Raw genomic sequence first — 144,179 nt, forward strand, 5'->3', positions numbered from 1 at the left:
CAGGTGAAGATGGAAAGACCTTGGGGACTCAGCTCTGGCTTCATTGTGGCCATCAGCATATGCCTGTTCCCTTTCTTAAGTAAATAGGGTCTACATGCAGCTATCCATTCAGCTAGAAATTACGCAGGAGTAATACAAAGATAGAAGTTTACGACATGAACACTGCCTTACATGAGCTTTAAGTTCATTGCTGGTTGTAAAACCTAGAACACAGCAGTGAATCATGTTTTAGGATCAATTTAGTGAAGGTGAAGGTCAGATAAAGGAGAGATTAAGTAAAGGTTTATAGCTCTGGTTTATACTATTTACGTGCATATGAAATGTAGGTGCTACATGTTCGATCAAACAATTTATTTAGTTAGCAGATATTTATTGGGTGCCTCTCACGTACCAAGGACTTACTAGGTAAACAATACAACCACTATCCTGCTCCTCGCACCACACACCTAAGAGCCCAGAGTCTAGCAGGGAAGTTAGGCTGCTAATTAATTGCAAGCAAGTGCGTTGAGGGCCAGGCTGCTGACGCTCAGTGCTTGGCAGCATGTAATAGGGTGCCTACCTGGTCAAGAGTCAAGGGAAGGCCCTGGAGAAATTAAATATAAGTGTAAGGAAGTAATTTTTTTTTAAAGTTAGGAAGTATTTATTTTTGTTTATTTTTTTTTAGTAAGATCTACACCCAACATGGGGCTCAAACTCATGACCCTGAGATCAGGAGTCGCATGCTCTACTGACTAAGTCAGCCAGCTGTACATTACCCAGCAAGTAACGTTTGATAGCTACAGGATTCATTATCTTTCTTGAAAGATCTGTTTTTGGAAGTCCCTATGAAGATGTGATTCAGTTAGATGTAGCCGGATAGCTTATGTAAAGAATAGATAACTTCCGATCATAAGCCTCATGTCATATTCCTTCTTCCACACTGGGAAGTATCAGGAAAAGGTGATCCAGAACAGCTAGTAGATATGGACACTACCCCCAACAACCACAAGATGGCAGTGTAACCATTAACATAGTTCTTTACCCCACCAATAGTTGTTGTTGTTGTTATTATTATTATTATTGTTGTTGTTATTATTATTATTATTATTAAGTAAGCCCTATACCCAGCTTGGGGCTTGAACTCACAACCCAGAGATCAAAAGTCGCATGCTCTACGGACTCAGCCTGCCAGGGGCCCCACCCCCAATGTACTTACTGAAAAAAGTTTTTTTTTTTTAAAGATTTTATTTACTTGACAGAGAGAGACACAGCGAGAGAGGGAACACAAGCAGGGGGAGTGGGAGAGGAAGAAGCAGGCTCCTCGAGGAACAGGGAGCCCGATGAGGGGCTCCATCTCAGGACCCTGGGATCATGACCTGAGCCGAAGACAGATGCCCAACGACTGAGCCACCCAGGCGCCCCCGAAAAAAGTTTTAAATTATCTGTTCATAATTGAATTGTAGTGCATTTGCTTTAAAAAAACAACAAGAACAACAACCTTAAACATATGAACTGAATTCAAATGGATTTTTACTGATGTGATTATCGGATGATGTAAAAAACATCTTTATCATTAGGGTGCATAACGGTAATAATACCATGGGGCTCCTGGGTGGCTCAGTCAGTTGAGCATCTGACTCTTGGTTTCAGCTCAGATCCTGATCTCGGGATCATGGGATCCGGCTTGTGCTCAGCTCCGAGTCCGCTTGAGATTCTTTCCCCTTCTCCTTCTGCCTGTGCTCCTTCCCCTGCTCACTCTCTCTCTCAAATAAATAAATAAAATCTTTAAAAAATTAAAAAATAGTAATAATACCTCTATGCATTTTTTCCCCCACTGTAGCTCTAGTTTCCTATACTATGTTGTCAGTGACAGAGGCCCAGATTTCAGAAGGGTAGAGTCTGTGACCTACCTGAAAAATAAGAATGCTGCAGGGACGCCTGGGTAGCTCAGTCAGTTAAGCATCTATCTTTGGCTCAGGTCATGATCCTAGGGTCCGGGGATTAAGCCCCGAGTCAGGCTCCCTACTGAGTGGGGAGCCTGCTTCTCCTTCTCCCTCTGCCCTTCTCCCTGCTCATGCTCTCTCTCTCAAATAAATAAATAAAATCTTAAAAAAAAAAGTTCTTTATATGATTCTTGCAACTTTTTTTTTGTAGGTTTATCACTATTTAAAAAGCAAACCAAACAATCAACAGCAAGATATCTTTTTGATGGAGTGGTGAGTTTGGCCTCTGGGATCAGATAAAACAGGGACTCAAATTCCCTATTTTCTATTAACTAAGTGTGTGATACTGGGCAAGTCACTTAACTCCCCTGAGACTCAGTTTTCTCATCTATAAGATGGGCATAGTACTGCTAATGGTACCTATTTATTGTGGGGTTGTTATGAGGCTTAACTGAGATGGTGTGTGTAAAATACTCAGCATAGTGCCTGGTTCATAAGTGATAAATAAAGTCTTTATTTATGAGTTATGTTTATTGATGTTTACCATATTAAAAATTAAAACTGAGAAATTTAAAAAATATTTAATTCCCTTAAAAACCTCAGGGATCCAGGGACCAAGGCTGGGCTTAGAACATCCTAGAAACACACACAATCCAAAATGGTGGTGTGGCCCAGTGGAGTCAGGGATGCTAAACTCATTTAAAAATAAAAGTCTCTTGAATCACTATATTGTATACCTGAAACTAATATAACACTGTATGTAAACTAATTGGAATTAAAATAAATAATAAAAATAACACAAATCATAAGACTATTATATGTTGACATAATTTTTATGCAAAATAACTATTTTCATTTAAAACTCTGGTAAGGAGATGGCTTTGTTTTACATTTTTGCAAATCTCTTTCATGTATGACTAATAGAAGACAGTGGGTTCTCATATCTGCTTCTGTTTTCCAACTATTACTATAAGTTCTTTCGGTAAAAATATATGAAGAAAATCCAGCTTCACATAGATATGTAGTTGAAAAAGAGTGTTTTGGGGTTCTTTGCTGGCTTAGTTGGTAAAGCATGTGAGTTCAAGACCCATGTTGGGTGCAGAGCTTACTTAAAAAAAAAAAAGAAAAAGGAGTATTTTAAGTCTTTTCAGATAATTGTGAATTTTCTTCTTTGATACTACACCAAAACTCAAGAAAGTGGTTTTTTAAAAGGTTAGTTGCAATTTGGAATCTGCAATCATGTCGATTAACTTTTCAAACTCTGCTCATTGAATATCGATGAGTCTGAATATTTTCTTCAGTGTTCTAACTTGGATTCAGATATCTTTTTTGTAGGTTGCATTCTCCTGACCTCAGCCCAGTTTTCTACTGGACTGTTTGGTTTGGTCTGGTCTTTTCTTATTAAAGAGGCACATAGTGCATGGGGTAAGATTTTAATCTCTGCAGTCATGCTGCTTAAATTTATGCTTAGCCTCTGGCACTTAATAGCTGTGTGACTTTAGGAAAGTTTTAAAAATTTCTCTGTGCCTGTTTTAATACCTGAAAATGAAGATCATGGTGAAACCCACCTCACAGGGCTTGAATGAGATAATATACATGTTATGGACTGAATATTTGTACTCCTCCCACTTATATGTTGAAATGTTGAAACTCTACCACCTAACCTGATGAGGCTTAACTGAGATGGTATTAATAGGCAGAACCACTGGAAAATAATTAGGATTAGATGAGTTCATAATGGTGGAGACCTCCTGGATGGGATTAATGCCTTTAGGAAAGAACTTGCTCCCTTCCGCTTTGTCAGTTGAGGATACAATAAGTTGGCCGTCTGCACCCCAGAAGAGAGCTGTTACTAGAACTTAACCATGTTAGCGCCCTGATCTTGCACGGAGCCTCCAGAACTGTGAGAAATACACTTCTGTTGTTTAAAAGCCATTCCGTTTATGGTATCTTGTTTAGCAGCCTGAATGGACTAAGACAATGCATAAAGTGCTTAAATCAGTGCCCACAGCGAGTTCACCAATGAGCATTTGCTACTATTATTAGATTTTTTTTTTTTTCTGTATACGAATCATCTGTCTAAAACTCACCGCCCTCTGGACATTTCCATTCTGACACCTGAGACATGGTGCATATTCAAACATTTCCAACATGAATTTCAAACCCATCCCTTAGCTCTTCACTATACTGATAAAGGACAGAGACACAGGTCAGCTACCCTGATCACTGGACTCAGGAACATGGGATCCATCCTTTCTCCGCTCATCTTTTTATGCCTAATTGGTGAGTAAAACATGCCAAATCTTCCATGAAAATAACTGTTTAATCTCCCCATTTGTATTTTATTAATTTAGTCCTCATGGTTTTATTAGTCCAATACATGAATGATTCCTTTAGAGCCTGGGATAGAATTGCACTAATTGGGGGTAGTGACCCAGGGATGGTTTTTACAGTGAGAAGAGAACAAGGAACCTAGGGACCACTAAATGGAAGAGAGGCAGCACAGAGCCCAGAAAGAGGGTTGGGCAGGAAGAGAAGAATAAGGCAAGGATTGCCACTTAAGTATTTGATTTACTTTCACTTATGGAGGAGTTACTTCCATTTATTTTTCTTAAAACTTATGAATGCCTTCCTTCTTCATTCTGGAAAAAGACCATAAGCAATTGATCTTATCCTTGCTATCCCATGTTCGAAGCAGCCTGGATCCAGCTGAAAGTTCACCAAAGCTGTGGCTCAGCCTCAACTTTGTTGGGAAATTTTGGGCAAATGATAATTCTGGAACCTCAGTTTCTTCATTGGTTAAAAGGTGTATAATAGTTTGTTTATAGGAGAAAATTAGATTCATGTGTATGAAAATAATTTGCAAAAAAAAAAGCACTATATGAGATCAGGTAACATGGATGTTCTAAATGTCAGGCCTTGTTTAAAAATGGGGGGGCGCCTGGGTGGCTCAGTTGGTTAAGCAACTGCGTTCGGCTCAGGTCATGATCCTGGAGTCCTGGGATCGAGTCCTGCATCGGGCTCCCTGCTCAGCGGGGGATCTGCTTCTCCCTCTGACCCTCCCCCCCTCATACTCCATCTCATTCTCTCTCTCTGTCAAATAAATAAATAAAATCTTTAAAAAAAAAAAAAAAAAGCCTAACTGGGGGCACCAGGGTGGCTCAGTTGGTTAAGCTTTTGCCTTGGGCTCAAGTCATGATCCCAGGGCCCTGGGGTGGAGACCCCTGTGGGGCTCCCTGCTCAGCGGGAAGCCTGCTTCTCACTCTGCCCTTCCCTGCTCGTGTTCTCTCTCATAAATAAAATCTTTAAAAGCTTAACTGCTTTATCTCATTTACCTTATTATCTCAAGCTCTGCCTTGAATTCTTTTATCAACCCTAAGATTAGGCACAAATATGGAAACTAAAGTTCAGAGAGGTTAAACAGCTTAACCTAGCCGAGTTTGCACTCTTTACATAGAGCGTATGCACGACCTATGAATACACTTTTTCCGATTTTAATTGTTAATTTAAAAACATAACATTACAGAATGGAGGTAAATGTGAAAATGGGATTAACAGTATCTCTAGCTGGGATATCAAGAGGATTAACTGGGCGCTAAATATTGAGAGCTAGTCCTGAGAAGTAACAGAACAGCTAGATCTCACTGTGGGCCATCATTCTGTCATCCTTCGAGGAAGGATGCTCAGGGACGCTAGTGCCCAAGCCAGTAGGACGCCTCGGCCGGCCGAGAGGACCTAAGTGGGAGGAAATCTAGGAAATGGAAATGAAGAAATTAAAAGCACCAAAGACAAGCTTTGCCTGGATCACAGTTTACACGTGTAGTCTTCACTGTCTTTTATGAGGACATTGACGTCCGCCGTAATCTTGGATGAGGCTGTTCTATTTTCTTGCTGAGAATCTCCCAGGAAAGGGTGAAAGCCCACTTGCGACCCAGCTTCCTTGCCAGTCGTCTCCCATGGCAACCGGGGAGGAGGCGTGATCTAAGGGTTGTCCCCGCCCCCTTTCTCTACAACTCGAACAACGACTGGTCCGGAGGCGCGGCGGGGGCGCAAGGAGGCGGATTTAGGTTCCCGAGCTCTTGCTGGGCCGCGCCGCCATTTTGAGTTGTGTGGGTTTCCAGGGCGTTCTGAGTGTGGCCTCGTCCGGGGAGGTTCCGTAGATCACAGGCCAGAGGCACGCGTCCGAGTGTCAGGTTGGAGCCGGGAAGCGTCCCTGGGGGGAGCGGCGGCGGGGGCAGGATGAGCGCGGAGGCGGCGGACCGGGAGGCGGCCACCTCCAGCCGGCCCTGCACCCCGCCGCAGACCAGCTGGTTCGAGTTCCTGCTGGAGGAGTCGCTGTTGGAGAAACATCTGCGCAAGCCCTGCCCGGGTAAGCGCGGCGCCTGCAGCCGGAGGGGACTGGGACCCGGCCGCCGGCGCCGTCCGCCTGGCTCTCGCCCGCACCTCCTCCGCCACGAAGCTGCGGGTCCGGGAGGCGCGAACCCGAGTCGAGCTCTGGCCCGGTCCCCTCGCTAAGCATTAAGCATCCCAGAGCCGGGGCACCGCCGTGCAGGGCTTAAAAACCAAACAAAGGCCCTCCCGTTCCCCCTCCCGTCCCCCTCCGCCTTGGTCCTTTTACTGTTTGAGGTTTTAGCATCTGCGAGGTGGTCTTGTGAGATTGCGTGGGTTGGGGAGGCTGGCTCGGACACACCCCTATAGAACTCCGGCCCGTGATCAGTTTGGAGACGGAGAGAAATTGCGGTTCTGGTGCTGATCCTGACGCTAGTTATTTTGTTTCTCAGCGAGGGGATTTTACCGACTATACATATATACATATATATATGCACACATGTATCTGTATACTCCAAAGTTGGTCTGTAAATTAAAATGAGAAAATCTCTAAGAGTAGGAAATGCTATACAGTTGTAACATGGGTGTTTAATGATCATGATTAATACCCCAGTTAATGAGTGCTGTTAGGGAAGGAGGAGAACTCCAGGCATTTCTGGGAAGAGGTACTGGCATGAAAACGTAAGTTTCTTGAATAGTATTTTGCTCATAAAGTTCATAAAGATGTAGCTTGTTCAGTTTACATCAGCCTTAACTATGGAGACAACTCTGCCAGAAGTTAGTGGTTTTCACTAAAACCGCCTGTATCATATTATGTTTTTCATTCATTGCTTTTCATACACATTTATTAAGTGCTTTCTAGGTGCCAGCCTTAATGCTTTTCATCTGTTATCTCATTTAATTTAGCCTTCATAATCTCAGATAAGTGGTGGTATCTTCTATTTTGCATTGATGGAAACAGGTGCAGAGGTAACTTGAGGCAGGTCGCATTAATTAAGTGTTAAAACAGTTCTAAAGATGACATGTCTTTTCTCTAATTGACATTGGGTATTTGCTGATCTGGAAACCTAAAACCATTATGTTCTTACTTGGAAGGTGTTTTCTTCTGCACGAGTCTGATACCCTTTCTCCTTACCACCCTTCCTGATCTTCCCTGTAATCCCTAAGCATACTTCTTAGAAATCATAATCCTTAGTCATAACTACAGAGCTGTCGGGGTTCCCTTTTGTGGCCAAAAACCAGTACAGTGAAACCTTGTGCATCTTGATAATTAAAACTTAAATTTAAGAATTTATTTTCTTTTACATCCTAGATCCTGCACCAGTTCAACTTATTGTTCAGTTTTTGGAACAGGCTTCCAAACCTTCAGTTAATGAGCAAAACCAGGTGCAACCTCCGCCTGATAACAAGAGAAATCGTATTTTAAAACTACTTGCTCTTAAAGTTGCTGCACATTTGAAGTGGGATTTAGACATATTAGAGAAAAGGTACACAAGATATAAAAGAAATCTATTTTTGAAGTACTATTTAGATATTTTGGGATTATTTCTATATATGCTTATATGATAATCAGCCCTTAAAGTGCAAATTATTTTTCTCTATATTCTTGGTAAAATATGCAACTGTTTTTCAGAAGGTATAAAATATTTGAATGTTAGATGAATTTAAATCACCTTTTAAAGTATAGATCTATCCATAATGAGGTAGTTTATCATTATTACTTGATGTGGTAACTAGGGAAAATCCACACCTAAACAGTTTTAAATGTTTCAGTTTATTTTTACATATCTGAAGCAAATGAAAATTAATGATAGTTATTACATAATACAGATGATTTGCTGTTAAATCAGTTATTTTTTACTGGTCATAAATCAATCACTATCTCCCAAACTATTAAAATATCTTAGTCAGTGCTTATTTGTTAACAAATAAGTACTATCAAGGCTACGCTTAGAAAATGATTTTTCATCCCCCTTTTCTCACAATTTAAAGAGAAAATACCTTGTAAAATTCAGAAACTAGGAAATAAAAGGGGAGGGGAGACAAGTACTTCTAACATTTTTGTGTAACTTTTGTTGTTTTTCTCCCTATTTTAAGTAATCTCTGCACCCAGTATAGAGCTCAAACTCACGACCCCGAGATCAAGAGTTGGATGCTCTACTGACTGAGCAAGCCAGGCACCCCCTCCATGTGTGTGTGTATATATATATATACACATACATATGTGTATATACAGGTATATATAGGTATGTGTATATATACACACACGTATCTATTTATATTTTAAAGATTTATTTATTTTAGAGAATTAGTGGGTGGAGAGGGAGAGAATCTCAAGCAGACTGCCCGCTGAGCACTGAGCCACATCCCACAACCCTGAGATCATGACCTGAGCCGAAAACCAAGTCAGAGGCCCAACTGACTCTGCCACCCAGGCACCCCTTCTTTTTCTTTTTTCCCCCACATAACAATATCATGAACATTTCCCCATTTTGTATTTTTGGAGATAATTCCATCATGTGGAGAATTTATTAACTGTTTTCCCATTTATATTTAGTTTATTTCTACTTTTTCACTCTAATAAATCACAGAACCTTAAATATCTTTGTCCTTAAATTTTATCTGAATTTTTGGTTATGTCCTTAGTACAGATTATTAAATTGCTGACTCAGGTGGTATAAACATTTTTAAATCCCATGATGCATATTGCCAGATTGCATTCCAAGAGAGCTGTAGTAGTTTATGCTCTCATTGGTAGTGTTTAAACACTTTCTCACCAGCCTTCTGCAGCGGTAAGCATTAGAATTAAAGAATTCTTTAATCTGAGGGAAAGCCTATCCATTAATAGACTGGAGGCATATCAAGAGATAGTAATGTGTACAAAGAAAGTATGATATATATGATACAGTTGGAAATTGAGCACTGATGGGATATTTGATAAGCAACTGAAAACTTTTTAGATCTGAAATTAATACTGTGAATATGTTAATTTTGTAAAAAAATTTTTTTAAGATTTTATTTATTTATTTGACAGAGAGATAGGGAAGGGAGAGCAGGAACACAAGCAGGGGGAGTGGGAGAGGGGAGAAGCAGGCTTCCCGCCCAGCAGGGAGCCTGGTGCGGGGCTCAATCCCAGGACCCTGGGATCATGACCTGAACCGAAGGCAGACGCTTAACTGAGCCACCCAGGCGCCCCAGTTTTTTAAAGTTTTATTTAAGTAATCTCTACACGCAGGGTGGGGCTCAAACTCATGAACCCAAGATGAAGAGTCACATGCTCTTCCAACTAAGCCAGCCAAGCACCCCTGTTGAGTTAATTTTTTGGAGATCTGTTCTGAAACACATAAGGAAGAAATGATTTAATGTTAAAAATTTGCTTCACAATAGTATGGAAAGAAGGGAAGTAAGAATAGAGATGAGCATCAGTTGCTGGTTGTTGAAACTAGATGATGGGCACATACGGGTTCATTATATTCTGACTACTTTTGTGTATGTTTAAATTGTTTTCATAATGAGATTTTAAAAATATTTTGAAATTTAATATTTTCATATAAGTTGTTGAGACAGGTGAATAAAATGGCCCTGTGGATTTAGTCCTTTAGCAGTGTAATTATTTTCAGTGAAAATACTGAATTGTGTATTTTACACTTCTTATGCAGACATGAACGTTTTGCTTCTTTCTTTTAAGTTTGTCTGTTCCAGTATTGAATATGCTACTAAATGAATTGCTGTGTATCAGTAAGGTTCCTCCTGGGACGAAGCATGTGGACATGGATCTGGCCACTTTACCTCCAACCACTGCCATGGCTATCCTTCTCTACAACAGATGGTAAATTTTTTCATAGACCTAACGTGTTGGGCAGCCTCTGTTTAATTGCACTCTGGCTTTCAGGGGTAATTGAGAGCACAAGGTGCGCGGGGGGGGAGAGGCAGAGGGAGAAGCAGACTCGCCGCTGAGCCAGAAGTCCAACTTGGGGCTCAACCCCAAGACCCTGGCCCCGATCATGACCCGAGGCGAAGGCAGAGGCTCAACTGACTGAGCCACCTAGGCGCCCCTCAGGGGTATGCTTTTAAGGGTCCCCTATGCCCTAGAGATCTTTCACAGGATCTTATAAACTGAGTCTGATGGTGGAGAAAATTTATGACTGCATAGATACGAGCATTCTGATAAAAATGTGGATGATTTATGAAGTTTTTATCTGAATTAAAACTTCAGATAATTTATAATATACGTTCTAAGGAGTACTTGAAAAAATAAGTGATATTTATAATGTATTAAATTTTCTTTTTCTTCTCTTTTCAGGGCAATTAGGACAATTGTTCAGAGTAGTTTTCCTGTCAAACAGGCAAAACCTGGACCTCCTCAGTTAAGTGTGTAAGTTGGCAGATATGACCCTTGGTTGGCACTTTCTTCATCAGAGTTTAAAAAAAAAATGTTCTTACAAGTTTTTAAAAACCCCTGGTACAGAAGGTGTAGGGTAGAACCCAGAGGGAAGAAGGCCTGCATGCAGGTAGGTTTGGAGGAGTTGGAAGGGTGAGAGAATCAGGTAGGGCTCTGGACATCTAGAATAGAGAGAGCTCTGGAAAGCTAAGGGGGTGGTGCTTTGTGAATTGTGCCTTTCATCTTTAGTAAGTGTTAGCTCACCTCCAAAGTAGTAAGATTTTTTTCATGTAATTAAATTTATGTGAAGGTGTATTTGTTTTGTATATAGGGAAATTGTTTTAATATGTAAAATTGATTTAGAGTCCAAAAGTTAATTACTGAATTTATCTGTATGTGGAGTTTTAAACCAAATTCTTAAATTCTAGGTAGTGGCTTACCCGATTTGGAGCTAGAGAGCATAGTTTCTAACTTGATATAAATGAGCTTTTGCTGCCAGTAAGTTTTAGTCTTAAATTGAGGGTTATTTTTTTAAACACAAATCAAATGGGAAAATAATGGTTAAATAAGCATCATAATTGAGTTTTTTTGTTTTGTTTTTTAAAGATTTATTTGTTTTAGAGCGCGCAAGTGGGGGGGGAGGGGCAGAGGTAGAGAATTTTCAAACAGACTCCCTGCTGAGCATTGAGCTTGACTCGGGGCCTGATCCTAGGATCCTGAGATCATGACCTGAGCAGAAATTAAGAGTTGGTTGCTTAACCAGCTGAACTACCCAGGCACCCCGAGTTTTTATTTATTTTTAAGCTTGAAAAGAAATAGCATTAAAAACATTTTTATTTAAATTCCACCTCAGTTTGAAGAATAATGCTCTGAAAAGCATCAAATGTTACTCAAAAGATGGAAAAGTCTAAGCTTCAATTATTTCTCTTTTAGTATGAATCAGATGCAACAGGAGAAAGAGCTAACAGAAAATATTTTGAAAGTAGTGAGTATCGGCATCAGTTATACTTTCATATTTCTGGGGCGCATGGGGAGTATATTCACATGGTTCTTCTAACCTTAGGTATATGAGAGTTGGCAAGGTCTAGAAGCAATGACATTTAGGTTTTTACTGTTAGAACGTAGTTTGGTAATAACTGTAAATTGTACAACTTTTCAGTGTTAATGGTGGTGCTTCACCATTAATTCTTTTGTTGAATTTTTGTGATACTTGAGCAGGGAAGAGAAATCACTCTTACAGGTGATGTTTTTATATTCTTTAATATTCTCCCAAAATTCTACAATAAGCACATATTAATATTTTAAAATTACTTCTGTAGTCAGAAAAATATAGCAGTTATTTTTTAAATTTATTAATATAAAAGTAGAAATGTGGGATTTACCATAATTTAAAAATGATCTCTGTAATTCTTTAACCCTACAGTGTGCCAGAGATACTATGTAAAGTCCAGGAGCTGGGAGAGGAGAGGGAAGATAAGAAACGTTCTGTGTCTGTATAAAATTAACATGCTGTAGTATTTTGAATGTGGAAGAAAAATCCTGCATCATTTTATTCTTGTTACTAGTGACTACTAAATGGCCGACACAATGGTGCATACAAACATTTCTTGAATAAATCAGTGGATGCAAATCTTTAAAGTATTTTTCTTCCAATTTTCTGTTTAAAAAAAATATCTTTTCCACTTTGTATTTTCTAATTTCACAATAGGAACTTTTACTGTATTTTTTAGAATTTAAGATAACGATCTCAACAGATCTAATTGCACTCTTGCTGTGGTAAAAAATGTTTTTAATAGCTTAGTACCACAAGCTACTGAGCATCCTGTGAATATATTTTGGTTAATTTTCTGTGGTTTCTGTATTTTAATAATTTTTTTATTGAATTTTTGTAGCTAAAAGAGCAAGCTTCTGATTCTATTTTGGTACTAGAGGCAGCCCTTAAATTAAACAAGGATCTTTATGTCCACACGATGCGAACACTAGATTTATTGGCAGTGGAGCCAGGCATGGTAAATGGAGAAACTGAGAGTTCTACCGCTGGACTGAAAATCAGAACCGAGGAGATGCAGTGCCAGGTATTTATATCTATTTAATCAGTGTGTGGCAAATTTTTGGAAAATCTTAAATGAGATCATTCTGGTATTTTTAATTTCTGCCTTTGTTTCTCTGATTTTGATTTAAGATGGTATTAAAACTTTGCATCATATTTATTTTTTAAAAGTTTATTTATTTGAGAGAGAGTGTGAGCACGTGCGCAAGTGGGGGAGGGTTAGGGGGAGGGGAGAGGCAGAGGGAAAAGCAAACTCCCCGCTGAGCAGGGAGCCCAATGCTGGGCTCCATCCCAGGACCTTGGGATCATGACCTGAGCCGAAGGCAGACACTTAGCCGACTGAGCCACTGAAGCACCCTTTTGCATCATATTTAATTTGTAGGTTTTTTAAGATTTCACTTAAATTTTTCTAAAAGAAATGGAAGGGAAATTTTGTTTGATTTATTGTCTCTGAAATCGTTTCCCAGTCGTGTTTAGGAAACAGTTTAAATATTGAGAATGCAGTGAGCATGCAACTGATTTTTACAATTCATTTGTATTATTAGATATTTAATTAGACCAAAAAAAAACCCCTGCAAAACAAATACTATACTTTGAAAAATATAGGCTCCTAGAGAAAGTAACTAGTGTTTTAAGGCTCTTAAAGTTGTTTGCTTTCTAATCCCTTTGACGGCTTTTAGTTGATATTGTGAGAAATTATGTATTCATGTTGTCTTTCTCTGTTGGATTGTAAACTCTCTGAGGTGTCTTTTTTTTAATGTGTATTTCCCGTCTTCCTCACTTTTTAGCACAGAATCTTGAGTATAATAGAAATTTTAACACATTCAGAAACTACCTAAAGAGAGCCACGAGGATAGTGCATTTTCTATTCCGTGTTCTTTTCTTTGTGTGAGTTGGCATGTCATCTTTTTTTTTTTTTAAACAGTTTGGCAGTTTCTTTTTTAAAAATTAAAGTAAACTTTACCCCCAAAGTGGGGGTCGACCTCACAACCCTGAGATCAAGTCTCATGCCCTACCCACTGTGCCAGCCAGGCACCCCTTGCATGATTTCTTTAATCATTGTTTTCCATTATGAAATGGGCAGGAATAACCATGACAGAGTGTTGGGAGGTACCTTTTCCGATTAGCTGGTTGCAGAATTGAAGGTAGTCAGTTTTTCAGTGCCTGATGAGATTGAGGTCACAGTTGGAATAGAAGTAGTGAGGATTGGCAACTGGTAACTTCTTTAAATTGTTAATGAAACTTGCATATACGAGAGCTTCTGGTACTGTAGTATCTTATAATCACTGAGAGTCTGTTTGAAAAATATTGGTAATACTTCTGATTTTCACCATAGAGTGGGTGATATAACATGAAAAACAAAACAACTCTTAACAAAACATCTCAGTGTGCTAGGTAAGCTCTCATATATTCTCTTGATTACATAGCTGAGTCCTAATTCTGTGTCTTGAATGGCAAATTAGTAGCAATACTCACTTCCTGGCATGTTAATATTTATTTTTTTTAAAGATTTTACTTATTTGACAGAGAGAGACACAGCAAGAGAGGGAACACAAGCAGGGGGAGTGGGAGAGGGAGAAGCAGGCTTCCCGCTGAGCAGGGAGCCCGATGCGGGGCTTGATCCCAGGACTCCGGGACCATGACCTTAGCCGAAGGCAGCCGCTTAACCGACTGAGCCTCCCAGGCGCCCCTGGCATGTTAATATTTAAAGTGCATTCTTTGTATTACTAAAATTTACCTGACTCAAAAGGAAAATCTTTACATTCATTCCCCAGTAAATCTGAAAGTATTTACTGTCCTTCAGGGCAGCTTTATTAATCAGGCTTTTTGTTTTTAACCTATTGACTACCTCTTAATTACAGAATTTAAACTTGTTTTATTTTTTTAATTGAAGGCTCAGACTCATGTCCCCGGGATCAGGAGTTGCATGCTGTACTGAGCCAGCCAGGTGCCTCTAGAATTTAAGCTTTTTTTTTTTAAGATTTTATTTATTTGAGAGAGAGCACAAGCAAGGGGAGTGGCAGGCAGAGGGGGAGGGAGAAGCAGGCTCCCCGCTGAGCAGGGACCCTGACACAGGGCTTGATCCCAGGACCCTGGAATCATGACCAGAGCCGAAGGCAAGATGCTCAACCAACTAAGCCACCCAGGTGCCCCTAAACTTGTTTTAATGGGGGTGCCTGGCTGGCTCAGTTGGTGGAGCATGCGACTCCTGTGACTAAGTTGGAGCCCCACGTTGTGTGTAGAGATTACTTAAAAATCTTAAAAAAAAAAACAAAAAACCCCAAACTTGTTTTGATGGCTAGTTAATATAGTAATACTTGAAAATACTGTTTTGGTATCTTGTACTCTGTCTTTGCCTGGAAAGGGGAATTACATGAAATTATAATACGTGTGCATGTGTGTATAAATATCTGTATATCCATTTCCTTTTTTTTTTTTAAACTTCTTTAGCACCCCTTTGCTCCAGGTGGGAGGAAGCACTCTAGGATGAAAATCAGCCAGACATTTAATGTGGACTAAATAATGGAAGGCAGTATCCTAGAGGCGGAGAATTCATCCTGATTAGCTCAAGAAGACAGAATATATATATATATGTATTGTATATATATTGCATATCAGTAAAGAGTAGTTCTAATGAATATCACACTATTACAGCTTAGGAGTTTGGAGGAGAAATAAGTACCCATTGGCTAAGGTTGGTTTTGTGTAGATGGAAATAAAGGGTGTGGAATGAAGTTTATTTCTAGGATCTGATAGGAATGGGGAATTGAATAGGCTGGTGTGGTTGAAATTGAAGAGAATGGGAGATTTGGAGAGAGAAGTTAGTCCCAATTCTGAGACCCTTAAAAATCAGGCCAAGGGGGGCGCCTAGGTGGCTCAGTCGTTAAGCGTCTGCCTTCTGCTCGGGTCATGATCCCGGGGTCCTGGGATCGAGCCCCGCATCGGGCTCCCTGCTCAGGGGGAGGCCTGCTTCTCCCTCTCCCACTCCCACTGCTTGTGTTCCCTCTCTGGCTGTGTCTCTCTCTGTCAAATAGATAAATAAAATCTTTAAAAAAAAAAAAAAAAATCAGGCCAAGGAATTTGAACTTTCTCCTACTTGGGGGAATAACTTGAAGACTTTTTAAAGAAAGATCTGTTGGGGCACCAGTGTGGTTCAGTTGGTTGAGTGTCTGACTCATGGTTTCTGCTCGGGTCATGACCTCCAGGTTGTGGGGTTGATCCCCACGTCACGCTCAGCGCAGAGTTTGCTTGAGATTCCCTCTCCCTCTTTCTCTCAAATCTTTAAAAAAAAAAAAAAAAAAAAAATCTGTCAGCCATGTGTAGAATAAACTTGAGACAGGATATAAGGAGCTGTAGGGATCTGGCTTTGAGCCTGGGCTCTGCCGGTACTTGGTTATATGCTTTTAAGCAGACATTGTCACTTTCTGGGCCTTGTTCCTGTTCATAAAATGTTCAAGTTGAATTAAATAATATGAGTCTTTGAGTTCTGCATTTGGTGAATCTAGGCATCAGTTTAAGAAGGTTCTTGAAATACACAAATTCCCTTAGTACTTTTTTAGTTGTCTTTTTCTATTCTTTTATAGTTCACATTTCTCTATTTCACTCTGGCCAGTCATTTGCTCTTCCCCACTTTTTTTTTTTTTTTTTTAAGATTTTATTTATTTATTCATGAGAGACAGAGAGAGACAGAGGCAGAGGGAGAAGCAGGCTCCCCGCGGAGCATTGAGCCCGATGCGGGACTCAATCCCAGGACCCTGGGATCATGACCTGAGCTGAAGGCAGACGCTTAACTGACTGAGCCACCCAGGTGTGCCCGCTCTCCCCCACTTTAAAAAGAAGTGGAGATTGGGGCGCCTGGGTGGCACAGTTGGTTAAGCGTCAGACTGTGGTTTTGACTCAGGTCATTCTCTCCCTCTGCCCCTTCCCGCACTTGTGCACATGCTTGGCTCTCTCTCTCTCTCTCTGTCTCTAAAATAAAATAAAAAAAAAAAAAATGAGATGGTAGAGAATCCATTACGATGGTGAGTGGCAGCAACGGTGACGGTAAGCTCTGGCTTCCAGGGGCAGCCTTAGCAAGAGTATAGCTCGCTGCTGTTCTCTGTGTAGAGCTGGTGGCCGCGGGTGATAAGAGCTTTGGAGTCTAGTGTTGAGATGGCTGCAGTGCTCCCTAGGTCAGTTTGGGCTCTCATCTTGGCTTCTTGCCTCCCTTGCCCCTTTGGTTTTCCAAGCCTGATTCTTTGGCCCAGAAATTCTAAAGGCCACCTGAAATCTTACCAGTTAAATCTGTTTTCTGCTTAAATCAATCTGCTGGATTCTGTTGCTTGTGGCTAAGAACGTTGTTTCATTGCTCACTGAAAGGTGTTTTTTTTTTTTTTTTTTTAGATGTACCTGTTTTGCTGAGCTAAACATAATTTTGAGTTTTGTCAGCTCTTAAAAATGAAAAGTTACAGGGCGCCTGGGTGGCTCAGTCGTTAAGCAGCTGCCTTCGGCTCGGGTCATGGTCCCAGGGTTCTGGGATCAAGCCCTGCATCGGGCTCCCTGCTCCGCGGGAAGCCTGCTTCTCCCTCTCCCACGCCCCCTGCTTGTGTTCCTGCTCTCACTATCTCTCACTCTCTCTCTCTGTCAAACAAATAAATAAAATCTTAAAAAAAAAAAGTTACTAAGCAGATTGGTATTCATCACCATTTTAGGTGTGTTATGATTTGGGTGCAGCATACTTCCAGCAAGGCTCTACAAATTCAGCTGTCTATGAAAATGCCAGAGAAAAGTTTTTTAGAACCAAAGAACTAATTGCAGAGGTAAGTACTGTGATAACAGGCACATAATATTCAGTCCTTAAAAAGTTACATATTTTTTGGCTTTACTTTTTCTGATGATGATAGAACAAGTGTTCGTTGTAGTACATTTGGTAAGTTTTAAAAAATACTGAAAACATTCTGAAAATCTGTAATACTACTGCTTAGAAATTACTCCTTTTGTAATTTTAACTTATTTTCTCCCTGTTTTCATTCTTTGTTTTTATACAGATAAGCTTAGACTAACTATATTTACTATATTGTTACTATGCTTAAATCTTTGAATAGACGTTTAAATGTATTCTGCTGTATAGATGTACTGTGCTTTACTTCATTTCTCTAATATTTGGGCATTTATGTTTGCTGTTTTTATTTATTGTAAAGCTATGATATTTCTATCTCCAAGCATAAGTTTTTTTTTTTTTTAAAGATTTTATTTACTTATTTGACAGAGAGAGAGAGAGAGTACAAGTAGGCAGAGAGGCAGGGAGAGGGAGAAACAGACTCTCCACTGAGCATGGAGCCCGATGTGGGGCTCGATCCCAGGATCCTGGGATCATGACCTGAGCCGAAGGCAGCTGCTTAACCAACTGAGCCACCCAGGTGCCCCTCCAAGCATAAGTTTTTGTTTGGTTTTTAGATACTTTCAAGTTAAATTCCTACAAGTGAAATCATCATGTCAATGGTTATTAATTTTGTAAAGGCTGTGAAACATAAAACCAAGTTGCTTTCCAGGTACATTTCTCTCAGGGTATGCTGATCTGCGGTGCAGTGTGTTTTTCTTTTTCCCCTCCAATTGCTAATTTAGTTGGGTGAAATAACTAACTTTAAAACATTTGCATTTCCTTAATTCTTAGAATTTTTTCATATGTTTATTACTTGCATTTTTATTTTTATGATTCCGGCAACTGGATTTTAAAGTATATAGGTTTTTATGTGCTTCGTGCCTAGAACAATTCCCATTTCAGTCTCTTCTCATCAGAGAAAGATGATAAATGTTCAAGAGATTTACTTTAAATCTATTCTAGACCTATTGGGAATTCCCATTTTACTTTGTCCAGGTGTCTCATCAGATTTGTTCTCCTCTTACGTATTTTTAAATACTTTTATTTAACAGTATTCGCTCTTTGTTAATGTCTTAATTGTCATTCCTACTTAGAGTAATGATGATGTCTACCTTTTGTATGTTGGCCTGAAAACTCTAAACCAGGAGTCAGCAAACTTTTGTAAAAGGCCAAAGAGTAGATATTTTAGGCGTTGTGGGCTATATTCAGTTTAATATACTCATTTATTGTGTTGTTTTGTTTTGTTTTGTTTTTTTCCTTTACAACCTTAAATGTGGTTCTTAGCTCAAGAGGTCTACAGAAATTGGCCACAGGCCAGATTTGGCCTGTGAACAATAGTTGGCTAACCCGTGCTCTAAACTTTTAACCTTTTCGGGGTTTTTTTTGGTTCCTCCAGCCCTGAATTTTCCATTATGTTTTCTTGTACTGTTAAAATGCATTGCGTGGATACTAGACTGTTGTTTATGTCACATTGATGGATAATGATGTATACTTCTTACTTTACAGATAGGTTCATTATCTCTTCATTGTACCATAGATGAGAAGCGGTTAGCGGGCTATTGTCAAGCATGTGATGTTCTTGTCCCTTCTGATAGTACATCTCAACAATTGACTTCATATAGTCAAGTCCATATTTGTTTGAGATCTGACAACTATCAGGTAAGATGTGTGATGGGGATGTAATAGTGTAGTTGAAAAGCTTTGGAAACCAAACAGAAGGGAGTTCAAATTCTGGCATCACCATTTACCAGTTGTATGATTTGGGGCAAGTAAAACAGATTGGCCTCTAAAATGGTGGTAATAATTAACTGATTTCATAGGCTCCCTATGAGAACCAAGTGAGAAGTTATAGTTTATAAACTAAGTGCACTATACAGATATTGACTCATTTTGATAATATCCTTTTTTGAAAGTATAGAATTTGCCCGTGTTAAGTAAATTCTTTAAGAAACTCTGTAAGCAGAACTTTTAATTTTTACAATTAAAGGTAGAGAATTGTTAGCTTTGTGGAGCCTTAAGTCTTGTGTCTGACTTAAAAGCATGGCCCTGTAGCCCAGCCTTGTTAGTCACTACAGATATGAAGACTGAAGAAGGAAGTGAGCAGAGTGGTGGTGGTAGGTTTGGGTGGTCTGTTACAGAGCTTGCTTTACCAGCGAGTCTGGTCGTTACCTCAGTTTTACCCATGCAGAGGGCTTAAATTAGTCTCGAGATTTTTAGTGCCTACTTTGGGTATATATTTTTAGTTTTATAATGAAAACCACTGGGAATTAGCATTTGTACTTTTAAAATCTTTATCGGAAAGCCTTCATTCTAGAAAATGAATAGAGCCTTCATGTTAACTCAAAGTAAGAGTCATGAAATAACAAAGCTAGAGCATATCTTTAGTTTTGTCTCTACAAATGGACTTTTAGCCGAGCTTTTTATTTATTTTTATTTTTAATTTTTTTTAAAAGATTTTATTTATTTGAGAGAGAGAATGAGAGAGCACGAATAGGGGAGAGAGGGAGAAGCAGGCTCCCCGCTGAGCAGGGAGCCCCATACGGGACGAGATCCCAGGACTCTGGGATCATGACCTGAGCTGAAGGCAGACACTTAACCCACTGAGCCACCCAGGCGCCCTTTAGCCAAGCTTTTAATTAATTTTAAATAGAATTTTTTTTTAAGATTTTATTTATTTGAGAGCGAGAGAAGGAGAGACAGAGAGTACAAGCGGGGAGGGGAGGGAGAAGCAGATTCCCCACAGAGCAAGGAGCCCGATGCGGGGCTTAATCCCAGGACCCTGCGATCATGACCTGAGCCGAAGGCAGACGCTTAACCGACGGAGCCGCCCAGGTGCCCCAAATAGAATCCCCCCCCACCCACACAGAAAATAGGAGAAGAGAAGGGATAGTACTTCCTCCCCCACTTCTGCCCCCTTTTCAAATTCTGCTTTGCCTTAGGGAAGAAAACAAAACTTTCTTAAAGACAGATTAGATACAGATAAATTTATTTAATATCTTTTAGTTCTGTATCCCTAATACAGACTTATGGAGGGTGGAGATAACTTATGGTAAGATAAAGAATCTTTTAAGAAGCTCTTTGGAGTGGTAAACCTATGTAAACAAGACCTTAGAAATATTACTCATGGATGGGCATATGTTAACTGAATATAAGGAAGAGCCAACATTTGTAAATCAGAAGGTATTGTAATGAGTAGCTAGGAAGAGGAAAATCACAATTTTATTACAACACTGAGATTTATCACTTCAGTTATATATACAGGAGTATGTAGAAATCCTATTCAGCCTGTTTTTACAAATACGGTTCTCTTTATATAAAGTGTACAGTTTTTGTGCTGATCAGGTAGTTATTTGATGGCGCCTGGGTGGCTCAGTCAGGTAAGCATCCAATGCTTGATTTTTGGCTCAGGTCATGATCTTGGGCTTGTGAGATCTGAGCTGCGTTCCAACTCCGCACTGGGCGTGAGCGTACTTGAGATTCTCTCTCCCTCTGCCCCCAATGAATGAATGGATGAATGAACAGCTGTAACAAATGTGTCTTCTCGCATGGGGGAAGAGGCTGTCTTTCTAGGTGTAGGCCCACACTGTTCATGTTTTGCTATGGAGGTGAAACAGTGTTGCTCCGTGGTTGTGAAACCACTTTTGTCAGTACTTTTGTGGTGGCAGCAGATTAGTTTCAGATGTTTCGGCATTCCTCTTCCCTTTCTCCTTACGTTATCACTCCTTTTTCCTCCTCTTACATTGCTTGATAAAGAGCCAAGACAAAGTGTGTATGGAATGGTACAGGTTTTTTTTTTTTTTGTAATTCACTAGCTTCTATATTTTATTTTATTTTATTTTATTTTTTAAAGATTTTTTTATTTATTTATTTGAGAGAGAGAGAATGAGAGAGAGCGAGTACATGAGAGGGGGGAGGGCCGGAGGGAGAAGCAGACTCCCCGCTGAGCAGGGAGCCCGATGCGGGACTCGATCCCGGGACTCCAGGATCATGACCTGAGCCGAAGGCAGTCGCTTAACCAACTGAGCCACCCAGGCGCCCTAGCTTCTATATTTTAAACCATTTAAATTTATTATAATTGTTCCTTTGCATGCTTTTTCCAGTTGAGTTATTTTAACTGTTGTAGTATTTTTATTTTTATTTATTTATTTATTTTTAAAGATTTTTATTTATTTATTTGACAGAGAGAGACATAGTGAGAGAGGGAACACAAGCAGGGGGAGAGGGAGAAGGAGAAGCAGACTCCCCGCAGAGCAGGAAGCCCGATGTGGGGCTCGATCCCAGGACCCTGGGATCATGACCTGAGCCGAAGGCAGCTGCTTAACGACTGAGCCACCCAGGCGCCCCTGTTTTAGTATTTTTAAAAGCTTGTTGTATGAAGCTGTTTAAAGTGGATGAGAAGCATTTTTACAACTTTTATTTTACGATTTTTAAAAATTTATTTGAGAAAGTGAGTGAGCACGGAGGGGGAAGCAGAATCCCCACCGAGCAGGGCTCAATCGCGGGACCCCGAGATCATGACCTGAACCACCCAGGCACCCCACGGTTTTACAACTTCTAATAATATATCTGAATTGCTTCTTATTGATTGATTTCTTCCTTCACCTCTCATTTTGGTCCATGATCTTCAGTTTGAAAAGGCAGGGTTGGAGGGTGGGTGGCTATTTTTATCCTCAATCTAATTTTAAAGTTTTAGAAAAGATTTTCCTAGTAAGATATTTTCATGATTTTCTTCAATATATATTTTACATTATAGAAAGACTTTTTTTTTTCTTTTTGGAAAGACTTTTAAAGTAAAGAAACTTTGCCATGATTTTTGAACTGGATGCAATTTTATGTCTGTGTTCTAGGATGTAGTAAAGATTTTCATTGAAGATAACTTAACCTTCAGTTTACCTGTCCAGTTCCGGCAGTCAGTACTAAGGGAACTCTTCCAGAAAGCTCAACAGGGGTAAGTAAGTAAATTGAAGAACTACTTTCTTATTTTTGGATAAAAGAGCAAGTGCAATTTAGGTTTATCAAAAATATACCTCCAAATTACTTCTAAGTCTGTGACAGTTTCACCTCTATTAGTAAATGGGAAATTAACACAGCCAGAGAAGCTACTTTAATGTTCATCTAATCCATTTTAAAAGCACTTGGGAAAAATTAGCAGAATTTGGTTCTGTTACCTAAGCTGTAACTAAATCATCTGTGACAGATGTGAAACTTTTCTGTTCTGCTCTATCCCCACCCTTGACATGTGCTTGAATAACTTAAAATCTTACCTCTCAAGGATAAATAACTCATTCTTGTGAATTTGGTTTTGTAATATATACCTTTTTTTTTATTAAAAAGAATGTATTAGTGGGTCTACTTTTGTATTCTACAGAAATGAAGCTCTAGATGAAATCTGTTTTAAAGTCTGTGCCTGTAACACAGTCCGTGATATATTGGAAGGTAGAGCGATTAGTGTTCAATTTAACCAGCTATTTCTTAGACCTAATAAAGAGAAAATAGACTTTCTTCTTGAGGTAAGACATTTTTTCCCTTTTTGATTTATAATTTTGCTGTAAACTTACCAATGACCTCTTAGTTGCCAAATCCAGTGCCCTCTTTTCTCTCTTCATCTGACTTGCCAGTGTTGGATACGCCTGACCTCTCTCCGACCTTTTCTTCTCTTAGAGCTTTTTACTGTTTCTCCATTACTGGGTTTTCTTGGTCTTTCAATCGACATCTCTTTTTTCTCTCCTTTTAGTGTTTCTGTTTACAGTAGTTTTGTTTTTGGCTCACTAATCTTCCCATATCATTTTTTAATTCTTATTTAAAGCTTCAGTCACCTGTTGACTAAACATTGCCAAGTCCTAACTCTAACCTCTCTTCTGTGAGCTCCAGAATCTGTGTTTGTGTTGGATCTTTCTACCTCTTTAACTGTCTTAATGTAACAGACATTGAGAAAAATACATAAAGCACAGTTAATACCACTTAGTTCCAAAAATACAACATTGCCAACACTCTAGAAGTCCTTTTTATGACCTTTACCAAACCCTCTCCATCTCCCCTTGAGGAAACACTGTCCTGCCTTTTGTGATAATCTTTAAAGAATATTCTTTAATTTGCCTGTTTTGAACTTTATAGAAATGAAATCATACAAAATGTATTTTTTATTTTCCTTCACTAAACATGTTTATTGGATTTTTTCCAAGTTGTATGCATTTATAGTTGATTTTTCATTGCTGTAAGATGTTAACCCCTTAATGGATATATGAGTTGCAGCTTTTCTACCTTTTCATTTTGTTGATGGCTTTCTTTGCTATGCAGAAGCAGATGTAGTCACATTTGTCTGTTTTTTGTTTTGCTTTTGTTGCCCTTGCCTTTGGAGTCAGCTCCAAAAAAAAAAAACATCATTAAGACTGAGGTCAAGGAGCTTATTACCTATGTTTTCCTCTAGTTTTATGGTTTCAGGTCTTATATTCAAGTTTTTGGCCATTTTTAGTTAATTTTTGTAAATGGTATACAGTAGTGGTCCAATTTCATTCTTTTGCATGTTGCTGTCCAGTTTTCCCAACACCATTTGTTGAAGAGATTGTCTTTTTCCCCATTGGATATTCTTTTCTGCCTTGTCAAAGATTAATTGACCATATAATTGTGGGTTAATGTCTAGGCTTTCTGTTCTGTTCTATTAATATGTGTCTGTGTTTGTGCCAGTACCATACTGTTTTGATTACTATAGCTTGTAATAGAAGTTGAAATCTGGAATTGTGATGCCTCCAGCTTTTCTTTTTTGAGACTGCTTTGGCTATTCAGGGTTTTTTGTGGTTCCATACAGATTTTAGGATTGATTGTTCTAGTTGTGTGAAAAATGCTGTTGGTATTTTGATAGGAATTACATTAAATGTGTGGATTGCTTTGGGTAGTGTAGACATTTTATTTATTTTATTTTTTTAAAGATTTTATTTATTTGACAGTGAGAGAGCACGAGCAGGGGGAGCAGCAGAGGGAGATGGAGAAGGAGGCTCCCTGCTGAGCAGAGTGCCTGAGACACGGAGCTCCATCCCTGGACCCTGGGATCATGACCTGAGCCAAAGGCAGACCCTTAAACAGCTGAGCCACCCAGGCGCCCCGTATTTTTAAATTTTTAAAAAACTTTAATTCCAGTTAACATACAGTGTTATATTCGTTTCAGGTATACTATTGTATAGTGATTCAACAAGTCCATGTATTATTCAATGCTCATCAAGATAAATGTAGTCTTGGGACGCCTGGGTGGCTCAGTTGGTTAAGCAACTAACTGCCTTCGGCTCCGGTCATGATCCTGGAGTCCCGGGATCGAGTGCCGCATCAGGCTCCCTGCTCCTCCCTCTGATCCTCATGCTCTCTATCTCATTCTCTCTCTCAAATAAATAAATAAAATCTTAAAAAAAAAAAAAAAAAAGATAAATGTACTCTTAATCCCCTTCACCGTTTTCATCCATCCCCCACCCCCCTCCCCTCTGGTAGTCCTCTAGATATTCTTTGTAGGTAAGAGTCTGTTTTGGTTTTTCTCTCTTTTTTTCTTTTGTTCATTTGTTTTAAGTTCCACATATGAGTGAAATCATATGGTATTTATCTTTCTCTGACTTATTTCATTTAGCAGTATACTCTCATTCCATCCATGTTGTTGCAAATGGCAAGATTTCATTCTTTTTTATGGCTGAGCAGTATTCTATCGTATATATACCACATCTTATTTATCCATTTATCTGTCAGTGGACATTTGGGCTGCTTCCATAGTTTGGCTATTGTAAACAATGCTGAAGTAAACATGGGGGTGCATATATCCTTTCGAATTAGTGTTTTTGTATTCTTTGGGTAAATACCCAGTAGTGCAGTTACTGGATTACATGGTGGTTCTGTTTTTAAGTTTTTGAGGAATCTCCATCCTGTCTTCTGTGGTGGCTGCAAAAATCTTAATTTTTAAGTGTTAAACTACCTTGGCTTGTTTGTAGTAAACTCAGCTAGGTCATGGCTTTTTTTTTTTAATTGAGATGTAATTGACATATAACATTATATTAGTTTTAGGTATATGTTATCTTTTTAAAATACATATTGCAGGATTTAGTTTGTAATATTTTAAGGTCTTTTACATTCGTGTATGAAATTGATACATCTATTTTTTTTTTTTCATGTCCTACCTTTGATTTTGGTACCAAGGTCATTCTTACCTCATAAATAAATTGGGGTATCTTTTTTCCTTGCCTGGAAAAGTTCCCATAAAAATGAACTCATTGCTTCTTTAAGTGTTTGGTAGAATTTACCAATGAAATATTTGGGCTTGGAGGTTTTTTTGTGTAAGGGAAGATTCTGGCATTGCTTCAGTTTCATCAGTGGGTATAGAGGTAGTCTATTTTTCCTGATTATTTTTAAGAGGTTTTTTTTTTTTTTTTAAGATTTTATTTATTTATTGGACAGAGAGAGGGACAGTGAGAGAGGGAACACATGCAGGGGGTGGGAGAGGGAGAAGCAGGCTTTCCGCAGAGTGGGGAGCCTGATGCGGGGCTCGATCTCAGGATCCTGGGATCATGACCTGAGCCAAAGACAGACGCTTAATGACTGAGCCACCCAGGTGCCCCTTAAGAGGTTGTTTTCTAAGAATTTATCCACTTCATCTAAATTTTTTTTTAAGTAGGCTCCATGCCCTGTGTTGAGCCCGATGCAGGGCTTGAACTCACAACCCTGAGATCAAGGGTCAGATGCTTAACCAACTGAGCCACCCAGATGACCCCCCTTCACCTACATTTTTAAGTTTATTAAGTTTTTAAAATGTTTGTAACATTGGGGCGCCTGAGTGGCTCAGTTGGTTAAACGTCTGGGGAGTCTGCTTCTCCCACTACCCCTGTCCTCAACATGCACCCCACCCCTCCACTTGGGCTCTCTGTCAAATAAATAAATAAAATCTTTAAAAAAGAAAATGTTTACAGCATTTATAGAGATGCCCCCTATTTCATGTTTTAATTGTTTTAAGAATTGAGCTTAGTTAACACATTTGTTATATTGCTTATCAGAAGTTAACACCTATTCCCTAAGTTTCATGACACATGTACAGAGCATCACTGTGTATGAATAAGCTATCATGAAAGCATATTCAGGTATTACTTATTATAAGATCATTAGTATTTATAGCGTGGAGCAAAATTATTATGATGCAAGCATTTTGCACATCAAGATGTTCAGGTGTGCTATATGCTGATAATCTTCATCTGAGCATAGAACTTTTACAATGCTGTTTCTGAGCATGGTACTTGAAAAAATTACCTTTTTTTTTTTTTTTTTTTTTAGAGAGGGAGGGAGAGAGGTGGCAGAGAATCATAAGCAGGCTCCACACCCAGCGTGGAGCCTGATGTGGGGCTCAGTCTACAATCCTGAGATCATGACCTGAACCTAAATCAAGTGTTGGATGCTTAACTGACTGTGCCACCCAGGTGCTCCTTTTTTCCCTCCCTTTTAATAACAGCTTTATTGAGGTATATCACATATCGTACTATTCACCCATTTAAAGCGTACAATCCAGTGTGTTTTTTTTTTTAAAGTATGTTCATAGATTTGTACAACTGCTACCTCAGTCAGTGTTAGAATTTTTCATCCTCCCTCTTCTACCCCACAGCAAAACTTCTTATCCATTAGTAGTCATCCCTCATTTTACCTCAGTCCTTTTAACCACAGGTAACTACTAATCTAATTTTGTCTCTGGATTTGCCTATTCTGGGCATTATATAAAGGAAAATAATATTTGGTCCCCCCCCCCCTTTTTTAAGTTTTTATTATTCATCTTAGAATACAAGTGTGAGCGGGGGAGGGGCAGAGGGAGACACAAAATCCCAAGCAGACTCCACGCCAAGTGTGAAGCCCAACACAAGGCCCTATCCCAGGACCCCGAGATCATGACCTGAGTCAAAACCAAGAGTCATACACCCAACCAACCAACTGAGCCAACTAGGCACCCCTTTGTGGTCCTTTTTTTTTTTTTTCCTTTTAAATTGACTTTAGTAAATGTTTTCAGAGTTCATCCATATTGTAGCATGTATCAGTGCTCCATTATTTTTTGTGGCTGAATAATACTTCATTGAATGGATATATTATTCATTGTTCATTTTGTATGTCTATCAGTTGATGGACTTTAGGGTTATTTCAATTCATGGCTATTATGAGTAATGCTGCTATGAACATTGTATATTTTTTGTTAACATATTAGGGAATATTTGACAATTTCCAGAGGTTAGGGACTTTTATACTGATGGCTTTATTTTGGTTTCTTGTAAGTAATATATGGGAGAAGTCTTAATCTGATGAATAAACTCAGAATATTATGAGACTGTTATTTGTAGATAACTAACATTTCCACAGCTAGTTTTTGTTCTTTAATTTTGGTTTATTTTTAAAACCTTGGTTACGTTCTTAATCGTTGGTTCTATATACTTTAGCTGTTACTGATCAATTCAGCTATCTCAGATGAATCTTCTTTCACTTTTCTGACTGGAGCTACTGTAGAGTTTATCACCTCATAGAATTGGTTAATGTACTTTATACATTCTGGGAAAACTCTATACCATGCTAGGTAGGTTATTCTTTATTTCATGTAAATACCTGCAGTTGTTGAAATGATCACATTCCAGTCCCTCTCCCCATAATGATTCTTATTCATAGCCTCCTCTTTTAAATTACTTAGACAAATCTGTGATTGATATGTGCCTGGAGGAGAATTTGGTTGTTTTTAAATGTAAACTTTTCAAACTGTAGGGTATGTTTTTTAAAGTGCCAATATTCAAATAAAAATTACTCAAATTCCTAGGTATGTTCAAGATCAATAAATTTAGAAAAAGCTTCAGATTCTTTGAAGGGAAGCATGGCTGCTTTTCTAAAGTAAGTGCCTTTTTTTCCCCCTTAACTTTCAAGTTAGTCCTGTGAGAAAAATAACTTTCATTACTTTTTGTATTTATCCTGCATGTCTTATAACCAGGCAGTCGTTTGAGAGCCGGTTACGTTCAGATTTGTGTAGTGACAAAAAATTCAGGATTGATATTACTCTTTTTGTATATTTTGACATTGACTTCACAATTTTAAATAAGGACCAAAAAATTTTTTAAATCTATTTCAAATATTATTATATAGTTTATGAAGTGGTAGTTTGTTAAATGGTTTATTAATAAAGATTGGTTAACATGATTGTTTTTCCCAAACTAAATTATAAACTTTTTTTGTTTTACAATATTTTTACTGATCTAGGAATGTGTGTCTGGGGTTGGAAGATCTGCAGTATGTTTTCATGATTTCTTCACATGAGCTTTTCATTACATTGTTGAAAGATGAAGAACGAAAGCTACTTGTTGATCAGATGAGGAAGAGATCCCCTAGAGTAAATCTGTGCATTAAACCTGTAACTTCATTTTATGATATCCCAGGTTAGCTCTCTAGTCTGCTAGCGAAAATGTTGGCACATTTTGCCCTTCTATTATATTGCCCCTCAGTGTATTTGAGGATGTCCTCTCACTTGTTTTAATTTATACTTATGTCAGTAATTAATTAGAAATTTACCAGTCTTTTGTAGTCGTATTTCTGTCTAAGCATTAAGTTCCGAACTCCGCTGAGTCTGTGTTTAATGGAGATTGAGGCCTAGTTACATACAAGATTCTAGCTGGGGAAATAGACCAAGGTGATGCTGTCTTGGAGGTAAAAATGAGAGCTGGGAGGGGAGTGGTAAAGTGTCCTGAGACTCACAAAAAGTACAGGCTCTAGTGCATTTCAGCCTACACTGTGTGACACTGTCTGCTGGCTAAGCATTCCTCTTTGGCGACATGGCTATTTTTGCCTTATTTATTTGATGATTTTTTTCTGTTTTTGCTTTTATTTTGTGAATATAAGTAGAAGATGTAGTGGTTTTCATTAATAAGAAACATAAGCTTTAGAGCTTAATATAGGTGAGACAGAATCATTTGGTTTAAAACAAAATTGTAGCTGCTTTGAACCTCACTAGGAAAAATGCCATTAAGACCTAAATTGTTGGGAATGGATTAATGAAGACTATCTGAAAGTCTAGTTGTAATTAGAGATTTTAATGATCTTGGTTTTCTGGGAAGGCAGTGCCTCCACCTTCTCTTCCTCTGCCTTTAAAAAAAAAAACCCACATTTTTAGTATTTATTAAAACAAAAATATATTTACACATGCCTTTATTAACACATTGTTTGAAAGTAGGAGACTGTCTACATAAATTAATTTTTTCCATATATTCCACCTAGTTCTTTCTGTGAACCAGTTACTGATTTTTATCTTTGTTTGTATTTTCATTGTATTTATTTATTAAATGCAGACTTAATACAAACTGTTAGGTTTTCTGTAGGCAGATAAAATTAATATGTAATTTATGTTGAATGAGTTCTGAAGATGAGAGCTATTTCTCACAGATACAATACTTAACATACATATACAATTTCTCTCAACAAATTATCATTCTCATATTTGTAGGATTAAGGATTTCTTTGAATTAAGTCATTATTGAAATGGAAATCTCTTCTTTCTTAGCTTCAGCAAGTGTCAACATTGGTCAGTTGGAGCATCAGCTGATATTGTCAGTGGATCCCTGGAGGATTCGACAGATTTTAATTGAATTACATGGTATGACTTCAGAGCGCCAGTTCTGGACCGTGTCTAACAAGGTTAGAAACCCTTTGTCAAGGACAGATAAGAAAATTACACTTATTTTCTGATGTAATTTATTTATTTTAAAAAAGATTTTGTTTGAGGGAGCACACACACACAAGTGGGGGAGAGGCTCCGTAACCTCTAAGAATAAGTTTATGTCCTATTTATTGTCATAGCATCTCCATATACTTTAAATAAAGCTGTGAGTATGTGTATAAGGAATATTCTTTATGCAGTCTGTAGCTGCTCTTTGCTATGTGCTTACAGAGTATTTTTGTTTTTATTAATACCCTCTTGAAGTCTAAAGCCTGAAGGTTGGAACTGATTCGTTAAAACTTTTTAGGACATTTTTGGCTTTATATGTTCATTTAAAAATACCCAGCTAATGGATTTACCTGTTTCTAAGGTTATCTATTCAAAAGCTTTCCTGCATGCAAAGTGCACATGAAAATAACTTTTAGAACATTTCAGTGGAATGTAGCTGAAGATACAAGAGAGATAGCACATAGATACGGGAGAAATTACACTTGTATGGCAGTACGCCTAATTCACTGCATACTTCTCTGCTGAAAATGTAGTAAAAAGGCAGCCAGAACTTTATGTATAGTTTATGGGATTTGAATATGTAAGTGCAGTGGAATGAAAAATTTCTCTGAACATTAGTGTTGGGCTTCATTAATGTTGATGTTATTATTAGTGCTCATTTTTATAGATGAAGAAGTATAGCATAGTAAAGAGAGGGAGTTCTGACTGCCTGAGTTTGAATCCCAGCCTCTGTACTTACTAGTTATGTAATCAGTCTTGGGCAAGTTATTTGACATTTGTGTGTTCGCTTTTCTTACCTGTAAAATGAGGATGATGGTACCTACTTCATCGTATTTTGTTGAGGATCACATAAATTAATACATATACTCCTCGGGCTTTTTTCCCTTTTTTTCTATAGATTATTCTTTAGAAAGTTCCAATCCATTTAATTTATTACTGGCTTATAGTGAATATGTTCATTTTTATTAGCATTTCATTATGGCTGTCATTTTCCTTTCTCTACAAAAGCGACCTTTCCAGGACTTCTTTAAATGTGATTGACGATTATTGAAAGATTCTTCCCTAGATTTGGCTTTCTGTGTATGTGTGTGTGTGTTTATATATTTTTTATTTCTTCTAGTGGGAAGTACCTTCTGTGTATAGTGGGGTTATCCTGGGAATTAAAGACAGTTTAACAAGAGATTTGGTTTACATTCTTATGGCCAAAGGTTTACACTGCAGTACTGTTAAGGTGAGTAAAAGTGTACATCAACTACTGGTTAAGAACATGCTTTATATTCAGGGTCTGACCTAAAAAAACAAAGAAACAAAAATGCTTTATTAATTTTATCATAAAACCCAGGAATCAGAATTTCCCATATTTTCTTTTTTTTGATAATTCATATTATTATTATTATTTTTAATTTATTTATTTGAGAGAGAGAATGAGATAGAGAGCATGAGAGGGGGGAGGGTCAGAGAGAGGCAGACTCCCTGCTGAGCAGGGAGCCCGACGTGGGACTCGATCCTGGGACTCTAGGATCATGACCTGAGCCGAAGGCAGTCGCTTAACCAACTGAGCCACCCAGGCGCCCCCCATATTTTCTTGATCTTAAAATATAGTTCTAGGCCTAAAAAGGTTTTTTTTTCCCCCCTAAAAGTATATTTTAAAAGGTGTTCTAGTTCTTTTTCCTTCACCCTCATAACTGTACCAAAGTGGTCTTGGATATATGGATACAGCTCCATTCCTTTAAAAAAAAAAAAATAGAGACCATGAAAAATTGTGTCTTTTAGGATTCAGTTAGTAAAATTGTGTTCCAAATCCCTTAAAAATACTTTTTTTTTTTTTAAAGATTTTATTTATTTATTTGACAGAGAGATAGAAAACAAGTAGGCAGAGAGGCAGGCGGAGGGAGAGGGAGAAGCAGGCTTCCTGCGGTGCAGGGAGCCCGATGCGGGGCAGGGAGCCCGATGCGGGGCTCGATCCCAGGACCCCAGGATCATGACCTGAGCTGAAGGCAGCCACTTAACCAACTGAGCCACCCAGGCGCCCCCCCCCCTTAAAAATACTTTTGTAGTTTTACATAAGGAGTTTGTAATCTGTTTGGGAAGTCAAGACATAAATGCAATGTTAAATGATTAGTAAATGGTATAATTGCACAAGTATTCGTACAGAAAATTCTAGAGGCAGTTAACCAATTTGGCATTTCCAAATTTAGTTCAGGCAGAAATCCTGAGCTAAACCTCGAGATTTGAGTAAGTTGGCGAGGTATAAAGGATGGCATCATGTGGAAAAGCTCAGAGATAAGAAATAGGATGGTGTACATGGGGCCTGGAAGCAGTAAGCTGATGTTAGAGTGCCACTTGGTATGTGAGCGGAGGCCGTGATGAGGCAGGAGGGGGAAGTTGGATGCAGCCTGTACAGAGGCTCTCTGAGCTTTGTTAAGGTGGTCGGGTTTTCTAGACCAGCAGTCTTCTACCTAGAAGTCCAACATGTAGACCTTATAATTTTAAGGGAAGCAGTTCCTAGCTTTTCTTCTTTTACCTAAAATCGATCTGCCTGAAAATACTGTTAGAGTTCACGTGTCTTGTTTCTCTGTTCACATTCCTTTCTCTTTTCACAATTGTGCTTTTCCAGCTTACTTTAAAAAGGTGGGGGAGGAGCCCCACTTGAGCTTTATGGTAACTTTTGAAACCAAGTGCTGTCAAGTCCTCCAGTTTTATTGTACTTAAAATGATTTTGGCTATCCTAGGTCCTTTGCTTTTTTTATTTTATTTATTATTTTTTAAAAAGATTAAGTAAACTGTACGCCCAGTGTGGGGCTTGAATTTTCTACTCTAAGATCAAGAGTTGCATCCTGTATTGACTGGGCCAGCCAGGTGCTACCTCCCTCTCCTTTGCTTTTTATTTATTTACTTATTTTTAAGATTATTAAGTAATCTCTATACCCAGTGTGGGGCTCACACGACCCTGAGATCAAGAGTCACATGCTCTACCGACTGAGCTAGCCAGGCCCTCCTCCCCTTTGCTTTGCTATTTATTTAGTATTTTTAAAAGATTTTATTTATTTGACAGAGAGGTAGTTGAGAGCAGGATCACAAGCAGGGGGGACTGGGAGAGGGAGAGGCAGGCTTCCCGCTGAGCAGGGAGCCCGATGTGGGGCTTGAGCCCAGGACCCTGGATCATGACCTGAGCTGAAGGCCGAGCCAGCCAGGCACCCCTCCCCTTTGCTTTTTAATATAAATTTTAGAATCAGCTTTTCAGTGTTTACTTAAAAAAAAGGGGGGGGGGGGAGAAAGAAAAAATCTTGCTGGGATTTTGATTCAGATTGCAATGAATCTATAAATCAGTTTGGGGACAGTTGAAATTGATGGTAATATTATGTCTTTTAATCCATGAACTTAGTGTATGTCTTCATTTACTTAGGTCTCCATTTATGTATGTCTTTATCTCAACAAGTTCTGTAGTTCTCAGCATACACATCTTGCATGTATTTTGTTAGATTTATCTCTAAATGCATGTATGTTTTAAAACAAAAAACAGGGTAATTCATTATTCAAAAAGTTCATATTTACACTATGCTTTAGCATCTCCTTAAACTCTTCCAAAAAAAAAAAAAATTTCTAAGCTTAAATACTTTCTGATATAAATTTTTATGTAAAACTGTTTTTAGTGAGCAAAGAACCTTTTGTAGATAGTGCTGTAAACCAGAGGTCCTCAAAGTGTGATTGCGACTCCAGCAGCATTGGCCACATTTGGGAACTTGTTAGAAATGCAAAATGTTGGGTCCCAGCCTAGACCTACGGAGTCAGAAACTGGGGAATCAGAAACAGACAGCCCCAGCAGTCTGTTTTAATAAGCTCGCTAGGTAATTGTGATGCATGCTCAACACTTCCAATGGAAATAACATGCAAACCACATATGTAATTTATGATTTTCTAGTAGCACATTTTTAGAAACACCAAAAGTACATAAGTGATTTTAATACATTTTAACCCAATATATCTAAACTATCGTTTCAACAAATAAGCAATATAAAAATTACTGATTTTTTTTTTTTTTTTTTTTTAATGCGTGTGCTAGGTTTTCACTCAAAATCTAGTATTTTACACTTAAAACACCTCCCAATTTGGACTGGTCACAATTCACATGCTCAGTAGCCACATATAGCTGGTGGCTACCATATTGGACCATACAGCTATATATAAAAAAGTTTATAATGGCATGTCATTGGCAGCTTTTCTTTTTCCACCCCTAAATTAACTAACATTTATTGGGAATGGAGACTTTTCTGCAGGTTTCATATATATTTATTCTTTCACTTATTCTTTTCACACACACAGTGCAGTCTAGTTTATAGGTGAGAAATCAGAGCCAAATGTATTAAATCGTCTAAGGTCATGCAGCTAGTAAGTGGCACACGTATTAGAAAGGATAGAAAACAGATGGGAAACATTTAGGAGGTAAAATCTAGAATTGATTGCTTACTAATGTTCTGTGGAAGGCAGGGAGAGAAGAATGGAGAGCAATGCTCAGCCCTCCGCTTTGGATGCCAGCAAGTGAATATGCAGACAAACATTTTTGAAGGATCGATTATTCATTTTTACAATGGTTAATTTGGGCCTGCAGTTGGAAACAGCCTGAAGCTTGGGGAATGGTCTGGGCTAGAGATACAGAGATACAGATTTGGGAGGCCTCAGGGATCACCCAGGGTGAATATACAGAATCTAGGGGATGCAACATTGGGTCCAAGAAACAGTGGCATGATGGGTACGGGGACCAAACAGAGGTGGAGTCATAATAGCCAAGGGAAGAGAGAGACTGTCAAGAACAAGGGAGTGGGCAGCACCAAGATGCGGCCCTTAAGTCCTGTAAGATAACTAAAAAGTGTTCAGTAGGTTGCACAATTAGAAGATCTTTGTTTAGTAAGAACTATTTCTTCTTTGTGATGGGGGTAGGAGCCAGATTGTAGGAGTCAAGGAGGCACATGGGAGGAGAGAAAGAAAGAATGAATGAAGACTACTCTTTGAAAAAATTAGAAGCAGATGTAAGAAAAGGGTTGGATTATAGTGAATTTATTTGATTTATTAGCCAATTATGTGAACTAGTAAGGTTGTGTGCCAAGATTTTAGAATATGAAACCTTGTTGAAGAGTGTAAGAGCCAATTCTGAATAGCCTAGGTATAATAGGGTACTTGTCATAGAATCCGTATGCATTCTCTATATACATATATGTATGTGACATGTATAATTTGTGTGTATGTTATATTAGCTTATATATATAAAATATATGTGTATGTGTATAAGCTATGTAAAAGCTTTTTTTGGTTTTATAGTTTGTGTAAAACTTGTTTAGTAATATAGCATGTTTTTATACTGTTTATTGGATTTTTTTAAATTACGAAAGGATTGAGTATCAATAAATCAGTGACACAGATGATAAAGAAAAAGGTAATCTAGCCTCACTCTCCAAGACAACCATTGTTAACCATTTAAATTCTTCTCTTTGCTCTGTACTCCTAAGGATGCACGTTTTTTGATTCCAGAGGAAAAGTGACCCAGTGATCTGTTATTTCTTTCTGTAGGACTTTTCCCATGCCAAACAGCTCTTTGCTGCTTGTTTGGAGTTGGTAACAGAGTTCTCACCGAAACTTCGTCAGGTCATGCTGAATGAGATGCTGCTTTTGGATATTCATACCCATGAAGCTGGAACGGGGCAATCAGGAGAAAGGCCTCCTTCTGATCTTATTAGTAGGGTGCGGGGATATCTGGAAATGAGGCTTCCTGGTAAGATGTTCACAAAGCCAAATTTCAGAAGTGCAGTACTCAAGTAATCATAGGGAAGAATCTTAAAAAAACATTTTCTTATTTTTTTGCCATCTTAAAAAAGTTACTGCTCTCCTGAAACAATTCAGATGTGGAGTTCTCTTGAGAACATTGAAGATAATGTAGGAAACTATTCATTTCCTAGGATTACCATAACAAAGTACCACAAGCTAGATGATTTAAAACAGCAGAAATTTATTCTCTCACATTTTTGGAGACTAGATATCTGAAATCAAGGTGTCTGTGGGGCCGTGCCCCCCCCTGAAGGCTCTGGGGAAGAATCTTTCCTTGGCTTTTTCTAGCTTCAGATGGCTGCCAACAATCTTTGGCATTCTTTAGCCTGTAGCTTCACACTCCTGTCTCTCCCTCCTTTGTTACGTGTGTGTGTGTGTGTGTCCTCTTATAAAGGCACCAGTCATTGGTTGTAGCATGTGTCCTAATTGTATGATGTCATCTTAACTGAGTATATCTGTGAAGACCCTGTTTCCATGTGAGGCAACTCAGGTCTCGAGTGGAAATGAATTTTGAGGGAACACTGTTCAACATACTACAAAACTGTATTGCAATTTTAAGATACTCTGTTAACGAAGAATTAAAATGTCCTTGTAAGTATAGGTTGAATGTTTAGTTCCTTATTACCATCATAGAACTCATCAAAATGATTGCCAGTGGGTCAGGAACTCACTTGTCACTTTAGGAACAGACATTCTGTGTCTATTTGTAAGTATAAATGTGTTATGAAGGGGCGCCTGGGTGGCTCAGTCATTAAAGCGTCTGCCTTCGGCTCAGGTTATGATCCCAGAGTCCTGGGATCAAGCCCCGCATCGGGCTCCCTGCTTGCCAGGAAGCCTGCTTCTCCCTCTCCTACTCCCCTTGCTTGTGTTCCCTCTCTCGCTATCTCTCTGTCAAATAAATAAATAAAATCTTTAAAAAATAAATATGTTATGAAAATTACATAAATTATATAATTATGTATAAAAATTATTATATAAATGATCTCTGTTGTATGTAAATGTTGCTTAAAGAAGTTTCTTAATTTTACATGTTCTAGTAATTTTAGAACAGTAAGTCCTACTCTACATACTTAAAGCTGTAAAATTGAAGTATAAAGGAAGGTGCTAGTAATGTACCAAAACAGAAATGGCTTCTGGCCCTCTGGAGTCTTTTGGATTAATTTAATTGTCATTACATTCTGATTTCTAGCAGATAGTACAACTTTTTAGCACTCTGCTGATAGAATACCTTTGAGCTTTAATGCGTCAGTGCCCTTTAATGTCGTAAAAATTGATCCAGTAATATACTGGCACTGTCCACGGACACATGCTACTGTGTCTGTTTTCTTTTTAAAGGTGGAAGTTTGATTTTTCGTACATGATTTCTCTAAAATGAAAAGAGGAATTTTTATTTTTAAAAGATGTTATTTATTCATTTGAGACACAGAGATAGAGCATGAGCAGGGAGAGAGGCAGAGGGAGAGGGAGAAGCAGACTCCCCGCCGAGCAGGGAGCCCGATGCGGGGCTCGATCCCAGGACCCTGGAATCATGACCTGAGCTGAAGGCAGACGCTTAACCATCTGAGGCCACCCAGGCGCCCCTGAAAAGAGGAATTTTTAAAATTCCAACATTTGTTGAGTGTTAGCTGCATGTCAGATGTTGTTGGAAGAGCTTTAGGTACAGAGTTCACTTGGTCCTCATGGCAGCTCTGTGAAGTAGCTGCTATTTTAATTATCCCTGTTCGTAAATCAGGAAACAGGTACAGAGAGGTTAAGGAATTTGGCCAAAGTCACCTAGTAAGAGACAGAACAGGGATTTGAATCCATCAATCCTGGTTAAGCCTCTGCTCTTACTCTTTGAAATAGATGGAAATGCCTTTAAATAAGCACAGGTCTGTTTGTACTACCTTTTTGACCTTAAAGTAGTCTGGAATTTACATCACTTTTTTTTTTCCCCCCTGTTTTTGGTCCAAGACTCCTAGCACTGCACCTAATTTATGTAAATTCTTACCTTGTTGGATGTTCAGCGGCTTGTCCCATAGTTTGTGTTACAAGTAGTGTTTAAAATGGAAAGGCAAGGATGTCATTTATTGTTAGGAGGAATAAGCACAGTGCAGTGCCTTGTCTTTGCGCCTCAGTTACAGACTAAGGTCCCTGAGTTCAGCAGACACCTGGCTCTGATTCTCTGGCAGGAGAGTCAGGGTGGGTACAAGTGGTCTCTCCATGGGTCATGATGGGGGGAGGTGTGTGAAAAGGGGTCATCTGCCACATACTCCTCCCTCTTTTTTTTTTTTTTTAAGGTTCATTTGAGAAAGCATGGGAGAGTGGGTAGGGCGAGGAGAGGGAGAAAGAGAAAAGCAGGCTCCACGCCTAATGCAGAGCCCAACACAGGCTCAATCCCACCAGCTGAGCCGAAATCAGGAGTCAAATACCTGACTGACTGCCACCCAGGTGCCCCTCCTCCCTCTTTTTTTTAAAGAAAAAAAAATTGTTACCTGATGGTATTGGGTCAATTTTGATCAAATTAGTTGCAAGCCCTCTGTAGAAGAGGGTGTTAGGTGGATTGGCCTGGCTCTACTATCAGGAATAGGAAGTGATCTTAATTGACAAAGATCCAACCTTCCATTTATAAATAAAGGCTACAGATTATTCTTTTTTTTTTTTTTTAAAGATTTTATTTATTTCTTTGACAGAGAGAGAGATAGCGAGAGCAGGAACACAAGCAGGGGGAGTGGGAGAGGGAGAAGCAGGCTTCCCGCCGAGCTGGGAGCCCGATGTGGGACTCGATCCCAGGACCCTGGGATCATGACCTGAGCCGAAGGTAGATGCTTAACAACTGAGCCACCCAGGCGCCCCAGATTAATTATTCTAACACCAGTGATGTCTTTTGGGAGAAATACCCCAACTTTTATTAATTTTTTTTCAAAGATTTAGAATGTGTGCATGCATGCACATGCACAAGTGGGGGGGGTGCAGAGGGAGAGGGAGAGAATCTCAGGTGGATTCCCCACTGAGCACAGAGCCCAATGTGGGGCTTGATCCCATGACCCTGAGACCGTGACTAGAGCTGAAATCAAAAGATGGATGCTCAACCCACCAAGCCACTCAGATGCCCCGAAATTTCCCAACTTTTAATACCTTTGTATCAACAGCTTACTTTCTCTTGAGATGTGTCTTTGTTATGTTCCTAGGATTTCAACAAAATTGAATTCTAGGCCTACTCTGGGTGCCTGTTACAGCATAGGACTTCTACATTTAGAAATAAGCTTAATTGCATTGCAGATGCTTAAAGGGAAGTTTAATCTCCAAATCACTGCTTTTCAGGCTGTATCAGAATTCTCCCTAGATTCTAATTTATGTTTAAGAACCATTGCTCTGTTACTGTTTGGGGAGTGCTGGGTGAATAAAGGAAGCATTGGAGCCAAATGCTGTGTGATCTGCCTTTGGCAAAATGTAAAGAACTCAATGACATGCATGCATTGAGGATACTAATTTCCCTTCTGTCTTTGTTCGTTCTTGACGATGATGCAAAGAATGTATATTTTGCTGTGTTCCTATAACTCTCTGTCCTGTCAAATCCTTTTTTGGGTAAGGTGAGATATAAACTAATAGCCATAGGCAGTCTTTTAGAAAGACTAAAATATAAGTACTCAAAAAGTTTAATAGCTCTCCCTATTTTAAGTTAACATTGTTATTCAGCATTCTTTGGGATTTTTCTTTTTGCTGAAGTACATTAAAACCTGAATATTATATACGTTGAGCTATGAAAATTTGCAACACATTTAATATTAAAGTATATTTAATATTTCAAAGGAAGTTATGTGCAAAACAGTGCCTTTTTTTTTTTGTCCAAAACAATATTGGGTGATTTTTTTTTCTCATCAATTTTTATTTAAAATTGTTTTTGGCATAGTAAATATTTTTTGAAAGTTAAGGACTTGTTTCTGAGGAGTATTATGTCTTAATCAGCAGAAATATTTAAAATGGTACATTTACTCAGATTTGTTACAATTTTATTATGTTTTGCTATTTCTGTGCTCTAAATGTGCTAGAAGTTTATATGGTACCATTGTACTTGTGTGTTTATTCTTTGCTTGTTTGAATTACAGATTTCTAGAGGACAGGTACTGTGGACTTCCTCAGTAGGATGTTGGCCATGTAAAGTATTCATAGTAGATGATTTTGTTGATTAGTACTGGGGACCATGCAGTCTGTTGGGAAACCTTAACTTTCTAGAGAAAAATGTAAAATGTTGGAATTTTTCTGTTTTTTCATCTGTAATTGTTTTTAATTTGTTCAACTGAACTCTTAGTACATGTTTGCTTTGTTCTCATTTTAATGTTATGATGGTAATTCCAACTGGTTTCTTCTTTGGCTTTTTAGATATTCCTCTTCGTCAAGTGATTGCTGAGGAGTGTGTTGCTTTTATGCTAAACTGGAGGGAAAATGAATACCTTACACTGCAAGTTCCCGCGTTTCTGCTTCAGAATAATCCATATGTAAAGGTAACTTGTGTTTAAATAAAGGGATTATTAGGTTGGGATCATTGTACCTGTTTCTTTAGATCTTTTTTTTTTTTTTAAGGTTTATTGGAGAGAGAGCACGAACAGTGGGGGAGAGGCAGAGGGAGAGAGAAAGGGAGAAGCAGATTCTCTGCTGAGCAAGGAGCCAGATGCAGGGCTTGATCCCAGACCCCTGGGATCATGACCTGAGCTGAAGGCAGGCGCTTAACCGATTGAGCCACCCAGGCGTCCCTGTTTCTTTAGATCTGTACTACTTAGGGAGCTTGTCTAATTTCTAAAATACAGTGGAAGATTGGACAAATGTTTGTTGGTTTGTGATTAAAAGTATAGTTTTGGGGCACCTGGGTGCTCAGTTGGTTAAGCGACTGCCTTCGGCTCAGGTCGTGATCCCGGAGTCCTGGGATCGAGTCCCGCATCGGGCTCCCGGCTCAGCGGGGAGCCTGCCTCTCCCTCTGACCCTATCCCCTCTCATGCTGTTTCTCTCTCTCTCTCTCAAATAAATAAATAAGTAATTAAAAAAAAAAAAAAAAAGTATAGTTTTGCGTTCATGAGAATGCAAGCAGAAATTAGTTAACAGACAACATGTTGGTATAACCCTAAGCTAATGAGAGGTTTAGTTAGCTTTTCTTGTTGTATGAACTGGTGGAGCTGGGAGGGGTACACTTCTAGCTGATTTCCATCTGAGCACCTTACCTTCTTGAGAGCCTATTTCCTCCTCTAGATTTGGGCCTGATTCTTGTTTGTGTATGTGGAATTAGACCCCAATGAAAGAATTCCTTCAGTGAATTGGTGCTGAGATGTTTATTCTCGTTTCTTAATTATATCTGTCCTGTGCAACTGGAAATGTTTCTGGGTGGAGAAGACAGAAATAGAGACTGGAGTTTTCCCTAAGACTGTGTCTGTTTTGTGCAAATGTTATGTATACCCTAAATAAGCAGTGGACTTTTCTCCCTTTCTGGTCTTATCGTTAAAATAACATTTAGTGATTTAACTTTTTTCTGGTACATTTGGTTTTTCAGATTTCCTCCTTATTGTTTGTATGCTTTTTGTTCTTTATCTGCTCTCATCTTTAGTACATAGTATCTTAAATCCGTGGTTATCTGGGAACTCTTGTAAGACTCTTCTCACTTTTTTTTTTTTTTTAAGATTTTATTTATTTATTTGAGAGAGAGAATGAGATAGAGAGCATGAGAGGGGGGAGGGTCAGAGAGAGAGGCAGACTCCCTGCTGATCAGGGAGCCCGACGTGGGACTCGATCCCGGGACTCCAGGATCATGACCTGAGCCGAAGGCAGTCGCTCAACCAACTGAGCCACCCAGGCGCCCCTCTTCTCACTTTTTTACATTTGTCTTTGGTTATTTGTTTTTTCCTCCTAATTTCATGTATGTCCTTTTAAAAACTGAGCTCATTTCATGGTCCCAGGGTCCTAAGTAGGAGAAGCAGGCTTCCTGCCTAGCAGGGAGCCCGATGCAGGGCTCGATCCTTTACTGTTTTCTTTTGTAAAGTTTTTCCTCCTTTTTGTCTTCTCTACAATTGTTCCTAAAATTTATTGTCATAGTTTGAATCCTCTTTCTCTTTGGAATATTAGACATTGGATTATATGTTTTGTTTTTTGGGGGGGGGGGTGTGTGTGAACTTTGTGATGTGAGTTCCTCATATCTAGAGTACTACTCTGATTATGCCCCACAGTCTTGGTCTTTACTCAACTCTCAGATGAAAGAACCATTTTGTTCCAACAGATTTCCACTTAGGATCCTAGCTTGTTGCTTAGGACAGTACAGTAGCTTCTCTTTGCTTCTCTCCACAGTGAATTCTGTGGGGTTGTGCAGTGGCAGGACGGGGTGCGTGCTTGAGGGCCTGCAGTGTGGAAGGGCACAGGGTATTGTGCTGCAGGTTCCCTGACCTTGGGCTGGGTGATGTCATTGCTTTGTGCAGTCCCCCTGATTGGGCCCAAAAGGAGGAAGGATAGGTGGTGACCTTGCTGAAGAGTCACTGCAGCATCTCATCATCTCATCTGGTTGGGGTTTGTGTGTCCCCTTCCCTAGTTGGCCCCTGGCTCCCTCGTTTATGTTAAGGTAAAAGGGATCCGAGAAGGAAGTCTAGAGTAAAGGACTTTGTTTTGAAGATACTATAATTTGGAGCAGTTTCCAAACTTGGAATTTGGCGTGGAATATGTATACATACGTGTAGGGAAGTCTGGAAGGATTTTTTTTTTTAGATTTTATTTATTTGACAGAGACACAGGGAGAGAGGGAACACAGCCAGAGGAGTGGGAGAGGGAGAAGCAGACTTTCTGCTGAGCGGGGAGCCCGATGTGGGACTCGATCCCAGGACCCTAGGATCATGACCTGAGCCAAAGGCAGATGCTTAACGACTGAGCCACCCAGGTGCCCCAAGTCTGGAAGGATATTAAGTCATTATCTCTGAATAGTGGAATATTAGGTGATTTTAATCAGTTTTTATTTTTCATATCTTCTTATTTGAATATTCTGTAATCACAAAAGGGAAAGGGAAAATCTTAAGCATGTAACTAAAATGTGACCTTTTTTTTTTTTTTTAAAGATTATTTATTTTGAGAGAGCGAGAATGAGAGAGAGAGAGAGAGTACATGAGTGGGGGAGGGTCAGAGGGAGAAGCAGGCTCCTTGCCGAGCAGGGAGCCCGATGCGGGACTCGATCCCGGGACTCCAGGATCATGACCTGAGCCGAAGGCAGTCGCTTAACCAACTGAGCCACCCAGGCGCCCAAAATGTGACCTTTTGAAATAGTACAGTCTCCCCATTGGATCAGGAAAGGAAGCAGCATAGTATATTGGAAAGTGCACAGGATTTATGGACACTTCGGTTATAAAAGACTATAGCTGGGGCGCCTGGGTGGCTCAGTCATTAAGCGTCTGCCTTCGGCTCAGGTCATGATTCCAGGGTCCTGGGATCGAGCCCTGCATCAGGCTCCCTGCTCCACAGGAAGCCTGCTTCTCCCTCTCCCACTTCTCCTGCTTGTGTTCCCTCTCTCGCTGTCTCTCTCTCTCGCTCGCTCTGTTAAATAAATAAATAAATAAACAAATAAAAATAAATAAAAATAAATATATTAAAAAAAAAATCTTTACCAAAAAAGTAACACACTAAAAAAAAAAAAGACTGTAGCTAATAGGAGGAGGAGGGCTTGGTGGTAATAGTAATAGCATAGGATAAAGACCAAGGTTTTTCCTGTGGCCTACAAGGCCTTTTAAGCCGCAGGTGCTTCTTCCCCAGTTTGCCCTCTCCTGCTCCTCTGTCATGCCCGCTCTGTGCTGCTGGTATCAGAGCACTCGGAGTACACGGGATGCTTTCTCTGCCTCTGAACTTTAGCACGTGCCATTTGGTCTTTTAGCCGGGATGCCCTTCCCACTTCTGCCTGTTGGTGTGGTTTCTTTTTTCTTTTTAAAGATTTTATTTATTTATTTGACAGCATAAACAGGGGGAGTGGCAGGCAGAGGGAGAGGGAGAAGCAGACTCCCCACTGAGCAGGGAGCCCGATGTACTACTCGATCCCAGGACCCTGGGATCATGACCTGAGCCGAAGGCAGACGCTTAACTGACTGAGCCACCCAGGCGCCCCTGGTGTGGTTTCTTTAAAGCTTTGCCTTATTCCTTTCTCTGCAAATGAGTAAATCACTTTTTTCTTTTGTTACCTTTGAAAGGTGCTACTGGTCCTGTTACTTCTGAGCCATGGACATACATTTTTGTTGTACTTACCCTGTGTAATCTTTTATTTATTTATTTATTTATTTATTTATTTATTTATTTATTTGAGACAGAGAGAATGAGAGAGACAGCACATGAGAGGGGAGAGGGTCAGAGGGAGAAGCAGGCTCCCTGCCGAGCAGGGACCCCGATGCGGGACTCGATCCTGGGACTCCAGGATCATGACCTGAGCCGAAGGCAGTCGCCTAACCAACTGAGCCACCCAGGCGCCCTACACTGTGTAATCTTGATAGTTACTTTTTATATTCTCAGTGCTTTACTTGGTGCCCACACATAGAAGATGTTTAAGAATGTGGAATTCAGTTGACTTGGGGCCTAAGACATTTATTTATTTATTTTATTTATTTATTTAAGTAATCTTGGTATGCTGTGTGGGGTTTGAACTCACCACCCCAAGATCAAGAGTCACATGTTCTTCTCACTGAGCCAGCCAGGTGCCCCTGGGGCCTAAGACTTCTGAAAATTTTTACTTTCAAGTAAATTAATGTAGTAAGCTTCAACTAAGCATGTGATTCTTGACAACAGAAAATGAATTGAGACAGGGAGCTGCAGGAGGCCCTGTATTGCACTGCAGTCGATAGCTGCATGTATGGTGGGCCTAGTTGTCGGAGCTGACTTGTGTTCAGTAGGCATGCAAGGTGAAATGTACTCCTAGGCTGTGGACTCTAGATTTCCATTCATACAGCACAGCTAGGGTTGGTTTTTTGTTAGTGCGAGCAGTGGTGGAGGTGGAGGGAGAGAGATAATCCTAAATGGGGTCCATGCCTAGCACCGAGCCCGATGCAGGGCTCCATCATGCAGGGCTCCACCGCATGACCCTGAGATCATTACCTGAGCAGAAATCGAGTTGGATGCTTAACCAACAGAGTTACCCTAGGCCACCCCTAGCCACAGCTAGGGTTTTTACATCATTTTTACTACCTTAGGAAGCACCAGTGTTCTAAATTGTCTTAGGTGTGATCACGGGGTAGTGGTTATGAATTATGGTTACGTAGTAGGAAAATGTTCTTGTCCTTAGAAGATACATATTGAAGTATTTAGGGCTGAGGTGTGGTGTCTGCAGCTCACTAGTTGACAAGCAGTATATGTAGATATGTAAAGTAAATGTGGCAGAATATTCACAATAAGTCAAATAGGTATTGAACTATTCAAATTTTCTATTTTTGAAATTTATTATTAAAAAATTGGGGAGGGGCGCCTGGGTGGCTCAGTCATTAGGTGTCTGCCTTCGGCTCGGGTCATGATCCCAGGGTCCTGGGATCGAGCACCGCATCGGGCTCCCTGCTCAGCGGGAAGCCTGCTTCTCCCTCTCCCACTCCCCCTGCTTGTGTTCCCTCTCTGGCTGTATCTGTCTCTGTCAAATAAATAAATAACATCCTTAAAAAAAAAAAATTAAAAAATAAAATAAAAAATTGGGGAAAGTATCAGTTTTCATCTTTGTCAAAATTTGGCTGCCTTTTTTTTTTAAGATTTTATTTGAGAGAGAATGAGAGAGCATGGTGGGGGGAGGGTCAGAGGGAGAAGCAGACTCCCCGCTGAGCAGGGAGCCCAATGCGGGACTTGATCCTAGGACTCCAGGATCATGACCTGAGCCGAAGGCAGTCGCTCAACCAACTGAGCCACCGAGGCGCCCCCCAATATGGCCACTTTCTTAAACTACTGTAAGCAGTGGGGACCCCATTATGAATATTTTCTAGGTCCAGTAAGGGTTCTGGGGTTTCCTGATGGACTTGAAATTATCCTTGCCATTTCACTCTCTCAAAGAGCAATGATGTATAAGATTTAATAAGAACAAAGGATAGAGGGGCCCTCTCTTGTTTTGAAATTACAGAGGGAAAGAAATGCTGAATTTGACTTAAGCCTGTTTTTTCCTCTACATTTTGGTCCTGTCTTTTCTCTGCCTTTTGCTTTTAACCCTTCCACTCTTTATGGGTTCTTCTTGCATTTTTGGTCCTTAAGACTTCCTTTATTCAGATCATTCACTTTCAGTAATCTGTCCTTCCTTCTGCCTCCTCACATCTGCAATAGCCCCAGTCAGTGGCTGCCATTTTTCTTAGACAAAGGTTGTTCTAAATCTTACTCCCTTATTCTGCCAACTTCAATTTCCAGATTTCTCCCCTCATTTTTTCATTTAAAAAAAATTTTTGGGGGGGTGCCTGGGTGGCTCAGTTGGTTAAGCGACTGCCTTCGGCTCAGGTCATGATCCCGGAGTCCCTGGATCAAGTCCCGCATCGGGCTCCCTGCTCGGCAGGGAGTCTGCTTCTCCCTCTGACCCTCCCCCCTCATGCTCTCTCTATCTCATTCTCTCTCTATCTCATTCTCTCCCAAATGAATAAATAAAATTTAAAAAAAAATCTTAAAAAAAAAATTTTTTTTTTAAATGATTAAAGTGTGTGTGAAGTTAAAGCACTATTTTAATTGCATCTCTGGGCTTTACTACAGTTAACATTATATATACGTTCCATTACACACATACACACGCACGCACGCACCCTGCCCCCCACCCCTTTTAAGTTGGATCATACTATTTACCAGCTTGGTGTTCCCCCTTCCCACTCTTAATAAATCACATACCTCTTTGGTTTGTCTCAGTTTTGTTCTTATTAGACTATACTTATTTTTGTCGTCGTTAGACCTAAATTGTGTAGAAGAAATGAGCTTTATAATGTGGAAGGACCAGAGCATCCTCTTGCCCATTCAGATTTCCAGTCTGTCAGTAGACAGTGAGCTCTAAATTCCTCAGTGGTTGGATGGAAGGCACAGCATAAAATAACTTTGGTGTATTTGGGTAGTTATCCTTCTTTCTTCAAGTGTGCCTTAATAATAGAACTTACATCTGTAGTTCTGCTGTTATAAATTATTTTTTGTGTATTTTCTGTTTTTCATGTTATAGCTTGGACAGCTTTTAGCAGCTACATGCAAAGAACTTCCTGGCCCTAAAGAAAGTAGACGGACTGCTAAAGACCTTTGGGAAGTTGTTGTTCAGATCTGTAGTGTGTCCAGTCAGCACAAACGAGGAAATGATGGCAGAGTCAGTTTAATAAAACAGAGGGAATCTACATTAGGCATAATGTATCGGTATGTTTCTATCAGTTTATTTCTTGAGTTATTATCTGTACTGTTTGTACTGTTTCAAGAACATTGACCTTTATCTTTGTATATCATAAAGATGAACAGTGTTAGAGTTCTCTGGTGCTGATCTGTGGACTGACAATGGCCACCTTTGGAAATATCTTCTGTTTATATGTTATTTTAAGAGATTGTTAATCGTTTAATATCTTCTGGAATTCAGAATCAGCGGTGCCTATGATTGCATTGTACTGAAGAAGTCACGTGATTAAAACAGGAGGTTTTTTTGGTTTTGTTTTAAGATTTATTTGACCGAGGGAGAGAGACAGCTAGAGAAGGGGACACAGGCAGGGGGAGTGGGAGAGGGAGAAGCAGGCTCCTGGCTACGCAAGGAGCCCAATGCAGGGCTCAATCCCAGGACCCTGGAATCATGACCTGAGCCAAAGGCAGATGCTTAACGACTGAGCCACCCAGGCACCCCCAGAGAAGTTGTTTTATTAGGTTAGTATGATATTAGAACATTATATTCTTTCATACGTGCAGAACTAGAGAGTTAGGATTAAACCATGTATAATTTACTTTTTAATTCTGATAGTAAATATATATACAAAATTTGTGTTTTTTGTAGGAGCGAACTACTTTCTTTTATCAAAAAATTACGGGTAAGTTTTATTAAAAGTTGATCTAATTATTACTGCTGATTTTCTGAAAAATAGTGTGTTTAAATGCTGATTATTTAAGTGCTCTGTATAATGTGCATCAGTGATCATTCCTGAAGATGGGTTGGTCTGAATGGACAGGTTCATTTTGCATTTACCTTAACATGTTTTAGTGAATAGAACAGGTATTTTTTAAATTTTAAAGACATCTTCCTAATAGGGCTGGATGTGTGAAGCCTAGCTTTAATTTTTGTTAGGGTTAATATTACATCTATTTACTGGACATAACCTAGATTCCATCCTTTAAATATTATTGTAAGGAATAAAAAGTTAATTTTTTTAGAGATAGCTGGAAGTACTAATTGGAAAGGGATTTATTTGCTCAGTTCCAAGTCGTCTGAGGACTTGAGTGCTGTAAGCCAGTTACCTAAATATGGTAATTTTTCTTTTAAGTTTTATTTACTTGAGAGCGCGCGCCTGAGCAAGCACACGCATGCGCACATGCGCGGGGGGGGGGAGGGGCAGAGGGAGAGGGAGAAAATCTCAAGCAGACTCCATGCTGAGCGTGGAGCCCGACTCAGGGCTCGATCCCACGACCGTGAGATCGTGACCCGAGCCGGAACCAAGAGTTGGATGCTCAACCGACTGAGCCACCCAAACGCCCCTAAATATTTTGTGTAAATTGTATACTTGATTTCTTTCATGAGATTAAAAATAAACTAGACCTGTAGTATATGCTCTAAACTAAAGAAGATGGTACATTTCAAAAGTCAAAGAATTTTTTGAGAGAAAAATACTTGGTATCCCTGAGGTTGACAGGAATATTAAACATGTATAATATTTAAGGATTCTGTATTTTCTTTCTTATAGGAACCATTGGTTTTGACCATTATTTTGTCACTCTTTGTGAAACTTCACAATGTTCGGGTCAGTATTTCATAATTTCATTTAAAAAAAATCTTTGAAAGAAATTTCCTTTTAAAATCACACTTAAAAAAAAATTTTTTTTTTCCTTTTAAGGAGGACATTGTGAATGATATTACAGCTGAGCACATTTCTATTTGGCCATCCTCCATCCCCAAGTAAGATGTATTATAGCTTATATTTATTATTTATGTATTTAGAAACCATCCTGATACAGATAACCTTGAATAGTTTGACTAAAAGGCTATAATCTGTTAGGATTCTACAGCCAGGTTTGTTTCTCTTTGTAGTCATTATTTTCCTAAAAAGGTATACCAGCCTTCAGTCCAACAGAAAGATCCCTGAGTGATCTTGATGACTTATCAAGGGGTAGAATTAGAAAATCGAGGGCCCCCCCCCAAAAAAATTGATTTCCTGTTAGGTTTCCAGCATTTTACGTCTTTTACAAGTATCTATTTGAAAAATGACTTTTCTGTTTTTTAAGATTTTATTTATTTGATAGAGACAGCAAGAGAGGGAACACAAGCAGGGGGAGTGGGAGAGGGAGAAGCAGGCTTCCCGCAGAGCAGGGAGCCCGATGTAGGGCTCGATCCCAGGACCCTGGTATCATGACCTGAGCCGAAGGCAGATGCTTAATGACTAAGCCACCCAGGCGCCCCGAAAATGACTTTTTTGTAATTCTTTGTAGGTCTGTTCTAACACTGTGATAGTCAGAGGCTCCCAAACCCCTTTTAGTTACTAAGAAGTTCTTGGGTACTTTAAGAAATGTTCTTTCTTTCATCTCCTGAGAATCACAATAAGATGATGGGGGAATTTTGGAGAAGGAGAAGAAAATGTTCTTTTTCTGGAAGAAGAAACCATATACACATTTCTTTTCCTATACATAGCAACTTCTCATTCAGGAGTCCCATTTCTTTCCTCACAAAAGTTACTTTTTCTTCTTTCCTCACCCCCCTATATATATATATATATATATATATATTTTTTTTTTTTTTTTTTTTTGCTTTGTGCTTGGGCAGGACTAGGCCTTATTTTGTTGCTCTTAGTGGCATCTTTGAAGAAGAAAAGATTTTAGTAGGTAGATAAGCAGTCTATAGAATGAGAGTAATTTGCTTTTTTTTTTTTTTTTTAAAGATTTTATTTATTTATTTGAGAGAGAGAATGAGAGAGAGAGAGCACATGAGAGGGGGGAGGGTCAGAGGGAGAAGCAGACTCCCCGCTGGGCAGGGAGCCCGATGCGGGACTCGATCCAGGGACTCCAGGATCATGACCTGAGCCGAAGGCAGTCGCTTAACCAATTGAGCCACCCAGGTGCCCGAGAGTAATTTGCTTTCATCTCAGTCTTAGAGATTAGAAGTAGTTGCGCATCTCATGTAGAGGTTTGGAGGGTCAAAAGTGGGCAGGTGACCCTTTACTCCGCTTACTGAGGCTTGTTTTCCAAAGGATCATGATGCTTCATGAAGCAAATGTGCGTATTACACAACATTGTAACTGCAGATTTTTTTTTCAAGATTTTTAAGTAATTTCTACACCCATCATGGGGCTTGAATTTACAACCCCAGGAGCAAAAGTCACATGCTTTACTGACTGAGCCAGCCAGGCATCCCGTAACTACAAATTTTTATATGAAATTTTTTTTTCTTCATACACATACACGAACCAGGTTGGGGGGGCGCAGAGGGAGAGGGAGGGAGAGAATCTTAAGCAGGCGCCTGATGTGGGACTCGACCTCACAGCCCTTGAGATCATGACCTGAGCTGAAATCAAGAGTCTGATGCTTAACCGATTGAGCCACCTAGGGGTGCCTTATATAAAATTTAGTATGTTAGATAGCAGTCCAAAAATCAGGTAGAAATGCTTCTGCCTTTTTAATTGATGGTTGGTAGCATCTCTCTGATGTTGTGTTTTTATCCTAAGTTAAGACTGTAACTTTTTTTTTTTAAAGATTTTTATTTATTTATTTGTCAGAGAGAGCACAAGCAGGGGGAGCAGCAGAGGGAGAGGGAGAAGCAGGCTCCTCACGGAGCAAGGAGCCCGATGTGGGACTCGATCCCAGGACCCTGGGATCATGACCTGAGCCGAAGGCAGACGCTTCTCAACTGAGCCACCCAGGCATCCCAAGATTGTAACTTAATGACTGATTTTCAGTGTGTTTATAAATGAGGCAAAAGAATAGTTTACCATACAGGCTTTGAGCTAGATTGGTAGGGTTGGAGTCCCAGGCTCTTTTTCACTTACCTGGTACATAACCTTGGATAAGTTGCTTTCTTTGCCAATTTCCTCATTTATTAAATGGGTATAAGAATAGTACCTATCTCAGATTTGTGAGGATTAAATAAGTTAGTACATTTTCTAAATCAGTTGTTTAGAATAAGGACTGGCACATATAGGCTTAATAACCATTATCTTCATCATGATAAAGCTACTTTAATATAAATTGACCTAGAGAAAATACAATGTGACTAAATGACCAGAAAAAGCGTTCCTCTTGAACAAGAGTCTTTATTGACTCCAAAAATAGTGTGAGAATGGCATGGATTAAGCATTACTATTTCAAGATCAGTTGTTTGATACGTAGATAGAATTCTTGTTAACATTTTATAAATTTATTTTTTAATTTATTTGACAGACAGCGAGAGAGGGAACACAAGCAGGGGGTGCGGGAGAGGGAGAAGCAGGCTTCCCTCTGAGCAGGGAGCCCAATGAGGGGCTCACAGTCCCAGGACCCTGGGACCATGACCTGAGCCGAAGGCAGACACTTAATGACTGAGCCACCTAGGCGCCCCCATTTTGTAAATTTCTTAGATCGTAAATCAGATTAACTCATTTAGCTGTAAATGTATAATCGAGTATTTGCCGATAATAACCGTAGTTCCTTTCTCACTATATGGGGAACCCTAGTGAATTATGGTTAGATCTGGAACCTCATGTGTGTCTGAATCCAGAGCCTGTGTTCTCTCCCACCTTGCCTTACTGCTTCTGGGAGGTGGGCACTATCAGCTCTGTTTCTTGGGGGCTGGGCTGGCTTTTATCCCCACAGTTCCAGCTTCTGTTTCTGTATCAGAGTCCTTCCAGGTTTAACCAGGCTCAGAGCAGCTGGCCCCATTCCCTCCCCCTTCCTACTTTCTTAGGGTTAGTTGTTGTGATAGTTTTAGTATATTTACTCTTAGTAATACTTAGCATTATATTTATGGTCGCCTAAATTTTGGCTAAGTCTTTGTTTTTAATAAATGTGTCTGGAATTTGAAGTTGAAAAATAGAGATTAATGTTCATTGTCTTTTTTTTTTTTTTAAGCCTCCAGTCCGTGGACTTTGAAGCTGTGGCAATCACGGTGAAAGAGCTAGTTCGGTATGCCCTCAGTATAAACCCCAGCACCCATTCCTGGCTAATTATTCAGGCAGACATTTATTTTGGTAAGTGAGATGTATGGTTGCTTTGTGTTTTTGTTCTTTTGTAGCACTTTTAGAAATGAAAATAAATGTATGACACATTTTTTCCCAATACTTTAAATCTTGTTTTTGACCTCTAACTCTTCTTCCTAGATATATTTATTTATTTTTCCGTGTTAATAAGCATTTGCTCTGAACCAATACTTTTAATTTTTTATATTGACTACCTTTTTTGTTTTTTGGTTTTGTTTTTTTAAAAAGGTTTTTTTTTTTTAAGTTGAATGTTCATCTACTAAGTTGGTTAAAATATTAGGGAAAGAAGTTAAAGTTTAGTTTGTAAAATTGCTTTTTTTTTTTTTCTTTTTTAAGACTTATTTATTTTTAGAGAGACACCGAGATCGAGAGCCAGTGCGGGGAGGGACAAAGGAAGGAGAGAATCCACAAACAGACTCCCCGCTGAACTGGGAGCCTGATGCGGGGACTGATCCCAGGACCCTGAGATCATGACCTGAGCCAGAACCAAGAGTCAGAGGCTCAACTGACTGAGCCACCTAGGTGCCCCTGTAAAATTGCTATTTTAAAATATTCTATTCTAGGGGCACCTGAGTGGCTCAGTCGGTTAAGCATCTGCCTTCGGCTCAGGTCCTGATCTCAGGGTCCTGGGATTGGGCCCTGTGTCAGGCTCCCTGCTCAGTGGGAAGTCTGCTTCTTCTCCCCCTGTCCCCCCTCCTGCTTGTGCTCTCTCAAATAAATAAAAATCTTTAATAAAAAAAAACTTTTTAAAAAATCTGTTCTAAATATGCTATTCTAAAATCTATATTGGCACTCTTGATAATTATTTGTATTCTTGGAAATAGATTCCTGACTCCTCCCCCACCCCCATTATATGTGATAGATTTTCCCACTTGATAAAGTTCCAATATTTCTATTACTGTATGGGTCAAATCAAATTTCTGACTGGTGTCGTTTCAGGATCAATTTTCTTTAGGAGTTGAATTTTATTTTATTTTTTTTTAGGAGCTGAATTTTTAAAAGAGAAAGTTCAAAATAAAAAAGAGAATAGTATAATGAACCCCCATGTATCTGTCACCCAGCTTTTTTTTTTTTTTTTGCGAGAGAGAGAATGAGAGCACGAGAGGGAGGAGGGTCAGAGGGAGAAGCAGACTCCCTGCTGAGCATGGAGCCCGATGTGGGACTCGATCCCGGGACTCCAGGATCATGACCTGAGCCGAAGGCAGTCGCTTAATGAACTGAGCCACCCAGGCGCCCACCCACCTTTAACAGTAATTAACTCATGCCCATCTTCATTCCATCTGTATCCTCACCTACATCGTCCCCCTCTCTCCTGGATTCTTTTTGAGGCAAATAATTACCAGTTTTAATGTTCATTTTCACCCTAACCCCCTAAAGAACTTATTCTCAAGATTTTAATATCTATGTTCAAAATAGATTTACTGATTATAAACTACCTCAGAAAATTCAGGTATGTTTCTAGTATGGGTGTTTGGGAAAAAAATACCTCCAGTACTAAATTCTATGATAGTAAGGTTGACAAATCTGAGCTAAATTTTTGGCTAATCGGTTTTAGAAAGCAAGGAGCATATTATATTGTTTTACAGTAGTTTGAAAAAAAATGCGTGTGTGTGTGTGTGTTCGTTCGTTCGTGTGTTCTTTCCTGGATAAGTGTTCTCCCTAGCACTGTGGTTTGAATCTGCTTTTGTCAACTCAGGAAGTAATAATACCCAACTCTTCACAAAAGAGGCCTTGTCTGTTTTTTCACCTGTTATGTCTAATGATAGGTAATTCTTTACTTCTGTTTTCTCCTTTAGCAACAAATCAGTATTCGGCAGCTCTCCACTATTACCTGCAGGCAGGAGCTGTGTGTTCTGATTTCTTCAATAAGGCTGTGCCCCCTGATGTATATACAGACCAGGTAAGCTGTTTCTGTGGGCTCTCTTTCTTGGCTACCTTTACACTTTGTTTTTTCCGGGCCGCTTTTTGGTGAGTTTATTTCTTTCAATGTATGTGGTGGTAACTAGGTAACTCCCAAGTTGAATCCTCTAGACGATGCAATTCCTCTCTATATTTCCAGGGCCCATAGATCATTGCTGCTTTGATTTCCCAAAACACTTAAAAAACTCAACCTGTCCAAAACTGATTTCAGCATCTTACCTTACAGTCTCCCTCCTCATGACCTTTTTCCACAAAAAGAATAATAACAAAACACCAAAATACCAAACACCTTTTGTTCATTTGAGTTGACCAGGCCCAAATCCTGAGTGTCCTCTTTACCGACGCTCCCACCGAAATCCAGTCAGCCTTCAAGACCTATTGATTCTGTCTCTTAAATCTCAAATTTATTTCATTTTCTTTCTATATGTATTGCTCTTTCCTCTGGTGTAGGCCACCAATATCACAACGTACTAAATGGTATTTTTCAGTACTTTAATAATAAATGGCTTTTGAAATGAGATCTTAAATTTTTTAGTAACTAGCTATTTTTAATTAAAATTTCCATTTAGAGCAGTTATAGATTCACAGCAAAATTGAGCAAAAAATAGAGTTCTCATATACCCACCATTTCCACATACACACAGTTTTTGCCACTGTTGACATTCTACATCAGGTAAATGGGTTACAACTGATGTTAACTAGTTTTTGAAAGTAATCAATTTATTTTTGTAGGTAATAAAACGAATGATAAAATGCTGTTCTTTGCTGAATTGCCACACACAGGTTAGTTTATGATACTATGTTGTTGGTTTATTTTCATGTGTATTAGAGTTTACCATAAATATAAAGCATTGGACTGGGAAGTAGCCTTTATTTTCTGTATCATATAGTTGATGGTGTTTAAGAATTTGGTATATTCTTTCAATTTTTTTTTTTTTTTAGTAAATTTTAACTAAAATAAAAGTATGAATTAAAAAACATTGGTCTTTGCACTTTCAAGTTTTTTGTTTTTTGTTTTTTTTTTGTATATAAGAGTGGATATGTACATTAGTCAGCTAGGGAAATACAAATCAATACGGCAATGAGATACCCCTTCATATTCTCTAGGATGGCTAATATTGAAAGACAGTAACTAGTGTTGGTGAAAGTGTGGAGAAATTGTAACCTTCATACATTTCTGGTAGGAATATAAAATGGGGAACTCCTCTGGAAAACAACTTGGCAGTTCCTCAGAAAATTTAAGCATAAAATTACCAATGTGACCTAGCAATTCAGTTCCTAGGTTTGTAACCAAGAAAGTTGAAAACCTGTCCACAGAAAAATTTATACATGAATGTGCACAGTAGCATTATTCGTAATAGCTAAAAAGTAGAAACAACCCAGATGTCCATCAGTTGGTGAATGGATAAATAAAATTTGGGAGAGCCTACAGTAGAATATTATTTAGCCATAAAAGCAATTGAAGGGCTGAGACGTGCTGCAACAAGGATGAATCTTTTACTATTTTGAGTGGAAAAAAAAAACACATACACATGGCTTTGTATTATGATTTCATTCATATGAAATGTCCAGGATAGGCGAATATGTAGTCAGAATGAGGATTAGTGGTTGCCAGAGACTCGGGGTGGAGGAATGGACTAGCTGTGACAGGTCTAATTGCATGTTCTGTGTGTCCTTGGAAGTCATTACGTAATACTTTTGTTTGGCAGTTTTCAACTCCTTTCAGTTTTCTGAACTGGCTTTTGCCAGTTTCTCAAAGCTGTAAAAATTTATGATTTTTAGGTCATTCATTAAATGGACAGACAGATTTTTTTTAAAGATTTTGTGTGAGAGCACGAGAGAGAGAGAGCTTGCTCAAGAGCGCGCATGCGCACATACAAGCAGGGGGAGCAGCAGACAGAGGGAGACGAGAAGCAGGCTCCCCACTGAGTAGGGAGCCCAATGTGGGGCTTGATCCCTGAGATCATGACCTGACCCGAAGGCAGACCCTTAACCCCCCGAGCCACCCGGGAACCCTGGGCAGACAAATTCTTGTGTAAAGGTTTTTGCAATTAAAATTAGATGGAATCCATAAATATGAGCTGATCCACTCGCTTTGATCTGCAAGCCCTCTTTAATATATTCTTTATTTTTTAAATTTATTTTTAATTTTTTAAAATATATTCTTGATGTAAGAATCATTAAAAATTACTTCTCCTGGGGGCACCTGGCTGGCTCAGTTGGAGGGGCATGCAACTCTTGATCTTGGGGTCGTGAGTTCAAACCCCACATTGGGTGTAGAGATTATTTAAAAAAAAAAATTAAAATTTACCCCTCCCGGGCGCCTGGGTGGCTCAGTTGGTTAAGCGACTGCCTTCGGCTCAGGTCATGATCCTGGAGTCCCGGGATCGAGTCCCACATCGGGCTCCCTGCTCAGCAGGGGGTCTGCTTCTCCCTCTGCCCTCTTCCCTCTCGTGCTCTCTGTCTCTCATTCTCTCTCTCTCAAATAAATAAATAAAATCTTTAAAAAAAAAAAAAAAAAATTTACCCCTCCCAAAGAGTCATTGTTGACACTGATTATATGAAACCATTTTCAAATCTTTGTTTATGTAGGTGGCAATTTTATGTCAGTTCCTCAGAGAAATTGACTACAAGACAGCCTTTAAATCATTGCAGGAACAAAACAGGTATGAATGATTTTTAAAATGAAGCTGAAATTTTTCTGCTTAAGAATGAGAAAGTAATTAAATTCTGTTTTTCAGTCATGATGCTATGGACTCCTACTATGACTACATATGGGATGTTACCATTTTGGAATACTTGACTTGTATCCTTTCATCAATATATGTGATATTAGAACGGTTCATTTCTGTAAATTAAAAAAATACTGTGTATTTCCTAAATCAAAGTTGAGGAACAATTGAGATTCTGTCATGGTATTTAATAATATCCGATTTATTATTCTTAACTGATTTGTTTAGATCTTCATCATAAAAGAGGAGAAACAGATAAAAGACAAATTGCAGTAAGTTACTTTATGCCTTTCTTCAGTGATATACTTAATTTCCCTGGTATTAAACCATTGTTAAGATTTGGACCAACAAAAAAAGATTTTGTGTGCCTAGTTATTGCCAGAATTTGGTTATCCGTGTTTACTTTTAACAGGTCCTATTTTGACTTCAGAGCTTTTACCTCCAGTTTATTTATTTTTTTAAAGATTTTATTTATTTATTTGACAGACACAGCGAGAGAGGGAACACAAGCAGGGGGAGTGGGAGAGGGAGAAGCAGGCTCCCCCCACTGAGCAGGGAGCCCGATGCGGGGCTCGATCCCAGGACCCTGGGACCACAACCTGAGCCGAAGGCAGACGCTTAACGACTGAGCCACCCAGCCGCCCCCCTCCAGTCTATTTTATATTAAAATGTTAGATCATACCCTCTCTCTGCTCCAAACCTGTAAATGGTTTCCCATCTCATGCGGTGTCAGAGTCCTTGTAATGGCCTACAAGGCTGCAGATGACTTGACCTCTAACTATTCATTCGATTTTCTCCCTTGCTAACTTCTGCTACACCATTAGCTGTTCTTTGAACATGCTGAAAATATTCACCACTGAAGAGCCTTTGAAGTTTTATTTTCTAGAAACATTTCTTAACTTCCCTTAGGTCTCCTCAACTGTCTTCTTAGTGATCATTTCCTGGGCATCTTATAAAATAGCAGTGTCTTTCTCCATCCTTTTCCCTCCAACACTCTCCTTTTCATTTCCCTTTTGAAATTTTCTTCCATTATACTTACCTACATCTGACATAGTATATATTTACTATATATTGTGCCTCTATCTCCCTCTTCCCCTTCCTACTTCCCCACAGGAGGGACTTGGTTTTGTCATAGCTGATACCTAGAATGGTGCCTGGCTCACAATAGATGCTCAGTAATTGAATAGATTATTTAAAAATTTGACATCTAAGCTAGATATAAATTTACGGCCATTTTTACTTGCTTAGCATTTTTGCATCATTATCACCATAGATACTTTCTTTCTGCTCTTTCATCCATATTAACAAAATTATGTGCTGTTGTGTGTCTTTTAAAGCTCTCTACCTGGACTAAATTGTATGACCATTATTTAGAGGAAAATGATTATAGTATCTTTTTTTAAAAAATGAAAGAGAACATGAAGCTAGCTGTACTTGATTGGAGGCAACTCTTTCTCCATTTCCGGTTTATCCAGGGCTGGAAGGCAGTACTGAAATTGTTACTTCCCCAGTGCTATTTCCAAATCATATTTACTTGTAATCATTTTATACCCTTTCTCTTTAAAAGCTTACATCTATCTCCTGACGAGCTCATCTAACCAAACTAGTGGTTATTCCTCTGCATGCATCAAAATATGTGATCAGTTTACCCAATTCCCCTAGCTTTACAAGTTCATTGTTACCTTTACTCTGCATCAGCCACCCACACCCATAGCCACGCCTTATTGTCAGTTGTTCCACATAAGATCTCTCTGCCAGTAATCTATCCCTCTCTTACTTCCTGGCTCCCATGTTCCTCATTGACAGTGAGATGTTCAGGTTCAAGACCAGTTCTTCCTGTCAGCCCCTTCCCAGCTTCCCTTCCTTCTCTACTCACTTTACAGCCAATACCAGTCTGTGCACTATCAGAGATGCTGATTCAGTTGGCCTGAGATGAGGTCCTGGAATCCATATTTTAAGTTTCCCAGATAGTTCTGATGACAAACCAGATTTGGGAACCCCTGTTTGTCTATGGCTGACTGTCAGAACTGCCCTTTGATCAATATTTATAGCATCTTTGCTTTTTTTGTCCTTCACTTCACCTGGAAAAATCCCTTTTCAAAAATTTATGCTTTTTTTTCCTGAGCCAGAGTCTGGTTGGAAAAAACCCTACAACCATATAAACTGGTGAGCCACTACCAAACCATGGTCTCCAAGCGTAGCTGGCCCCTCATCTCTTGTGTTATGGCCAGCAGTCAGGGGTCTACTTTTTCAGGGACTGTTTTGGACTTGCCTTCTGTTTAGTCCCCTGTCCTTTCTCTCCCCATTCTGTACTTCCTTGCCTGTGTTTAGACTAGACCAGAAAAAAGACTGACCTCCACATGGGAATTGTAGTTTTGAGAATTGTGGCCAAATCCCTCCTTCCCACCTTTAAAATCTGTAACTGTGCTCACCACTAAGTACACTCTTAGTAAGAGGTTATGTTACTTCTTGATGAAGGCAAGTTTCTAGGCTTTGATTCTATCTCTTCAGTGACCTTTAGTGAGCTGTCTCTGCTCCTGTATTGTCAGCCTCTCCCAGAGCTTATAAACTGTTTCATCCTTGACTGTGCCTCTACCTCCCTCTTCCCCTTCTCTGCCTAGTTTTTTGAAGCTCTTTGACCCAGTGTAATTTGACTTCTGCCATCACTGCTCCTGTTACCTCAAGGGTCACCAAATGTCAAAGCCAGTGGATACTCTTCAGTCCTTATCCTTTTGTTTACATCTCATTTCTTAAAATCTTTATTCCTTTGTTGTTCCTGACATCATTTTTACTCAGTTCTTTTCACTGTTACTTTTCTTCTGTGTGGGTATCTCCCTCTGTCTACCCCTTAACCTTGGTTTCCCCAGAAAGTTAGTCCCTCCATTATTTTGATTGCCCTACATCCTCCCTAGGTAATTTCACCCACTTATGGTTTTGACTACTACTCACAGAGTACATTACTTCTCTCAAATCTCTGGTCTATCCCAATTTCTGTCTTCTACTTTGGACTTTTATAGCCAGTCATCTTTGCGATACTTTGTTTGTTGGAAATCTCTAGTTATACCCTAAGACCATGTTTTTCCACATGCATTCCTTCACATGGAAATGGATATCCTCCAGCAATTCTTCCTACTCTCTGATGATCATTTCTGAATAGTCTACTATCACCCTTCAAGCTACATATTAGAATAGTCTTTGTTGTTTAAAGTTTTGTTTTTTTTTAAGGTTTTATTCATTTGACAGAGACATAGCTAGAGAGGGAACACAAGCATGGGGGGTGGGAGAGGGACAAGCAGGCTTCCCGAGGAGCAGGGAGCCTGATGTGGGGCTCGATCCCAGGACCCTGGGATCATGACCTGAGCCGAAGGCAGACGCTTAACAACTGAGCCACCGATGCGCCCCTAAAAGATGTTCTAATTGGGTTTCTTTTTTTAATCTAAAGGTGTAGGTAAAGGTAATTCGAAGATCGTAAAGTATGTTCTCACAAAATGCTCCTTGGCAGAGTACTGTGGATTTTTAGTAGGCTGAGGTATTTCTAATCATGAAAGAAATGAATTACTGTATGCTATTATAGTGCTGAACAACTGTTTTTGCACCTTAAAAAAGTGAAGCCTTTCCTGAAACACGAATTTTGATTTTTCAGACTATTTTGTTGGAGCCCTAATTTAACTGTAAAAATGTGTCAAATGACATGCAGAGTTTATTTACTGGTATTTTTAGTCAAACTTATATGAATTAATGTTACTGTAGGTAGAGTAGTCGTCTCCCCTCTTTTCCACAGGGGTAAGTTCCAAGACCCCTGGTGGATGCCTGAAATCATGGCTAGTACTAAACGCTATATATACATACCTATAGTAGAGCAATTATAACAATACACTGTAATAAGTTTTGTGAATATAGTTTTTCTCTCAAAGTATTTTAACTGTATTGTACTCACTCTTGTGAGGTGAATGATGTAGGCATTGTGGTATAACATTAGGTTACTGTTGACTTTTTTAAGATTTTACTTGAGGGAGGAGAGAGAGAGGGCGCGCGCATGAGCAAGGGCAGGGGGAGGGAGAAGGAGGCTCCCCGCAGAGCAGGGAGCCCGATGGCGGGGCTTGATCTAGGACCCTGGGATCATGACCTGAGCCCAAGGCCGATGCCTAACCGACTGAGCCACCCAGGGCCCTCCCTCTACTGTTGACTTTCTAAGTTATGTCAGGAGGAGGATCATCAGCTTCTGGACCATGGTTGCTTTCATATAAGGGGGACCTACTGTAATTCCATAAACAAGGCTCAGCATCTGATTTAATTTTTTTAAGAGTGGCTCTAGTCCGTCTTTGTTAGTTTCTTCCATACCTCTTATCATTTATAATTAGAAGTTCAGCTAGTCATTAAATTGTTAGCATGTAGGTAGTTTTATATTATGTACACTAGCCAGACTTTATCTTTGACCACACCTGTAATAACCTCACTTTCTTGTTTTGGAAGATCAAAGCCATCGGCCAGACAGAATTGAACGCAAGCAACCCAGAAGAAGTGTTACAGCTGGCAGCGCAGAGAAGGAAAAAAAAGTTCCTCCAAGCAATGGCAAAACTTTACTTTTAAGCAGTTAGTTAAAATTTTTTAACTTTTATTTTTTAAACAATGGGCTAAAAATAAACAGTATTAGATTATATAATACATATGTACACATTAAGTGGTGTTTTCTTTTCAGACAATACTGAAACAGTTGAATAACAACTATACAGAAGACTTCATACCATAACCATAGCTTAAATTTATAATTTCTTCAAAGGAAGAGATTCACATGTCCAGTAACAGAATAAACTAGCAACTTAGTATAATTTATTTTCTATTAGACTCACTCTTGAGGCTGAAAATTTCGTTTTTTAAAAAAAAAATATGTAGAAGTAGCTAGTCTATACACAGCAAGTTCTTATGTCAGGTTTTTTGTTTGTTTTTAATAAATAATCTAGGAGTCAGTATACATTTACTACTTTTCTGCCTTATGAAAATAGAAGTTTAGGTCAAGTGTTAAGCTTTATCACTTTGACACTGTCCTTAACTCATAATGTAGGAATTAAAAAAGGACCTTAATAGTTTTGCGAACATAAATAGTCTTAGTCACACTAAATTAAGAAAAAGTCCTTAGGGATATCTTGGGAGTTAATAAAGTGACTTTCTCATATAAATAGGTTGAAAGGGTACTTCTTCACTTAAATTGTGATGTATGAAAAGTTATTATAAAGCAACCTTTGTGTCAAAGCCCAAAGTAGGAGCTACAACATTTATCTTGTTTAAAATTTCTTTGGTATTCCCCCTTTTTAGAGCACAGTTTAAACACCCATGTTCATCTAAGCCTTACTGGTTAAAAAATGCCATGGCAAGGCAAATGTATCAGTTAAAAAACAGATTAAAGTTCACCATTTGTAAAAATTCAAGTTTTATAATAGCTTGCTACAGCAGCTATAGATAAATTAGTCACCTTATTATAAAACTAAACATTTTGTAAACAAGTTTAAATTTTATTTTCAAAAACCAAATTGCACTAGTCAAGAATATGAATTTTGAGAATCTAAAAACTAGATTCAAAGTATTGTATTACTCAATGTCCCCTTTAAGGTAGTACTTAATCTAGTCTAAAACGCCAATGATAAAATTCTTAGTTTATCAAGATAAACATAGTAACACTGGATCAAAAAAAATTGTCACGGCATAAATTGTGGCTGGCTTCTATCCAGTCACGTTGGGAATGAAGTCATCTTTGTAAACAATCCTGCTGTTTAAACAGCTAACCTAGGAATTTCTTCCTTAATGCCAATTTTAAGTAGTTTTTTTAAATTCAAAGAATGGCAGTGAAACTTCTGAATTGGCCAGGACAATCATAGCACTACTTTTCTGAAAAGTTTAGTAGTTCAGTTCTATGAAATTCTACCCAATACTCAGTCAATTCCAGCTTGTTTGCTTAGTTAACTTCTTCAGTGTTTTCCTGGTGGTTTCTCAGTGCTCTTCGGTGGTGTCATAATGCCTCCACTACACACTGGTGACAGCTGTCCCTCCTTTCTGAAGGTGTTTACGTAATTTACTTCATCCTATAGGTGTGAAGAAATCATGCGGAGATTAACAGGTAAGATAAAGCACTGACCGAGTTAACGTCGAACCAGATTTTTTGGGTATTAATTTGAGACTACTTAGGCCTCATGTAGTGGTCTCTGTCTTTGCAAGCATGACTAGTCACATTTTAGAGATTCAGCAGTTTGAACTGCCTAAAACTCTTACCTGGACTACTGGCATTGATCTTGAGACACTCCACAAATCTTGCTGTGACGTTAGTGTGCCCATTAGAACTTTCTACCCCCAGTAGCTTAAATCACTGCCCTGAAGTATTTCTAGTATCCTTACTATCAGTTTCAGTGACTTACTAGATAAAAAACCAAAAAGCCCCACAATAAACATACCAGCATAGCCAGATAATTTGTATGTGTCTGGATATTGTGTCTATCTTCCATAGAAATCTTCTTAAAAATTTTCAGCTTCACAGGACTAGTACTTTTTACTACACTGACAAAAGGCACCATCCAGTCTACACATTCAGAAATGTTGTCCCATTCCAAACCTAGACAGAGGAAAATTAGGAAAATGTGAAGGTTCTGTCAGAAACTGTCTTTCAACATAGTTTGAGAATGCTAATCTGCTTTAACTTATTGGAACTTGATTTTGGCCTTTTTTGTTGTTGTTGTTTTTGGTCTTTATTTTATTTTATTTATTAGAGCGCACATGATAGCCCGGGGAAGAGCAGAGGGAGAGGAATAAGCAGACTCCATGCTGAGTGCAGAGCCCAACATGGGGCTTGATCCCCACCACCCAAGATCCTGACCTGAGCTGAAATCAAGAGTCAGACGCTTAACAGATTGAGCCACCCAGATGCCCTGATTTTAGCCTTTTAATAACGTGACCGTTTTGAGGGAGAAAATTAGAGTGCCCCCCCCGCCTTTTTTTAAAGGATTTATTCATTTGAGAGAGAGCACATGAGCAAAGGGGAGGGGTAGAGGAGCAGACTCCCTGCTGAGTGCAGAGCCGGAAACAGGACTTCATCCCAAGGACGTGAGATATTACCTGAGCCAAAACCGAGAGTCGGACGTTTAACCAACTGAGCCACCCAGGTGCCCCAAGACTTTAGAGCTTCTTAACCAATACCTTCTACATATGAAACAAATTATCAAAACCCAAAGAACTCTTAAAGCAGAGCTATATCCATGTTGACTAACTTCAAATGGATATAAATTCCATTTGACATTTATTTGTTTATACTGAAGATTAGAAAATACTTCTAACCAAAAGGGAAGGTAGTGGCTAAACTAATTTTCTTCCATTTTAATAGGAAGCTAAAGTTGATAAAAGTACCTTTAAAAGTGAACATGTAAGAAGATAACAAAATACAGTGCTTTACCTGAGGCTTTCTTAACCACTTCAATAGAGGTAAAATGGCACAAGGCAGCGGCAGCCAATATTCTGTACTGGAACTCTAATGAATCGATGGCTAGAATACACAGATCTAAAAGCTAGCAAAGGAAAAAGCAAAAGTACACATATTTAAGAGAAAGGATGAGTGATACATGTTGCTACTAAAGATCAGTCAGCTACCATTTTAGAGTACTTATGTGGACCCATATGTTAAGAATTGCTAAAACTACAGGGATCCAAAGATAATTTCCTTGAGAGTGGTGGCTTGGGTTAGGAAGTGAATAGACAATGACTGTTAGGACGCGGTGTGATGTATAGTAGTAGGAAGGGCACCTCATCCAGAGTGGGGAAGACTTGTGCTGCTTAAATCTTAAAAGATAAGGTAGCTAGGAAAATAGGGAGGTGTAGAGTATTCTACGTATAGGGAACAGCATTTGCAAAGATAAATGAGAAGGTATTCCTTTCCCTTGGAACTCCTAGTTCAGAACAAAGGAATTCCTTCATTCCTTATTTATGGGGGGGGGGACGGACAGACGGACAGTAGCTGGAGAGGGACAGATAAGATCATAGATTAGCCTAGGTTAGATCATAAAGTGTCATTAAGAATTTTAGTTCTGATTACTGAAATTACTGGAGGATTTTAAATCAGGAAAGATACATTTTAAGAATGATCCTTTAGAAACATGTTCCCTTCTGTGTATCTGCTTCACTGTAGTCTAAACAGATTAAAAGGCAGATCTATAATCCAGGTATGAAGAGCTGCACGAAGAGCAGAATGGTGTAAAAGGGCTAGATTTCAGAGACCTAAGGTGATACCTGTCCAGTGAAATAAAATTGTTTGCTCACATTGGTCCAGAAGATAGAAACATGAGAAGACTTAGAAATAAACAATGTAGATAGTAATTACCAGCTTATCAAATGTTTGTTCTACTACAAAAAGGGTATAGCTACCTAAGATAATTTGGAATGCTGGGAATTGACAGAAAAAAAAAGTCTTCATTAGAAAGTTTTATAAAATGAACCATCAATTCTAAGATTTTACTGGTAATTCAGTTTTAGTGTTCATAATGTGTTGACTAGATTTAAAATACAACTGAATTTCAACCTAGGTTATTTAAAACCCATCCCAATATACCGTAGTTCCTTCAATTCCATATGTAAGCTTTTCATATCCTACACAGAATTAGAACATAGATTTTCCTCACTTATATATGGCAGTTACAGTAGTCTTTAAGATACTTACGAGAAGCAGGCAGGAAAGAACATTTGTTACGCTGGCTTAGGAAAGCGTAATTTGAACCTAATTTTTAAAAAATAACTAAGGTAATCTTAATTCTAATGTACAAAATAGGTACCCTGTGTATTCAAATAGAATAAGATAATCATAATTTTTTTTTTTTTTAAAGATTTTATTTATTTGAGAGAGAGACAGAATGAGAGACAGAGAGCATGAGAGGGAGGAGGGTCAGAGGGAGAAGCAGACTCCCTGCTGAGCAGGGAGCCCGATGCGGGACTCGATCCCGGGACTCCAGGATCATGACCTGAGCCGAAGGCAGTCGCTTAACCAACTGAGCCACCCAGGCGCCTGATAATCATATAATTTCATACCGTACTAAAGACAACTGGCTAAATACCTTTTTCCATTTTATATATCAAAAAGGTATTTAACTCTATTTTAGACTCAGAGAATGAAAAGTATTCATGATACATTTGAACTCAAAATTTAAAGTCTTCTAAAATTATTAAGCAACATAAATATTGGGAACAGAATTTTATGCATCAGCAGTTTTCTCGTCAACTAAGCAGTGAATTTAATTATGCTTTTTGTTGTATAGCTTAAGACTATAAATGCACTAAACAGCTATAATAAACATTAGCATATAGTCAATGAAAATACCTGAGCTATTTGAATGAACTTTTCCTGAGAATACTGAGGTAGAAGAACTTTAGGAGCATCTTTAAGAGCATCAACTTGAAGGAAGAGATTTAGCCAGGAGATGACTGTTATAGGACAGAGTTCCCATTTTAAAGCCTGTTAATGGAATTAAAATACCTGTTAATAAATGTAGATATATATACACTGTTATACATAGCTACTTTACTAAATAGTCATTTAAAAGCTTTCTGCTTTAGGTTTATTTCTTCTAGGAATTTTTTTTTTTTTTAAGATTATTTATTTGACAGAGACAGCGAGAGAGGGAACACAGCAGGGGGAGTGGGAGAGGGAGAAGCAGGCTTCCCGCCGAGCAGGGAGCCCCATATGGGGCTCGATCCCAGGACCCTGGGATCATGACCTGAGCCGAAGGCAGACGCTTAACAACTGAGCCACCCAGGCACTCCTCTTCCTAGGAATTTTATTCTGACCCTTATGTTTATTAAAAATATTTAGAGATACTTCACGATGTAAAGGTGCTTGTATTTCACAGTCTATTAATATAGGCCCCTTTATTATTCTCTAGTCTTTATTTAGAAAGCTCATTAAGCCTAGTATGCATTCCTTTTCTCATTTCTTGCAGCCCCTGGTCTTCCACATCTATTTGCTGAAACTGCCTTTGTAAAATTGTATTCAATGACCAAAGCTAATTCCATTCAGATCTTTCAAGAACTCATTCTATACTTCTCATCAAATTTAAAAGTTCAGAACAAAAAAGACAAATCCTGATTTATGATACCCTCTCCTCCATGAAGCCCTGGGACTTTACCATTTACAAGCAGTCTAAAATAGGTGAGAACAGTGTTACAGAAAATTCCATCTCCTCTTTACATACCCCTTATGCTGTGCTTCAAGCCTGAATTTGAATGATTATTAGAATGAGATCTTTCTGGGCACTTGATATTTAACAGAGTTATGAATATGAACGTTTATAGATTGTAATCTGTAATACATGTAGTTTAGATAAATCTATAAAAAGTCCTTGTTTTCTTGTGTGTCCTGTATAAAAACTCATGGTGTTCAAATAACATACTTTCTAGTAGCTAACATTCAGCCTTTACTCTAATTCAGAGCCTGATTAAACACCTTTATGCTTCTCTTATCCATGCTTCTGTTAATAGCCTTTTTTGCATATAGAAAGAAAAAAAAGGCAATGAAATAATTCTCATCTGTTGGAAGAAGGGGAATATCAGAACTAAGATTTGAGAGTCATTGTTGGAATTCATTTATATATACACATGCTATGCTAATTATACTTTTCAAAGCGTCCTTAATCACTTTTTTTTTTTTTTAAAGGTTTTATTTATTTATTTGATAGAGAGAGTGAGAGCAGGAACACAAGCAGGGGGAGTGGGGGAGGGAGAAGCAGGCTTCCTGCCAAGCAGGGAACCCAGTGTGGGACTCGATCCCAGGACCCTGGGATCACGACCTGAGCCGAAGGCAGACACTTAATGAGTGAGCCACCCAGGCGCCCTCCTTAATCACTTTAAAATTAAGAAAGTAATATATTCTCAATATAGAAAACTTCAAAGACAGAAAAAGAAGAGTCTGCAGGTTAAATTCCCCTCCATCCATACCATTGGCAGTATTTTGATGCATTAATCTCTTTGAACTGGATCCTAATGCTTAATGAAACCTGTTTTGACTATTTACATTGTGGTCATTCAGATTCAGTAGTAATCACTAAGTTACTAAATTGGAACTAGACATAATAAATTTATTACCTTTAATATAATAAGTTCCATTCTTAAAATATCCTCTTCACTGCAGGCACCATCAGTGACATAAGCAAATTCTTGGAGCTTAGGAGCATATATTTCCTTTAAAATGGATTTAAAAAAAAAATTAAGCACAGTTGAGATTAAAACAAGAAGTTATACAGAAACCACATACAGTCTTCATTTTTAAGGACAGCTTCATGAAGTGATTATGTGTCTTAGTAACAGGATATTTTTCAAGGATGCAGGAGTCCACAAATTAGCCAACTGCCCTGAGACTTATTTTCATAGACTTGATCTTGAATTCCAGTTAGTAAACAACTGGAATGGGGCGCCTGGGTGGCTCAGTCGGTTAAGCGGCTGCCTTCAGCTCAGGTCATGATCCTGGGGTCCTGGGATCAAGCCCCACGTCCGACTCCCTGCTCAGCGGAGAGCCTGCTTCTCTCTCTCCCTCTGCCTATTTGTGCTATCTCTCTGTCAAATAAATAAATAAAATCGTAATAAAAAAATAAACTAGAATATCTTAAAATACTTGTTAAAAAATAAAAAGCCAAACTTGTTTTAAAATTGCTTAGTATATATTGGCCAGACCAAAACAAGACACTATTTTAAAATAAGGTCTAGAAACTACTGAAAACAGTTCCTTTACTATAAAAAGTATGGTAAATCAAATACGTTCGGCAGTTTGGCTGACAGGTCTGTCTTAACAGCCCAGAGAAGAGACAGAATGATCAGAGTATAAGAGAGGCCTGCTACAGATGAGAACAGGCTAAAAATCAAGATTTCAGTCTAGAAGGATACCTGAAACACACAGTATGACTCCAGGTAAGGATAGACTGAATACAAAAGTATTCACCAGGGTGCCTGGGTGGCTCAGACGGTTAAGCGTCTGCCTTCGGCTCAGGTCATGATCCTGGGGTCCTAGGATCGAACCCCACATCGGGCTCCCTGCTCAGCGGGCAGCCTGCTTCTCCTTCTCCCTCTGCTGCTCCCCCTGCTTGTACTCTCTCTCTAACAATAAAAAAAAAAAATTTTTTTTTTAATATTCACCAAATTTGGCAGAATTGGGAGATAGCTCTTAATGCTCAAAAATGTATATTTAAATATACACTTAAATGAAGGCATGATTCACAGTCCCTCTCCTACCCTCAAAATGATTTCAGAAGAAAGTATGATATCCAAAATACACTGTTTAAGAAAAATAGATTGAAATTGTGTGAAAGAAAACCTCAGGCAAGAAAAGAGTTGCCTTCTATCCTGGCACCACCACCCAGGTACAGAATATAGACCATTCAGTATATAGATATAGACCATTATTTTAACCCGGAATAGTATTTATTTCATTTGATTGGTTAGTTTTCAAAGACCATTCTGTTGAATCCAAGTGCCATACTTACGTATAGGGACCACACTGGTATATTTTGTCTGGCAGAATGAACCATATGATATTTCACCTAGATGTTTCCAGAATCTAAACCAGATCCTTATAATAGGCTCAGATACTAACAAAGGGAACTATATTTATCCATCCAAATCAATATTCAGAAAATGTTCCAGGGGAAAAAAAACCACCCACTCATCTTTCCTGTAGAGTTAATGTTAAAAGCTGTATTTGCTGGGATTATTAATGTGTTGATTTAAAAAAGTGAAGTAAATTGATCTATGGATAAACCTTGAGAACTTACCTCAAGTTTGGAAGCGATGAATAATGAGGTAATTCCAATGAGTTGAAGCATATTTTTATTTATATCCTTTTGTGTCAACATAAATCTATCAAAAAAGTCTTGCGCAAGGTAAAATGTTTCTCTGTGAAGTGTGTATACTTCACATACCTAGAGAAGAATCCAAACATTTAAATATTCTATGCATTTCTCCAGATTAGAAAGTTCTCTCCTAAAATACCAGTCTTTAGAATACTTTTAAGACCAACTTTGCTTTTTAGGATACCAAAGCTAAGATTGGGTGGTGGTGGGGAGGGGGGGGGGCAGATATTAACATGTCCTAGGATATAGGATAGAAGAGTCTATTACCATCCTCATTTATGCTTTCTAGTTTTTATTTATTTTTAAAGCTTTTATTTATTTATATGTCAGAGAGCACGCACAGGCAGAGGGAGCAGCAAGCTCCCTGCTGAGCAGAGAGCCCGACGTGGGACTCATCCCAGGACCCTGGGATCATGACCTGAGCTGAAGGCAGATGCTTAACCGACTGAGCCACCCAGTCGTCCCTACTCTTTTTTTTCACATGGACTTAATTTATTCCCAGATACATTTATACTACGAGTGAGAACTTTTTTCCATTAATTTCCTAATTGTTTATTGCTGGTAAATGGTTAAGTTTTCATGCTTAGTTTATATTTTTAATTCTCATAGCTCCAAATGATTCTCTTCACTGTTCTAGGTGGACATTTAACTACAAAATGGTAATGTTCCTTTCAATGTTTAACTTCATTTTTTTTTTTTCATGTTTTACTGCATTGGCTGAGAATTTTTATAGAAGAAAACTGAATGAACAACATTGGTGATAAGATAGTCTTGATCTCATCCCTTGTTTCTGACTGTAATGGGAATGGCCTTAAGTTTTACTATTAATAATAAACAGTATCTGTCATTCCATACTTATTACAGGGAAAGCTTTAAATTCTGAACTCTAGGAGGTAGCAACTTAATCCCCACTTTGAGGATGAGGAAAACAGAGATGGAAATACATGAGTTTCTAATAAACAATGTGTTAAAGAAATCTTAGTTTCCTACATATTTTGAAATGAATGGAAATTGAATTTCAAAAAATGTCTTTCACATCTATTGAGACTTTATGATATTTCTCCTTTAAACTGTTAAGGTAATGTTGAACCATCTTTGCATTCCTAGACTAAAAGAATATACTAAGAAAAACTAGAGTTTAACACTGCTGGATTTATTATATTCTATACAGTTTTGCATATAATCGTATTTAAGGGAAAATAGCAATAAATTTGATGGACAACTACTGGAGAAAAAGTCAGTGTAACATAAAAAGGAAAAAAATTCTACATAATTGTGTTTATTAGGTTGCTTCCATGATCACTAGGCACTCCAGAAGTTACCTTCTTGTACCCACATGATTGAAATATCTTCCCTTCTAGTCAGAATAAGAAATGATAACCTTACTCAAAAGGACAGTGTTTTATAGTCTTAAAAACTTTTCTGATAGCTTCTGAGATCTACTCTGCCATGTATTATTCCACCAAAAAGCCTATAGTGTTTCTCCCTTAGAGAACATCATCCCTATCAAACACAGGGAAACTACAGAGCAAATATCCAAGGGCTGGAGGAAAATCAGTCTCATTTACACAAGTAATCATTATCCCAATAATTTTAGAGACTCTTGGAATTATTATCCGGAAAAAAGGAATGGGCCTAAACAAGAGAACATTCTGGCATAGATCTTTAGAGACTTGGAGATCACGGTTACTCCCTTAGATTAACGGTACAGTGTATTTCGAAAAGGAATAAAGGTATGTAATAAAGGGAAACTACATGAAGCCTAGGGGGCTTAGCACCTCTGGATATTCAAAGCCTCCTTATCATTTAGGACCTAGAATTTTTTTCTCAGGATTCTAAATCATAATTTGATTTTGATGATGCAGAAAAGGACTTCTGAGGGCCCTGAAGCCTAGTCCTGGTTCTTCACCTGGCATAGCAGAATTCAAAACCTTGTCAATTATATATACTGTTCATCTTGATCATCCTTAGTACCCAGTGCCTGGTACACAGCAATACCCACAGATACCGGAATTCTGAATTAGGTTTGGATTGTATGGGATGCAGTGGCTGTGTTATTTTATTCTCACAAAGCAGACATTTTCCATTTTGGTACCATTAACTGCAGTATGTACCCCCAAAAAGATGGCTGCTGGAAATGAATAATATACCAAGGGCACATGGAAAGCACATGTACATCTAAATACTCTTCCATTATACAGGGACAAAGGAAATTTGTATTGATGAAACATACCTCTAAAAGCCAGTCTAAAAGTATTGACCTCATCTGTGGTTCCAAGTCAGAATGCAGAACTTCAAAATGTTTGTCATGAACATATCTGGTCTCTTTTTTTTAGCATGTTTAGCCAAACATCCTTTGAACATCCCCAACTATAGAAAGGAGGAGAAAAGAATATGTGACCTACATAATATTCAAGCTGTTTTACAAAGAATAAACTTCAGGCATTGAAATACAATTAGAACTTGGAAGGAGAAGCTCTTTAAGTTAGGAAAAAATTGCTACTTTAACTTTTAGAAACCATTACTTTAGCATAAAAAAGCAGAAGCCTGAAATTGTACAGCAAGAACTTAGATTATGGCTTTCAGGAGTGCTTTCCCCATTTATAAAAGCCTCCCTTTTAAGAGAACAATATTTTCTCAGGAGCAACACTGAGAATTTAAATATTTAAGGATATAATCCCAGTACAGACAAGTTCCAGTCATCTCCAGATAGATCAATAACAGACTCACCTAAAGTGGTGGTAGCTGGGACAGAGTATAGTGAAGGGGAGGGATGGTGAGTTTAAGTGTCTGCCCATTAATGTGTGTATTAGAGCCAAATATACTACACTACATGTTTTGTATAAGCTGTACCTCTTAGTCATATTAACTAGAAAAAAGAATTGAGTATAGATCTTCCTAAGCTTGTAAGAAATAGGGTTGATCTATCAAATGAAAATGTACATGTTACAGTGCTTCCGTCTTAACAATTTAGAAAAATTATTTAAACCTCATTTAAAAAGTCTCTAATGAGGCTTACAGTATTCAGCAAGTAAATGAAAATTACTTCATAAAAAATCTATTTTAAATACCCATATATCCTTTGCAAACATCACCATTCTCAATACATGCATAAATATTAGTAAAGAAAGCAATTTATGGATGTTTTTCTACATTATAATGAAGGTAAAATAGGGCTCAAAATAGTGTAATAAGTTAGTACAATTTTAATCTTTGATACCAAATTACAAAAAATTTTCTTACCTTAAATCAGGCAAAGGTGAAGGATTAATAAAAAGATTTTTAAATCTGTAATTTGTAAATCTGGAGAAGTCACTTGTTCCTATTTCTTTGTGGGGTGTTTCAATGATAATACAAGGACTGATCCCCCCAGATAATACAGGTGGCCAACAATTCTGTTATTTAAAACAAAAATTTGTGCAAAAGAAAATCAGCTTTTGTCTTGGATCTTTCATAAATGGAAGCTAGTATCTTTAAACAGTCTATATTTCCCCAAACACCATCGTTAACCACTGCCGACAATCTAGTTGACATTCATATTTTAGAAATAAGACATATAGTTCATAGCGATCTTTAAATATAACAGGTGGGATGTTTTAGAGAACAAAATACAATTCTGGAAATACATTAGGTATTGGAGGAAGGGAGTAATAACAAAATGCATCTGTAGTCAAACACTAATCACTTTCAAGATTATAAAACTGAAATTCTCCCTGTTTACAATAGTGTCAAGGGCACCTTGTTTTATAAAAAGCTCCCCCCCACCCCAGTGAAGCCTGCTTCCATACTTCAGAATACTATAAGGCAAAACCTTAAAAATGGAATCAACTTAAGTCAATTACTTAAATATTTTTTAAAGGACCCTTTCCCCAACCAATGTTTCAAAGAGAACCATTGTCTCTAGTATTCTCTGTACCACACATAGGGAGAATAGGTAGCAAAGGGCTGGGTGCCAGTCTGTCAGTGACTTCACATCCTATTTATGCCCCAAGGAACAGCTATTAGGACCCTCCACTATAGTCAGAGAGGGAACAAAGAGCAGTACATCGGACGATTAGGCGGGCCCTGGTGCACCAGGCGACTCCAAGAGGGAGGGATTTACAAAGAGGAACCAGCTGCTTCAAATTCTGCAGCTGTAGTAGGATTCGGGCACATAAAAACCACCCAAAGATATGCACCTTCCTGCTGACCTCTAGGGGCATTCAAAGTAAAAGTGTCAGAGGTATCTTTCTATTGCATAGTAATAACACAATTCTATTATTTGTCCTGCATTCGTTTCCCCAAAGCCCACCCAGCCCAGTTCTGCATTACCCTAATCTCATACTGATGTTTCTTGGTGACCTCCTCTTTCCTTTTTTTGACATCCTGGAAAATAAAAAAGACCATTGTTAAACTGAAGTCCCAACAAAGAATTTCTTCTGTCTCCTCTCTCTTCCCTTAACTCACCTGAGCTGTTTTTCTCTTCTTGGCCTGAATTATCTGGGTTTCTTGGGGGGAATCCGTCTGGCTGGGCTGGGGCTGTTGCTTAGCTTGTAAACGGCTACTATGGTGAAATTTTTTAAAGAAAGTTTAGTAAGTCATGAGTTTCAAGCACAGTAGCTAACTTTTAAACATATCTACAAGACAAATAATGTTACCTGCGTCTTGACATTCTTTTCTTCCAGGTGTGTGAAATCTCTGGAGGGGAGAGAGGAAAACCGAGAGTCAAATATATTGTCACCCCAATTCTCCCAAGTGCTAATCAGACGCTCTTGCAGGGGTTACGGCTCAGTCCCTCAGGAGATAGCCTGGGCCATTTACCATGCTGTCTTATGCACAATGGTTGTCTCACGGTATTAATTTTGGACCCATGCCTGCGTCTCCTCAACTGAATGTACAGCCGGGACGCGAGGGTCTTCAAGAATTTACAAAGCACCCCCAGCAACGAGGCAGCTCTCCCCCAAATGGGTCTTTTCTGCACCCTCCATCCTCTCTCCCGGAACCCCGAGGGGGGCTTGGGCAGCGCCCCCACGGCCCCCCTTCCATCCTGGACGAGCCGCGGAGAGAGAGGGGGTTGTGGAGGCGAAACGCTGTGGAGAAGCCGGTTCCGCGCCAATTTGGAGAGCGGCGGTGGCGGGGAAGCAGGGGGCGGAGGGAACGGAGACTTGTGTCACGTCCTTCAGTCTCCTTTCCCTCCTTCCCAGCCCCCCGGCCCTGCCTGTCGCTTGAAGGGGCACCGGGACCCCGACTCCAGATGGGGGGTGGGAGTGAAAGGAAAGGGAGTTAAAGAAAGGGGGAACTGGGTTGGTCAGGGAGCTCTTCTCCCCGTGAAGAGAACCCAGACCCCTATCCTCTCTCCCGCGGGAGAGCTCCCCTAACGAGGGTGGAAGAGAAAACCCCTAGAATGAGGGCATTCTCCGTGGCCTCCCCCTTCGGGGCAGCCCTCCACCCGCGCCGCTTCCCCGGCCCCCTGCCAAAGATCCTGACAGGGACGCAAAGCGGGGAGCCACCCCCCCCCCCCCCAGCCGCCTGTTTCTCAGCCTTCCCATTTTTCCTCTCTTAGGCTCCCGCCCGCGGGAAGAATCGGCCCCGGGGGCTTTCTTTCCTCCCGCACTCCGCCCTACGCCCAGCACCTCCTCACCGCTAGACCCGCTACCGCTCCGCTCTCAGCTGGCGCCGGCGCCAACCCAATATATAGGCCGGGCCAGGCCCGCCCCGCACGCATGCGCCGCAGACTGACACCTCCAGACTGCGCGCTCCCCTCTCCCGCGCGCCCGCCCGGCAGGCCCGCGCGCCGCGCCCTGCTCAGTCCGCGCCCGCCCACCCCGAGGGCCCGGGGTCCGCTCTTCCAGGCCCTCAGTCCGCGTTCACCTGTTCTCCACTTCACCTGCCTGCGCGGCCCGGAGGCGGGAGGGAGTCTCTCAGAGGCTCCTCCTCCGAGGTCTGGCTCCCCGCCGCTCTGCTTCCGCATCTCCCCCCAGTGCTTTCCAGTTCCCTCCCGCCCTCAACTCCCAGATCCCGTCCGTGTCAGACCGCGCCTCAGTCCCGGCCTACGGCCAGGTGGAGGCGGCACGGGCGAGCATAGAGTAGTCGGGAACTGGCCATCCTGCGGCGCACCGTGGCTGTCCCGCTAAGGCCTCAAGGAACCCGGTTCCTTCGGAAAAGACGCCGGGACCAGAGGGCCCGCCCCCGCGGGAGGAGCGCCGCTTTGGCTGGCGAGCTGGCCAATGGGAGGCGAGGACGGCAGCACAACGTGGAGCTGCTGCAGAATGTAAACAGAGCCCGGCGCGCCGCGGGCCACGTGTGTCCCCGCGCGCCACCCATCGGGTCTGCGACCACCGGGGCCGGCCGTGGCACCTCAGGGCAGCCATTCTCTGGGATGCCTGTCTTGCACTTTGCTCCAGCCTGCTGACGGAGGTTCGTGTCAACCTTCTTTTCCCGCTCCCCGCTCCGCCGACCGGGTTACCTCCCATGGGGGGGGTCTCTCCGCACCCCGCCGCCTTTCCCCTGCCCGGGGGCTTCCCACTCCGAAGTCCCCGCGCGCAGAAAACGCTCGCGCCAGGCCGCACCCTCCCTTCCTGTCCTCCGGACGGGCAGTTCCGGGGCCCCCCAGGAGTAAAACGTCTCTCAAGAGCGGGGCAGGGGGCAGCATTCGGCCTTCCCCTGAGAGCGGCGGCCCTCCCGGGTCGGGCCGGGAGAACTGCCCCCACCACGTGCAGGCCCCGGGCCGGCCGACCGGCTGCGCCCCGCCCCGCTGCCGCCAGCGCGCCCTGCGGAGCCCGCGCGAGTTGCCCGCGCAGGAGGGAGCCGCCCGCCTCCGAGCTATAATAGCAGGAGGCGGGCCCGACGCGTTTCCTTCTCTTTCCGCCCGCTAGCTAAACATAGGGGTACCCTCGCTACCTCTATTACCGCCCCTCTCCAGCGCGCCCCAGACTGGACATCTCCAAGTAGGACATGCTGTTGCTACTCCGCTAACAGGTTTTGCGGCGGGAGCCGTGGGGCTGAGACGCCTACGGGGACAAAGACCCCAGCGGTGCAGCAGCCGAGAGCAGGCTCCCGGGAACTCGCGGCAGCTCGGGCCGGCCGCGGGCTGGCCGGCTTCGGCGCTCTGCCCCAGCCCGGCGCGAGCCGCTGGGGTAGGGCCGGGGAGACGAAGGCGCTCGAGCTGGCGCGGCGGCGCGGCCCGGGCGGGAGCCTTTCCCGAGATGCACCAGGCGGCGGCGGCGGCGGCGGCCGGGACCGACCCGGGACCCCGCCCCGCGCCTTTTGTGCCTCACGCTTCGTGCGGCCCTAGGAGCCTAGAAATAACCACTGCTCTTCGGGGGTTGGGACTCTCAAGGCCAGCTCTTTTTCACTTTCCCTCTTTGGATTCTGACTCTGACGACAGGCTCGTGACGCCGGCAAAATAATTGTTTTCCCCCGGTATTAACGCAGGAGGAAATAGTAAGAGCCTTGCCTCCGGTGACATAGAATCAGGAGAGGCCCTGAATCTTCAGTCCCAAGAAGCTCGATACCATTATAATGCTTATGCTGGCGCTCTCGTTCCGGGAGGAGTTGCCTCCGTTTGCAGTCACCTCAAAACACTTGCGGTGTAAAGCTCAGAGATCTAATAGCATGATGGTAAGAAAAGGGAGGTCTTCCAACAAGCGTATGTTACCTTGACGTACGCAAAACTGGTGGCCTAAATGAGCGACTGTGATTATGAAAATATATTGAAAACTAGGTATGTCGATGAACATCTGTAGGATTAATCTTGGAGTATGTATGTATTGTATGCCCACCACTGGGCTAATTAATAAATTACTTGTAAACAAGACATGTAATTAGAAATGTTCTTTGGTCAGTGCCCTTGACTATGAAGTGAATACAGTGCAATCATAGTAAGGGAGAACTCGGAAGCAATCTCAAGACTGCTTTGTCTGGAACCAACAGGGTGAATTCTCCATATTACAAGTAGCTGGCCAGTGGTTTAGTGGGACTGAAAAGGACATGGGTTTACTCTCAGATGGACCCAGGTTCCAATCCTGCTCTGCTGCAAGCTACTGAATTCCTCTGAGCATGGGTTTTCTTCAGAAAACGTAGAAGACACTCATTTCAAGGCTCTTTCTAAAGATTATATTTGATAATGTATATAGAGACCCTCTCTTATGTATGTACCTGTCACAGAGCAGATGCTCTTTGCTCCTCTGTCCACCCCCTTACTAGTTTACACCCATAGAAATTGAGTTGTTTGAAAGATCTGCAATAAAACAGAAAGCTGAATTACAAAATTGCTGTTTCTCAGAATTTTGTTCATGTAATCCTTTTGGATACTTACTTTAGACATTTTTTTTTTTAAGTTTTAAAAAAATTTTTAATTTAAGTAATCTCTGCACCCAACATGGGGCTTGAACTCATGACCCCTCCCCCCCAAGATCAAGAGTCACAGGCTCTTCCCACTGAGCCAGCCAGGTGCCCCTAGACATCATCTTTCAATATGTTATCTTTGTTTCATATTTTAGCCCCCTCATTTCCCACTGATCCCAGTTTTAGAATTCACTTATTTTGTGTGATCTCAGGGTTGTGAGATCCAGACCGGAGTTGTGCTCTGTGCTCAGCATGGAGTTGGCTTGAGATTCTTTCTCTCTCTCCCCCTCCCGGTCGTGCTCTCTCTCAAATAAATGAATCTTTGAAAAATTCACTTACTTTGAAATGTATATTCTTTCATGCTTGTAGTAATTTTAGAAATTTTGGCATTTTCTAAAGTATGTTTTCCCCCAGTGTTCATGCAAAGTTAAAACACCATGTTAAAGTATTGGCCTCTACAGTGCTTTTATTTTCAGGGGAAAAAAAGGCAGGGAGAAAAGATTTTTAGAGGAACAGGTTTAAAAAAAGTCAGGCCCAGCCCACTTCTTTCTTACTTTTGTACCTTTTCCTCTCTATGCCTCCTCTGCGAAAACTTCCTAACCCCTTTCTCTGTGCTCTTCAGTTCTGCTCACCTCACAGTACAATAATTACCTATTAAAATGTCTTTTATCTCCAACTAGGCCTTGGATCTTGTTTTGTTCATCTTTTTATAATCGGTACCCAGCAGTTCAGAGGCCTACAAAGTAGGACCTTGGTAAATAATTGAATTATGCATAGGATATCCCATTATAGAACTTTAATTCTAAGGCTAGAGTGATGGATGGTAGAATTATTCACCAATTAATAAGTTTTTTTAAAATTAATTCTATTTTTTTAAAGATTTTATTTATTTGACAGAGAAACAGCGAGAGAGGGAACACAAGCAGGGGGAGCAGGAGAGGGAGAAGCAGGCTTCCCGCTGAGCAGGGAGCCCAATGCGGGGCTCAATCCCAGGGTCCTGGAACCATGACCTGAGCTGAAGGCAGATGCTTAACGACTGAGCCACCAGGCACCCCAAATTAATTCTATTTTTTAGAAGTTTTTAGATTTAGAGAAAAATTGAGAGGGTAGAACAAAGCTCTATATATTCCTTCACCCTCCCTGACCACCTCACACAGTTTTTCCTATTATTGACACATTAGTCTGTCACATTTATTACCATATGAATCAATGTCAATGCATTATTAACTAAAGCCCATGCTTTATTCAGATTTCATCAGTTTTACCCTAATGTCTTCTTATTGCTGCTGGATCCAAACCCATTGCATTTAGAACTCATGTCTCCTTGAGGTTCCTCTTGGCTGCGACAGTTTCTCAGATTTTCCTTATTTTTTTATGTCCTTGACAGTTTTGAGGAGTGCTGGCCAAGTATTTTGTAGGATGCCTTTCTTTCTTTTTTTTATTTTTAAATTTTGTTTATTTGAGAGAGAGAGCAGAAGTGGGGGGGGGAGGGCAGAGGGAGCCCAATGTGGGGCTCAAACCCAGGACCATGACTTGAGCTGAAGGCAGCCACTGAAATCACTGAGCCACCCAGGTGCCCCTGTAGTATGCCTTTCTAGTGGGATTTGTCTTATGTTTTTCTAATGGTTAAGCTGAGGTTATAGGTTTGGAGGAAGAATATCACAGAGGCAAAGTGCCATTTTTATCATATCAAGAGTACATACTATCATCATGGTTTATGACTGTTGATGTTGGCCTTGATCACATAGTGTTTGTCGGGCTTTGACATTGTAAGAGTCACTTCCTCCATCCCCACCCTCAAATACTCTACTGCTTGGAAAGAAGTCACTGTATGCAGCCCACAGGGAAGGAGTGGGGAGCCATGCCCCTGCCTTTAAGATACAATATCTATGTCATTTATTTGGAATTCTGCTAGATTTGTCTCTCTCCCATTTATTAACTCATTCAGTGATTTATTTATATCAGTATGCACTCATGGATATTTATACTTTCTTGTTTTGGTTGTGTATTTTGAAGTATAATTCAATAGTACTTTATCTTGTTGCTCAAATTGTTCTAGCCTTGGCCAGGATATTTTTAATACTTTTTTTTTTTGTCATAGAGCTGATTTGAAGTTAAGCAAAAATGAATATGGCTAAATGATAACCAGTACATCTCATATGAAGAGAGGAATAAAACATTTTTTACCATCTACCATTAAACTTGTTTATTATCCATCTTAGCCAAAACACATCAATAGAAAAAAAATCCTTTCACATTTTAATACTGAATTGCCCATTAGACTATTCCTTTTATTGTCTCATCAAGGACATTTTCCAGTAAACCTATTTTTTTTTCTTTTTTTTGTAGTGGCGAGTGCTGGTGGGATGACTGCTGGTGTAGCTGGGCACCACTGTCTTGATTTTAGCCAGCAGTTTCACCACCGCTGCCTTCTGCATCAGCATAGCAAACGTTAACACCGTGAAAACAGTTTTGACCTCGTGGTCTCCCTGAAAGGGCCTTTGGGACCCCAAAGATTCCCAGACCACACACTGAGAACTGCAGGTGTCGTCTTAGTTATGCCTTTCTTCTTTTTTCTGAGCCTCGTAATTATAACTAGTACTTCCCGAGCAGGGTGAGGTGCTAAGCTCTACTCTAAGCTTTTCCATCGTATTAACTCCTTGCCGTCCTCCACCAACACTATGAGGCAGGTGCTATTGTCATCCCCGCTTCACAGGTGAGACACAGATGTAGTTTGCCCAGGACCCATGGGGGAGTCTGACTCCAGCCCTCCTGTGCTGTGCTGCTTCCAGTTACCCCCGGGTCATTTCCAAATTAATCCTCTTTTTTCCTCCGCCTTAGTTCAGTAGGACTCCCAATCTCTCCTCAGTACAGTGAGCTCCCAGCTGGTTCTCTTGACACGTGTTGCCCCTTCTGATCGGCTTTCCAATGTATTGCCAAAGCTCTCTTTCTTTTGCTTTTTAAGGTTTTACTCATTAGAGAGAGAGAGCTAGAGAGAGCATCAGCTGCGGGAGAGGCAGATGGAGAGGGAGAAGCAGACTCCCCGCTGAGCGGGGAGCCCAGTGCGGGGCTCGATCCCAGGACCCTGGGATCACAACCTGAGCCGAAGGCAGACGCTTAACCCACCGAGCCACCCAGGCGCCCCCAAAGCTCTTTCTCAAGCACAGAATTGCCCACACCACCGCGGCCGCCCTGCTATCGATTGCCTTGGGGTAAAGGCCAGAGCCCGTAACACACAAAGCCTCTTGCACCTGGGAAGTCCAACTGCAGGGCTGTTCTACACACCCCCTGCCCTTCTCAACTGGACCTTTGTACTTACACTTCTCATTTCTCCCTCTGCTGCCTTCCCTCAACTAATTCCCACGGCTCCATTACTACTCAAACACCACCTCCTCCAGAAAGCTGTCCTGCTCTGAGGCGGGGCTCTTTACACTCCTTTCTTCCCACTTCCTCCTTTCCCCCACGCAGGAGCTCCTTGGGGGCAGGAACTGACACCCACGTGCCTGGCCAACCATAGTCCCCTTTGTGGAATGAATGGAGGGGGCAGCCGAAGTGTGCCCATCTGGCCAGCCCTCCTAAACCAGACTCCAGGGACCACTCCCTTTGCAGGGGGCATGTTGGAGGACTCAGCAGGGTCATGGCTGAGTGCTGCCCTCTAGAGGCAAGCTGTTTCTGGCATCTGGGATTCCAGAAGCGCCTAGGAGTCTAGGCGGAGAGAGCCTGGCTCTGTGGGAGCTGCCTTCAGCCACCCTGGGGGCTGGAGTGGGGGGTGCACTTGAGAAGAAAGGCATCTTAACGTGTGGGAGCTAGAGCCCCTTAGAAATGGCCAGTCCAGCTCCTGAAGGGTTTGTGGTAACTCCACAAGGAGAAAGAACAGGGATAAACAGGGCAGTGTTGGAAATCCAGAAGCTCCAGGTAGAGGCTGAGGTTGGCAGGTAGATGCAGGGTGGATCAGCCTGCTCTGGGCTAGGCACTGTTCTTGTTAACTGCAGGGGATCTGACAGTTAACAAGAAATGGCCCCTATCTGCAAGAGCTTACTATATATCTATTGGGGTGGGGGGACAGGATCAATGTGTAACAAATAACTATCATTAAGCAGTAGAGAAAAGAAAAAAGTAATATGATAGAGGGGACTATTAAGCTATAGGGGGTGGGGAGTGAATTGGGAAGGACTCACAGAGGTGGTGACATTTTGTCTATTTCATTCATTAATTCAACAAACACTAGGACACAGTAGTGAAGCAAACGAAAATTCCTGCTGCCTTGGAGCTTAATTTTAGTTAAGGGGTATAGAAAACAAACATACGTCAGATAGTAATAAGAAGAAAAATAAAAGCAGCATAATGTGCTGGGAGGTGCTGTATTAGATGATCAGGGAATACTAATTGGTGTGACATTTGATCCGAGAACTGTGAAGTGAGAGAACAAGCCATGCAGATAAGGAGGAAGAACATTCCAGGCAGGGGAACAGGGAGTCCAGAGGAGCTTGGCTTATTTAATGGACAACAAGGAGGTCAGTATGGCTGGAATGTAGTGAGGGAGGGAGGGAGAAGAGGCAGCAGGAAGGAGCGTTTAAAAATGGCCCGTGGGACTGCTGGGTGGGAAATAGACTCCGAGGGGAGATCAGTCAGTGGACTAGAGTGATCCAGGTGAGAGATGATGGCGACTTGGAACAGGCTCGGGGTGGTAGGGTTGATGAAAGCTGGTTGCATCCAGAATGGATGTTGAAGGTAGAGCTGAAAGGATGTGCTGATGGATTCAATATATGCGACAGGGCCAACTCAAAGGTGAACAACTAGCTGAATGGCTATCATTTACTGGAATTGGGAAGATGAAGGGAGGAGTGGCTTTAGGGCAGAATGAAATCAAGAGTGGGTTTTGGACAGATTAAATGTTAAAATCTTCCCCTACATTTTATTACGAAAATTTTAAAGATTTATTTACTTATTTTAGAGAGAGAGCATGGGGTGGGCTTGAGGGAGAGAGAATCTTAAGCAGATTCTGCACTGAGTGCAGGGCCTGACATGACACAGGGCTCCATCTCACGACCCTGAGGTCATGACCTAAGCCGAAACCAAGAGTCAGATGCCCAACTGACTGTACCACCCAGGCGCCCCTTTTAGGAAAATTTTAAATGCCTATTAAAGTTGAAAGAATTTGTAATGAATACCCATATATCTAGCACCTAAGTTCCACCAATATTTTGCTATTCCTACTTTATCATAGTTCTCTCCATCTATCCATCCCTCTATCCACTATTTCATCTTATTTTTGGGTGCATTTCCCACAAAACTGAAGATACCAGTATATTTCCCCCTGAATACTTCAGCATTCCTAGCATTAAGAGTTCAATATTTGTTGTTTTTTTTTTTTGAGGTAAAACTTACTTAAAATGAAAAGTACAAATGCTACATATACATTCTTAATGGACACACTTTTGTAACCCAAACTCCTGTCAAGTTATAAAACCATTACCACCACCCCCAGAAAGTTCCCTTTCCCTGGCAATCCCCCCTTCCACCTTCCACCATCAGGGAGCCACTGTTCCGAGTTTTTTCCACCATAGACTGGTTTTACTAGTTCGCTGCTAGAACTTCATATTATATACAAACTGCATTATACGTGTGCATATCCACACACACATATGGCATCACAGTGGCCTCTTTCACTTAACGCGTTTTTGACTCTCATCCGTGCTGCTGCATATACTGGGACTTTGTTCACCGCTTAGTATTCCATTGGGTCTAGACACCAGTGTATTTTTTAGTATTTGGCTATTTTACGTAGAGGTGCTGTGCACATTCTTGTATTTGAACATTCCTGCTGTGAACACTTGTGGACAAACATATTCACTCCTTTTAGGTAGTTACTTAAGAGTAGAATGTCTGAATCACAGAGTAGGTATGTGTTTCAGTTTTACTGAAAAAACAAAAAACAAAAAAAAAACCACCACCAATTTGTTGTGATGAGCACCAGGTGTTGTGTGTAAGTGTTGAGTCCCTAAATTCTACACCTGAAACCAATATTACACTGTATGTTAACTAACTGGAATTTGAATAAAAACTTGAAAAAAAAAAAAAAACCTGGGAAAAAAAAACCTGTCAGACCTTTTTCAAAGGTCCATCAACAAAAGAATGGGTAAACACATTGTGGTTCTAGTCACATTGTGGAGCGCTGTGCTGTAGTTCAAATGAAGTAGAGCACGAGTATCAACATGGACCCTTTTCAAAAATACAATGTTTGGGAAAAAAGCAAATTTTAGATAGAAACATTCAGTATGATACCATTTATATGAAGTTGGAAAGCATGTGAAACAGATATTACATATAGCTATTGATACATACTTAGTAATAGCATAAAGGAATGTTTTGCAAAAATAATGATGATTTCAGGGTAGTGGTATCTCAGGATGGGGGCAGGAAGACGAATGGGATCAGAGGGGTTTGTAATAGGTTTCACCTGTATCGTTAAAGTTGTATTTCCTTAAAATCTTCTGAAGCAAACACGGTAAAAATGTTAAGATTTTATAAAGCTGAGTGATGTATACACGTTCATTTTACTCATCTTTATGCTTTCTGGTTCTCTGATTTCTGACTTGTGTCTAAGGAGCTTCTCCTGAAGTGTTTATCTCATTTACTCCTTCGCCCCTGGCTTCTACTTCTGTAGATAGTTGAGACTGAGCAGAGCCAGGGTTCAGGGGACAGAGCTGCTCACCCCTCTCCTGAGCTCCCTCTGGGGGGAGGGGAGGGCACAAGTGCGGGAGAAGCTCCCTGGGAGGCCCCTGGGGGGGGCGCGGGGGGTGTCCTGGCGGGTAGAGCCCCTAGGACCTGGGAGGCTACTACACCTGCAGATGACTTCCAGCCCTTCCTTCCCACCTGCTTCCTAAATTTAGGTCTGTGATCTGGGCCAAGCTCTCCATCCAATCCCAGGTCCAAACCCTACCTAAAATTGAGCGATATATTAAAATATTTGTTTTGTTCCATTGTTCAGGGTTTTTTCTTCAGGGACTCTTAACTTTACATTAGTGCAATTTCCTTTGCCTGCCTGTCTTCCCGATCATGGCTTCTGTAATGATTTTTATTTATTTCTACTTTATCTTCTTCACTTTTCTTCTGTTTTCCACAGCGTCCTCTAGAGTGGTGCCTCTTCTCGCTTGTGTTTCTTGTAATTTGGTTTCTGAAACACGGCTGTGTTTTTCTTACCCTTCTTTTCTAACTCTCCCAGTTCCTGTTTCAGGTCTTCCTGTTGTCTGTGACCTTCTGCTGCATGGCCATCCCTTTCTTGAGTGATTTCTGCCCCGTCAGCCTCTTGCGCAGTGGCCATTGCCTGGTGACACGTTTTAAATGTTGTAATAGGATGTTGATTAAATTTTTTCTTCTGCCCCCGTGGCAACAGTTTTCTGATGAGTTTTCCTAGTCTGCAGGGAAGTTCTGCTGCTCCTTTTCAGATTTTTTTCAGGCAGTGCCTTTGTACGGATGTTTTTCTTACGGTGCCTCTGACTGGATGTTGATTCACAACTTTTTGTCATTTATTTTTGCATGAATTGGATTTTTCAAAACCAACGGTTTGCAAGAGAATTCTGTGATGGGAGTGGGGAAGCTTACCTCCTTTCTCAGCTCGAGGGCTCCCTCCTCTGTTACTGCAGGGATGTATACTTTCTTTACCATGCGGCGCCTCGTCTGAATTTCGGATCCCAACCTGGCTCAGGAGGGCTCCCACGACCGGTAGGAAGCTCCCCTGGTTCCTTCCCCCGACAGAGCCACTGGCTCCGAGGGTCCTGCCCTGCCTGCCAGCGTGCTCCTCGCTCTTTCCTCCCCTGCCCCTGGGAGTCCTGCAGGCACTTGAGTGATTGCTTTCTTCCTCTTCCTAGTCCTGCTCATGGCCCTTCCCAGGCTGAGCCCTCTCCTGCGGGGGTTGAATTTTCGCTGGGGACTGCTGGGACCTGCATCTCCCCTGCACCCCCCCCCCCAGACCCCTGGGCAGTTTCTGGGCTCTCTTGTGAGCACGTTGGAGTGCACCGTGCTGGTGCAGGGATGAAGCCGCACACAGTAGGAAGCTTGTGACCATTCTCACTTCCTCATTTCACCGAAAATGTAAGTTTGTAGTGGTCTCAAGCCTTCATTCTCATAGCTCTGAATGATTTTCAGGGGAACTGGAAAGATTCTGCACAAAGCTGTCAGCATGCTCCCCTCAGGCTGCTCTGGAGTCCTTCGTCAGGCATTAGGAGCTCCCCTGCCCTCCCCGCCCCAGTCTGGTTTTCCCCCCAGCTCTTAGGTGTGACCACGGCTCCAGCCAGACTGGTCTGTTCACCATCCCAGGAGCTCAGCATCCAAATTTCTTTCCCTGCATTCCTGCTTTTTCCATGACTGCAATGTTCCCTCCAGAGGCCTCTTTATGATAGCTGTTGTTTTTGGTGACTCAGCCAGCAGGCATTTCTCCCTCTCCCTTTATTCTGGTGTGAGAACCTACCCATCATCCACCAACAGGGATAGGTGGGCGAACGGAGCTTGTTAATCATGGTGCCCCGTCGGTGGGCAACAGCAACTGTTTCAAGGAAAGCCAAGTGGTCCAAGCAGGGCCAGAGTCCCTCCCTGAGTATTCCTTCCCTGAGAGCTAGCTAAGAAGCTTGCATCTTGCTCCGAGGTTACCGTATCAAACAATGTTCATCTGGAGGAACACCCCATCTGCAATATGAAAGCCTATGGTGACAGAGAGAGCAGAGAGAGAAGGTTTCCTTGTTTAAGTCCTGGATCCACCCTGAGGTTCCTAATAGCACGAGCCAGTCTATTACAGTTTAGCTTAAGAGACGGAGTCAATTTTGCCAGGTGCAACCGAAAGCACCTTCCTTTGTTCTCTGTCGCCCTGGTGCTTTTACCTGTTGTAACACACAACACACTGTATGGTCACTGTCATTGCCTGGTTACTGTATCGGTCTGTATCCCCCACTGAAAGCCCTTTCAGGCAGGATGCACACTTGTTCGCCGTTGGGTGCCTGGTACCTGGCATTGTGCCTGGCCAGCATTGGGCAGTCAATAAATATTCATTTGAAACTACATTTCTGCTTTTCCTAACTCCTCCCATCACTCAGGGTCTTAGAGTGCAAGCCCTTCGTGGAGCCTCCCACATCAAGTGAGAGAACGCATGTAAAACGTCCAGCTCTGTGTGCAGCACAAAGCAGACTCTCAGCGGAACCACAGCCTTCGTGCCCCGAATTCCTCAACTCAGAAGCGATGGCTCCCTCCTTGGAGCTCCTTTATCTCATTTAATCCAGTGGCATCTACTTAGACTGTCGCATATCGGAGTTATTTGCGTTTCTCTCTTAAGTTTTCAGATATCGTAAATGCCAGAAGCGAGGGCCCAGCACGGCGCGCTGTAGAATACCCCGCAGAATGCATAATGATCGGTCCTTAAGAGCTCACAGCGGGGCTGGTGGTCCGTTAGGAGCTACAGGAGTCCTAGTGGTAAGTCCTGGGGCAGAACCAGAGGAACCTGTAAAAAGGGGAAAGCTGAATCACACTTCTGCAGAATGTAGGGATGAATGCTCTTTGAAAATCTATTTAAGCCATGACAACCAGCTGTGGCTGAAAAAGAGCTAGGATGATCCCCCTGCCCAGACGTCTCTCTCCTTGGTAAAGACTGTTAACGTGTCCTGGCTCTGAGGACTTGGAATTAGAAAGGAGGTGTGAGGAGTCAGAGTTTATAATGCCTTTGGTTCTGATAAGGGGAAACGGAGTGTTGCCAAGAGGTCAGAAGCTCCGGGTCCAGAACTAGGTTTTCGACCTCTCAATCGGCTTCATACCTTCCTTTGGCTGTATCTTCCATATATGATTCGTATCATCCAACCGATTCAATCTTCTGATAGAATGTAAGCTCCAAAAGGCCAGGGACTTGGTCTGTGTCGCGCAGCGTTCAATCTCCTAATACCCACAACAGTGCCTGATCACTATGGAGCCTTAACAGGAGCTCTGTACACATTTATTGAATTCATCTCTCTACTAGAGATATGTACAGGATACAGCTTCTTTACCCTTGACATACCTTGCTAAAATATTCATGTGCCCAGATTCCCTTATCTGATCCAGATATTAGAAGAACTTTCAAGTCCAAGCCCATGAGGTAACTTCCAATATCCTATTCACTAAGGTAGCTCTGGTGCCCCAAATACTTGGTCAATATTTATGGAATGAATGATTGAAGTGTTTGATGAGTGAAGTTTAAATTGAGCAAAGAAATGGAAGTGAGTGGCTCAGATTTAGTAAGAATATTATACTACATTTGTTTTAACACTGTTAGAGTTTATAAATGCTCTCACGAATACCCCCTCACTTGAGTCTTGCAACAACCCTACGAGGTCTATTTGGTAAGTTATAGATGAGGAAAAAGTTTACCACAACATTATTTGTAATTGCAAAAGCCCAAAAACAATTTGAATTTGTCAGGAAGTGTTGAATAAATTGTGGTTTGTCTGTGGTACAGCACGTATCATGCAGTTACTTTTAAAAACGGAGTTAGGCTTACACGTGTGGACTGAGAAAGCTCTGACCGTTATCATGCGCATATAGCAGTAGTGAAAGTTACAGATCAACACTGACGAAATGGGGAAAATAAAATCTTTATATGTGTGTCTATGTAATTACATGACTATGGAGAAAGAAGGGGCAGGATACCATCTTAGCTAGTAAATTTTGTAATCTTGAATTGGAATGGGGCCCGAGACATCAACACATCTCTGTTGTTGGACTTGTTACAACAAGCATGCATTGGTATTGTGATTTGTTTTGAAATAAAGTGAAAAAAATTGAGAGAATGGGTTTGAGAGATAGACAGGTGGGTTATAATCTAGTTTCTGTCGCTTACTAGTTGTAAGAGGTTTGGTTAGTTACCTAACCTCAGTCCTCATCTCTAAAAGGGGAATAATATCTACCTGACTGTGTTTGATTAAAGGAAGTATACAAAGCATGTCTTACATTGTAATCCTTCTGTTTCTTTTTCCTTCTACACAAGCAATTTGCAGAATATTAAAACATACACAAAACGTGTTGGCAATGCTACCAGTGTGTGTTATCCCAATGTTCTCAACTTGACATTGGCCTACCAAAGATGTGGATTAGTGTCTCTCTGGGAAAAAAAATATCTGGGTGATAATCTCTATTTCCCTCCTTAATCCTTACAGAGACAAAGTAAGAATGATTCACGATGACACCTCGGCCCTCTGGGGGTTATTTACCCAGGACCTCAGTCAGTAACCCAGCTGAGAAGTAGGAAGGGCTGAAAAGGACCTCTGAGCAGCCAAAACAGATGTTCTAAAGTTCAAGCTCTTACTGGATCATTTGTTCTTATTTTAGACAACCCAAGTAAGCTTTTCCAGCCCTGGCACATTCCGGGGGGGGAGGCTACGACAGGCAGTACCCTGCCAGCAGACAGGAGGGACGGCTGGTCTGAGCCCAGGGGTGCATGGAAGACACAAGGACTCAGCAAGCTGGATGGCCTGGAGCCAGGCCCTGTTTTCACAGTGAATAATTCATCTTCAAAATGGCGATGCTGAATTATTAGGGAGAAATTAATTCATTCTTTACATAATATTGTAAAAATTATTTACTTAAGTAATCTCTACACCCAACATGGGGCTCGAACTCATGATCCCAAGATCAAGAGTCGCATGCTCTTCCGAGTGAGCCAGCCAGGCGTCCCTCATGCTTTATATAATCTTATAAGTACCTCTAATACTAGAAGTATTACTACCAAAGAGGATTAAACTTTTTCAGTGTTGCTGCTTAAAAACTAAGTATCAGTTTCATATTAGTGCCAGAATATAACAGAGGTCTTTATCCAATGAGGGAAAGATAGAAATCTGCATAGCCAAGAGTGACAGGTATTAGAAATTGTTCAAAAAGGATATTAACCTGGAACAATGGAATGATTTCCTACAAGTGTGTTATTTGCTTTTTTGCTAAAATAGGGTCTACAATCTATACTCCAAAATCCTTGGGGCCTGGGGAATTTTGGAACTCAGAATTTTTCAGATTTCTTGAAAGGTAGTATGTATATAACGTTGTATGTTATAGAACAGCTCCAGCAGGGCCTAAGGCAGCAAATCAGAATCAAACATACTAATACTTCTACAGTGAAATAGTGTATAGTTTATTTAAATAATAATAAATTACTAGATGAAATAGTGGGATAAAAAAATAGATTGTGAATGCTCTAATATTCTTATTTCTAAGAAAACATTTTATAAATCTTTAAATACATGCAGGTTCAAATGCAGCTAAATATGCCTGTGCATATGCAAACCATGAACATTTATCACCTCTGGTTGCCTGAGCATCCAGAGGAGAGGAGCCTCAGTGCCTCTCACCAGCTGCAGGCTGGAGGTGGCCCCATGACCGCAGGAGCTAGGTTAGGGAAGCATTCTAATAGGGGCCTCTTTAAGGATTTCTCCCCATGCCCGATGGTTCGTTAATGTAGGTTTCCATCTAAGCAGTTCTCTTTAATTACCAAAACTACCATAAACTCACATACATTGATAAATGTGTGGTTCAAGCCCAGCTGTTGACTCATGACACATTTTCGCCATATCATCTAAGTTTTTTCTACCTGTTTACAATTTCATCTTCATCAGCGCTATTATCCTCATGATTATCTATATTTTTTTATTTATTTTTAAAGATTTTATTTGTTTATTTGACACACAGAGAGAGAGAGATCACAAGTAGGCAGACAGACAGGCAGAGGGAGAGGGAGAAGCAGGCTCCCTGCTGAGCACAGAGCCCGATGTGGGGCTCGATCCCAGGACCCTGGGATCATGACCTGAGCCGAAGGCAGATGCTTAACCATCTGAGCCACCCAGGCGTCCCATGATTATCTATATTTAAAACCACTTCACACACCCATTCGGTTAGCTACTATAAAAAAGAACAAGTGTTGGCGAGGATGGAGAGAAATGGGAGCCCTTGTGCACTGTTGGTGGGAATGTTAAAATGGTGCAGTCACTGTGGAGAACAGTAAGGCATTTCCTCAAGAAAATAGAATTATCATGTAATCAGCAATTCCATACAGTCAGACTTCTGGGTACTCAAAAGAACTGGAAGCAGGGTCTCAGATATAATATGCACCCATTTTCACAACAGCATTATTCACAGTAGCTAAAATATGGAAGCAACCCAAGTGCCCATCGACTGATGAATGGATAAACAAAATGTAGTAAAACATACTACATACAAAAAAATGGAATTTTTTAAAAAAACATTTTATTTTTAAGAAATCACCGCACCCAACGTGGGGCTCAAACTTACAACCCAGAGATCAAGAGTCACACACAGCACCTCTACCGACGGACCCAGCCCAGCAACCCCTTACAGTGGAATATTATTTAGCCTTAAAAAAGGAAGTCCTGCATTATGCCACGATATGGATGAACCTTGGGCGACACTATGCAAAGTGAAATAGGCCAGTCGCAATAAAGGCAAATATTGTATGATTCCACTCCTATAGGCTACTTCAAGTAGTCAAAAATCATAAAGACAGAAGTTGTAAGGTTGCCAGGGATTGGGAGGAGGGAAGAATAGCGAGTTGTTGTTTATAGGTATAGAGTTCCCATTTTACAAGATGAAAAGAGTAATGCGGATGCTTAGTGACGATAGTTGCACAACAATGTGAGTGTATTTAATACCACTTAACTGTGCACTTAAAAATGGTAAAAATGGTAAATTTTATGTGTATTTTACCACGATTTAAAAAAAAATTTTGTGCACACAAATCTTAAAAAAGAAACACCATTTGAGCAATGTTCTCATTCAAGACCCGCACAACAGGAGGGTCACTGTCGATGTGGAACATTTCGTTGGTGTCGGCTTTATAATCTGGCTGACAAACTTTTGGCATATGTTGTCTCCTCATTAGTGCTATGAAATCCTTCAAAGTCTTCATAGATTTGGTTTCAAACATCACTGTAAGCCAAAGTCCAAGCCAAGCTTTTTTAAAAATAAATTTCCAATCTTGAAGTAATCTTAGATTTACAGACAAGTTGCAAAGAGAGTGCAGAGTTCCCGTGTGTCCTACACCCATCTTCCACTAACATCAAATAACCATGGCACATTTGTCGAAACTAAGAAATTCATAATGGTATAGTACTATTAACTAACGTCCCCATTTTATCAGATTTCACCGATTTTCCCACTAATGGCCTTTTTTTTTTCCTGTCCTAGGATCCAGTCGAGGACACTTCACTGCATTTAATCATCCTGTCTCCTGAGTCCCCTCTAGTCTGTGGTACTTTCTTAGTCTTCCCTTGTCTTCCGCAACCTTGAAGCTTTTGAGGAGTGCTGGTTGCATATTTTGTAAAATGTCCCTCAATTTGAGTCTAGTTTTTCTCATAGTCAAAGTGTGGTTATGCATCATGTCAAGGCCAAGCATCTTTTTTTTTTTTTTTTTTTAAAGATTTTAAGTAATCTCTACACTGAACTTGGGCTCGAATTCATGACCCTGAGATCAAGAGTCACATGCTCTACTGACTGAGCCAGCCGGGCACCTTGCCAAGCATTTTTATTTTTTAAAAGATTTATTTATTTGAGAGAGAGAGCAAGAGAGCACAAGCAGGGGGAGTGGGAGAGGGAGAAGCAGGCTCCCCGCTGAGCAGGGAGCCCCACACGGGGCTCAACCCCAGGACCCTGGGATCATGACCTGAGCCGAAGGCAGACGCTTAACAACTGAGCCACCCAAGCATCCCACCCACGATTTGCACGGAAAAGCCCAGGGAAACTATATATACCTTTTGAATACCTTGCCTGTTGCTCTATCCCGTTCTCCACTCACTCACCCGTGTTGTTGAGGTTTTCCCAGGGATGTCGCTCCAGGAAAGAGCGGTTTCGTCAGCACGGTCAGTGTGCTCAGGAAAAATGTTTTCATCAGATATGATTTTATCAAATTCATCAATTTTCCGATGCTTGCTGATCGTTAGAAGCTGTCCCCACCTGATGTGCAGGCTGTTTTATGCAATGATGCTCCTTCAACTCCCGGTGCCCCCTTGATGAATGTTCAGGCACATCTTCAAGGTTCAGTTCTTCATGGTAGATGCTAGCCGTATTCTAGTTATAGATTCACTTCTTGTTGAATCCACTCAACCAAAATGTGGTCAAGATCTTAAATTTTGAGGGGGGCGCCTGGCTGGCTCAGTCGGTAGAGCCTGTGACTCTTGATCTCAGGGTCGTGAGTTTGAGCCCCATGTTGGGGGTAGAGATTACTTAAAAAAAGATTTTTTTTTAAGGTTTTATTTATTTGTCAGTGAGAGAGAGAGAGCACAAGCAGGGGGAGTGGCAGAGGGAGAGGGAGAAGAGGCTCCCCACTGAGCAAGGAGCCCGATGTGGGGCTCGATCCCAGGACCCTGAGCTGAAGGCTGATGCTTAACTGACTGAGCCGCCCAAGCGTCCCTAGATTACTTAAAAATTTTTTTAAAATCTTTAATTTTTGTCTCATGCAATGTTTTCTTATTTTTATTCTTGTCATCACTATAAAACTTAAACAACTTCTGTTTCTTTAAGTCATAGGAAGTAATGATTCTACTTCATAATCTTTAGTAAAATACCTCACAAATGCACCAGGACTGAGCTTCTGTAAGGACTTTACTCTCTGTGCTGTACTGTTAATGAGAGATGCTTCTTTTCTTCTTCTATTACCAGAAGGGGATCTTTGACGTTGATGTTTTCATGGTTACAAAAGAACAACAACAACAAAAAGGCCACAAAATACCAGCACTCAGCAGATATTTTGAGAGGGGTGTTGTGACAGCTGAGTCTTTGGTCAGTTCAAGCCCGTTTTGCTGCAAAATAAGTTTTGGTGTCAAACTTATGGGATAACTTTTGGTTTTAAGGGCTTTTCAGATCAGAATTTCAGATAAGGAGTTGTGGACCTCATTTTTTTTGTAGAGAATTTTTTATGCAGTGGAAGAAATATCAGTTTCCTGCTGTATGAAGAAATGCTTCCTGAGCACCTAGGACAGGAACTCCCTTTATTTTATTTTATTTTATTTTAACCAGAGACCCCATTTAGTCTTGGAACAATGTGTGTCTAATGACCAAACAAGGGTTCTGACTGCCATGGGTCACCAGCCTCATCACACTGAAATGATGTCATTTGTAGAAAGAATCGTTTGGACTGGCACACCAATTCAGCTTATATGTAAAACTTATTGGCTTTATAACGTAGTTTAAATACATATTGAAAATAGCACAGATGACTTTTACTAGTTTTACCAGAAGCCCAAGGGTATTATGCTGCAAACTTCCACATAGGTCTCAGGCTCTGCAAGCAGACATCAGTGTATGGCCCTTCGAAGTACAAAAGTGAGTAATATGTGCACTCCCACCTACAGAGGTGAGCCATGGGTGTCCATGGTTCAGGGCTTAAAACTGAGAAGGAGACCTGAAATAACACAGATCATGTCATATTAAGGCAAAAAGCAAGCAGAAGTAAAAGGGGGACTTGAGAGCAATGAGCGATGAAGAGTTTGCCCAGAAGAATTAGGGAAGGAGCAGGAAGACCTATCAGAAGTGACAGCCGAACGAGACCTTGTAGGATGTGTGGGATGTGAGTGCGTGGAAGGGACTGCGGGGGATCCCGGTCCCCTGACACCTGGGCCCGCCCCTTGGGTCCGTAACAGACCTCCTAGTTCAGCTGCAATGAAGGCGAGGTTTCCCCTTCTCCCTTGCAGCTAGGCCAGGCCGCGGACCGCGCTCTGGTTCGCGGAATGTAAGCAGAAATGGGGTATACAACTGAGGCAGTGAGGCATGAAAGCGTGCCTCGTTTGAAGGTCACGGAGTAGCTGAGCAAAGTAGCAGGATGGTAGAGAAAGGAGAAGAGATAAAGCCTCGGGCAATTTCTTTGAGCCGGATGCAAGGCTTTTCTGTCTGGTTTCTCAATAGCAATTCAGCACTGCAGCTGAGGTGGTCCCTAGCACGACAGACAACAGAGGCAAGCCGGACCCTTGTCCCGTGCGATCAGTACCACCCAACAACGAGAGACTTCCTTAATGGAGCTGTTGTCCACCAGCCCACCCGTCTGAGGGGAAAGGCCAGTGCCCTGCCTCCTAAATGGCCCAGTCCCTTTTATGTCCCAGCTGTCATCCTGCACAGCCACTTGGGTTTATTTAGTATTTACAGTTAAAGGAATGACTACAGAGTAGGCCCAATTTCAGTTCAGTTTACACTGCCGATTGAAAAACAAGAACAGCCACAAAGAATAAACGCAGAAGACAGATCACTGGACGTGTAGTATCAACTTATAAGTTCCTATAGTAAAAATTAATCATCTGAGGATTGCAGTCCTCTGGCTTCTACCCACGCCAGAGCATCCTCCTTTGAGAGTGCTGGAGGCGTTTACTAACATCTCGGCATTAGCCTTACATCCTCTGGGTACTTTCACACACTTCCTGGGACTTCAACTACAATACAGGCGCTGCTGTGGGATGCAACCAGAACCCACATCTCCCAGCGGCCAGACTAGTGTATTTTCCTCCAATGTAACGACCGAGAGGGGCGCCTGGGTGGCTCAGTCGGTTAAGCATCTGCCTTCGGTTCAGGTCATGATCTTGGGGTCCTGGGATCGAGTCCTGCATTGGGCTCCTTGCTCATCGGGGAGCCTGCTTCTCCCTCTGCCCTTCACCCCACTCATGTTCTCTCGCTCTCTCTCTCTCTCAAATAAATAATAAGATCTTTAAACAACAGCAACAAGAGAGAGAAGTAAAAGTAAGCTCTGTCAAAATTGACAATAAAATATATAAAGCTTTGGGTCTGAAATGGATTATTTTTGTGTAATGACAAGATGGTTGAATTACTAGTCAATATATTGGCAATGGCAACTCCCAAACTGGTTTTAAAATAGAAAATGCAAAAAGACAAAAACAAAAACCCACCAAATGCAAGCACAAAGAATCTCTAAGAAGCAATTTAGTGTGTCAACACTATAGAGATTTTAGAAAACGTTGATAAGTGTATAAATTCTAGGAGTGCCTGGGTGGCTCAGTTGGTTGAGCGTCTGCCTTCGGCCCAGGTCATGATCCCAGGATCCTGGGATCGAGCCCCGCATCGGGCTCCCTGCTCGGCCGAGAGCCTGCTTCTCCCTCTCCCACTCCTCCTCTTGTGTTTCCTCTCTCGCTGTGTCTTTCTCTGTCAAATAAATAAATAAAATCTTAAAAAAAAAAGTACAAATTCTATTAAAAAATAGGGCAAAAATTTCAGTTGGAACATAGAAGTAATGTCATCCACTCTCTGTCAAATCTTCCCCTAAACGAGAATTCACCCTCACGGGTGAGTGGTTTACCAATCCAATTTTATAACAAGGTAGACAAGAAATAATTCTTAAGTTTATTCACTTTCCTTTAAGAATATACATCAATCTTTTCCTCATATCTGCCACTGAAGTACAAGATATTAAGAGCAGCCTCCCTGTGCTAACAGTCCCCCATGGATTTCTGCAGACCTCGGGGGCTGCAGATGGACATTCTCTAGCCCGTGATGTCAGACGCTTTTTTGGTCAAATGCTTTAGGATCAGCAAAACTTTCTCTTTGTTTCTTTTTTCTTTAGTTCCAAGGTTTTCTAACTTGCCTTGGATTTCTCGATAGCTATTTATAATCTTTTTTTTTTCCTTCCTCCCCAGAAAAGATACTGCAGAACTCAAGAACTTCTACGTGCTCCGACCTCACTGGTTGGACTCCCTTCCTGACTGGGGCTATCAGCACGAAGCAGGCCCATCGGGGAGAAGCTACTGCTCTTCGTGTCCCCCGGGGCCCGGGCTTGGTTTGAAGCAGGGAACCCTGGCCTGGGCCCCTCAGGGTTTCTGAGGCAATGGTGACAGGGTAGGTCCTGGGAGGCTGGCCAAGAAATAAGCTGTCCGTTGCAGCCACCACATCTGCCTCTATTATTGTTATTCTAGAGGCTTTATCACAGATAAAGCCTGGTCAGTTCTTTAATTACTAACCCATTTTTCACCTTCATAAACTTCTCTAGAGGCTATTTTTAGACTATGAGATAGCTGTATAAAATCTCACTTCATTGATTTTTGTACTAGGACTTTTTTTTTTTAATGTAGTTTCCATGCCCAGCATGGGGCCCAAAGCGGGGCTTGAACTCATGACCCCGAGATCAAGACCTGAGCTGAGATCGAATTGGTCACTTAACCGACTGAGTTCCCCAGGTGCCCCTATTATGACCTACTTTTGAATATAGTTGTCAAATGTTTCTTTGACATGGATAATTTTATTCCTATAATTCGTCGTTAAGAACGCCCCACATGGAAGTCCATAGACTAGAGTGGATTCTTTTTCTATCCTCAGTCTTGTGCAAACTCAAAATCTCCTTTTCCTGTCCTCTTCACCCCCACCTCTATCACACACATCAGTTCTGTGACAGGACCCCCCAACGCCCTCCTCTCTGATTCATTCTCCACATTTTGCCCTGGCGAGGTGTTCAGTAAATGCTGAGCAACTGATAATATCCATCTCCCTTTTCATTCCTTCCATCTGCAGAGGAGACTAATTTTAATTTAGTTTAATGTTAAATTTTATATAAAACCATCAGGCCAGGGTGTATTGAAGCAACTTCGGGACACATTCTCTTTAGGCAAATCATTCAACAGCAAAAAAAAAAAGTTAATTTTTCTTCATCTTCTAGAGGAAATAAATCCCTCACTTCTTTTAGGAATCCCTTTGATTCCTATTCCTTTGAATACATGGTTTTTAGCTTATAGAACTTGAAAATAAATTATCACCCCACTAGAGACACCAGTGTTATTATTTGATAAAAAGCATTTTAAAATGGCTATTAGTTCACTCCTTAATTAAATGTGCCCCATAATTACTGATTGTGATGTATTCTCAAGTAAGAAATCAAATACTTTGGAATGTCATTCATTTCGTGCAGTCCCCATGATTTGCTCCATCATTTTCAGAGAGACCAGGAATTCATGGGTTTGAGTCTACCCCCGCTTTTGGCTATCCTTAGTCTATCCCAGTGACAGAGAGGCTCCTGTAAGCCCTCCGGAGAATGAGGTCCCCTCTTCCCAGGCCACAAGGCCCCCTCTGACTGGCCACTCTTCTACTTCCGCAGCCGTTCTGAGTTCCAGAAGGTTTGTCCTATCTGGATTCGTTATCCACAATCAACATTATAAACAAATCAAGTTAGCAACAAAGTCTAAAAATAGAGCAGTGAATTTAAAAATAAATAAAATAAAATATGACAGAGACATTGAGAATCTACGCTTGGACCAAAAGTTTCTAAATAAACTAGAGCTGATTCAGGGAGGAACCATGGGATATATAGATAGATATATAAGTTTTTTGGATATAGGATTTCCTGTAGCCTTATTGACTTGGGCGGGTCACACTTCAAGTTTAGAGGAGGCAGCCAAGTAAGAAGGATGCCTCCTAATTGTCCCCACTTCAAATGAAAACGTGAGGCAAGGTCCCAGGTGGAGGGTCCACTGGGTGCCAGGCACTGATGCTCCCGTGAGGGACCACCACCCATGGCCAAGGGCCCCGAGCCCCGAAGTGAAGCAGTGCTGAGAGTGCTGCAGCATGCGGCCCAGAGAGGGAAAGACAGCTCTGTCGTCCCTCATCGCATCTAAGATGCCAGCAGTTGTAAGAAAGCCCGTTGGATATGTCACTAAGAAAGAACAAACACTGTCACACTAGGACATGCCATGGAGTGTGTGTGTAAGACACGTGTGGGTATCGCAGGTGTTAAAGTGAGAATGAACATGCCCCTTAAAGATGGAAGTTTCCACAGTGAGGGGAATGCAAAGTATAGAAAATTCAGAGGGAATAGACTACTTGGTTGGAAAAGCAGATTTAAACAAGGGCAGCCGATACAAATTTTGGACCACATCACACTGGATGTTAGGACATTACAAATCACATTGAGTGAGCTCCAAGCACCCCTCTGACCGGCCCGCCAGAAAGCCAAGGGCAGCCGTCACTGGAGTGGCCAGCAGGTGCTACAGGAGAGGAGGGGGCCGGCTGGGGGCTTGCTGTCACTCCCAGGCCTCCCAGCTCCCCGGCCCCAAGACAGCTGGCACCTCCAGGGCTGGCGTGCACAGCCAGCAAGCAGCCCACAGCAGTCCCCCCTGGCAGTGCCTCACGCAGCGAGGCCTGAGCCTTCCTAAACAAAGCTCTTTGATCCGTGTCCCTGCTCCAGGTCTCGGCCACACCCTGGCCCAATCTCCACGCGCACAGCGCTCACCCTTCCTCCTCTCCAGCATACCCGGCTTAATCCTTGCTGGCGAGGCTAACGGAAAAGCCCTTGGAGCGCTCTCCTGGAAGCCAACAGGGCATTAAGAGAGTCCAACCCAAACCAGTTTAAGCAAAAAGAGAAATCTTAGCTCACCTAACACAACAGTCCAAGGGTTGAGCTTGATCAAGGCATCATCACTAGGCAGGGCTGTCTCTCCTTCCCTTCTTTACCTCCTGCACGCCCGGCCCTGCCTCTGCTAGCGCCCCTCTCCCCGCTTTGTGGGCTGAGGTCACTGCTGTAGTTCCAGGTTCAGGTGCTCCTTGACTGAAGTCAGGTGGAAATGGGTCTCAGGCTCGCTCTCTGCAGGCCAGAAAGAGCCTCAGAGGCATCTCATTCGCCTTGATTGGGTCACAGTCCTATCCCCGGGCTCACCCACCGCTGTGGCGCATTTCTGCTAGCCAGGCCTGATTCGTGCGCTTTCCACCGGAGCCGGGAGTAATTGGTGCCGTCGGTAACTAAAGTGGATCACGGCGGGAGGAAGAGAAGGTCCCCAGAAGAAAATCGGGACGCTCTTGTCCGAAGGAAAATGGTTACAGAATGTCCACAAAACAGTACGTTTCTGCTTCCCTCGATGCTTTGCCTGATAACAGGTGTATTCTTCCTCTTCACAACATCCCTCAGTCCCGCGCAGGCTGCCGCAGTAAGAGAAGGCTGCCCCGGCGCGCACGCGGGCTTCTCACTCGTCCGCCTCAGCTGCCTCTGTCAGAGGAGACCGTCGTCTGCTGAGGGCTAAGGCCGCCTGTGGGCTACGGGGGTGGTCTCAAAGTGGGGTCCCTGGACCAACAGCGGCAGCCACACCTAGGAGATTGCTAGAAGTCATAGAATTGGGCTCCACCCCAGAGTTACTGATTATATTTTGGCATTTCTTTTCCTTTAGTGCCCGCGGTTCTTGGTCACACTACTTGGAAGAATGAAGAGGTAGACCAGACGGAGAATGGTGGGCAGGAAAACAAAGTTTATTGAGCAGTATGAGGAAGCTCCAGAAGAGGGAGGGGGGCCAAGAGGGTTGCTGTGGGAGTTTCTAAGTCTAGGGGTTTTTATGGGCTTGTTGGCCATTGTTTTCATCTGATTAACCCTCCCTGCACCTGTCACCCCATCAGGTTTTTGTCCACGAGCTCGTCTACCTTTCAGGGAGTTATTCACGTGGGAAAAGGTGGAGGGCTCCTTTCAAGGTGGTGTAGAATAACAGGATGGGGGCTTTTTTCTTTTAAGAGTAGTTTGCTCTTGGGGCACCTGGGTGGCTCAGTTGGTTAAGTGACTGCCCTGGGCTCAGGTCATGATCTCAGGGACCTGGGATCGAGCCCCGCATTGGGCTCCCTGCTCAGCTGGAAGCCTGCTTCTCCCTTTCCCACTCCCCCTGCTTGTGTTCCCTCTCTCACTGTCTCTCTCTCTGTCAAATAAATAAATAGAATCTTAAAAAAAAGAGTAGCTTGCTCTTAGGACAGGGCACCCCTTGCCCCTGCCTGCCTTTCTTCCTGCTATCCTCCATTAATTAGACATTTTGGAGGTGGGACCCAGTGATTTGTGTTTGAACAAGCCCTCTAGGTAATTCTTTTTTTTTTTTCCTCCAAGTTTTAATTTAAATTCCAGTTAGTTAACATACGGTGTAATATTAATTTCAGGTGTAGAATTTAGTGATTCATCACTTACACAACACCCCATGCTCATCACAAGTGCTCTCCTTAATCCCCATCACCCATTTAGCCCCCCCCCCCCCACCCACCTCCCTTCTAGCAACCCTCAGTTTGTTCTCTATAGTCCGTTTCTTGGTTTTCCTCTTTTCTCCCCCTGTGTTCATTGGTTTCTTAAATTCCACATATGGTATCTATCTTTCTCTGACTGACTTATTTCACTTAGCATAACACTCTCTAGTTCCATCTATGTCATTGCAAAAGGCAAGATTTCATTCTTTTTGATGGCTGAGTGATATTCCATTGTATATATATACCACATCTTCTTTATCCATTCATCAGTCGATGGACATTTGGGCTCTCTCCATAACTTGGCTATTGTTGATAATGCTGCTATAAACTTTGGGGTGCATGTATCCCTTCAAATTAGTATTTTTGTATCCTTTTCTTAAATAGTTAGTAGTCCAATTCCAAGGATTGTAGGGTAATTTTATTTTTAACTTTTTGAGGAACCTCCATATTGTTTTCCAGAGTGGCTGCAGAACCCTCCAGGTAATTCTGAGGCTCACTCAAGTTTGAGAACTGTTGGACTAGAGCTTTTTTTTTTTTTTTAAAGATTTTATTTATTTATTTGAGAGAGAGAATGAGAGAGAGAGAGCACATGAGAGGGGGGAGGGTCAGAGGGAGAAGCAGACCCCCTGCTGAGCAAGGAGCCCGATATGGGATTCGATCCAGGGACTCCAGGATCATAACCTGAGCCGAAGGCAGTCGCTTAACCAACTGAGCCACCCAGGCGCCCATGGACTAGAGCTTTGCTACTCAAAATGTGTCCCATGAGCTCACAGCATGGATATCACTTGGGAGCTTATTAGAAATGCAGAATCTCTGGCCCCACACTAGACCTACTGGATCAAAGTCTGCATTTTTTTTTTTTTTTAGAGAGAGAGCGGGTGTGCAAGCCCATGTGTGTGCACAAGTGGAGGTGGGGGTGAAGGAGAGGGACAGAGGGAGAGGGAGAGAGAATCTCCAGCAGGCTCCATGCTGGGCATGAGTGAGCCTGATGTGGGGCTTGATCTCATGACCCTGAGATCATACCTGAGCCAAAATCAGGAGTTGGACTCCCAACTGACTGAGCCACCCAGGTGCCCCACAGAATCTGCATTCTTACTAAGGTTTCCCACGTGATTCGTTTGCAGTTTAAAGTTTGATAGCCCTGGACTTAAAGGCTTGAGGAGAGCAGAGAAGGGAGAGTGCACGGAGTTGACCAGGGTCACACAGAAGGATGGCTGAAGAGTGGCACTTGAGCTTCTGTACCCGAAGTGTCTCATGGCTCTGATCCCCACAACTGTGTGATATCCTCCAGTGGCTCTTAGGCAGCTCAAGCATAGAAACAAAGTCCTAGACTGAGGTTGACATGAGGTTGGAGATTAGCAGAGCAGGCATGTTGGAAAGATAAGAGATTCAGTTGAGCATGCAATCATCAGGATGGCCAAATTGTACAGAAGGGGGTCTAGGCTGAATGAGGGGAGGGTGGCTGAGAAGAAAGAGGGTGGCAGCCTGAATGTTTCTAGTAACTCGAAGCAGGTAAAGTGGGAGAAAGAGCTATGTGGCAGAGTGGTGGTATAGGCCTGAGGAAGGATCTGCCCCCCCCATGCTCCCTGGGTCACTAGCAGATGGATTTTTTGGTAACTGTAGAATTCATAGCATCTGGCTTTTTCAAATCCAGCAATGGAAAGAGTCTCTGCTGCTTCAAGTCCATGACCTCTAGACTCTTTCAAAAGGTTTGCCTGATTGGTCAGTCCCACCCAGGAGAATGTCTTTTTTGATCTTAAGAGCAACTGATTAAGACTGTGATTACGTCTGCAAAATCCCTACCTTTGCCATAGAATGCAACCTAACCTGGGAGCAACATCCCCTCACCTTCATCATATTCTATCGGTGAGAAGGAGTAACAGGTTCGGCCCTCCCTGAAGGGGCAGGGGTTGGTTGTAGAAGCTGTGACTTACAGGGGTCACCTGAGGGCGTGTCCAGCACGTACTGTGAGAAAGCTGGCTCTCGGTTTCTATCAGACCTTGACAGTTCAGTCCTGGTAGACGCAGAATTGCTAACTGCTACGTCTGTGAGAAACAGATTCACTGATTAGAGCAGTGTGCTTGTGAGGTTGTGTCCTCACTTTCCATGTCCTGTGGAAATGCTGACTCCCAGTTGACTTAGTTCTTTCCTTCCTCTTTCCTTCCACTGTGGTTATATACTCATCTCTAACAGTTAAGTTTAATTGCTATTTGTTCAATTAATTGATTTTCACTTTTTAAAAAAATTTTTTTTTTAAGATTTTATTTATTTATTTGAGAGAGAGAATGAGAGAGAGAGAGAGCAGGAGATGGAGGAGGGTCAGAGGGAGAAGCAGACTCCCTGCCGAGCAGGGAGCCCGATGCGGGACTCGATCCCGGGACTCCAGGATCATGACCTGAGCCGAAGGCAGTCGCTTAACCAACTGAGCCACCCAGGCGCCCTGATTTTCACTTTTTATTGGGGGTGCTGGAAGCATTTCTATGGTTCTAAGAGTCAGAGCTGTGCAAACAGGGATGTCCAGAGAAATGAGGCGCCCCCTGATCCTCACGAATCTGCTCCAATTCCTCCCTTTGGTCCAACTCTTTTTTACCCGTCTTCTGTAGGTGACCAGTCTCTGTAGTGTCAGGTTTATTCCTCCAGTATTTTGCACAAATGTGTTTTCTTTTTTAAGATTTAAAAAATTTTTTAATTTAAATTCAATTAACTAACATATACTGTATTATTAGTTCCAGGGGTAGAGTTTAGTGATTTATCGGTTGCATATAACCCCCAATACTCATTACATCAAGTGCCCTCCTTAATGTCCATCACTCAGTGACCCCATCCCCCTCCCCCCTCCCCTCCAGCAACCCTCAGTTTGTTCCCTAGAGTTAAGAGTCTCTTATGGTTTGTCTCCCTCTTTGATTTCATCTTATTTTATTTTTCCCTCCCTTCCCCTAAGTATTTAAGAGAGAGAGAGAGCATGAGCAGGGTGAGGGGCAGAGGGAGAAATAATTATTGTTTTAGGTATTTAAGTATCATTTAAGCATTGTTTCTTAAATTCCACAAGTGAAATCATATAATTATCTCTCTGATTGACTTACTTCGCTTAGCATAAGTTCCATCCATGTCATTGCAAATGGTAAGAATTCATTTTTTTTGATGGCTGAGTAATATTCCATTGCATATATATACCACATCTTCTTTATCCATTCACCTGTCAATGGACACCTAGGCTCTTCCATAGTTTTAAAAGATTTTATTTTATTTGAGAGAGAGAGAGAACAAGAGCAGGGGGAGGGACAGAGGAAGAGTTAGAAGCTGACTCCCCGCTGAGCAGGGAGCCCAGTGCAGGGCTTGATCCCAGGACCCCAGGATCATGACCTGAGCCAAAGGCAGATGCTTAACTGAGCCATCCAGGCACCCTCAAATGTGTGTTTTCTTATATTCTTTCTTACATGAAGGGTAGCTTAGTGTACTCTTTTGCACTTTGCTTTTTTTTCCACTTAAGAGTCTGAGAAATCATTCTGGATCAGTTCACAGAGCTCATCCTCTTTTTTTTTTTTTCAGATTAATGTGCATAGACCTCTATTTGTGGATGTGCCATAATATTTTCAATCATTCTCCTCTGTATAAGCATTTAGGTGGTTTTAGGTTGCATTTACAGAGAATGCTGCAACAAATAACCTTCTGGCCAGTACAAATTCAAACAAAGGAGCTGGATAATCTGAAGCCACACGTCAAACTGAAACTTTAACATGCCCATCCCTACAAAACAGTTTCATTTCTGACTTACCTTTTATTTTTCTTTAATTTTTTTAAAGATTCTATTTATGAGAGAGAGAGAGCATGAGCAGGGTGAGGGGCAGAAGACCAGGGAGCCCAACCAACTGAGCCACCCAGGCGCCCCCTGACTTACCTACTTTTAGACTCCATGCAGTCACTGCCCTTGAGATGTGATGGAGCTGCTAGATTCCCTCAGCTCCAGTTTAATTAGGCCAGATTCCCTCAGCCACCCCTTTACCTTGTAAGTAGGCCTGGTAAACCCTTCTCAACAGTGACCATTCACCTGCTATTCCAAGTAGGCGCTTTCATTTCAAGATGCTCTTCCCATCTTTAGGGTGACCCCTCCTCACGCCTATCCTCAGTCTTTACATCTCAGCATGGAATCTGAGAGAGGATAAAAATCTGTATTGAAATAGTCTAGTTCTAGAATGCAGATCTTCCCCAAGGATTCATTAACATGGGAGATATTCTTTGGGCTCTCTGAATGTTTACTGGCCTAATTAAACTAGAGCTCCACAATAAGGGTATTAGTGGACATCAGAAATGTCCATATTGCCCTAAAATGTTTATATAAGATTGTGTAGGTATTCATCTGGGAAAGAGCCATTGAGAATTCAGCAACCTAGCTTTAAAAAGGCTAAGAACCAGGGGCACCTGGGTGGCTCAGTTGGTTAAGTGTCTGACTTCGGCTTAGGTCATGATCTTGGAGTCCTGGGATTGAGCCCCAAGTCAGGCTCCCTGCTCAGTGGGGAGTCTGCTTCTCCCTCTCCTTCTGTCCCTCCCCCCCTGCTCATGCTTGCTCTAATATTTTTTTTTTAAAAAGAGGCTAAAAACTGGTGTATTAAATTCTGTATTTGTTTAACACATATAGGTTGGAGGGAAAAGGTACTCGCTGGGAGTCATCCTCAAATTCACGTTCACTTAAATGATTATTCATTTCCGGTGAAAAATTTAAACATACTAATTTTATACAAATTTTATTTTATTTTTTTAAAGATTTTATTTATTTATTTGACAGACACAGCGAGAGAGGGAACACAAGCAGGGGGAGTGGGAGAGGGAGAAGCAGGCTTCCTGCAGAGCAGGGAGCCCGATGCGGGGCTCGATCCCAGGACCCTGGGATCATGACCTGAGCCGAAGGCAGACGCTTAACGACTGAGCCACCCAGGCGCCCCAAATTTTATACAAATTTTAAAAATATTCTTTTTAAAAGATTTTATTTATTTATTTGACAGAGACACAGCGAGAGAGGGAACACAAGCGGGGGGAGTGGGAGAGGGAGAAGCAGGCTTCCCACTGAGCAGGGAGCCTGATGTGGGGCTCGATCCCAGGACCCTGGGACCATGACCTGAGCCAAAGGCAGACGCCTAATGACTGAGCCACCCAGGTGCCCCAAAAACAATATTTAAAATGCATATTAAACACACCTTTTGGGCAAGTAAAACTACTAACCAGCAAGTAATTTATTTAAGTTGTATCTAGTTTTAAGACTGTGGCCATAAAGATAAAATAAGAGAATCTGACGAATGTGAAGTTGAAGAATATTTTATTTATTGACAGATTAAAAACCACAACTCAAGTAGTGCAAAATGCACCACTGAACCCAGATACAAAGACTTGGTATTAATACACAATGTTTAAGCAATGCTACAGTTATTTTTGGCAAAGTGCTGTATTGTTTAGTCTGTGTATAAAACTGACCCTCTATAAACCAATCAGTATAAAAATTTCTATAAAAACAGAAAAACAATTTAGACAGTGGCTCAAGAAAACAAGCTGCCATTTATGCATAGATGATGTACAGTATATAATCTAACCAAATGTCCCTTTTGAGTTTTCAAGTTGAAAAAAATGTGTGTCCAGAAATACATCAAGAAGGCACATAGTACAATCCTCCATCCTCTCCAGGCTCCGTAACTGATGCCCTGCCCTGGAAAAGCCAATGTGTTCACAATTATACTTGAGAAACAAACCCAAGCCACTTAAAAAAAATAACACACACAGTTATTGATTAAAGTTCCAAACCTCTGGAGGAAAACAACCAAAAAGCAAGCAAAACCACTCATACACATCAAGCTTGGATACACACACACTGAACTCCCCAAGTCCTGATTTGGTTTTTAGAAGTCCACCTAGAAAACAAATATTAAAACTTCAGGCAAATACAGAGCTAAATGGGGCATTTAATAATTATACAATTAAAAAATATGTTGTAAGGAAAATTCTAAATGATACACAAAACATCCACTTAAGCTGCCTTCCTTTGAACACTAACGTCCCCTCCCACATAAAGGATACTGTTGCAAATAGAAAACGATGTCCTTCTCTGTATGCTTTCTAGTACCTCTTTCTCCGCCCTAAACCACTGTAATTGGTGTCGTATTTCAAGTGAAATTGGTACATGGCAAGGCTGACACCACTGTATTAGGTAGGTTTTCTAAATAGAGCATTTCATATAAAATTGTAAGCATTAAAATAAGTAGATAAGGATGCCAGTTATAATGCATCAACATGGCTGATGGCAGTGAAGCCATCCGAGAGGGTAGCCCAACTTTTAAGAGAATTTAACCAGTATGAATGGGCCTTATAAAATAAAAGATAATTTTAAGGTAACATTACAAACACATGCTAGTATCTCCATACAAGGAGCAGTCTTTTTACCGATTCTAAAAACAAAAACACCTGGAAACTCTTAAACTTGCTCCACTAATCTATTTAAACTTAAATGCCTATCTTCCAGTTGGAATCCTTCATTTTCTTTTCTTTCTTTCTTTTTTCTTTTTCTGCTTTCTTTTGTTTCCAATTCAAAGAAAATGAGGATAAGATATTTTTTGCTCCTTTCTACTAAGAGTATAGAAAGACAGTATCTTTCCTTGAGGAGGAACAGAAATAGCAAAGACACGCAGATTCAATGAAGATGTAAAGATGACAAACCAGTGTACTACACAGATTGGGGAAGTAAAATCAACAGGCGATGCTGAATGGCCCGTTCAAGTTTTAAGTCAACTGTCTTCTCACTAGAATCAAAGTACTGACACAACAGAGAAGGTATGTCAGCAGGAACAGCCTGCCTGGGAACTGGGAAATTGTACAGGAAATTAATGTAGAGAAAGCTCGCTGGAGTAGAAAGTCAAAAATCCAATCACTGTGCACCTTCTGCAAAAAATTCCCCACCCACCCAACCATATAAATGCATTGCCACAGAAGATAAATAATGGATGGTTCATGTTCAACTTACAGTGCAATACATAATTAGTTGAGAAAGAAAAAGTAATAAACATAGAAAACACATTATAAAATGTTTTATTAACAAAAACACAAACTTTGAGGAACATGGTGCATTTTTAAAAACTAAGAAGCTCATTCCTGAAGCACTGCTTGTGTGCACCACATATTCCAGACTTTTTCCAAGTAACATTCTATATATCAGTCTAGAAGCTGTCAGAGCACTAAATTCAGAGGGGTCTGATTTCTCACTGCCTTCTTGAAGCTTTAAGAAATATGCACGAAAGCCCAATGTAAACCACTAATACTTACAACAGCAGAAATAATAAACTTATAATAAATTGCATTTTGGCCATGTTTCAAAGAATACTTAACAGGTCAACATCATTCTATTATTATTGGTCTTGTGTCTTGCACACAGTAGATGCCTAATAAACATCTAATGATCAAGAATGAATTGTGTAACCACTTTCTTCAGTTCTAACATGTGCCAATTTCAGGCAGAAACCTTAGATATTGATACAGAAACCACAGTCTGATAGGACAGATGGCATGGTTAGCCTAAGAAAACATCCCCAAGACTGAAAGTGTTTGCTTTCCAGGTATAAACCATAAAAAACTGGTCTAGATATAAGGCAAACAAAAAGTCAATAATGGAGAGAGATGTAAATGTATTTCAGGTATCAGGAAATTTGAAAAAATAATAGTAAAAAAAAAGACCATTGCTATTTTATATACGAATCTGTTCATGCTGCCAAACAAATTCTCATGGCTGAACTTCGGTAGTTTGTGAGGTACTAACAACTTGCATGTAATATATGAAAAAAGAGACCCCCATGTATTGAGAGGCTTACATCCAGAAAACATTTAGCTGGTCTATTTTCAAGTTACCAACATATGGCCCATAACAGATATGGTGTAAAACATACACACCTTCATGAAAACTCTACCTTAACCTCTCAACTCTCGTAAACACAAATAGTAACAAAATAACTTCTAGCTCAGTTTGACAAAACTTTACAGACTTGGCCCCTAATTAGAAAACAAATAAATAAAGGGGTAGTGGAACTGGAAAGGGAATGAGGAAAGAAGGGGGATGTAGACTCTTGTTCTAAAGAGACATTCCTGGCACTTCATCACGGCCAGTGGAAGAACAACCTATACCACCATCTCATGATGCTATTTGACCTCCTCTGACTCCAAACATCCCAGTCTAGGCAGAAAAGAGCACAGCTCTTCATTAAAAAAAAAAAAAAAAAAAAAAACTCCCATAGTTCCCTGCACCGAGCTGTTACAGGGTTACTGAAAAATATAATACTTCACATAACTATAGGCTTTTTCCCTTGAAAACCTTATATAGACATGTATTTATTTAATTAGGGTTGCAGAGGAGATGGAAAAATAAGCTATTTGATTACAAAGGGGATACTACTGTTCTGTCAGTAGAATGTGCTTTGGATTGTGTATGTTTAATTTAGTTAGAGAAGGACCCGGTGAATGTGGATGGCTCAGCAAAACCCATCACAACTGCTAAAAAATAAAGTGACCGGCTGGAGGTACGAAATAGATTTTTCTCTGTGTTAACTGGCCTCTGTGTGACTTGAGCCTTGAACCCTGGCCTCATTAGCACCAACACTCTGAAGAACAGTTGTGGCAGAAAAGCTGCCGCAGGCCCCATCCCCATCATCAGATTCAGTAGCGAGGCCCTTGGAATTTCACACCAGGTTCGGCTCTGGACAGCCCCCTTCCCATCAGTACACAGTCCTCACAACAACTGTGAGGGAGGTAAATATTACTACTCCCCCGCTGGTGGAGGAAACAGAGGCCAAAGTGGTTAAAGATTCTGCCTGAAGCCTCAGCTAAAAAAAAAAAAACAAAAACAAAAAAAGGAAACTCAAGGGAGCCAACCTGTCACTCTTCATTTAGATGCTGGGAAAAGACATCACCAGGAGTCCCTCCTCAGCCTTGCTTGCCACCGGCAGGACAGGCCCCACAGCAGAGGACGGATCACCGTATCAGCCATACGAAGCCTACCTCTTTTGCCTTGGACAGTCACCAGTAAGAAGTCACTAAAGTGCCCGGATGAGTACTTCTGAGTTGACAGCTGACAGGAAAGACTCCAAACGAGTTAAATAGTGGACTAACGGGTTAGTTGTAGACATACATTTTTCCAAATACAATTTCACAGATCTAATTGAATCCCTCTGCGTGGGAAACGAGTGCTTTTGTCCCACGATACTTGCAATGTCTCTGTACCACGTCACACACTCACGTCGGAATTACCGAATGCACTGTTCACTAACACTTAATATGTACCTGAATTCCAAAATGAACTGCATGGCTAATCCGGAAAAAAAAAAAAAAAAAACAAACAAACAAAAACCCAAACCTATACACACAGAAATATATCAAGTTTTCTTTCAAGAGAAAGTTCAGCCATAATTCCATTGTATCCATGGCAACTATCACCTGTTAATGCTCATGTTAGTGTATAAAAATGTATTCGTTATATACAGAAAAGATTATCAAGTACTGGTCAATAAAGTGTATGGCCGACCCTGAGAATAAATTTTTGCTTACTCAAAATATTGATTAAGTAATACAAAATAAAATGAAATTGAAAGATGCCTATTCTCATACTTGGGAAGAAATGTCTTTAGAATGCTATACACCTTAATAGATTTAAAGACATCCCCAAACACCAAACACTGTAACTGTATTGATATGTTTCCAAAAATACTCTGAAAAAAATTTACAAAAACGTAAATGTTAAAAGCAAGGCATTATGTGATACACAGCATGTAAATCTGGTTTTCAAGATAGTGTCTAAACACATCGATAAAACTATGTGATTGGTCATCAGTTGGCTGTAAAGAAACAGCATCTTCATTGTCCGTCCACACACGTCCACACACATATGCACAAACCAAGAGAATCCAACCAATCTTGAAATTCTTAGTAATTGTACTGACGGGGGCAGGGCTGATGGACAGCCCAGCCATTGTGCTTGACTTGCCTAGAGTGGCAATCCCTGGTAAGATTTTGGCGACGAAGGCTATTTCTGTTCAAAGACTGTCTTTCACTATGTTCTTTTATCCACTGGGAAGGGCGAAAGCTCTTGGGTTGTTCCAGAAAAGCTGTATGAGCTGCAAGAGCTGCAACGTAGCAATGGATGTGCTGCCCCATTTCATCCTGAGACTCCACCCTGAAACGGAAAAACACGGGGATGTATTAAGTAACAGAGTGTGTTATTAATGAACTTGAAAAAGGTACTTAGTGATTCAATTTGCCACACTAATTTGTTTATGGCTGAATGAGAGCTTAGTGTCTCATGGCTGACAGACAAGTTTGTATTTCGTGACCACACTGACTGATAATGATAGAAAGGAGAAGCCCATTTTTCATAGAGATATGACATATAACCCACAGATGGTTAATTAGGTAGACTGCATTTTTCTAAAAAGTGCTTTAACATTTTGAGTGAATTTCAAGTATGCAGCAAACGGCATTTAGATAAGCTTTTCTGTGAGGGGGACTAACATTTATTGAATACCCGTATTTGCCAACTGTTTTGCAAATCTGATGTATTTAATTCTCACCATAATCTTAAAAGGACAATATTCTAATTGCCAAATTTTACTGCTCAGAAAGCTAAGGCTCAGTGATGTGAAGGTCACAATTACTACCTCATGCAACCAAGATTCTAATACAGGTTTTACTCCAAAGACTGTGGTTAGGAAGCAGGGTTGATACTGATGCATTACGCTAACTGCACCTTCACACACATTTTCTGTCTATAAGTAAATGTTCCAGGAAACTAGCTTTAAATCTATATTTAAAAGAAATATGCATAAGAAAATTCTATTCATTTAGCATTTTTCTGGATAAAAAGCTACCTGTTTATTATAAAAGACAACTCTGAGCTTTTAATTGATTTCACAACAGGGCACATTTTGGGATGGCCTTTGCATAGTAATGTCACAAAGACCTGTGGAGAACACATCTTAAAATATGGCTACAGGGCGCCTGGGTGGCTCGGTCATTAAGTGTCTGCCTTCGGCTCAGGTCATGATCCCAGGGTCCTGGGATCGAGCCCCGCATCGGGCTCCCTGCTCCGCAGGGAGCCTGCTTCTCCCTCTGCCTCTGTCTCTCTCTCTGTCTCTCAAGAATAAATAAATAAAATCTTAAAAAAAAAAAAATATGGCTACAAACCACATCATTATTCTATGTTTTCTACATTAAAAGCTATCTAATAGGATAGATATAAGCTATATAAACACATGACATGAGGAGTTTTAAGAGGGTTATTTTATACAACAAGGGCAGTTATAGATTGTATCTGTAATCACTAGAGGAAAACACTATTATTTTTTAAGATTTTTTTAAAAATAGAATTAAAAGGGGTCACATTAAGAAGCTGATAGAAAGAAGTTAATATAAAGACAGCAGCAGTTTTTAAAAGGTGGGCATTTTGAGTCCTTAGTCTTCCTGATCAGACTGATAACACATATTACACAGTCTCAAAGGGAATATACTTACTCTGTGCCCGTGAGTCTTATAAGCAGCTTTTCCTGGCCCTACAAATGTTAAATGGTGAACTATTAAATCACTAGTAAGATTTAAAATGCTATTTAATTTTACTGTTAGGACATGGTGCATTTTCTGTAATTAAAACTGGTTTACTATGGGTCATTAAAGGCACATGTATTATTTAAGATTATGATAGCACATAAACCTCATAAACAATACTTACAAAGGCCAAAATATAATAAAACACTCTCTGAAGCCCATCTGAAATTATGAAACACCCTCCTCTTACATGCTTTATGGTAATATCCCCAAGGATAGACAGGATGGAAGCTATCTAACTTTTAAAGACATCATTTATTTCCTACTCAGAAAATACAGATATTTACTAAATAGCTATCCTAATTTTGGTAACACCTGATCTATCTTGGTTTAGTGGTTGTTTTTTTTTAAGAATTTGAAATCCAGAAATAAAGATGCTAAAAATTTTTTAGTTATTATAAAACTGTGATAATTTGCAGTACTTTCCTATGTTCAGAAGGAATTCATAGAAAGTGAAGTGTGTTCTTTTGATCCTATCTATATGGAAAAGTACATATTTAACTTTCCTATATGTTATATCAAAACAGAGAACAAGATATAAAAACAAACCAGATAGAAAAAAAATGATCATTCTGACTGCATCAAAACTGCAAACACATAACCAGATGCAGAGCATGGTCTTGGACTAGATGCTGGTTTGGATAAATGAGGTGAAATATTCTGGACTCTAGTGCAGAAAGCGGAGTATGGTGTGGGTAGTAGATGAAGTGAAATTTTACCGAGAAGAAAAAAGTACAGATCATTGCCTAAAGAAGCAGGTTATAAAACAGTATATACAGCTTGATCCCATTTGGGTTAAGAATGTGTTTGCGTGTTCGTGTGTGTGCGCACGCGTGTGTGTGTGCTCACTCATGCACGTGCACGCGGTGGGCACAGAGAGAAAAAAACGACCTAGAAGGATGTGCCCGAGGGGGTTAACAGTGTTCATCTCTTGGTCGTGTGAATGTCTTTTCAAATTTTTACTCTTTGCCTTTTCTAATTTTCTGCAGTGCACATGTACTGCTTCTGGAATAATAATATTATTTACAAAGCTGCTGTACATATACACACACACTTTAACAACTGAGAAGTAAATATACAAATATCAGTATGTTTAAAGTGACTATTAATCATGCTAAATTCTTGAGTGGAATTCCACAGAGGGGGGATCGGAATCAGGTGGGAAGCATTTCTGAGAACTTAATTTTGAATCAACTATAAGGCAATTTAATCAAAACCATGTCTAAGAAATTTTAAATTTTTGTTGGAATGCCTGAAACACTGATCTCTTGATAAAGCGCTGAATCAAGCGCCAGTTCAAGTAACATTTCCCATCAAAGATCTTACCCAGTATAAAGCCAGGTAACTATATAAGCAAATTGTTTCTCAGTTTGGTAAAGGATATGTTCATCCTCACAGAAGATTACAAAATTACTTACAGTATTCAGAGTTGTGAGTGCAGCAAACTCTGGTAAACTTAAATGAATGAGCTGCCTGGGTTTTGTTTGTATTTGGCAAACAGGAAATAGCAGAAGATATATACAATGATCCAGTTAGTTGAGTTAGAGCCCAAATAATCTAAAAAGAGGCCCTTTGGATTACAGGGCTAACTACAGGAACATTCTGAACTGCTCCAAAGAGTCCACGTCACCTGTAGTGCTGACAGGTATTTGGGAATTAGGGACAGCATCCCCCAAATACCGTAACGCCATAGGCACATTCCACTAACAAGCACTGTGAATAGCCAGACGTTGGGCTGATTAACATGGCCACGGGCTTTATTTTAGCAGGTGGAAGCAATCTTGAATATACTCTCTGGATAAAGGCCATAGAACGTCTGTAAGTTTGCTTCGGAACATAGCAGTCTTTACTGACCAGGCACTCGCCCTGAACCTTTCTAGGCCTTCAGCCTATCTGCCATTCAAACAGAGCCTTTCAGACCAATTAGGACTTCCAGATAACAGGAAAATATTGTTTGGGTATGAAATCTTTCCTCTGTAAGGCAGGAAACAACTCTTTGGGCAACATGTTTCAGTAAAATTGCTATTCTGCTTCATGTTTAAGATTTGTCAAGTTTTCGAGGTTAAGTGCCATTTGATGTGACCCAGCTAAGACTACCTGGAAGAAAATAAGAGTTTTATTTTAAGATATACTACTCTTGGGGCGCCTGGGTGGCTCAGTCGGTTGAGCGTCTGACTCCTGATTTCGGCTCAGGTCATGATCTCGGGCTTGTGAGATCAAGCCCCGCGTCGGGCTCTGGGCTGAGCGGGGAGCCTGCTTAAGATTCTCTCTCCTTCTCCCTTTGCCCCTCCCTGTTCGCACGCTCTCTCTAAAAAAAAAAAAAAAAAAAAAAAAAGATATATGATTCTTGTTGAATTTGATACCCCAAATAACTCAGTGTATAAAGTGCCAGTTACATTGAGACACATAGCAGAAATGCGTCTTTTCTTCTCTGTCACTAGCAGAGTGCTGTAAATCCAACAGCTCTCCATTATATAACTGGGGCCATGTTCTAATGAATTTTTTTTTTTTTTTTTTTTTTAAAGATTTTATTTATTTATTTGACAGAGAAAGACACAGCGAGAGAGGGAACACAAACGGGGAGTGGGAGAGGGAGAAGCAGACTCCCCGCCGAGCAGGGAGCCCGATGCGGGACTCGATCCCAGGACTCCAGGATCATGACCTGAGCCGAAGGCAGTCGCTTAACCAACTGAGCCACCCAGGCGCCCTCTAATGAATTTTTTTGAAAATCTAAAATGAACATGTTTTTTCATACCATCCACTACCTTGTGCACTATGCACGTGCTTTCATAAATCTCTAACAAGATTACTTTCCATCTTCTAAAAAATCAGCTTTGACTTGTAGTAGAAATAAATAAACTGCATGCCAAACAGACTGCTTGTGGATAGAGTAAAATACAGTTAACCCCTGAACAATTCAGGGGTTAGGGGCCCCAACCCCCGTGCAGTTGAAAATCCATGGGTAAGCTATGACTCGCCCAAAACTTAACTGCTAAGAGCCTCCTGTTGATTCGGAAGTTTACCAATAACATCAACAATCAATCAACACATATTCTGCATGTTATAGGTATTACCTACTGTATTCTTACAATGAAGTAAGCCAAAGAAAATGTTATTAAGAAAATCATAAGGAACACAAAATACATTTACAGTCCTGTACTCTGCTTATTGAAAAAATTCTGTGTGTAAGTAGACCCATGCAGTTCAAACCCATGTTGTTCAAGGGTTAACTGCACTCACAACATACCTGGGGCTACTTGGGTCAGGACATTCATCAGTCCCACAGCTGGCCTCACCGATACCAGGGCAGGAGCTATGCACGGCATAGACAGACATGCTGGGATGTTCAATGAGAAGGTTTTCCATAGGACTGGTTTCCACCTTGAGAGTAGTTAATCCACCTGCAGTAAAACACGGGGGAGGGGTGATAAACCAGCTCTCCTCCATCGGACAGGACTCAAACTGGAGCAAGCAGGAATCAGTTGTATCAGCCAAGCACTCAAGAGATGCAGGTAAACAGGAAAAGACTGGAGGGTGCTCAGTACGTGACTCTTCACTGATGGCTTCGGCTTTGGCTCCCGCTGCTGAGAGACCAGCGCAAGCGTCTACATCATAGTCCACGTTCGTTGATGCGGTCCCATGGGAACAGGAGTATCCCGATGGTATCACATTCGGGGCACAGAAAAAGAAGAGACGATACTGTTAGCTGATGTTCACATTCCTCTTTTCGTTTAGGTGAGACACAGAACCATTTATATTCCCTCATAATGATTATAAAATGATTTCTGAGCACCCAGTGTGTGTGTAGTGTGGTGTAACCCTGCATCAGATGGATTACGGCGGCTCTGGGGAATGGTTTTGAAGACTGTGTCTATCCTGCTGAGTAAACGTGATGAGCAATGTGGGCCACTGTTCATCTAGCACAGGATTTCCTATTAAAGTGCATCTGATCTGAACAGCGTAGGAGAGTTGCCAAACTGGAAGATCTGACGTCAATCAATTTCACTGACTGATCATCTGGCACAGGATGTTGCCTGCAATTTTTTTAGACAAATTCTTTTCAGGCTTCAAAACCTTCAGAGTTACTGGTTTACTTTTGCAAAAACTGAGACGCGGGGTTTTCCATTTTTGCTGTGATGATTAACAGCTAAGAATACCTTACCTATGAAGTCAACAAGAATCCATTCATCATCTTCTTTCTCACTAAATTCTGGTTCTTGGTTGGAAGAAGTACTGACTTCACCCACAAACATTTTATTCAGTCTCTGGAACATGGTTAAGGCAAGATTGAGACTTTGGCGGGATGTCTTTACGGCTGAGATTTCAAAACACTGTCTTCAGTCAGCCTGATGGCACGACAGGAGATTAAAGTGCACAAGGTGCTTATTCAACTTAGGCGAGAGCAAGAAGAGTCATTATCCCTAAAATAAAATAGGAAAAAAAGGTTATTTCCAATCAGCATATATTTATACAATATGTGTGTGTGGTTTCGAAAGCATGTACCCACACACGCACACACCCCTTTAGAAGAAAGCTCAAGCCTTAGCCTGTAGCTACAAGCCGTTCCCTTCCTACAGGTGTCAAACACAAGAAATGCAGTACCTCTTTATTTATAAACCATTATGAATTGAGTACTCAAATGCAACCTGTAAATCAATGTGAAATGAAAGGGAAGGAGGTGGTTGTTTTTCACATCTGTGCTTTTATAAGGGATAAATCTGACTCATGTAGTTCAAGCTGAAATACTGCTTTTCTATAAGAAGAAGAGCAAACACCAGATATTAACGGTCTTGCTATATGACATTCAACTGCCCAGAAGCTGCCAAAGGAAGCCTGCAACAGTACTGGATGACCACCAGCTTTCCTTGGCTCATTTTCTCTTCTGTTCTTCTATATGACTGTAAGCATACTTAATTCCATTTAAAAATCAGTAAGTACAGCATAATCATACAGTTGGCACAGAGAAATTTACACTGTAGAAAATTGAGGAGGACAGCAGCTAGCCCTGGAAACCATTCACCGTGTGGCGGCAGGGAGGGAGGTGCTGTGGTCAACACGCCTGGGTTCAAACGCTGGCTCTGCTGTTTGCACTCCATGTGAGAGAGAAGTCATGCTACTTCAGTTGGCAATATTCTACCTCATGGAGTTCTGGTGAGTTCTTTTTTTTTTTAAGGGAGAGCACACCAAGCAGGGGAGCAGGGAGGGGCAGAGGGAGCAGAGAGAATCTTTTTTAAAGATTTTATTTATTTGATAGAGAGAGAGACAGCGAGAGAGGGAATACAAGCAGGGGGAGTGGGAGAGGGAGCAGCACGCTCCCCGCTGAGCAGGGAGCCCGATGCAGGACTCGAACCCAGGACCCTGGGATCATGACCTGAGCCGAAGGCAGACGCTTAACCGACTGAGCCACCCAGGCGCCCGAGGAGAGAGACTCTTTAGGCAGGTTCCATGCTAAGCCCAACGCACGTCTTGATCTCACAACCCTGAGATCATGACCTGAGCTGAAATCGAGAGTCTGATGCTCAACCAACTGAGCCACCCAGGCATACCCCAGTGAGTTCCAAGTGAGGAACTGCGGCCTTGTCTGATCTTAGTCCAGAATTCCAGATTTATATAACCATTTCTCCCTGGTTACCTGATGGCCATATCAAACCTAACACATGCCAAAGAGAACTTCTAATTCCCCCCACAAACCCACATACACGGTCCTCCTTCACAGCAACAAGCAGCAGCGCCCAGCATTTATTCAGGCAAAAACCCAGCAGTTACTCCTTCTGCTCCCTCCCCAAGCCTTCAACCAAACTTTCACCAAGTCCTGTTGACTCTAGCTACACATGTGCCTTAAATCTGCCCACTCCTTGCCACCACTTTCAGCCTAGTTGAAGCCAAGCTGGTGTCCCTCTGGACTCTGCCGATCGCTACCTCCCTGCCGGTCTCCCTGATCCTACTCTTGTGAAATGGGATAATGCAGGCAACCTACTTAGCAAGGCACTTGGCACAAAGTTCTCAGTCAATGTCAACTATTATTCTACAAATATTTACTGAGTACCTACTGTGCATCAGGCAGAGTGCTAAGCACAGGGGAGGCAGCAGTGAATCCGGCCCTCCCATGGCAAGTGTTAACAACCCAATGTGATGAATGCCACGGAAAAAGAACGGGGTGTTCCCCAGATTTAGGCAGGTAGTGGTCAGGAAGGACTCCTGCAGTAAACGACTTTGGTCTTGAGTGGTTAAGATCAAGAATGGAGGAAGCCTATAGATGAGTGAGAATGTGGCACCTTCTGTATGACTCAAGATCCAGATGGATGGTCATGACAGCAGGCTGGGGGTGCTAAACAGGAACCAGATCCTATGGGACCTTCTAAGCCAGAAGTTACGTACAGGGAGGGAAAAATCAAGGATGACCCTCTACCAGAAGCCAATGGGGGGGGGGGATGGTGGGACCATTTAGTGGAAGAGCCATACTGCAGAAGGTGTAGGTTGGGCATTTTGGACATGCTGAATTTGGGAATCTGCAAGTCACGTGCTTGGTGTTGTCTACTAGGCAGCTGAATATATACAGGGCTTTGGAGTGCAAGGGCATGGTCTCAGCTGGGGGCACAGATTTGGGAGTTGTCAACACAAAGGGGGTAATAGAAACCATGAGTAGATGAAACCATCAAGGGATGGCAAAAAGCATCCACTAAATGATACTCTTTCTCATGAGCAGCAGCCTTGAATCCATAACTTCAGACTCTTGACCCTTCACTTTCAAAACGATCATCATTTTTAGCTATAAATGTAGTTATAATCTGTAGTGGAGGAGACTCTTGGTTGAATGCTTTATGTGCAAATGGGACTGCTACAACTGTCTGGCACACTATTAGGAAGGTGTAGTACTACAAATGTGTTCAAATAAATGACATTTGAACACTTTTGTGGTCACAATCCGTCATCATCAGCCATTAATTATTAAAAGAGAGTAAACAGGAAATGTTACTTGCATAACCAGTCTTCCAGAAACCCTTCTGGAAAGCAGCATGGCCAAATCATGAAGGCTGGAGCTCTAGTACAGAATTCAAATTCAGCTTTATGTTCCATGTAAGAGAAGTTAGAAGAGAAGTGGGCTTGCGTAGTTTGCTTGACCTACTGTACTGCAGTGTTACAGTTATATCCTAAAAGATGAGCTATCACAAAGTCAGATGTAAATAAAGGTTTCCAGCATATAAGCTAGGAGGGAAAAAAAGATACTTAAAAAATCTTCCCCCCATTTCTCTTGAATTATGAAGGCATATATTGGCCCCAAGTACAATCTAGTGTCTGCTGGACCAGTTGAGAGAATAATCCCAATTTTCCAGAGTATAAGGCTGGCCTCAGGCCCTGTTATCAGCTAGGAAGCTGGAGCTGCAGGGTGTAAAGCAGAGTACCCCACAGAAAACCCCTGCTCGTTCTGAATGAGCACCTGTCCCCCAACTGTGATGCCACAGGAGGGTAACTCACTGGGGCCCAGGCCAGTTAAGGGGCAGCTAGGAGGCAGAAAACAATGCTGGCGCCATTGTGGCTGGGCAGCTGTGGGTTCCCAACTGCAAACTATTCCCCCTCTGGCTACAGCTCCAAACCCATGTGATGGAAGCCAGCTTATGCCTAGAACATATACAACTCTGCCACAGGAAAGGTGCCTCTGGAGGAACTTTCCACAGGGCACCACAAGTCCATCTTCTTTTGGTTTCCTGAAGTCAGAGGCTGCCTTGAGATATCCCATATCCCCGGCAAGGGCAACCAACCTTGGGTGGGCAGAATATTCAGGAGCCCAGCCAGGCAAGGGGAGAGCTCATTCTCATCTGTCCTGAGTCAGGGCTCATATTTACATGACACACCTGTTGAGGCCCCGTGGGAAGGACAAAGACTAGTTTGGGGAGAGGTGGAAGGAGGGCTGGCCTGGGCACCAGCAGGAGAGGGTTCTGGCTCTCTCTCTACCATAGGTGGCTGGAGCTAAACAATCTTCTGAGACTCAGTCTCACCACCGGAAAAATGGGGAGACTGTGTTGGATCACCTCTTTACTCTCCCTATAGACCTCTAGCACAATGAAGAAGTGGCGTTGGACTAACTTTGCAAGGTTCCTTTGGTCCTGCTTTCTGTAGGAGTCAGAAAGGACAAGGAGCTGTTGGAGAGCCCCCAACATGCTAAAGTTGTTCAGTGAGGTGGCCGCAAGGCACATCAGGTGAATGAGCACTTGAAATATGACTTGTTTGTCCAAAAATCTGAATTTTAGATTTTATTTAATTATAATCCATTTCAAATTCGAAAGCTGACAATTGAGCCAATTTTTGGAAACTTTCAAGCACGTTCTGAACAACTGATTAACTATTTCCAATGAAAATTTTACATATGAATTAAGACGTGATGTGTTTAAAATATACCAGAATGTATTTCCAAAGACTTAGTGCCCCCTCAAAAATAATGTAACATATCTCAATAATTTTTATATTAATTATATGTTGAAATAAGAAGTAATTTTGAAATATGTTAGGATAAATAAAATGTATTAATAAAATTAATTTCACCTATTTTTCTCTCTTAATGTGGCTACTAGAAAATTTAAACATACATATAACTCACATTATATATTTCTACTGGACAATGCAGTTCTACAAAAATCTCTAAAATCTTGATAGCCTAACCCTATGACCCAGCAATTGCACTACTGGGTATTTACCCCAAAGACACAGATGTAGTGAAAAGAAGGGCCATATGCACCCCAATGTTCATAACAGTAATGTCCACAATAACCAAACTGTGGAAAGAGCCGAGATGCCCTTCGACAGATGAATGGATAAAGAGGTGGTCCATATATACAATGGAACATTACTCAGCCATCAAAAAGGATGAATACCCAACTTTTGCATCAACATGGATGGACTGGAGGAGATTATGCTAAGTGAAATAAATCAAGCAGAGAAAGTCAATTACCATATGGTTTCACTTATTTGTGGAACATAAGGAATAGCATGGAGGACATTAGGAGAAGGAAGGGAAAAATGAAGGGGGGTGGGAATCAGAGGGAGAGACGAACCATGAGAGACTATGGACTCCGAGAAACAGACTGAGGGTTTTAGAGGGGAGGGGGGAGAGGTTAGCCTGGTGATGGGTATTAAAGAGGGCACGTAGTGCATGGAGCACTGGGTGTTATACTCAAACAATGAATCATGGAACACTACATCAAAACCTAATGATGTACTATATGGTGACTAACATAACGTAATAATTAAAAAAATCTTGACAGCCTAACCTCCCAATTACCCAGAGACTGGCCCTACCCAGTCACTGCTATCCTTCACCTTCGCTCCTGCCCAGGAATGGAGGCTCCTAATGGGGCTATGTGGAGCTGTAAGTCAAAGCAGAGCCTCAGACTTCACTTCTCACTACATGTCACAGACATTTTTTTTTTTAAAGATTTTATTTATTTATTTTGACAGAGAGAGAGAGAGAGACAGTGAGAGAGAGAACACAAGCAGGGGGAGTGGGAGAGGGAAAAGCAGGTTTCCCACTGAGTCGGGAGCCCGATGTGGGGCTCCACCATGACCTGAGCCAAAGGCAGATGCTTAACGACTGAGCCACCCAGGTGCCCCACAGACATTTTTTTTAAATTTAATTTTTTTTAAAAGTAAACTCTGCTCCCAACGTGGGGCCCAAACTCATCACTCTGAGATCAAGAGTCTCACACTCTACTGACTGAGCCAGCCAGGCGCCCCAGTCATGGACTTTTTGATATTTACAACTCTAGGGCAATGATAAAACCAAAGTGAAAATTCCAGAGAAAGCATGTGTCCTAAGAGGACAAATTTACAAATACAATTCTGGAATTTAGCAAAGAGGTAGGGTCAAAGAAGGCCAGGGAAAGGTAGCACTGCTATTGTTTGGGGCATCTGCAAGCTTTCCACAGTAACTAACCAACCTCAGCCAATCTACCAGGGCAGTCTCACCCCAGTGGAGAAAAGAAACAAAGTATCTGGGCCACAGCATTTCAAGAAGGCAGCTTTGTCCCTGTTCTCCTGGCTCAAAATACCTCACAGACACACACAACACACACACACACACAGTCTTTTTCATTATAAAAATTAAACAAAACTACATTATAAACAGTTTAGAAAATAGGGAGAATAATTATTTCACTGCCTTGCTGCAATCACTGTTAGCATTTTATGCATTTTCTCCTCCACATAAGGTTTCTTTTTATCACAAAGTCTAGTGAATGCACAATACTGTATCCTGCTTTGTTACTTAACATTTTATCATTAATGTTTTTCACATTATTACATGAGTTAGAAATGCTCTGGGCAGAGAAAGGTAGCTAAGTTTAATACTTATGGGGAAGAGCATTCTAGTTTGTGAACTTAGAAAAGGCATTGCTAGTCTGGAAGAGCTTGTTAGTATAATTTCTTTTCTTATTTTTGAGACACGCAAACAACCAACAGGCAGTGTGGCTCTGGAGTCACCCTGCTGTGTTTGAAATCTTGGCTTTGCGACCTGCAACTTGTGTGAACTTAAGGTATTTAGTAACCTTTAGGTGCCTCAGTTGTTTTCATCCCTAAAATGGGGAGGAAACTGCCAATGTGAGGATTAAGCGTGTATCCCTCAGAATAGTGCCCGACACAGAGCAGGCAGCCAGTAAATATTAACTCAGAATATTAAATATAACTTGGAATACTTAAGTCCATTCCAAGCCAGCGGTGTGACTGTAAGCCACTTAGTATCTTTGGGTCTGAATGTCTTTATCTGCAAAATGTTTATATAATAATTAGAGCTACAACCTACTGAATACTTATTGTATGTGACAGAGAGTTGAGGTACTTATTTGTCACATTTTACTAACAGGAAACTGAGGCTCAGACATTAAATAACTTGCTCAAAAGTGACCGAGCTGGTCAGGGTTGGAGCCAGCATCAGAGTGTAAATCTGTGTGCTTCCAAGGGTCTTGCTTTTCCCTGCACACGATTGCTCAGGCTCCTTCCAGCCTCAGCTCTGCTTTTATGAACTTCAGAGAACAGTGCATTTCAGTGGGTTTTGGCTGCCAGTAGGAGGCTCCAGAAACAACATTTTTAAACTAAAAAAAAAAAAACACCCACAACTTTGATGATCTAACTTTAACTGTGTGTACGGTTGTGGCTTCTTGACACTCAAAATATCAGGTGGCTAACCTAACACATCCTCACTGAAAAGCGGCCTCAAAATGATTTTTTCTCTTTATATCCTACCCTCTCTATTTTAGAAAAATAAATATGCTGGTTCAAGTAATTTAGAATTGATTTTAAACTGCAAAAAAACCAAGCCAAGAAAGTTGTCTTTGCTTGTTCTGCTTCTACTCAGCCTATTCCACTGGTCACAGGGGGTTATTCTCCCAGAGACCCACCACTGTCTGCCCTGAACGGTGAATGACAGTGGACAAAGACAGCAGTAAGTGGTCATTCTTAGCCTGTTAACCTTCAATTTTTAAGGCAGAGCCATTCCCAAGAGAAGTATGAGGGAGCAACCGAGTGAGCAGGCATTCTCAGAAAAGAACAAAAGACAGGATGAAAAAACAAAAGAGACGCTGGTCATATAAATTAATGAGGTCCCGGTTCCAGGTAGGGGCCTTTAAAAATTATGCTGCCAGTTCAGAATTATAGTGGTTGTGACTTAAAATCAAACACTTCCCAGGGATTTTCACATCTGCAATGAACAATGTATTCCAATTACCAAGCAAATGATTTCAGGATCTCGGGGGTACCTCGTTATTACCTCTGTTCAATGACCCCATGGGTCACTTTCTCCTCCCCTTTTCTAAAACTACTCTGCATTTAGAAAAGGCTCTTTTAGCAACAGATGCCCAAATACTTGGGAGTTACATATGGAAAGGGGCTCTTCCTTAACCTCTCCTAAACTGGAATCAACATAGATGCTGATGAAAAGACAAAATCAGGAAATGTAATAAAAAACGAGGAATGCCCACATAAAATTCATCTGCAACTTTGAAAGGATAGACACCATTTCCTTTTAATTGGCTGTGTGGCCTCGAGTAAAAGAACTTAATCTCTCTGGGCCTCGGGTTTCCTATCCACCGGGTAATACAGCCTCCTTCAGAGGGTCTCCGCGAGGAGCAACTGGGAGAACTGATGCACGTAAAGCCCGCAGCATAGTACACGGCACAGCGTAAGCGCTCAGTCGGCGTCAGGGAGCAAAACGGTTAGGATTTTACCCTTGACCGACAAGTACAGTGCCCCCTCCACAGGTGCAGCCTCAAAGAGTGAGGTGTAAGATCAAGCAGGGTCAGGGGACATGCAGCGGACAGGCGGACGCCCAGGGCACTTGGGCGCTGGTGGCCGCGGAAGAGAGGAGGGTTCCCGGCGCCGCAGGGCCCTCGGTGCTCCGGCCGAGACCCGCTGCTGCGAGGGCGGGCGGGGGAGGCGAGGAGCGCAGGGCCGCCGAGCGGGCGGAGAGGGACGCCGCGGTGGCTCCTCCTGGAGCCCGGAGCCCCCGACGCCAGTCCAACGGCCGAGGACAGGAGGAGGAGGAGGAGTAGAAGGGAGTGAGGAGGAGGAGGAGAAAGAGGAGGAGGTCCTGCCGCGGCCAAGAAAACAGGCCACGCTCGCGGGAGGAGGCAGAAACCAAACACCCACCCGCCGCCCAGCGCCCCGCTCGTCCGCCTCCGCCCGCACCCCGGGGCCGCGGGGCCGCCCGGGAGAGGAAGCGGGAGGCGCGGGGGGCGGCCGGCCGGCCCGAGCGGCCCCGGGCGGCGGCCCCGCCCGCACTTACGTGGGCCCGACCGGCAGCGGAGACGAGCGGAGACGGGCGGCCAAGGCAGCGGGCGCGTCGCTCGGCGGGGCCCGGCGCGCACGGGCGCGGGGCTGCTGAGGTAGCTGCGGCTCCCCGGACGGCGGGCGCGGCGCGCGGGGCGCAGAGCCGGTCCGCCTGTCCTGTTGCTGAACCACTGGCCGCCGGCCGCCCGGCTCGCTCCTTTTGTTGTTGTGCTGCGCTCGGAACAGCTGATCGGCCGCTGAGCCCGCCCGTCGGGCCCGCCCGGCCCGCCGCCCCGCCCCGGGGCCGCGCCAGGCCCGACCCCACCAATCGGCGGCGCGGGGGCCCCGGGGCCGCCCTGCGAGAGGTTGTCACTAACGCACGTGACCTGGCGCCGAGCCGGGCGACGCTCTCAAGTTAGAAACAAGCCCGGGCAACAAAAGCCGGGGCGCCAGGGGGCGAGAAGAGGGGCGAGCGGAAGGGAGGGCGAGAAGGGGGTGTGTGTTGGGGGGTGGGGTGCCGGCACTGGGGCGACCGGGAGGGCCGGGGGCCAGCAGAAATGGGAACCCGCAGGAGTGTGAGGAAGAACGGGAAGGGTGAGAGGAAGAGCCCTGACCCCAACGACCCTTTGCCCGAGTAAGGGGCCGAGCGTTTGGGGCACAGAGGGACGGAAAGCAGTGTTTGCTGTGAGAGGAAAATTAAGGGCGTTGAGAGTGATGGAGGCCAAAGACCCCAAGGGGCCCGTTCAGGCCAGTGTAGGGGTAAAGCCTTAGTCGTGACCCTGTAAAGGCAGGTCCGCTTCTTGGCCGCCTTGAGAAAGAAAGTCTGGCTCCGGATACAGGGGTGCTGGCCCACTTAACCTCCTTTTTGAGCCAGGCCCCATCACCCTGTGGTAACTGACACGGGGAGCTGACTGAACTTGCCTACAGCCTCAGGATCCAACCTACAGCAGGCAAGGCGGAAGGGGCCATGAGACCAGAGCCGAAGGCAGAGCGGTCCATGGCCTGGAGGGCCCTCTCTTCCAGCAGACCTGAAGAACCCTGGAGGAAGGAGAGCATGGAGAGCTGCTTCTTCCCCAGTCTCTGCATCCAGGCCTCATGTGACCTGGGGAGGTGATGACCTCTGTCTTACTGTTTACATACCTGCAAACCGTTGGCATTCACACGGGGCCAACCTGCTCACCGGTTATTTATAGTGAGAAGAAAATGAGACAGTGGGCTGGAAAATGCTTTCCAAACCAAAGCTCTGTATGCGGATAGATGGATTAACTGTGTCTGGCAGAGGCGAGGGAGTCATGTTGATGCATCTCTGCTCTCATATGGATCCTGTTTTGACTGAGATGCAATTCTCTGACCCAGGGTGAAATTTATAGAAACCACTGACAGGTATATCCTACAGTATCTGAAGGACTCTCACATTCTGACCTTCCCAAGAAGCCTGTGGTCAGCCCATTTCCAACAATATTGGTTTTAAAGGATGTAAATCAAAGTGCAGGGTTTTGTCTGATACCCAGAAGTAATGACCAATATATGGTGGCCATCTTACTTTTTCTCAGGAGGTAGACTGAGGCTGTAACTTGGACTGGACAACCTCATGGAATTAAGTGTGCTTTACATTTTAGGTTTTGGCAAATCAGGCACACCCTCGTATTTTCTCTCAAATGTTATTGCTATCCTTGGAGCTCCATAATCTCATCCTTCTTCTTAGGTATCCTTGAAGAGACCATCTTCCCATTCAGAACAAAGGCATGATAATTCTAAAGGTCTAATTTTTAAAAAGTCAAATTGAGACCTACTTTTTCCAATTTGATAAGGTTTATCAACTGTTAAAGGCAAAATGTGAAAGCATACAATACTTTGTTATGATAGAGAAAACAGTGTGAGGTAATTGATGCTTCCAAAAAGGGTCACAATATTTCTTTCATCATGAAGTGGAGACTATTTTTCTTCCCCTCGAATCTGGGCTGGCCCTGGACTGCTTTGATTAATAGAATGTGGCAGAGATCATGTTCTAGGATCCCTAAGACCAGGCATTAAGCAAGCCTGACAACCTCTGCTTTGCACTCTGGGGAAAGCCGGCTGCCACATAAGAAGAGACCACCATGCTGTGAGGAAGCCCAAGCTAGCTATGTGGAGAGGCCACATGGAAAGAGAGACATGCCTGGCCAGCCCCTAAATATTTAGCTCATCCTAGCTGAGGTACCAAACATACAAGTGAAAAAGTGCTCTAGGAAGTTCCAATCCCAGCAGACACCACATGGAACCGAGATGAGCCATCCTCACTGAGCCCCGTCAAAACTGCAGAATCACGAGCTAATAAAAGATTGTTGTTTTAAGGCACTAAATGTTGGTGTGGTTTGAAAAGCAGCAATAGATAACCAAAACACAAAGCTAAGCAACAGAAAGGCCCACAGCAGACAGATCAACCTTCTCTAAACTCCACAAAGTGGAATTTGGGGCATAAAAAAACTTCTTATCTTATCTCAGGGGTCATTTGCTTTCTGTTTACTCTCTCAAGGATTTGTAATCTTCCTACCTGGTGTTTGTTTATCCCAATAGTGTACCAAGGGGGTGGAGGAGGGAGCGTGGGAGAAGTCTGCCCCTATGAGGAAGTGTTCGATCACCATACATTGTTTGCAACTGCTGGAGCATGAAAATAATAAAAAGCAGACTGACTTTTAGTTTTATTATTGTTTTAAAATTTTCTACAGGCGCTTACACACACAGAAATTCGCTGCTTTTTGCCTGCGCTGGGGGTGGGTCGCTCCCACTGCCTCCCTCCTTGCTGTGCCACTGGTTTACATCCGTACATGCAGTGAGCCTCAGAGTCATCTCCACAGCGTCAGCTGTCTGAGCACAACCAAACTGTCAAATCACACAGCTGCTAACCAGCCTCTCGTCTGTTGCCTGACAAAGACCCAGCCAGGTTCCCTGCCTAGGCAGACCCAGCGAATCCAACCACCCTTTAGTTCGCAGGATAATTCTCAGTGGGTTGCTATAGTACCCACGTCCAGGCTGACTCCCTGCTGTGGGGGTGACCCTTTCCCCATCTGTCAGAGTCCTCCTGTCTGTTTTCCATGGAGTTCAATACACTCCCTTATCTACCCCAACAAAAGGGATTCAACCTCAAGTTTTGTTCTGAAGGACTACAGGGCAGGACCACATTTATGCCAACATCCAGAAACAATAAATACCCCCGCGTCCTGCTTACAAAGGCAGGCTGTGGCCATTGCCCTGCCAGGGGCGTCAGGGCTGCTAAAGAATGTTGTTTCCTACCAAGCCACAGATGGGGAACCCCATTGGGTGGCTACTCAGGGCAACCTCAGAACAACAAAGCAACAAGTCGACCAGTCTGTACTGAGAAGAATCTGAAAGTGAAATCTACTCAGGTAACTTACAATCTGTCCACCAGCAAATACAGTCCGCTGGGCTTTTACCATCCCTCCAGCATGTTGTGAAATGTTTGAAAAGGAAGCATTTCTGTTGAATTGCACTTTACAAAGAACAATCACATGGAATTCCGGTGAAATCTATTGTCTAAGAGAAAGAAAGAAAGGGTCTCTCTTGGTCTCCAGAACAGAAGGAAGCAAGAGGTTTGGTGACCTCTACTTTCTGAAATAAAAACAGAAAACAGAAATCTAATTAGGCTGCCATTACCATCTCAGGAAGAAGTCAGAAAGGATACCAGGGCCATAGGTGTTATAGCTTTCCAAGACCCTGGAACCTGGTAACTCTTGCATATTCATCTTTTTAACCCTCTATCCACATGGTGATTAGAAACAAAATCCTTAAAATGAAAAGAGTCTGTGTTCTGGCTGAGGTACCAGAAAGGAGAAGGGGGGGTGGGTCTACCCCACTCAGCCAGTATTTGGGGAGAAGAGCCCTTGGGGGCTGTGGTGTCACAGGCCAAATTGTGAGTGATCAATGACAGCCTCCCAGACCCACAGTGCTTTCTCCAGTTCCTGTAAAGTCCTGACTTTAAAGGTTTTTTTAGTTTCTAGGTGAATGCACAAATAAGTCTCTAATTATTAAAAATTATATTAAAACTTAACTGTACCACAGAAAGGGAGGAAAGTGAGCCATCCCTTAATGCATGTGGCCTAGATACATGATACAGAATGTCCCTCCATACACCATCCCAGCCCCTAGAAGCCACAAAGCTTGAAGGGACCGGCCACGTGGGGCAGACCCAACCCGGTCCTAGGGCGGTTGCAGCGGTTACCTGAAGTCTGTGAGCAAAGATCTCTTACGGCTCCTGCTGCCAAGCTACCTCTTCACTCACGAGCTACTTCTAGGTCACTGCCCAACGGTCGTCATGTGCCAGAGGCAGCCTGAGGTGGGGTCTGTAACCATGAATTGCTGTATTATGGGGACAGCTTCAGCAGCATGTTTCTTTCTGCTCTTCTCAAAAGGATGCCTCAAATATGATTGCTACTTATGTAAGCTACACACCGCTTACATAGTCTTCCTATTTAAGGAAAACTTACTTATTGGGTTATTCTTTTTGCTGGAATTAACCACCTTAAATATCTATTACACTTTGCAAGATTAATTTGTGTTCTTAAATGTCCAGATTGTTTGTGGTTTTGGCAAAAGACCTAAGTACGTTGATAATCTGAGGCGGGAGGGTTTTTGATTTCTATTCTTTTGGGGCCTCTTCTCCTGCTTTACTCCTCTTAGGAGTAGTCATTTCTTTCCCTTTGTAGCTCAGACAGAGGGAGGACATGAATACATAGACCTGTAAAGGTTGAACACCATCCACCCATTCATTCAGGCCTGCTGTGTTCACAGCATCCATCCAGTCATCCAGTAATTATTTAATGATCACCTCCTCTATGCCAGACACCAGAGACACCGTAGTGAACAAAACAAAGTCTCAGCCCTCAAGGAGCTTCCATCTAGTGGAGGAGATACAATAAGCAAGTAAACATATAGTGTAATGAGTGCTGCGAAGAAAAACAAAGCTGGGTAAAGAGTTAGAGAGAGACTGGTGGGGAGATAGGATGGTCAGGCGGGCTTCTTTGAGGAGGTTGCACTTGAGCAGCAAGAACAGAAGGGCATCAGGGGAAAAGGTAGCCCAGGCAGCCAGAAGAGCCAGTGCAAAGACTGGAGGCAGAAGAGATTTTGTGCCGGAGGCATAGCGCTTTTCTCGAACTACACAGTGTCACTGAGAATCGGGTGTGACCTGGTATCTGTTGGTTACCTGAGCTGACCCACAGATCTATGAGTTGAAGAGGACTGGCCACAGCACTTTATTTATTTTTTTTAATTTATCTTGAAGATTTACTTATTTAAGAGAGAGAGTGTGTGCATGCGCACAAGTGGGGGGTAGGGGGTGCCGAGGGAGAGAGAGAGAGAGCCTCCAGCAGACTCCCCACTGAGCACTGAGCCTGACATGGGGTTCGATCCCAGGACCCTGAGATCATGACCTGAGCAGAAGGCAGGCACTTAACCGACTGAGCCACCCAAGTGTCCCAGAACTTTAAACTCCTTTGCAGTCTTTTGGGTTTCTGCAACACTTCCCGAAAGGCATATAGGTCCCTGGGAAATAACTTTTCGTGTTTATCATAACATGGAACTAAATTTCAGACCCTGAGAACAGGTCTCACAGAATGGGCCTCAGGTAATCAATTGTGTTGCATGCTGGGAAGGCAAAACGACTTTGGAGAATGTGCTCTCTGGTAAGGAAGGGAGAGGAAATTGTGGAGTTCCTGCTCTGTATCGGGACAGGTACTTACCGAGTCCCACAGTGTCCTCAACTACAAAAGAGGGGAAAATAATATCAACTCAGGGAGACAATACAATCAGAAAAGTGTCTGGGACATGAGGTATTAAATAAATGTTTATTTTCACCAGCACACAGACCTTTTTCTGAGGATTTTATTTTAACGGTTTTGTTTCTAATCACCTTGTGGAAATGGGATTTTTTTTAAAAAAGCAAAAACCTAAAGCTTAAAAGCTTTAATAGCTTCTCAGAACTTGAGCCTAAAAACCCAACAAGGTTAAGGACAAAATACTCTCATCTTCTTTAATAAGTCTATATAAGCAAGAACCACAGAGGTCTAGACCCATGTTTGAATTTGTCCTTACCTAACTTGTGTTTCGTATCATCTGAATGTTTAAAGCCAGAGTTTGGAAAATAAGCCCTTCCCCAGCACACACACTGATACACCTGAGTTACTTTACCTGCTCAAACACAAGTGCAATTGAAACCAATCAAGCATGGAGGCCATATCGTCCATAATTAAGAATAGTATTTAAAGTGAGAAGCAGTTGTACCTAATGGTTAAGAGCACTAGTTCTGGAATCAGACCTTAGTGCAGGCTATCTAACCTTGGATTTGACCTCTCTTAGCTTTAGTTTCCTCATCTATAAATGGGAATGATAAGATTGTCTCTATTAGGTGGTTCTGAGGATTAAATGAGATCATGCATATAAAGCGTTTAATATAATCCTTGGAACTATAGTATGAGCTTATTAAAATGTTGTAAGTGTAACCTGAGAGGACTGAGTTCTACAACCTTCAGGAGAGTGATATGTAAGACAGTGGGTCAAGGAAGGCCTCTCAAGGAGGTGGATTTTGAGCCAAGCCCTGAATGATAATAAAGGAGCAAGTAAGCTCTGTGAAGCTCTAGCCAGTGACTTGTCACAGAGGCAAAAGGAACGGTGAGTGTGAAGGCCCACCATGGGTGTGCAGAGAGGTCCAGCAGTGGCGCTGCAGGGTGAGGAGGAAGGGGAGCAGGGGAAGGAGAAGAGGTCAGAAAGGTCATGAGGAAACTTGCAAGCAGGGATGAGAAGTCTGGATCTCATTCTAAATGTGACAGGACATGAGAGTTGGTACCCTGGAGTTTCAGACATGTTGAGTTTGAAATGCTCTTTGGATACCAAGGGGGGAAATGTTTTGGGCAATTGACTATTTGGGCCCAGAGCTAAAGGGACAGGTGGGGGCTGGTGACATAAAGTTGTGACCTACCAGCTTGTTAATATTTAAAGACAGAACTGGATGGAATGGGCAGGGAGAGGCTATAAACAGAGAAGAGGGCTGAGGCCTGGGCCTGGGCCTCGGACATTTAGAAGAAAGAAGGATGGGGCTTCTGGGTGGCTCAGTCAGTTGAGTGTCTCACTCTTGATTTTGGCTCAGGTCATGATCTTAGGGTCCTGGGATAGAGCCCTGTGTCTGGTTCCGTGCTCAGAGGAAAGTCTGCTTGAGATTCTCCCTCTCCCTCTGCACTCCCCTCTCCCCCACACCCCCACTCTCTCTCTCACATAAATAAATAAGTGCATTTAAAAAAAAAAAGGATAAGGACTATTCAGCCAAGAAGACTGAGAAGTAGCAGCCAATTAGGAGAGTGAAAAATTAGAGCGAGGTGACCTGGAATCTAAGTGCTGAAAAAGCCTTCAGAAGGAAATTGTGACCAGGTGCGGAGAAGCCAAATCTGATTAAGGACAGGGACATGGTCTCTGGAGGCAGCAAGGTGGCGGTCCGTGGTGGCAGTCAGGTCAGTGGTAACCTCGGAGGAACAGTTCTGGGGGATTGATTGGTGGCTACGGAATTCTGATGAGAGAAAGGAAGGTCACAAGAAAGCGAGACAATAGGAAGAGGAAGCAGAGACAGAAGGCCTGAGTGTATAAGTTTGCTGGGCCGCCGTAACCAAGTGCGGCAGACTGGTCGCTTGAACACTGGACAGTTATTTTCTCACAGTTCTGGAGGCTGGATGTCCAAGATCCAGGTGTTGACAGGATTGGCTTCTCCCGAGGCCTCTTTGTGCGGCTTGCAGAAGGCTGCCTTCTCCCTGTGTCCTCACATGGACTCTTCCTCTGTGTTGTCTGCGTCCCAGTCTCCTCTTCAGATTGGGATTGGAGCCCACTCAGACTGCCTTGGTTTAACCTAAACCTCTTTAAGGGCCCTGTCTCCAAATACAGTCACCTTCTGAGGTGTTGGGGGCGAGGGCTTCCACATATTAATTCTGGGGGTGGGGGGTGACACACAATTCAGTCTGCAACACTAAGCAATTCTTTTTTAGGAATTTTGTTATGAAGGAGAACAGAGCAAAGGATTGGGGCGGAACTAAAGACCGTCTCTCCGAATGGGGAGGCAGGGAGGTTTTGTGTTTATGTTGGAGTTTTACTACGCGAGAAGTTCTAGCGTGGTAGAGAACCTGAGACTTGGCTGCAGGGGAGAGGGGGTCAATTCAGAAGCAAAGTCCTGGAATACCAGATAAGGGATGGGATCAAGAGGTGTTAAATGACTTACCAGGTCACTGACTTGTGAGTGGTAGGGCTCTCACTTGACCCCAGGAATCCTAACCCCGAAACACCCTGTCCCACTGACTACATTTCAATCCCTGTTCTTGGGAGCAGCCATAACCAGAACAGTCTCCCCTAGGAAGGAAGGAGAAAAACGCAACTGAGGAAATATGTTCACATATGGAATTACGGCTGTCCTGGCCACCTACTACCACCTGCAGGGGTGAGGGAGGTCGTGAGGGGTTCACAGAAGGGGAAGGAGGAGAAACAGGTGAGGCTCTACTTGGCTCATTGATGAACTAAAACACCCTCAGGAAGCCGAAAGTGGCTGAATATTTCCAATCTGTGCCCCAGCATTGGCCTATTTATTTGAACTGAGCTTGGCTACAGGGCACCACCAATTTCAGATAGTTACATCATCAGCTTTTCATAGGCAGATCGCCACCCTCTCTCTCAGCACCAAGAAGCAGGTGGCTTTGTGATTTTGCTTCTACAAACTCTCTTATCATAGCACTTGCATGTTGGGGCCCAGATGTTAAACAAATCAATAAATAAACCTTGGCTTCACATTTTGTACAAATTTAACTGACACACACACAGCGTCTCTTAGCTGCTGCGTAGCCTCTGGGTCACAGGGTCTCCTGAAAACACTTCCTTTTTTAAAAATTTTTTTGTTTTGTTTTGTTCTGTTTTTCTTTCTTAAGATTTTATTTATTTATTTGAGAGAGAGAGAGAGCACACACGAGCATGGGGGGGGGGGGACAGAGGGAGGAGCAGATGCCCTGCTGAGCAGGGAGCCCCATACGGGACTCGATCCCAGGACCCTGAGATCATGACCTGAGCTGAAGGCAGACGTTTAACCAACTGAGCCATCCAGGCGCCTCCCCCCAGCTTTTTTTTTTGTTAACAGCTTTATTGAGATACAATTCACATGTCACAGAATCCACCCATGTGAAGTGTACCATTCATTGTTTTTAAGTGTATTCAGAGTTGTCTACACTTCCTTTTTGACGCTGTGCTTCTCACCTGAGTGCACCGGCCGGTCTCCTGATGTTGGCGCGGCTCTGCCATCTGGGTCACAGCAATTTCCTTACCTGAGAAGCTCACCTGAAGGCGTGTGTCCATCTGACTGACTTTCCTGGTGCCTCGGGAGCAGCTGGGGACTTGTCCAAATTCACCGGTGAAAACCATTCAGTGTCTGTGTTGCGGGCGACTGCTGTGGAATGAATAAACAAGGAACTGGGGGAGCAAGTCTGAACACAGTGAGGGATGGACGCTCTGCTTGGTGCATCCAAATGGTAGAACACCAAATCCCTTACATTTGTTTTGTATCTTCTTACCAACCCTTCCCCTTAAATGCTCCATTGCATTATCCTCCAAAGCATTTGTTTTGAAACCGCGTTATGTCCTCTTTCCTCTCATGGAAACCACCTGTAGCAGCAACAACTGGGGCTGCTGCAAACATTTGTTTTTGATAACAGTGTATTTTGAACGTCTGTGGTTTCAATTTCTATTTTTGTCCCTTACTGTCACAATTTTTCGATCTCTTCTTACTTTTTGCAGATAGTTTTGCTTTTCCCAGGCATTTGTACTCTGCTGAAGACGTCAGCTACATAAACTGTGACCTGAGAGTTTCTACATTTCCAAAAATCAGTACCACTGTCCAATGACTTACATTTTCCAATAGGTTTTCTTTTCTTTTTTTTTTTTTTTAAAGATTTTATTTATTTATTTGACAGAGAGAGAGAGAGAGAACAGGGGGAGAGGGAGAAACAGGCTCTCCACAGAGCAGAGAGCCCGATACAAGACTCAATCCCAGGACCTTGAGATCATGACCTGAGCCGAAGGCAGACACTTAATCGACTGTGCCATCCAGGCGCCCTCTAATACGTTTTCATCTGCAATATTTAAATTGTTCTTCACAACAATTCAGTGAATGAAGTCGGGGCAACCGTTAATATTCCCATTTTATAGATCAGAAAACTCACATCTCCCGGCTAGCCTGTGGCAAAAATTAAAGTAAAAATACGGGCGATTTCAATTCTAGCCTAGGATTTTTTTTCCCCTACCATACAACTGGCCATAATATATGACTACGGTTCTCCAGCTGCAGCAGAATCAGAATCATTTAGAAGACTTGTCACAGCACAGAATGCTGGGCTCCACTTCCAGCATTTGTGGTTCCGTGGGCCTGGGGTGAGGCCCAAGGATGTTCTCATTCACACCCCTGCCCCTCCACTTTCTCCTTTGCCCTCCCCTCCCTTCCCAGCCCCCCTTGCAGCTCAGCATGGTCATGTGAATAGTTTTGGCCAACGAGATGTAAATAGAAGTTTTCTGGGAACACCTGTGCTTTCCTGATGGAAAGGGACATCTTTGGCTCTCCATCCTCCCTACCTCTTCCTGCTTAGAACTTATATGTAATGCTCGGAGCTGTAGCAACCACCCGAGGACCAACTCATTAAAACCAGCCAGATAGGAAGATAGGAAGAAGCTTCGTCTCTGGCAGGCCTGAGTTGCTTACCTACAGACTTCTTGCTGCATGAGAAAAATAAATCTCTATTTAAGCCACTGTAGTCAGGTTCTCTGTGACTTGCAGCCAAACGCATCTCTACCCCATACAGAGGAACAGGAAAGAACGATGCGTGAGAGTCTGGGGGACTGCGTGAGAAGTGGCATTTAACAAGCACTTGTGAGGCCCTATTCTGCAGCTGACAATGTGCCAGGTGAACAAGACATGGTTCCCACCCCAAGGTGTTCACAGTCAAGGTGAAAAAGACACACTATAAATACATAAATAATAATGTATCGTGAAAAGCACAGAGATGTAAGCAAAATGCTATGAAACCCAGGGAAGGAACCCTGCCTAGGGAGGTCAGGGAAGGCTCCCAGGAGGTGACATTTGAGCAAAGCCCTGAGAGATAAGTAACATTCTGCCAGGTAGAGAAGAGGGAAAAAAAGCTTTCTGTGCTGTGTCCCTTCTTGCTCCTACCCTTTGGGGCCAGAGGCTGGCCTGGCTGGGTGGGGGGCATGTTGGAACTAGCTGCTGGCGGAGTCAATAGCTCTGCAGGAAACTCAAAGTCCAGAGAACCAGGAGAAGTTGTAAGGATTGGCAAAAACTCCTGACAGCAGGTCTAGAGAACCAGAGATCTGGGGCAGAAAGACAAGAATAAGAGATCAGAGGGCAAGCGGGGAGGAGCAGGGCAGGAGCCCAAGAGGATGGGTCAAGGCTTGCTCCTCAAGCAAGTAGGAAACTCAGGGCACCAACTATCCCATTTCACGATTTCTTATCATTCAACTTCATTTCGCCCTCAGCCCCCATCTTGTAAGCCTTGTAGGTAATTCAGTCTTGGTCCCTCCTGGGGCTTGCCCTTGCACCCAAAGCTGTGTTAAAATCCTGGTGTGTTATTCAGCCTGCAGGGCATGCAGTCCCCTGCACCACTGTCTAAATGGCACAAAACCCTGACTGTTGAATCCCTTCTCCCTGGTGTATCATGGGTATTTCCACCAAGTGGAAATGGCATTTAACATCCTCTGGTGCATCTAGAAAGCAGGTTACAGGTCTCTGCTGCTGGGGCCCCAGAGACCTCTTTCTTCTCCCCAGGCTAAGGCATCTCTTCTTGGTTTTGGGGAAATACCTCCCTCTAGCCCTGTTTCCAACAGATGCACACTCTCACCTCTTCAGCTCAATGGGCTTAGGGCTTGGGATATACAAACCAGTAAGGCAAGTGTCTCCAAGCCAACTCTGCTATCCACCTGCCCAACCTCCCCTGATACGAAGGACAAAACCTTTTAGAATGGGGGGAGGAAGAGGAGGAAGTGCAGGGAGAAAAGTTTAAACTTTCAAATAGTTAGTTATTAGGCCACATATCGATGGTGATGGTGTGGTTTAAAGGACCAAGGGCAGGACATACACATCCCAACAGATGTGAAGACAGAGTCGGGAAAGGGCCTGAGAATGGTGAGTACCTGGGGAAAGAGGAGCGAGAGGCTGAAGGGGATGCTAGACCCCTTACTGCTCTCACTAAATCAGGATTCTCTTGTTAGAGAAGAAGGGAGAATGGAAACTGGGTAGACAACTGTAATCTCTACCACTAAGGGTGTAGGCAGAGGAAAAAAGAGATAAAGAAGAACATTTGGGGACAGGGGAGAGAATGATGCCATTAAACTGTAGTAGTTGGGATGCTTTTCATTTCAAATTATTGAAAAGTCAGCCCAAGCTAGTTTAAATATTGCTCAAGTAACCAAAAAATTTACAAGTAGGGCAGGTGTGTTCATTGGGTTTCTGACTCTGCGACTTTATTTTCTTGGCTCTGCCCACTCTGTGTTGGCTTTGCATTCAGGGTGGTTTAACAAATGGTAATAAAATGGTTGAAGTAGTTTCCAGTACTCGCATAGACACACCACATTGTCCAGAGCAAAACAGTCCGTCTTCCTAGCACAACTGAAATTCAGCCATTCATTCAGAAATATTGCTGAGTAACTACTGTGTGCAATTTTCTAGATGTTGGGGATAATGTGGATAAAATAAATAGGAATCCTGCTCCACTGGACCTTGTTTTAGTCATTTATTGCTGTGTAACACATTTCTCCAAAACTCAGAGGCCTAAAACAACAAGCATTTATTATTTCAGTGTTTCTATGGATCAGGAATTTGGACATGACTTGGGGACTCTGGGTGCCTCTGGCTTGGGGTCTCTCATAAGGCTGTAGTCATCTCAAGGTCTAGTAGGGGAGGATCTATTTCCCAGCTCACTCATGTAGTTGTTGGGCTCACGTCTTCCTGGTTGTCAGCCAGAGACATCAACTCATTGCAATGTGGGCCTTTCCATTGGGCCAGAGGTCAAGTAAGAAGCAGGATAAGTTAGTGTTTTGTAACCTAATCTTAGAAGTGATGTCCAGTCACTTTTTCCATATTGTATTTGTTGTGAAATAAGTCACTAGGTTCAGCTCACACTCAAGGGGAGGGGATTATATAAGGGCATGAATACTGGAAGGTGAGGATCATGGGGAACCACTTTGAGGTTTCTACCACAGAGCCATATTCTAGTCAGTGGAGATAGACAATAAACAATAAATAGATACATCATATGTAGGTGACAATAAGTGCTATGAAGAAAAATAAAGCAGAGTAAGGGAAGGCCTCTTTCATTAGATGACATTTGAGTAGAGTCTGAAGCAGATGAGGCAGCAAGGGTAGTTGTGGAAGAGCATTCCAGGTAGAGGGAAGAACAGGTGTGCACTCTCTGAGGTGGGAGCATGCTTGGTTATCTTGAATGAATCACACAACCATCTTGGCTGGAGCGGAGTAAGCAAGGCAGAAGACAGTCAAAAAGGTGGGGTGGGAGACAATAGGTACAGACTTAATAGGACATGGTAAAGACTTTATTGGAGGTTTCCAAGCATGGTGTGATATGATTTACCTTACTTTTAAAAGGCTGTGGTATGGGGAACAGATGATACAAGGGCCAAGAGTGAAAGCAGGAAGACCAGGTGGGATTCTACTGCAGTAGCCCAGGTGAGAGATAATGGAGTCTTGGCAGAAGTGAGAAGTGATAAGATTCCAGATACATTTGATAAGAGTTGCCAATAGACTGGCTTTAGGGTATGACAGAGTGGAGTCAAAGATGACTCCAAAGCTAGTGTGAGCATCTGTAAGGTTGAGGTTGCCGTTTGCTGGGACAGGGAGGACGAGTCTAGGAGACTAAATCAAGGATCTGACTTTGGTCTTGTGGCCATGTTAAGTTTGGGTTGCCTATTAGATAGCCAAGTGGAGATGTTGCAGAGGAAGCTGGAATATGGAGTTCAGGGGTGAGGTTCAGGTTGGCAATAGAAATTTGGGAGTCACCAGCATGGAGTTGGCGTGTATAGCCACAGGACTAAATGAGATTAATCACCTAAGGAATAAGACTTAATGCACAAGAGAAGACGTCTCTCAGAACCTGTGGAAATGGGAGGATTAGGAGGATCTGGTGAAGGGGACTGAGAAGGAGCAGCCAATGGGAAAGGGCAGATGGTGCTGAGGAGGCAATTAACAGGGTCCACCTTGGAGGCCAAGAGGAGAGGTGCTCTCCACCTTCCAGATGCCTCCAGGGCGTCAGGTGGGGGCCACAAGATTTAAAAGGTGGTAGAAGGTCATTGGTGACTTTATAGAGAGCAGCTTGTAAAGAGTCCTAGACTCAATAGATGGATGATGGTGGATTTTGGAGAGAGTGGAGTTTCAAAAAGCGACCTGGTGGGTACGGGCCTCTCTTTCAAGAATTTCAATGTTAGAAACAATAGAAGTACAGGAGGGGGGCGACTGGGTGGCCCAGGTGGTTACGTGTCTGCCTTTGGTCATGATCTTGGGGTCCTGGGATTGAGCCCCATATGGGGCTCCCTGCTCAGCTGGGAGCCTGCTTCTCCCTCTCCCTCTCCCTCTGCCGCTTCCCCTGCTTCTGTTCTCTTGCATGTGCACTCTTTCTTTCTCTCAAATAAATAAATAAAATCTTAAAAAAAAATAGAAGTATGGGAGAAAGTTATTAAAAATATAGAAAAAGTAAGTTATAAAAAATTAGAAAATATCTATATCAATAAACAAACACTATAGCATTAAAACCCAAGGCCACAGAAAGAGGGAAATTGTTTTCAGCAAATATAAGAAGGGTTAGAATCTTTAAAATGGAAAAAAACTTATACAAATTGGTAAGAGGAACATTAAGACCCTACCAGGTAAATGGACAAAGGACATGAACAGACAATTCACAAAGGAGGATATACAGTTAGTAAACAAAGATAAAGAAAAATGTTTGGCACCATTAACAAGGAAAGAAATACAGATTAAAACCACAAGATGACGTGTTTTAAACTATCAAATTAGCAAAAGCTGTTTACTCCCTTTAAGCCAGCAATTCCAGTTCAGGGAATCCTAAGAAACCAGGCCAAATGCAGATGAAAGGACTGGCCACGGTTTTATTTACAATAGTTAATAAGAGGAAATAATCTAAAAGCTGAACACCAAAAAAAAAAAAAAAAAAAAGGCTTAGAAAATGTGGGTACATTCACACAAATATTAATATCAATCACATGCACACACAAAAAAAATGGGAAGAATTTGTGGTAATACAGTGTATTAGTCCATTTGGGCTGCTATAAAAAAATACCAGAGACTAGGTCACTTATAAACAACAGAAATTTATTTATCTTGCTAACCCAAGACCAGGGTGCTAACATGGTCGGTAAGGGTCCTCTTGAGGTCACAGACTTTTCATAGCACTCTCACATGATAAAAGAGACAAGCGAGCTCTCTGGGGTTTCTTTTATAAGAGCACTAATCCCATTTTATGAGGGTTCTACCCTCATGGCCTACTGACCCTCTAAAGGCTCTACCTCTTAATACCGTCACCTTGGGCATCAAGTTTTCAACATATAAATTTGGGGTGGGGGGCACAGTTATTCAGACTATAGCACACAGGAAAATGCCTATATCATGTTCATTGAAAACAAAAGTAGGACTGCAAATTGTATATGCCTTATACTCTTACCTATGGGAAAAATACTTACAGGAAAAGGAACCTATCCAAATGTCCCCTCCAGGTCACACAGGAAGACTGGCTACCTTTCTTCCATGCAGCACACCTTTGTGGAGTTCTGTGCCGGCCTCTCTCTGTCAAGTCCTGGGATGACAAAGATAATTCAGAAATTTCTGTCCTTGAGGAGTTTGCATCCAACTAAAGCTTAAAAAAACTGTTCTGTGGGATGGGTGCCTGGGTGGCTCAGTCAGTTAAGTATCTGCCTTTGGCTCAGGTCATGATTCCAGGGTCCTGGTATCTCTCTCCCTGCTTGTGCTTTCTCTCTCTCTCTCTGTCATATAAATAAATAAAATCTTAAAAAAAAAAAACTGTTCCGTGGGAGTAAATAATAAAGTCTCAAAAGGTATAAACACAATTGGGATCCCAAAATATCACAGCAAAAATGAGCCACAAAGTGGACATCAGCCACACAGTTGGGCCTTCGGGGGCCCTGTTGCAGCCCTAGGGTCAAAGTGATCGGGCGCTGGGTGGGGGCAGGGGGCAGGCTTAGCTGTCACTTTTGACTTCTTCTTGGAGACCCCAGTGCTGGAGTTGAAGTGGCCTTGACCGCAAAGGCATGAAAGTCAAGCCACAGCTACTAGAATTGGAGGATCGAGCTGAAGCTTCTGAACAATGTGCGTCACCTAACTTCCTGCTCTAAGAGGTTTGGTGCAGCCTCTGCTTGGAAGCACTTGGGCAGTGACAGTGGGTCACTCCTCTCCTTTCCTCTCCTCTGGGGCCGCTTCTCTAGCCCACCTATTTGGCCAAGACTGGCTTTGGACGTTCTTGCCGTGGTGTCAGGGTCAGGCTGGTGGGAATGCTTCTGTGTTAGGGTTTCTCATGGATGGAGACCACAGACAACCATACCTTCTGTTTCTAGAGTCCTTTACGTACATTTCACATGTGTTTTGAAAAATTCCGACTCACCTGCAAAGGTGGTATTAGTTATTAATAGTGGTATTAGTTGTGAAACCAACCAGCTATTACTTATTTCTTGGCTGTGTCACCTCAACCTTGCTTCCCCCATCTATAAATTGCAGCAACTTGACAAATGCTACATAAGAAAAATAATGGCTCTGATAGCATTGGGCAGAAGGCTCTCCTGGAAAGCTATCCCCTGAAAAGATGAAAGAGGTTATTTTTCAAAATGATGAAGTGTTTTAGTCAATGGCATGAAAGACTGATTTAGAGAGTGAAGACGTGATCTTTAAAATAGCACTGAGTGTTATCCGCAACTGATAAATTGTTGAACACTACATCTGAAATTAGTGATGTACTCTACATTGGCTAATTAGATGTAAATTAAAAAAAAAATAGATCATCGGGGCGCCTGGGTGGCTCAGTCATTAAGCATCTGCCTTTGGCTCAGGTCATGATCCCAGGGTCCTGGGATGGAGCCCCGCATCGGGCTCCCTGCTCCGCGGGAAGCCTGCTTCTCCCTCTCCCACTCCCCCTGCTTGTGTTCCCTCTCTTGCTGTCTCTCTCTCTGTCAAATAAATAAATAAAATCTTAAAAAAAAATAGATCATAAAGGTCAAGCTAAAGGCAAATGAGTTTCTAATTATGAAGATGAGTACATTTAAAAAATTCAATTCTCAAAAGGAGCTCTCAGTAATTACCATTGAATTAGGACTGCAAGGTCTAAAGACAAACCGCATTCAAATCCTGGCTTTGCCACTATCAGCTGTGTGACCCTGAGGGAGCAAGTTACTTAATTTCTCTGTGTCGCAGTTTTTTCCTCATCTGTGAAATGGGGACAATGATAGGACCTACCTACCTGATAAAAGTCGTTATGAGAACTAAACGAGTTAGTATTTGTAAACAGCTCTGGGCAGCACCTGGTATGTGATACCTGCTATATAAGTGTTTGTTAAATAAAAATATTAATAAAAGCAAGCACTGATTTTTTTCTTCCTACCTTATTAATAAGGCAATTATCACAAGTAAAAACTAGAACATAAAATAGTTCTGTGACAATATATTGAAGTATTCATTTATGTTTCTTCCTTCTCTGAGTGTCCTTTTCTCCTCCTTTCTTTTTTTTTTTTAAGATTTTATTTATTTATTTGAGAGAGAGAGAGACAGAGCACAAGCAGGGGGAGAGGGAGAAGCAGGCTCCCCACTGAGCAGGGAGCCCAATGCAGGACTCCATCCCAGGACCCTGGGATTATGACCTGAGCTGAAGGCAGACGCTTAATCGACTGAGCCACCCAGGCACCCCTTCTCTCTTCCCTTCAAGCAGGGAGCCACACTCTCATGCCTATGGCTGGAAGGATTCTTGTGGAGTGGGAAGCCCAGAGGCACCTGAAACCAGTGGCTCCTCCAGTCTCCCAGGAAAGCCGAAGCCCAGTGAAGTGACAGGTGATGTGGAATGTCCCTGGAGAGGTGGAGGTGGGTGAGGCCTGTGGTTCCAAGAAGGGAGGGAGAGGAGGAAATTTCCTGGAGAAGGGCCTGGGAGCTAGCGTGCCTGTGTAGGGCCCCAGTAGTGGCATCCCCTCAGGGGAACGGCCATGCTATGCTCTAAGGAAGGCGGTGCCCATCATCCCATGCCTTGCAGCCCAGATAACCTTATTTCAACAAATGGTGCTAGAACAATTAGACGTCATGGGCCAAAAACAAGCAAAAAGAACCCCCCAAATCTTGGCCTATGTCTCAGATCTTACAGAAAAATTAACTCATGGACTTAAATGTGAAACTACAAAACTTTTAGAATAGAACACAGGAGAAAAATCTCAGAATCTAGGATTCTCAGACTTAATGCTGAAAGTATGACCTATAAAGGGAAAAATGGTTAAATTGAACTTCATCAACA

At 41.8% G+C, this 144,179-nt stretch overlaps 3 protein-coding genes across 5 annotated transcripts; 1 reads left to right on the plus strand and 2 right to left on the minus strand.

The window, feature by feature from the left end:
- Positions 1-6,016: 6,016 nt before the first annotated feature.
- Positions 6,017-63,143, plus strand: INTS8 (integrator complex subunit 8). 2 transcript variants are annotated; one of them, XM_021688676.1, is made up of 28 exons: positions 6,017-6,291; positions 7,564-7,738; positions 9,940-10,080; positions 10,555-10,626; positions 11,566-11,617; positions 12,525-12,707; positions 17,374-17,481; positions 19,050-19,202; positions 22,391-22,491; positions 22,912-23,053; positions 28,348-28,418; positions 28,782-28,957; positions 30,076-30,209; positions 31,361-31,471; positions 35,806-36,007; positions 40,423-40,544; positions 47,198-47,382; positions 48,002-48,035; positions 48,903-48,959; positions 49,053-49,114; positions 52,252-52,370; positions 54,176-54,279; positions 55,032-55,082; positions 56,892-56,965; positions 57,041-57,105; positions 57,260-57,303; positions 61,505-61,624; positions 63,115-63,143. In XM_021688676.1, exons 1-27 carry the CDS (start codon positions 6,162-6,164, stop codon positions 61,619-61,621), a joined length of 2,985 nt encoding a protein of 994 aa, XP_021544351.1. In that variant the 5' UTR covers positions 6,017-6,161; the 3' UTR covers positions 61,622-61,624; positions 63,115-63,143. The 2 variants fall into 2 exon arrangements, with proteins under 2 accessions (XP_021544351.1, XP_021544350.1); XM_021688675.2 differs by lacking the exon at positions 63,115-63,143 and having other exon boundaries at positions 61,505-63,076.
- Positions 62,975-74,552, minus strand: CCNE2 (cyclin E2). The gene is given in 12 exon segments (XM_021688677.2): positions 62,975-63,108; positions 63,475-63,632; positions 64,467-64,578; positions 66,378-66,512; positions 68,138-68,233; positions 69,817-69,963; positions 72,128-72,226; positions 72,228-72,264; positions 73,138-73,289; positions 74,206-74,259; positions 74,341-74,437; positions 74,532-74,552. Coding segments are annotated over 12 exon segments (1,215 nt in total). The 5' UTR covers positions 74,546-74,552; the 3' UTR covers positions 62,975-62,994.
- A 35,665-nt stretch (positions 74,553-110,217) lies between these two features.
- TP53INP1 (tumor protein p53 inducible nuclear protein 1) lies at positions 110,218-117,435 on the minus strand. 2 transcript variants are annotated; one of them, XM_021688245.2, is made up of 4 exons: positions 116,987-117,175; positions 116,072-116,429; positions 112,735-112,772; positions 111,327-111,400 (listed from the first exon to the last, which is right to left on the minus strand). In XM_021688245.2, exons 1-3 carry the CDS (start codon positions 117,096-117,098, stop codon positions 112,751-112,753), a joined length of 492 nt encoding a protein of 163 aa, XP_021543920.1. In that variant the 5' UTR covers positions 117,099-117,175; the 3' UTR covers positions 111,327-111,400; positions 112,735-112,750. The 2 variants fall into 2 exon arrangements, with proteins under 2 accessions (XP_021543921.1, XP_021543920.1); XM_021688246.2 differs by lacking the exon at positions 112,735-112,772 and having other exon boundaries at positions 110,218-111,400; positions 116,987-117,435.
- Positions 117,436-144,179: the final 26,744 nt, after the last annotated feature.

This window comes from Neomonachus schauinslandi, chromosome 4 (genome assembly GCF_002201575.2).
Source record: "Neomonachus schauinslandi chromosome 4, ASM220157v2, whole genome shotgun sequence".
Taxonomy (NCBI): domain Eukaryota; kingdom Metazoa; phylum Chordata; class Mammalia; order Carnivora; family Phocidae; genus Neomonachus; species Neomonachus schauinslandi.

Bases quoted from the DNA above. Each gene is read 5' to 3' on its own strand.
- TP53INP1 (XM_021688246.2), bottom strand. From the start codon at position 117,098: ATGTTCCAGAGACTGAATAAAATGTTTGTGGGTGAAGTCAGTACTTCT. The intron at 116,430-116,986 runs GTAAGGTATTCT...ACTATGATGTAG, and splicing joins GATTCTTGTTGACTTCATAG to ACGCTTGCGCTGGTCTCTCA. The intron at 111,401-116,071 runs GTATGTTGTGAG...TTTCCGTTTCAG, and splicing joins CCTGACCCAAGTAGCCCCAG to GGTGGAGTCTCAGGATGAAA.
- INTS8 (XM_021688676.1), top strand. From the start codon at position 6,162: ATGAGCGCGGAGGCGGCGGACCGGGAGGCGGCCACCTCCAGCCGGCCC. The intron at 28,958-30,075 runs GTTAGCTCTCTA...CTTCTTTCTTAG, and splicing joins TTCATTTTATGATATCCCAG to CTTCAGCAAGTGTCAACATT. The intron at 36,008-40,422 runs GTAAGATGTTCA...TTGGCTTTTTAG, and splicing joins TCTGGAAATGAGGCTTCCTG to ATATTCCTCTTCGTCAAGTG.